This window comes from Strix uralensis, chromosome Z (assembly GCF_047716275.1).
Source record: "Strix uralensis isolate ZFMK-TIS-50842 chromosome Z, bStrUra1, whole genome shotgun sequence".
Classification (NCBI taxonomy): domain Eukaryota; kingdom Metazoa; phylum Chordata; class Aves; order Strigiformes; family Strigidae; genus Strix; species Strix uralensis.
This window is the reverse complement of record NC_134012.1, coordinates 56,324,041-56,468,219: the sequence shown is the minus strand read 5'-3', so window position 1 is coordinate 56,468,219 and position 144,179 is coordinate 56,324,041. Positions and strand designations below refer to the sequence as shown.

At 40.9% G+C, this 144,179-nt stretch overlaps 3 protein-coding genes and 1 long non-coding RNA gene across 6 annotated transcripts; all 4 read right to left on the bottom strand.

Moving 5' to 3' along the window:
- Positions 1-24,021: 24,021 nt before the first annotated feature.
- On the bottom strand, positions 24,022-31,448 carry LOC141937789 (uncharacterized). The gene is made up of 3 exons (XR_012627065.1): positions 30,840-31,448; positions 27,554-27,594; positions 24,022-24,201 (listed from the first exon to the last, which is right to left on the bottom strand). It is a non-coding gene; the product is annotated as an uncharacterized LOC141937789 (long non-coding RNA).
- Positions 31,449-41,749: 10,301 nt separating this feature from the next.
- TRIM36 (tripartite motif containing 36) lies at positions 41,750-73,367 on the bottom strand. Of its 3 annotated transcripts, none has more exons than XM_074855954.1 (10): positions 73,305-73,367; positions 64,155-64,389; positions 56,172-56,515; positions 52,884-53,030; positions 51,731-51,826; positions 50,526-50,779; positions 49,755-49,879; positions 48,906-49,199; positions 48,305-48,602; positions 41,750-46,812 (listed from the first exon to the last, which is right to left on the bottom strand). In XM_074855954.1, the coding sequence occupies exons 1-10, from the start codon at positions 73,365-73,367 to the stop codon at positions 46,458-46,460; spliced, it is 2,211 nt and encodes a 736-aa protein (XP_074712055.1). In that variant the 3' UTR covers positions 41,750-46,457. The 3 variants fall into 3 exon arrangements, with proteins under 3 accessions (XP_074712055.1, XP_074712056.1, XP_074712057.1); XM_074855955.1 differs by lacking the exon at positions 73,305-73,367 and adding an exon at positions 65,435-65,596; XM_074855956.1 differs by lacking the exon at positions 48,906-49,199.
- A 15,536-nt stretch (positions 73,368-88,903) lies between these two features.
- Positions 88,904-125,469, bottom strand: PGGT1B (protein geranylgeranyltransferase type I subunit beta). Its single transcript, XM_074855715.1, is given in 10 exon segments — positions 88,904-89,477; positions 89,480-89,611; positions 93,178-93,286; positions 93,569-93,753; positions 95,327-95,372; positions 100,128-100,260; positions 103,187-103,338; positions 111,191-111,258; positions 119,490-119,608; positions 125,145-125,469. Coding segments are annotated over 10 exon segments (1,116 nt in total). The 5' UTR covers positions 125,270-125,469; the 3' UTR covers positions 88,904-89,430.
- Positions 125,470-125,520: 51 nt separating this feature from the next.
- CCDC112 (coiled-coil domain containing 112) lies at positions 125,521-135,390 on the bottom strand. The gene is made up of 10 exons (XM_074855714.1): positions 135,299-135,390; positions 134,450-134,565; positions 132,576-132,697; positions 130,745-130,834; positions 129,401-129,476; positions 128,417-128,804; positions 127,275-127,679; positions 126,512-126,607; positions 125,778-125,896; positions 125,521-125,694 (listed from the first exon to the last, which is right to left on the bottom strand). The coding sequence occupies exons 1-10, from the start codon at positions 135,347-135,349 to the stop codon at positions 125,664-125,666; spliced, it is 1,494 nt and encodes a 497-aa protein (XP_074711815.1). The 5' UTR covers positions 135,350-135,390; the 3' UTR covers positions 125,521-125,663.
- Between the last annotated feature and the right edge of the window lie 8,789 nt (positions 135,391-144,179).

Below are 144,179 nucleotides of genomic sequence, written 5' to 3'. Positions count from 1 at the left end.
TCCTAAACTTTCTTTTTCCCATTTATTATGTTACTGTCACGATCTCTTGTCCTCTATTATCTGCATCTACCTAATTGTTTCTGAACACAGAGTCACAATAACATTGCAGCTTGCTTTCTGCAGTGTAAAGCCGTATCTAAGCAGTGTCAATACAGACATACTAAGGATAGTGTTGCATTAGCAAATTCAAGTGTTGTCAGTGATACTGAACTTAGTATGAGCTACCTGCCTAACTGTCTGCATAAGAAACTAGGTAAGGCGTTTGATCTGCTTCAAGCTCTATGAACTCATATGCTGCAAGTATCCAAACTAGCTGAAAACTGGCTGGGCTGTGGCCATCAGTCTACTTGGTTTTTTATGCTGTTGAATTCTGAGGGTGGTTTTACTTTTGGGAGGTCTGATAGCAGGTTTTAGTGGCAGACATTTGCAAGAGAACTTTGTTTAGTGATTTTCAGTAATAGACTGAGGCTACAGAAATGTAGCTTTCTTTTTATCTTAAAAGTCAGTATCTTCTTTTCAGTTTGTCATCCTTCTGGTTGTAAAAGCAGTACTTTACATTCTCGTTTGGTTTAATGAGCTCTTCTTTCTTTCTTCCTTTTAAGGAATGGTTGCACCATTAGAATTCACATCAGCCTGTAGAGTACCAGTGTTACAGCTAGCAACAGACAACTTGCTTGATGCATTTCAGTTATTGATTATGTGTCTATTGTATCAGTTGCTTGTCCTAGCTAAGTATTACCAACACCTAAAGTTTGCTTAGTGGGTTTTTGTTTTCTGAAAACAAAGGTTTCTCTTCAATTTAGGAGTGATGCTGTTTTATTTTGCATCAAGTACTCACCTTGGGCTTTGCAAACTTTGTTTTATGATGTTTGACATAATGTTTGTGAAGCTTTTTGTGGCTGGTGAAGCCCTTATCCCTTCTGCACACATACTGTCCTTTTTCTGCTTTTCATTAGTTCTGCATATCTCACTATTTTTTGTAATGTTCAAATAAGCTTCAATATTCAAATTTTATCTTAATTTGTAAACTATGACAAGTTTGTTCAGATTCCATTTTGTAAAGGGTAATAGCCTGCCATTTATAATTAAGAACCTAAAGAAACATGGCTTGTTTAACACGATATTACTTTTGAATAAGCTAGTTTGTGCTTGTTGGACTGGAAGAAAAATTCTAGAATTTCAAAAGAAAAAGAAAAATTCTAGACTTCTAGCATCTTCAGGTCAGCTACAACACACCCAGATTTCGGCAACCTTTACCATTGGCTTTGATTCTTTTGTTTTCCATTTTCATCCAGACTCATTATAATTTTGGAGTTTTCTTATTTCCTACTGTGATCTGAAGACAACCCAGTTGTCAACACAACTCTCTTTATGTCAGTTGGCTTGGGTAGAGAGCTGGTATGGTGATACAGTTATTGTTTTGTTCTCAGGTTTTGTTTGTTTTGTAATGTGTTTAGTTTCCAGTTTTACATACCTCAGATAGTAAATCATTTCTGACAACATTTCTGTATCTGCGCCTAAAGAGAAAGAGCCAAGACCGTGTAATATTCAGACCTCCTCTTCTACACATACTGTTCTCTGTCATCAAACACTTCTGGAAAGCAGCATTCCCTAGATCTGTACATATAATCATAGTGTCCTGTTGGGAAACCACTTATCATAGCAGTGGCAGGCACAGTACTACTGAACTGCATGGGGTGGTAAAAAGAAATCACATTGTGGTCTACGGAAGACAAAAAACTTTAAGAAGGCAGATACTACACTGGGCATGGTCACAAGTTTGCACAGGGCTTAGAATATCCATCTTTGTCATTATTTATATAATTAAGCAATAACCAAAGTGTAAAAAATGTGACTCTATGGAAGAAAAAGGAAAATAAAACAACAAAATGGGGATGCTGAAGCAAATCTTTCTGGTTCTATACCTCTTCATTAAATCATAAGCTCATTTGACTAATGCTTAGAACAAGATGGGGGAACACAAGAGGAAAAGCTATGAGAAATCTTCTTATTGTCAGTGTTATAATAGCTGACATTAAACTCCTGAAAGAGCAGGAAGCTTAATCTAACTAAGATACAGTAGGTAATAGGCAGTAATGTGTCACTTCTCGTGCAGTTCTTTTCTCTTTTATCCAGTGGTATGACATGCATTTGAATATTAGGTCAAAGTACCCAAAAAATTATTTTTTACAATTATTTTTCAGCTTCAATAGTAGTATTTCCTACTGTTTACAGATCTCTTCTGCAAAAGCAGTTTTTATCAACTATTGTTAGTTTCTTTTCAAAACACTGATTCTTCCCTGTCTCCAAAATAATTAAGATGTCCCACTCAAGTCCTCACTGATACCAAAAGGCAGCTATTGAGCACATGCCTATTGATAAGATATTTTTATCTGCTAATACTATAGTCAAAACATACCCTTTAGTATGAAATTTCTGCTTTCTTTGTGAGTACACTTCTCTGGTTTCTGATGAGCAGTCTGGGCTGCATCTTCTGCTCAGATGTTCTGAGCTGAAGAAGGTGCTTGCCCTTCTCGGTCAGTTGGAGTGTTTCTCACTTGTCCATATTTTGGTCACAAAGGCTATGGTCCAAAAAGCAAGAAGGGGAAGAGATTTGTATTAACAACAATGAACTCAAGGTTTGAAACATAATCAGCAGGCAAGTGGTGGGGAAATTCAGACTCTCAGTTCACTGTTCCACCCAAACCACCTATTGCCTAAAGAATTTCATAGCTCTTAAAGGGCGAGGGAAAAGGACAAAAGCTATCATGAAATGTGCTTTAAAACACCTACAACCAAGGACATCAGATACCATCAGAGGATCAGTGTACCCCATGTAGGCATATGCATGTGACAGAGATTTATATATTTATCATGAGTGCCCAGGCATTCCAGGGGATGATCAGCTCTTGTTTAGCAGCAGGGCTGAACACACTGGGGGAAAAAAAAAATCACACCATTCCTAAACAAGCATATCTACAATTAGACTGGGCATAAAGCACCTTAGAAAAGCCTGTTCCTGGTAATCTAACAACCCAATGACAAGACAATTACTAAAAAATTACAAATTACTTTGCTATTTTAACTGCTACTTAAAACACCAATGACAAGGTGTCATTTTAGACACCAATAATAATATTGAGCAGTTCTGGTGTACTGCACTATCAGACACTAGATCAGAGACAAATTGTCTGTCTTTTCCCCAGTTAGGAATCAAACCTCTGGGAAACCCGTGTGTTCTTCACTTAATTGAAGTCAAGTTAAATTGAGGACTTTCTGCCCCTTGCCAGGACCCAGTGATTTCTCACATTCACAATCCCAAACCTTTTCCATTATCTCAATGAGTGAGTTGTATTTTTAGTTAGATTAATCATTCCTCCGCCCACTTCAAGGACAGTTGCAAATGTGATTTCTCTTTAGTTGCATTTTAATTTAGAAAACCTAAATGGCTTCCAACCTATGTTTCAATATAAAGTTAAATAGATGTTTCTTGCTCTATTTCCTCAGGATGAGTCTCCTAAACTGTTAAAACAGCAGAGTGACATACACAAGTAAGAATAGTAATGTCCGTGTTGGTGACAACTTAATGAAACAAGCAGATTAGTCACTAGGGGAACACTAGGGGAAGTGTTGTATATTTAATTTATCTTGCGCATTTTTTTTTATTTGATGGTCTCTCCCTCCCTTTTTATTTCAATAACCTGGTTATAACAAAAATCAAAACTAAAGGATATTTTAGATTAGAAAGTAGAATTCTTTGAATCCAAAACTGCAAGCAACAGCTCAGTATTTGCATATAGTCATATGCCCAGAGAAGTCTGTAATTTAGCTTTATAGGACAGCCAGTTAGTCCCTCTCAATGTTTGTATTCAACTATTCTGGCAGGATGGGTCTAGAAAATCTAAGTAAATAAGGCACCAATGCAAGCTGCAGAAACACATAGACCTGATGCAGGCCTTCCACTGCACTAATCCCACCTTCCTTGGTAGGCACCTAGCCATAAAAATGATTTGGCTAGGTGTCTAATAAGTAGTAAGGTTGAAAAGATTATCCTGGGTTTGGCCTTCTTAGGGGTGCTTCCTCTTCACTCATCTCTTCTGTGCATGTGTGCATGCATGCATGTCCCTGCTAACTTCTGAGCTGAATGGCTGATTTAAGTCCAGTCTGTCCAAATATGTCTGACAAACATTCTTCTGGTGGCAGTGTTAGGCTGCACAACTCCCCTTTTGTACTGCTCCTTAACTGGACCAATAAAATTGCTTGTGTTGCTGTGCAGTCAGCTAGACCCTCTTGCTGGGATAGTTTAAATGTGTACTGATTCCTTGAGCGTGTTTACTGTCCCACGCTACCCTTGCTAGTAGCTGAACCAGAACAACTAGATGTGAATGAGTGGTGGGGAACTGTATAAAACAATGGATGGGAGCTGCTAATGCTGTTAATATCTGCAGTGTTAATGAAAGCAGGCACCTGAGTAGAAGATATAGACGCTATCAATGCTCTGAACAAAGGAAATGATTCAGGATGCTAACACTTCCCACTGGACATGAGAAAATTCACTTTGTTTCTCAGCATAGGTATTCAGAAGAGTTTTTAGCTATTCTGAGTTTCAGCACTCAAAGCCTTGTTAACTTGTTATGAGGTTCGTTCAGGTCCACTGTAACTCCATACACACTGGAGAACCTGAATGGCTGGGTAGGTGGGGTGGGAAGGAGTTTCTAGGTCTTCTGAATGATTCAAAAAAAAAATTTTTTTCTTTTTCACTTGCTGAGATGTCCTGCTGAAGTTCTGCTTAGAGAATCACCTGGAGAGCCAAATCCAGGTGAGATTCTCTGTTGTCACCTAAGACTGACAACGAAGAGGCAAAGACTGGGAATCAGAGTAGCCATCAGAGCTCCTACTTCCTTAACACATTCCTTGAAAACACTGAGGATTTCCATGCACTGGATGCTTCCCTCCCCTCAACAAACCGATCTCCTTCCTGGGACTTGCAGCCATTCTCAGACATGTAGGGAGAAAACTAGAAATAACCAACACTGGAGTTGAGTCCTGCATTAGCTGACCCCCACTCACACAGATAGCCTTGCTTAGTCCCCATGATGTTAGGGAGGCTTTTCTCCATGGCGGCTACCCAATTCTTTAGCAGCTAAAACACAGAGTGAATGTGCCTGGCCAAAACCTGGACACCCGAGTACATTTCATAGGCAAAATGGCTTTCTGGATTTCTTTTCCTTACAGATGCATTTGAGACAGGTTGAGAAAGACAGTTCAGAAACAAATGGGCAAAAGACGCTTGAACCTCTGCTAGTGCAAGAGCACTAAGCACACTTCTGAGTCAGGCTTTCAGCTGGCAGAATTTTGGAGGCACAGCTGGAGCTCTGGGTGTTTGATTTTTCCCATGTTCAAACAGACAGGACTGTGTGCACACTTGTAAACAAAAATGTAGAGACAGCCTAACTGAATTGCCAAACTTTCCTTCTATTAGGAGTAACCTGCAAGACTCTGGCTTTTGTATACTTGTTCCATCCAAAGAAAAAGAGATTCCCAAAGGACAAGGTCTCAGATCCTCAGACCATGCTGTTTATGGGGAGCCACCACGTAGCAAATGTCATCAAACAATCTTATTACAATGAAATTACAAAGAAACATTCCTACCAAAACTTAGGAAAGAAAAGCATGTTTACTGACGCAGCTAGAAAGGTCACACACAAAGAAATCTTTCTCCAAAGAGAAGTTTTTTGGGGAAGAAAAATAAGGCAGTGAGGCTGTCATTGCCACTGTAATTATGCAGCAATCAGGTTTGAGAGAGAAATTCAGGTCTACAGAAATCACACAGACAGCTGTTGGCTGAAATTTTCCAATTCAGCCGAAATTGCATTTAAAAGTTCCCTAACGATAAGGAGTACATTTGCAAATCAACATTGAGGTGATTAATAATATCCGTTATACTCTATATTTGCACAATTCTCCCATCTGATTTTTTTTTATTTTGTGAAGAAAAAATCTTACCAGAACATGCACCATATGAAATGAGTCGTCAGACTGCAGTATATAAATCACTCCAGAGTGCAAGAGACTTGGCACACACCTCTGCAGTTCAGCAAATGGTGGGCTACATGTATAACCACTGTTGCTGCTGAATGTGGTACCTAAGGAAAAAAAAATTAGGAACCTCTAGTTACCTGTGTGCTAGTGCTCAAGCTATCAGGCTATCTGACAGACACATTCATTTCCCTTTACAAAAGAAAGATATACAGTGTACAGGCACTGAATAAATTACTGCTTAGCAGCATAGCTGTATGCATAGTCCCATATGGTGGTAGACACTAGATAGTTTCCAATAGGTTACCCCACAGTGACAAACAGAAAAATCTGCTTTGTTTTTATCATTAAGTAAGGGTGATTCTGTATCACAGGGTTTGACAGGACATAAGTTCACACTCTGTTTATCCCAGTATAATTTGTAATGCTGACAGTAAGTTTGGACATGGGAACAGGAGTTAAGATTTTATTTTTCTCCTTTTAGTATGAGCCAGAAATATTTCCAGAGTCAAGAGAGATCTTGATTTCTGGTAAACTATTCAGCATGCCTCTAATTACATTCAGCTTTAGTATCAGCTCACAAAGGAACACTGCACTTTGATTTAGCAAAATGAATGCTGGTGGACGGCCAGAATTTGAATTTTGTAAAATATCATTAGTTATCCTCAGAAGTGCTGTCTCTGTGCTATTCTGAGGTCTGAATATTCAGATGAATTAGGAGATCTCAATTTGCTAAAAGACTATGCAGCTGGAGAGTGAGACTTGCTCATCATTGCCAAAAGACAGAGCAGTGCATGGCCTTTTACATAATAACATGAGATTTTAATGGGATACAGAGTTTAGTGATAAAGTTTTCTCAAATGGATGCTATCAGCTCAGCTTGTGACCACAGAGCAATTGATGGCAACTTCCAGATACCATCTAGGATGTCTTTTGTCTGTTGTCTTTAGCCTTATTGACCCTAAGTATTTTGATTGGAAGCAGTGATGTGCACACAACTGACTCACAACAGACTGTCTATGCATTTTGGTTTCTGTCTGTGGCATCCAGTCAGACTTTGACCTTGCTCAGAAGACAGACAATCGGAATTTTCCAGCACTTTCTGTGCACTAGCCCTGTACAAATGGAAAATTACAACTATAGCTAGGGAGATGAGTCAGCCAGTCTTCGTGACTCTCAAGTATTCCTGCAAGAGTCAGCCCCAAAGCAGATTGTAACAGGAGATGCAGATCATGAGGCTTTCCCAGAAGTCTGTGCATTTGTATCAGTGATACTAACAGGACAGGGCTGCCGGTGTCTGTAGGGTCAGGAGACAGACAGTCACTATAGAATATCCAGTACTTGCTATAGTTACTTACAGAGACTGGAAAAAATAGTTACTAAAGTGGATAGCTGAAAAGTTATGGGCAGATGCATCATGTTCTGTTTGTGGAATTTTTTTCCTCACAGGGAAATAGCAAGCCTAAGTGTGTGCCTAGCACGGTACTAACACAGGTGTCACGTCAGACCAAGAAGATCACCCAAGCTTGTGCAGTCATAAATCTCTGAGAGATAATCAGAAAGCCTGCCAATCCTGGAATCATGCAAACATTCAGCCAATTTACGAGAAAGGTCAAGGTCTCAGAGATCTGAAGTCACAGGCTAGGCTTCTCTTGAATCTGCCAAAAGCACACTTCCCCACCACTCAGCACCTGTGTGAGCAACACAAGTGTCACTTGTCTGTATCAGGGCAACTCAGCTGCAATTTCATTCTCAAAGGGAAAGAGTAATGAAGAAGATTTGTTTGAGCACACAGCTGCCCTGGCAGAATGTTATTTCAAATGCTACACTTTGACTAGCATTTATTGTTTGTTTTAAAATCTACATGCCATTATCTACAATGAGATGAGAAGAGACTTCAGGTCTGACCTCTATTCTTGACACAGAGACTATGGGATCCTGAGGAGCTTTGGCAAAGGCAAAGCAGACTGTAAAGTCTGGCCTGGCAGAACCAGTAGTGTCATGCCTTTTATATCACTCTTTCTTGGTTTACACAAAAGTCTCCTAAATCAGTCCTCAGCAGCTGCAATATGTGACTATGTTGCAAAGAATCCTGTTGAATACACAAAGTAAGCAGTCTTCTACATGAAACCTAATCACACTAGGTTCTTAACAAAGCAACATTTTATTCCAAGGGTATTCAGCACAATTATAACTATGCAAACAGTAACTTATACATCTCTATTCAGTCTCATCACTATTACTATAGTTTCAAATTATGTTCTAAAAATAGCCACAGAGTTGTCATTCATCAGTCACTATTTATGACATATGCAGATTTCTATTCTTTGCTACTTTTAAGACTCACTGTTTTTCATCTTTTCAGACTTTATTTCAACCATGAAGCTTGATTATAGTGATGTTCATTAAAATAAATGGTATTCACATATGCATTTATTCTACTGTTTTCTGTCATAAGTGTCTGGAACTGTGCCCAGACATTTCACCAATAATACCTAGTACACATTTCAAAAAAAGTTTGATTTGCCCTTTTTGCATTCAAGGCAAATAAAAGAGAGAAAACACACCCAAATCTGCTATTAACCATCATCCTGAAGTAGCTGCTTTACTTTCAAAATCATCTTTTCTATTTCTTAAAGTGTGTGTTCTCTCTCCTCTACACATACATTCTTTATTTCTTTCTTCTTCTGTATTAAACAACGTATGGACCTCACATATCAGTATGTAGACATCTAACCACATTTCCAGCTAGCAGATATTCAGCTTGTACCACACAGCAAGTAAGTTCTCAAAATACAGAACGAAAGATAAAATACGTGTGATTAGAAACCATTAACCAATAACCACAAACTCTTCTGGAATATTTCAAAACATTCCTAATGACCAAGTGACATGCGGACTGTAAATCATGTAAGTTCCCCATTTTTCTCCAAATGCCAGAACTTGCTGATTGTAGCAGGTCAGAATTACTCCTCCCAGTTTTACTTTCTTTAGAAAGGGAGACAAAACAATATATCCCTCTTCCCTGTACTGTGCACAGAGTTGGAATCAGGAAGGAAACTAGTTCAGTTTGCAGAATACTTTTTCTTGTGAATTTTAAGTTACATTTCCAACTTTAAACATACATATTGAGTCAGTTTTCTGCAATGCAAGTCTGACCTTTGGAATCAGTTCCCTTGTCCTGCCTTTATTATCTCACACTTGTTGCCTAGTAGGCTGCCCCATAGACAATAACCTAACAACACTGGCCCCGATTTCCCAAAGTTGTACAATAGGCAAGTTGCTTAAGTTATGTTTGGAAATCTGGTCAAAGGAATGTTGGATATTTTTTTTTGCATAGTGTTCTTTTAAAACTTCACTAGTAATAGGTGTGTTGACTGCTCAATTTTTATCCATTTTAATGAGTCACAAATGTGAAAACAAAACAAAACAGGAAGACTGACTTTGTTAAACCTTAAAGAAAGGCTATAATGTATGAGAAATGGTATTTGCTACAACCTTTGATACATCCTCATACTGAATAATTTTTGAATGCATGCATGAATCCAAAGTCAAATTGCTTCCTTTGTTTTTTGGGGTTTTTTTAAAATCTTTTATTGCTGCATCATCTTACATCAGCTGCAATGGATACACCTGCTTATTATTCTCCATAGCAATAAAAACAACTACAGTGAAAAATCAAAAAATACATATTTTCATTAAAAGCAAGTTCCTTGTATTTAAATCCCCTTGAACTGGGAGAAAAACAGATGCAGTTATCCAGCTACAAATCATTAACAGGGTATCCCTAGTACTCCTCACTGTGCATACCATAGTCTCCACACCACAGCTGTTCTTGAAATTTTACTGGCATAATTCATTTAATTAGGTGCTTTTTGTCTGCTGAACTATTCTGTTGACAACTATGCTATAGGCCCTGAGCCTTTTTAAAGAAATAGTTTATCTACAGGTAGTATAAAAAAAAAGTGCTGCTACCAGGGACTTAGACCAGACAAGATGGCCCTTGGGCTTGGAGCCAAATCAAGGCTGAAGAATGCCTCAGAATGCCACTGCTAAATGAAAGATTAATTAATTAATTAATTAATAACTGTTGTTAATAAGACTACCACTATCTTCAATTCACATTCCAGGTCACCAAGCAGTGTTCAAAAGTAGAGCTGCTTGTTATCACTCCCTGCTCATTACAGCATGGGCCATTGAAATAACCCTTACCATTGGCACTGAACAGCTCTTTGCAATCCCTATGGAAGTGACCCAGAACAACATGGACAGCCCTGAGAATGCTGGTGACATACAAGAATCACAAAAATTAAATGATTGTTTCTATAAACAGAAGTTCAAGGTGACTGAGAAAACACCGAGATCAGGAACTCCACAGTCGTAAGACCTAAAGTATTTATCTAGCTTACTTAGGGAGGACATTTGTCTGTAAAGAGAAGCACTGACCTAACCATCAGCCAAGACTATTACTTGGGACCTAGATAGCCCTAGAGGTTAATCACATCTAGAAAAACCCACAATAGCCCTTCTGAGTAAAAATTTGCATGTACAGGAATCTGTGAGTCCTGGTGAAGCAGTACGGCACCCTTCCACCCCACACAGAATCACAGAATCATCAAGGTTGGAAAAGACCTTGAAGATCATCTAGTCCAACCATTAACCTAACACTGACAGTTCCCAACTACACCATATCCCTCAGTGTTATGTTAACCTGACTCTTAAACACCCCAGGGATGGGGACTCCACCACCTCCCTGGGCAGCCCATTCCAATGCCTAACAACCCATTCCGTAAAGAAATACTTCCTAATACCCAGTCTAAACCTTCCCTGGCGCAGCTTGAGGCCATTCCCTCTTGTCCTATCACTTGTTACTTGGTAAAAGACGGTCATACCCAGCTCTCTGTAACCTCCTTTCAGGGAGTTGTAGAGAGCGATGAGGTCTCCCCTCAGCCTCCTCTTCTCCAAACTAAACAACCCCAGTTCCCTCAGCCGCTCCTCGTACGACCTGTGCTCCAGACCCTTCACCAGCTTCGTTGCCCTTCTCTGGACACGCTCGAGTAATTCAATGTCCTTATTGTAGTGAGGGGCCCAAAACTGAACACAGTCATCGAGGTGCGGCCTCACCAGTGCCAAGAACAGGGGTAAGATCCCTTCCCTGTCCCTGCTGGCCACGCTATTTCTGACATAAGCCAGGATACCACTGGTCTTCTTGGCCACCTGGGCACACTGCTGGCTCATGTTCAGCCGGCTGTCAATCAACACCCCCAGGTCCCTCTCTGACTGGCAGCTCTCCAGCCACTCCTCCCCAAGCCTGTAGCGCTGCTGGGGGTTGTTGTGGCCCAAGTGCAGCACCCGGCATTTGGCCTTATTCAAACTCCTACAGCTGGCCTCAGCGCATCGCTCCAGCCTGTCCAGGTCTCTCTGCAGAGCCTCCCTACCCTCGAGCAGATCAACACTCCCACCCAACTTGGTGTCATCTGCAAACTTACTGAGGGTGCACTCGATCCCCTCGTCTAGATCATCAATAAAGATGTTAAACAGGAGTGGCCCCAAAACTGAGCCCTGGGGGACACCACTCGTGACCGGCCACCAACCAGATTTAACTCCATTCACTACAACTCTCTGGGCCCGGCCATCCAGCCACTTTTTTATCCAGCAAAACGTGTGACCATCCAAGCCACGAGCAGCCAGTTTCACCAGGATAATGCTGTGGGAAATGGTGTCAAAGGCCTTACTAAAGTCAAGGTAGACAACATCCACAGCCTTTCCCTCATCCAATAAGCAGGTCGCCCTGTCGTAGAAGGAGATCAGATTTGTCAAGCAGGACCTGCCTTTCATAAACCCATGCTGACTGGGCCTGATCATCTGGTTGTCCCGCATGTGTTGTATGATAGTACTCAGGATGAGCTGCTCCATCAGCTTCCCGGGCACTGAAGTCAAGCTGACAGGCCTGTAATTTCCTGGATAACCCTTCTGACCCTTCTTATATATGGACGTCACATTGGCCAATTTCCAATCTGTTGGGACCTCCCCGGTCGGCCAGGACTGTTGGTAAATGATGGAAAGCGGCTTGGCGAGCACCCCAGCCAGCTCCTTCAGCACCCTCAGGTGTATCCCATCCGGTCCCATGGACTTGTGTATGTCTATGTGATGCAGTAGGTCACTGACTATCTCCTCCTGGGATGCTGGGGGGTCGTTCTCTCAGTCTCTGTCTTTTGGCTGAGGAGGCTGGATTCCCTCAGTACAACTACTCTTGTTATTAAAGACTGAGGCAAAGAAGGCATTAAGGACCTCAGCCTTTTCCTCATCACTCATTGCCATGTTTCCTCCCTCGTCTAGCAGGGGATGGAGGCTCTCCCTGGTCTTTCTTTTGCTGCTCACATACTTACAGAAACATTTCTTGTCCTTGATTACTGAAGCCAGATTAATTTCTAGCTGGGCTTTAGACCTCCTGATTTCCGCCCTGCATAGCCTCACAGCATCTTTGTAATCATTGTGAGTGGCACCTCATGTTTTCCTCTGGGTAGTATATTTGAAGTGTACTTGCCTCAGCTGAGCTATGCAGCAGGCCTTCTGCATAAAAGTGATGCTTGTATATCTGGTCAGTTCCCATTTCATTTGTTGTCAATCCAGGTTTTGCAAGCTGGACTGCTGTGCCTTCACTGTCTCTGTGGTACAAGTTGAACAGTATACTGATTATTCAAATGACAGTTTATTTTAATGCCAAAGCACTGCCATCCACATTGCTCAGTGGTATGCTGGTGAGAAACAGCCCTTTGGAACAAGACATCTGCCAGCAGGTGGAAAGCCTTTGGTTTACTCACAAGTGCCCGGCTATTATCCTGCCAAAAACCTGTACATTTCTAGCCCGGTCAATCAGCAGATGTCAATAAGCATATTATTCAGAATTGGTTAGTACTCAATTAATGCAGAAGGTAATAGCAGTCCTGACAAAATTAAACATCCATTTAAGAATTTCATATTCAAAATCTGTTCTCTTAAAAAAGGTACCATTAGCGTAGCAATAAAATGCAGCGGTTCCCTACCCACTACTCTGCTCAGCACTAATGAAGCTCCATCAAAGGCTCCCAGATGACCTGGCAGGACAGTATTGTCTGGGTAGTCACTGCAGCAGCCCGCTGACTGCAAAGCAACATGCACATAGAGTTAATAACCAGGAAAAAAACCACAGCCCATTCAGGAAACACTAAGGTGCCTCCTTTGTATTACACTCCTTCTCAGCAGTGCTTTGAAGAATGATTACTTAAGTATTGTAAAATGCTGTTCTATATGCAACCTACCTACCACCAGGAACACAGAAAAAGGAGAGGGATCAGGGAGATTATGTGGGAGAAACTGGAAACAGAGAAGGAAAATATCTTATTATTCTGAATTTCTGAGCAATTCTGTGAAGAGTTAGACACCGACTTCTCCTACACCACTGGGAACCACAGGTTATCATCACCCATATGCCTCCAGAAAGATAATTCTCTCTACAAACGTGACAGAATTTCATGTTTAGTGTACCACTTCAATGCCCTAACCATTTGACGGTCTGAGGCTTGCAGATTTCATAGTGCTTCCTCAATCGCCAGTGTGACTGCAAGACAGTCAGCATACTTCATTCTCCCTGCAGAACTTCCTTTACAGTGCAGGTATCTACTTTCTCTCTTTTCTTTTCTTTTCTTTTCTTTTCTTTTCTTTTCTTTTCTTTTCTTTTCTTTTCTTTTCTTTTCTTTTCTTTTCTTTTCTTTTCTTTTCTTTTCTTTTCTTTTCTTTTCTTTTCTTTTCTTTTCTTTTCTTTTCTTTTCTTTTCTTTTCTTTTCTTTTCTTTTTTCTTTCCTTTTCTTTTTTCTTTTCTTTTTTCTTTTCTTTTCTTTCCTTTTCCTTTTCTTTCTTGTCTTGAGAGGAAAGTTCTGCAAGTGAAAGACTTTGTTAACAACTCATTAACCAGCAAAATTACTCTCTCTGTTTTTGAAGCAGCTGACCCTGACTGTCCAGTGGCAATGGCTGAAGTAGCTGTCCCTCTCCACAGGAAAAGTGCTATAATTTTCTCCCTGTCCTCCCCTACCAGAGGTCTTGGGGAGCACGCTGCCCCAGCACACTTGTGCCCCTCAGTTTCCCCCATGCCGACAGCTTTCCACCGCTGCCCCCACCCAACGACACCAAACGCAGCCTGCAAGCCAAGACCACAAGCCCATTAAAAACCTTTACAATATGGCATTATACTTCCCTTGGCCCTGCTGGCCACCTCTGCCCCGACAAGGACCATGATGGCTGAGACACCCTGGATGGCTTTCCCAGGGTACAGAGAAAGACATCCACGTGTTTTTGATTCCTCCTCTGGGTTTTAAAAAAAGTATAGCTCAAATGTACTGGTACTTGAATTCATTCATATGACCTTGCTAACAAGAAGATAATTTATGAGGGCTTTTGATTTTGTTAGCTGAAAGCTAATGGCAGTGTCAGCTTATCTTTCCACCCAAATTCAATCTTCTAGGGAATCCTAAATGTGTGTGCCAAGCTGCCAAGGGTACAGATTTTCTCCAGAGGAACCTCTTCTCATTCTTATGTGGGCACCAAAGGGTGCACAGAACAGGAGAACAGCTGCAGGGCCAGGCAAGAGGCAGGTCCCATTCTCCCCAGGTCTTTCAGAAACAACTCAGAAAAAACAATGCCTGTTTTAATATTCATCTGTGCTCAGGGACACCCTGGTGAAAGTGTAATGTAACAGCAAAACATTGTACTACTGCAGCTTGTAGAGGTTCATATGTTAACTAGTAAGGCAAAGGAAGAAAATATTTGCAAAAATCCTCAGCTTGTTACTTCTGGTACTTCTGTCTAGTCAGATAACAATCAGATGTGGTGTGATAGAGCTCTTTGAGTACCAGTACACATCAATGGGTTTGCTTTTTAATCCTTTTACTTTGTGGCAATTGGCAGCACCTCTTACGCCCACAAGCCCACCGCTCCATCTCCTCCCCAGCGAGGGAAGCAGTCCACTGCAGATCACACCATGGCACCATGGGGCCCCTTGGGCACAGAGCTGCACTGCTGCAAGCTGTATGAGCCCTGCTCCAAGCCTGTCATTTCCCACCCTCGACTCCAGCAATTGATGGGGGCATCTGTGCTGCCCAAAGACTTTGGTGATAACAATCATACTGTCTCTGAACAAGGGCTCATGCTATCGCATCTCTTGAGCCAGCAGTTCTGCAGTCCTCTTCACTTTTTTTCTCAGAGTCTAAGTGATAAAAACAACTTCCTCAAGGTTACACAGACAGCTGGTGACAAGAGTCAGAGAAATAAATTAGGTTTCTGCAATTGCCGGCCCTGCTGCCTCCTGCCCTTCTTGCTGCTCTCCAGTTTTCTCTCGAATTTCAGTAAGTGTCCTCACAACGAACCTGCAGGTTTGTGACTACTGGAAAGGGCAAGCAAGAGCAAGCCAGAGATAAGCCAACACAAAACAGAGGAGTGTCTATAGCACGTCCCCTGCCCACCTATATAACCATGTTACCACAGCAGTGCAAATAATACAATGGCCTCAAGTTCTCCTGACCTGCAGAGTAGCTGTGAAAGTCTGGGGGGCAGGAGAGGGAAAGGCCAGAAAGTTCAGCTGATAGTGCAGCAGAGGCAAGTCTGCATGGGCTGCAAACATAGGCATCAGCAAGCATTGCCCTGATCACTTGCAAATCCTTCGTGACTCTTAGATCTCAAAGCATGAATGTGTTGAATGAATAAGAGCCCCATCTCCTTGTAAAGGATGGATAAAAGCAATCCCATCCACTTCTCAAAGCAATATGGAAATCGGCCTTTACCTAAATACAAAAGTTTTACCTCTGATTTAAGTTATAGTTCTACTCATAAACTCTTCATATATACACCATTACAATTAAAAAAAGATTAGACGTTTTCCCATTTAATCTTCTATACTTTATTTCGCAACATAAAGAAAATTTCAATAACTAATACATACCAGCCATTCTTACACCAGCTTGAAAATGTGCACACATTCAGACATACATCTGCTGTTAATACAATATTTGCATACACCCTGCTATGATAGTATCTTCCTAGATTCACATCTTCTCTTATTCCCCTATAGCTGTGCAGAGAAGACCCAAGTGATCTGTAAGCCAAATAAATGTGTTCCATTAGAAAGGCCACTAACACCCAGAGCATCACTTCCCAAAATGGTTTTGGTTTTGTCATTTTTTGTCTGACACCAAAATAGCACAATGGGATTACAGTTGAAATATGTTATATATAGCATATATATGCATCAGCATACTTGCTTTCTATCTATAATATATATACAGTATATATTCCTGTATTATATATACAATAGCTCAACAGTATTTTTTGTATGCTAGCTAGTTTTCATCCTAACACTAAGAAATGTGTACCACTTTGCCTATAATTTCAAAGGTAAGGGTCACGCCCTTGTCTCACTCTCACCTTTGGCAACTCAGCTCCAATTAGCTTACTAACACTAATAAGAGATTTTCAGCCAAGTGCAGCATGCTTCAGAAAACACCCTATGTACAATGGGCACTCTAATCAATTTCAATAATACAGGTTTAAAAGTCACTCCCTTCCAGGTGTGAATTTATCTTTTTAGTGGGGTTCCATTACAAACTTTGTCTTGGCCACTTCATAAACAATATAAATAAAACTAGACCGAATCTCACACGCTAAAAAGAATTTCTTAGGTCAATATCGTGCCTAAGAAATTTAGCACTTTTGTAATTTAGCATCTTTTCTACAGACGGTTATAATTATATATATAGAGATGGTTTATTACATATGAGAGTTTTATATTAAAAAAAATTAATAACAACTCATGTCTGGGTCTTTTATCTGTAAGAAATATATTCCTTGGTGTCTTGCATGTATGCCTGTATTTAGATTTGCTGTGTAATGAGGAATAAAATAGGTCTTTTTACTTCAGTTTATAGTTTGACTTTACTGTGGACTGCTTCATATTCAAAGGATTCTCCAATCATATACATTATGTGTCATATTACTGTTGTGATATATGATGTATCTTCAACCCAGCTGACACTAGGAATTGAACTGGCAACCTTTCTCATTTAAACAGTCCCTTCATGTGTCTGTACAGCTTGAACTAAGGAAACAACCTTGTCAACGGATAGACTCATATTCAAAATACATCATACACACTGTCCAATAAATTAGGTAAGTGGAATTTTAGGGAATCTAAACTAGTAAAAGTGTGTGTTATATCACTTTCAAATATGTTCACTCATTGCCATGCAACTACCAATACCAATGATAACAGATGAGAGACAATCAACTGCATCTTATGCAGTTTAGCCTCCAGTTCCTTCGAGCTCCTGTCAAACTGTCTTCCTTTCTGGTCCTCAAAAGAATCCTTCGGCAGTGTGGTAGGTCTTGAGGGGCAGCCAGAAAATGGTGAAATTCTTCTACAAATACTCAGTGATTCCTTGTTAATCAATATAATCAAATTCAGAAACAGTAATACATCTACAAATAGTGCTATTATCCAGACAGAAATGCACCCAAAGTGTGGGAGGCAGGAGCACAGGGATAGTGGAGATAGATGACATAACCCTTCACTAGCATGGTCTAATAAGGCATGAACACATTATGGCAGGTAGCTATACAACTAAATACTTAAGATGAGTTTGCCCAGCTACTAACTTGAAAAGCATGTTTTTGTAGTGAGACAGGGAAAGAATGGGGTCTTATGAATATCACTATCATCAAAATGTTCCTGGCAATATAGAAGCATAATGAAGGACAGCTGAAACTCAGGGAGCCTGGAACATCCCCTTTTGATCCAGAATAATAAAGGCTGAAAATGGGGATGAGAGACAAAAAATAAAAAGACACGTGAAATCCACTGCACTGAAGAACATCATACATCATAAAGCTTGCTGGAAGGTTAAAGGAATTTTCTGGTTGTGCAGTGCTACTGACAGTATCTGATTACAGGCAGCAAAATGAAAATCTCAGCGCTTGAGGCAATAGTTTAGTTCACTGCCATTATCCTTGCACCCCTTTCCCAGGGCTTTTTTTTTTTTTTGTCTTTACGCATCAACTGACAAATATAGCAGCCATTCTGCAGCTGAATATAGCCACACTCACCAGAATAACCCCATTTTCACAATCACTGTCCAACTCAGAAGATAAGGAGAACTTCCACTGCAGAATGACTGCTACTGGACCTCCAGCTTCAACTTTGTGCTTAATGAAAGTTTCATTAAACAGGTCTAAAAAAAGCCTTGATTTTATATCTCATGTGCTTACATTTCCAGTAGTACTCCCAGTCTGATTCTGACCGAAAGGGAAGTAAGTCACCTAATCAGCAACATCATTTTCTAAAACCTTTTCTAAGGTGTTTGCTACATGTTGCCTATAACTACCCATGCTTAATCCCAGTGTTTCAAACCACAGCTCAAATAGGCATGGCAACTTCCACCCCCAAGGCACAGCATGCATTTTCTTCCCGATTCTCTCCCTTGTCATTCCCTTACCTAGTTCACCACCTCGGGTGGTTTTACAAATGCTCTGTCGTTTCATCCTGTTAGGCAAGAAAGAAAAGTGCTAAAAAATGCCTTTTCATTGGCTAAACTCTTTAAGGGGTCAGAGTACCAGTTTGAATAAATAAATGGACTAAAGTGCCCTCTTGTGTTTCTCTACCTAAAGCTGAGAGGCTTAAGAAAATATTCTTAAGAATATTCCTATGTAGAATATTAATATAGAATATAGAATGTTAAGAAAGTATTCTTAAGAAAACATTTAATAGCATACCAGCTGTTAAAACATGAAAGAGCACAGAGACATTCAAAAAATGTTTTCAGGACCCAGGCTTCCATGCTATCACTACCACATTTCACAGTGCAAAAAATGTGCTAAAATATTTCTAGGCTTTTTTGATCATTTGTCCTGTATTGTACTGCCTCAGCACTGCTACATTTATGTCTAATTACAACATAAATCAAGAAAGTATCAGCAGAACAGAATTACAAAAATAAACACTTATAAAAAAACAGTCCAGAATGTGACATTTTTGCTTTGGTCCATTTCCTGAAGTAGTATCTTTGAAAATAGCAATAAATCAAGATTTCATGTAAAAAAAACAACTTTAAGAAACAGCAAATATTTAGTATTAAATTGGCATCCTTTTTTGTCAGATGAATGGGATAACTCATGTGAGAAGGGATAGTCCCTGTGAACCAAGACTGAGGGGTCAGGCCCTGAAATGCTTCTGTGGTTGCCTATGCTTTCACAGTAGCATATTGTAGCATGTTATATGCTAATGTTAATGGTTAGATCCTGCTTTAGGATCCCTTGTTTGGGGGAAACAATGTGAATGATAACAACAAATTTATTGTTTATTTATGAGGGAGGAAAATACTTTAAAAATAAATTTATTTTGGAAAAATCAGTCATAGTTTGCATGTTAACAGTTTGCAAAGTAACCACTCAAACCTTCATGTGCCTTTCACTAGGGATATTCCTGACACATCCAGCTTATCAAGAAGATAAAAATCAAAAGCTGTGTACAAAGCCCATGCAGTAAATTCAGATGACGGCAACAGGAACAGGCCCTCTCACAGCACCCGCCAACTTGGCTGGCAGAGGCATCAGGCAGTGCTCATCACCCAGGCTGTTCAGCTCGCAGCACAGCGTCCCCATTCAATTACTCCTGCTTTGCTCTGTCCCCACATTTTTGACAGGCAGCTCCCTGCAGATCTGTGTTTTAATATTTAACAGCTGAGCCAGAGAAGTTTTTCTGGGGAAAGAAATGGAGTTTTTAGTATCTGGGAAAATTTTGCCTGGAGCCAAATGAGACTTTCCCATTGAAGTGGTTGGCTTATTGTTGTGGAGATTTAAATGTTCATTTTCAGGTTGCAGTTCCGGTCTATTGAGACAGATGTAGCAATTGACACCTTTCACTACAATTGTTTCAGTTCTCTGGAGGGTCAGAAAGATTGCTTTCAGCTCCTGGTTTTTCTTTAGACTTCTATTTTCTTCACAGCTATAAAGGCTTATTCTTTGAAATGAAAGATAGAGTTCTATCCCAAGGGACCGATTTGATGCCCACCAAATTATGTTAAATGGGCCTCTAACCATAAATATGATTCTTGTCTACCTACTGCAAGCAATGCGATGGGGTGGGATGTTTTTGGATCTACCAAAATTCAGAGCTTGGTATGTGTTCAGAACTGGGCTATCTGTAGAGCATTGCTGGTTTATTTCCCACAGTTCTGGTATTGTTTACCACAGACGTGTTTCAGGCACAGCCTGAGGTAAACTCCTGGTTACCTGAGCTGCTCCCCACAGACACACAATGACTCAGGAGCTATTTGGCTTCTCCTGAAGTGGGGCAATTTGTTTGGCCATAGTACCTCTCACAGTAGTCTGACCTCTGCAGCAATCTACCTGGGTGGTTCTCAAAATCCACAGTCCCATCCCTTCCCTGCCTCTGCTATGATGGGGTGTTTTTTGAAAGCTCAGATTTTTACAGGCTGTTCTTTTTCTCTTTCCTCCTCAAATACCACATTTATAAGCCAAGTTCTGGCAAACTGATACATGTTTTCACAACCACCAGGTAGAAATTAGGAAACTTGAAGCGGGTTTAATCAGTTATTGTCTCACTGATTCCACCCTAGAGTCTCAGACATATGATCAAGCTGGCAAAACAGACGAAATGTGGACTGAGATAGCTCCCCAGACCAACAAAGTAGTCAGAGCTGAAAACTGATCTTGATGACAGAAATCCCCTTCTAAAAGATAGAGTCTGAATTAACAGATGCAGCTATTTGGGGTTTACTAATATTCAAAACTACAGCCATAGTTAATAGCAGGGAATGGCCTCCTCTGTTACTATACTGTTATTCTATTATTTTTCAGTTATTACTGTGTTATAGTCTTTTACATTTCGATGTCTTCTCTATTTTGTTTGTTAAATTTTGTCTTCATTTGTTTCAGCTGCTCATAAATTGTGCATGCCCCCTAGATAAAAAGCTATATGGAACTCCAGAAAGCATGAAAGAGCAATTCCCATCAGATAGCTGACTGGCATGACCTAATATCCTGCTTTCCTCACTCAAAATTAGAACTAAGATGTCATTTCTCTTTTCTTGCTATCTCACTGAAGACTCAACCAAAGCCTTCTGAGTTCAGCAGAGTTCTTTCCAGTCACTTGTTTTCTCTGGGCTGTCCATGAGGAACCTGACTGAGATACAGATGTAGATCACTGACTACTACAAGTTCTTTTAACAACTTTGGAGAAAGAAAACATGCTTCTGAACTAAGCATTGAACTGACTGGCCAGAAGACCAGAACTGTCAGCCATGACAAATTGGCAAGTGTATTTGCAAGGGAAGAGAGAGCAGAAGTCATGCGCAATGACTCTTTCAGGTGCAGAATGATAAATCTTTTGCATCTCTGGTGTCCTCTTCTCTCTATAAACACAGTCACTGAAGTGAGTAAGCAGATATTATAACTATTCACAAAAAATGCTCAGATACAAAATACGGTTTGAGTTGTAAAATTATCATAATGAAGTTGGGCACTCTCTTGAGTACAGTGAATGCAAACACATCTTGCAAGATTGAGTAGTAATAATACATATGATGATCCTACAAGTATATAATTTTATCTTCTTTATAGCGAACTATTAGCACATTTTATGATACTGTAATTATGCAGAATTTTCTAAATCTGCGTTTCTTTTTATTTAAAGAAATTACTAGACATCTTGCAGATCTACTCAATATAGGGAAGAAAATCAGACTATGATTTATTAAACAGATGGCTATCTGTTGTTTTGTTGCTGCAATATCAGATGACAGGAGGTAAAAATAAGTAAGGATTTAGAAATGCTGAACAGAGAGAGGGATAGTAGGTTGTTGGGGTTTTGTTCATAGAATACTATGGATGCAACACCAGCAGATACCTTACAGGCCCCTGATTTAGTTGGCTATTTCTATTTAGGTAAGTTTTCTAGTACATTTGCAGTCAACAAAACTTTTTAAGCATGTGCTTAATTCTCACTGCCTTAAAAACCATAGTGAATCTTTCTTTCACATCAGTATCTCTGTGGGAATCTCACCGGAATACAGCACTTTTCATGCCCTGGATAGACGTTGCAAGTTGCACTTTCAAAAGGATTATCCTTTCAACTGGCTGAATTTTGTGTATGTTTGTACTCCTCTGGCTGTGTCAAATACTGGCCATGTAGAGCTGACAGAATAGTTGACTGTGTTCACGTATCTTTGTTTTTATTCTACATTAAAGCAGTAGGCAAAGACAAAGTAGTGGTTAAAAAAAGGCCTTGGAGGTTTAGGGCATAAGAAAGGGTACATTATTTCCCTTTTGTCATGTTTGAATTTGAACATTGAATTACAGGGGCACTATGACAGATTAATGTAGTCAGCCATGTTATGAAACAGTAAGTGAAAAGTTTGCTGAAGTTAGAGAGAGGTCAAGAATTCTGTTTGTTCCCAAGAGATGACATGTCTGCTTTGATAAAAATTTTCCATTTGATGCTCAATATAGATACCACAGATAAGTGAATTTCAAGTGCTTGCCCTTCTTTGATTGGCATTCTCATAAGCAAAATTAAACTGGTGTTAATGACTGTAGACCCAGATAAGTTGATGGTGCTAAATAAATCCTTAGCAGCTGAGGATCTAGCATAGTGTATATCTTAGTATGAGCTCAGGCGATTCAGCCAAAAATCAGACCTGAGAAGACAAGTACTTCTGTAGTTAATGGTAGGTGCTTCCTGCTGTAGGTTTGGTTGGTTTGTAAGTGTATGGAAGCCAGAACAGCAGAAGCTACAAAATGACACTAAGCTGCTTCTGCTAGAAGCCCAGAAAATGGGGCCATTCTACATACATCCTGGAGAAAGACAACACTCAACTGACATAAGCCTCCCAAATTACTGAACATTTATCTTAGCCCTTGATAGGATTGCTCAAAGCATGTATTTTCTCATTTTGACTTTGATGCTTTCTCATTATTGTTATTTCGTTTAATAGATTATAAGAATACAGTTAGATTCAATATCACAGATAAGTACTTTTATATCATAAAAGTAAGCTAGAGACCAAGCTGCAAATTTCCTTTTGTTGGGCCATTGATCAGACTTGAAAACATTCTCATGGTACTTTCCTAACCCCACATATATTCACCATCCATTTTAATGTGAGAGCATCTAAACTCAGTTTAACCTAAATCACCAGAACAACCTACATGAGTAACTGCATCCACACTAGATGACAGAAGAATGTGGCAATTCCATGAAGAATAGTTTCTAAGGAAAACAAGCACATGTCTGTGCTGCAGACACAGTGGGAACTGCTGTAGTCCAAAAGGCTGCTCAGCTAGGGGTTCTCAGAGAAGGTATCTGTGACTTGCAAGCACAGCTGCCTGATCTGCTGCATGCCAAGGATCAGGCAGCTGCAAATAAAGGCCACCAAACTATGAACAATACCTGCAATCTCCTCAAAATCCTAAAGCACACAATGGCCAAGGCTGTGGAAGCAATACAGAGGACTGACATGTGTCCAAAAATGTGAAGCCCAAGAAAACCATTATACTTTTATCAACCAAACCTGTGATCTCAAGCAATTAAATTAAGTACATTTGACAAGACCTATTTTCTTTTAAGCCTTATTGACTGACATTAATTCTCCTTCAATCTTTTAATCATTCCATCTTTCGGCCACAAATCAATTCAAGATTGACCTAAAATTACTCAGGTCATTTCACTTACCTTTCTAAAATATGGTCGTGACTTTCATACTGTCCCTAGTCTCTTGGAACATATGCAGTTATAAATTTACAAGAAATTGTAGACACAGCCCAGAGATGTCTACTACAAACAAGCATTTTTCAGTCATCTTGGTACCCTTGTTGGAGTCAAAAAAATGGAAGAGGCTGGAGTAACTTCAACCTCAAACCTATGCATTTCCTTACCTGAGGGTGTTTGTCTGCTCCAGCTTGAGGGCTGCAGATGGTATCTCATTAATCCCTACTGCGCTCATAGCCTCTCTTGGCCATTCTCTTCTCAAAATCTTAATGCATATTAGGGTGCAGTCAGTCCTATGCTGAGAAATTTGCAATAGACACTTCTGCAAAATTCCTCAGGCTTGTCCCTTGTCCCTGTGAAGAAGACCCTGGATGTTGGTAAAGCAGCATGAGTCAATATATCCAGTGGTGAGAAGAGGATTTGTCCCTTAGGATGTGCTGCAGATTAGGGGGAATGCAAAACCATTGAGTAAAATAAGCATGCCCTCTCAAATATAATTTGTCCTGACTCTGGATTATACACTGCTTATGTATTTCTCTTCTGAACCAATACCTGAATCTTAACATTTTATAGCATTACCAGGCTCTTTGTTCTTGGATTAACCCCTCTCCATACATCTTCCTTCTGACTGAAGTAGTCCTAAATTTCTGACTTCTTGTGAGTTAATTTTCCTTTAAGCACCCTGGGTTTTATCTCCTCTTCATTCTGAACACCATCTCATTGCTTTCAAAAGATCTCTCTTCATTGTAAGTACCTCAGCCATCAAAACCCTTCTTTCTCCAGAGTTGCTGGTGATGATAATAATGCTACTACAAAAATCTAGTGTATCAGAAACGAGTTTTAGAGAGGGAAGAATAGACTGAAATAGTAATTAGTCTCTATAAAATAATTAGTACTTATAACAAAATACATGTCAGACTGGTAGAAGGCTTGAAGATCCCAATCATTAAATGAAAGTGACTGAAAGTAAGAGACATAGGTATCCTCAGATGAGCATAGCTTCTATGTTTCCTTACACAGTGATTCCTCTTGTAACAGACCTGTCTCTAACTTTCAGGACAATCCAGCAAACTGAGCATGTTACTGACATCTTCAGAGGGGGTTTTCACAAGTCAGACTCACTTTGTTATGTAACATGAAAGCAAAAATGCACAAAGTCATGTAGCATTTCCAGTGAAGATGTGCTAACAAATAAATGAATCCTGGCACCAAGGTCACAAGGCCCCAGCATAACATGGCCCACTGCACCCTGTAAGGCTAGAGGGAGAACAGTGAGGAGCATCTCAGCCACATTAGAGTCAGAGGTGAAGCTCTCTAATGAGGCCTGTAAGGTCCAGACTTCATGTTTATTTTGCCAGTATCTGGTAACTGCAAATAAAATGTATTTTTCATGGTGAATAACTGCTTACTGTCTGCTCAGGACTTTCTCCTCCATGCTCCAGTATTTTAGTCAGTGGCATCCATTACAGAAAACAGGTGGTTTAATAGGTTTATTGTTATTTAGTTATCAATCTCTACTTAAAGACTTGTACAATATTGGCTATTCAGCATTAAACAGCTATTTAAATATCATAACACAGTCAGCCTTTCAGACTGGGGAGGTACTCTCTTGAAGTGACCTGCACTGTGATTTTTAACTTCTTTTTAGTTTATCTACTAAGCCACTATGTCCTTCATCCAGGTTGGAGCTTCAAAAGGAAAAGCAGTAGAAGACAGTGGACAGGTGTGCAGCAGGACTGGTTACTGGAAGGGCACAGATTTTTTCCTGACTTGAACAAGATCTATTTTCACCTTCCATCCAGATATAAGAGTAATGCTAACAATACAGGGAGAGTTGAAATCTAAGACAGTACTGGTTCTGTCTACTTTGTTTCATGGTTGTGATCCTGGCTGTGATAGGCCTTCTCGTTCTTTTATTAATATTCATTCCTGTGTTTTCAATCAGCGAGGGAATGTATGGACTACCAGGAGAATGAATTTCACATACCCAGGCTGTGCCAGAAAGCAAGCTAAGGAGCAAAACTAGTGAAGTTGATCAGGTTGGGTATTCAGACACACACCTTTGTCTTGGGCAGCTGAATTGCAGCAAGATTATTTAAGGGAAATGACATTTGCTGATAATGAATTAGGAGAGTCCCTGAATTAGGAAATAGGAGACATCAGCACAGAATTCCACTTTAGGCAGAACCAGGAGTAAGAGCAGAACATCATTTTTTTTCTTACTTAAAAAGGAGTCCCACAGTATTGCCAAATCTAGGGGACAGCAGCATCTGAACTAAAGATCTGCCATGCAGTCATTAACAAAACAGGGCCACAGTCATTAACTAAACAGGGCCACATTCACTGCTGATCTAAGTGGACACAGATCTTTGTATCATCTCAGGAAATTACTTTGCATTTAGTCAGCAAAGTGAAGTGTTCTCCTCAGCATCATGAACAAATAGCTCACAAAAACATCATTTCCTCCAGCACCCTTTGTGTGTGTGTGTCAATCTTCAGAGAGTAAAACAGTTAAGAAATCAGGTAGCTTTTCTCAAATGGGGAAGGTGTCACAGCTCAGTGCACTGAAGGGCTCTGGCTCCTCTAATGGAAGTGTTGACACAAATCCTTTGGTACCACCCCTTGGCTAACCCCCTCTGGTTGGCAGGCCTAGCACTGGAGCAGGTAAGCCTTGAGCTTGCTGGGACTCATAGACTAGGTCAAGATCAACAGAGTGTACTCCCCACCCTCACTACAGTACTCTCCACTTCTGTGCAAGGATTTCCCCCACACTAGCAGTAAAAACACAGGTGATTTGGTGACTCCATCACCAGCTGAATTTGTGTTGGCCATTATGACTGCAGGTACTGAACTTTAGGCATATTCTGAACTTTGTAGAAAGCTTCGTACATCAGCCTTAAGTCTAAGGGATTCCTCAGTGTAGCTGCACAAAGACCCAAGTACACAGTGCCTTACACCATAAGATAGATACTAGCAAGAAGGAAGGGAGAATTTACATCACCTTCACTGCCTGGGGAAACCTACCAATGAATGATATCGCAGGACCCTCCAAGGTGGGAAAACTGAGGCACAAGCGTGAACATGAAAGTATGTAAAAAATTTCTGTCATTCCTCATGCAGAATGCATTAGTTAGGGCCAGTATGTCTAACACAGAAGCTTACATACTCATTATCCAAGTTAAATGTATAGCATGATGAGGAAGTACTTCAGCCTTCAAAGCAGTTTGTTACAAGAATGAAAAATCATTGCAGGACACTAAATACTTAAAAGGCATCTCAGCAAAGCAAGTGTCACCATCCCATGCATCTTGCTCTATCCAAAAAATATTCACCTTGCTAAAAAGGGCCCAACAGATACCATCAGCCAAGCATTAAGTGGGTGAGAAGCAACCCACTTCTGAGTACGAGTAGACAGGTGCTTGGTACACACAGGTCTTTGATCATGGGACTACAGTCAAGTATTTGTGTAGCCTGAAATACAGTCTCTTGTATTTGACCTATGCAAATACTCATTAAGAAACAGATTGGAAATGGTTGTGTATTTGTCCTTCAAAATACAATGTCTTCATTAAATATTCCTTTGTGGAAGCAGTACAACAGTGACTGAGTTTGTGACACTCCACTGAAATTCAAAACAAAGACCAAAGTGTCATGACACAAGAATTAAAAAAAATCCCAAACATAATCCATTTTTATTCCTCTTACCAGCCACCTTCACAGAGCAGTAACTGTGATAACATCAGGTCCTGAAACAGAGAAATAATATAATGTTTATAAAGTCTCTTTTGCTTGTCAGTCTGGAATTAGAGAGAATTTTCCAGTGTTAACTTAATGATAGCAAATAAGCCCAATTGTTAAAGGAAGCAATTTATAAACTAAAGACCATTATGAGAGTATCTTTATAAACATCCAGGAAGAAACAGATCTCACAGAATGCTTTTCTTAAGTGATACCCACTTGTTCTCACACAAAAGCATAACACCACATTAAACATCTGCATTTACATACAATCTCTGCAACTGTGTAAGCAAAGGTGGAACCTGGCAAATATTGTTGTTTCCTGCTGTTATCTGGTTGTAAGGACCCACTCATGATTCATGCATGTGGGAGCTTGGTTCTCAGAACTGTTCTGAAAAACAAACCCCACATTTCTATGCAGAGTCCCAGACTGAGATGTTACTGAAGTCTTCTGTTGTTTACACCTCCATCACATACACACACACTAGAAGAACCTTCCTCTCTGTAGACAGTCAAAAATCTTTGCTGTATGACACTGTACTACTGTAGCTGCCAGGTTCCCCAGAGCCCTCTTCCATGGCTGTCTCTCCCTTGTGCCCCAGACAGTGCTCCCAGACAGTGTGGCCTCTTGCAGCCACCTTTGGCCAGCCAGCACCCATGCAACCACCCTGCCACTGCTGCTCCCGGGAGCCGGCTGCTTCACATTACCCCAACGCGCATGGGCAGGCAGGACTCCTTGGGAAGGAGCCTGCAGGGGACTGTGTGCGCTCTTGACACCTCGTCAGGATTCTTTTAGTTATACTTCCCAATATAAAATACCTGCTCAGTCATCTGTGGAGGAAATCATCTGCTGCACCCTGATTCAGAGCAGGCATAGACCATAACAAAACTCTCCACTATTCGATATGTTAGCATCAGCAGATCAAAAGAGTAAGTAACACAGCGTTAAAAATCACTGCCAGAAGACACTTTTAAAACACCTATAGAAACAACTGGGAAGTAAAATCAATTCCCATTCTATTAAGGAAATACGCCACAAAAAAAAAGCACAAAGACGAGAAAAGCAGGTAAAACACATGAGGAAATAGTCAGCATGCTGGATCCCATGGAGATGTGAGCCATGAAAGACTCAGGGACACTGTAATACTTGAACTTGTCAAAAACTGTTCCTTCTTCTCCTGCAGACCTCTTCAAGCACACAGTTTATAAAACTGGGGATATCAAGTCCTAGATGTTGAGAGACTGGCTTGGTAATGTCAGATGAAATAACAGTCTTCTGGTCAGCTCCTTCAAAAACACTAGTTTCATAATTTCCATGTGTCTAACTAACTAGCAGGTTTCTGATCTGTCCATAGAGAAGCAGTTTCTAACTAATCAGGAAGTCATTAAGAGTGTGGGAAAAGAGACATCGGTAATTCAAACTCTATCCCACAGGCTTGCATGTATGAGACATGTGAAGTAGTTGTCTGCTCTCCCCAGCTCTGGATTCAGTTTTGGGGCTGTCTTTCCACAAAAATAGGAGCTGCTTGAGAGGCTCTAGAAACAGGGTGAGGGTGGGGGAAGCAATAAGCAAGCTAGGAAGCATAACTTCTGAAGACAGATCAAAGAAGTTGGAAGGGAGTTGTACTTAAAAAAGAAATGATAAAGGAGGACGGGGTGTGATAACGGTCAGGAAAATTCTGCATAGAAAAAGGGGTGATTTGTTCAAGTCCATCATATATAAAGCTTAATTGGGCAAGACATGCTGCTGCAGGAGAGGGAGACACTCTCAGGACTGTCTAGGGATTCTCTGGAAACTCCCATGCTGTGAAGGGTTAAGCACATGTTAGGTAACCCTTTGCCAGGACATAGTTATCAATGTTCCCATCTCACAGCATGGCTGGGACCCTTCTGGGTCAATTATTCTGATATTTGACTCTTCATTATGAAGGAATCATTAACTGAGCTGATCATGGAAAATTTATCTTCTGTGTTGCAAAAAAGAAAGTAAAAAATTAATTATATTCTTGCTGATATACTTGCTGGCTGGCAGCACCCTGCAGGTCTTCTTTCCAAACCTGAACAGTTGTATTGCTCGGTAGGGGATTCAAAGAGATTCAGATATCCAAGGAACAGCTTTAGGTGGCTATAGGCCCATCTAGACAACAAATTTCAAAATTGTGCTCTCAACTGAGGAGCCTGCAGTGCAAATGGGTGTTGTGTACCTTTTCCACCTATGTTTTCATTAGCAGTTTCAGAAATGGTAGTGTGGTCTTCTCCATGATTTTGGTTTTACAATTATTTATTGTCTCAGACACACAGTGACTTCAAATTGAGTGTTCAGTATTAGAACAAGCAGCATGTCCTTCTGGAAATGTAATGAACATATGCCAAGAAAGGCCTCCAGCTGAGACAACCACAGCACAGTCCCTGCTTGCTCAGCTAGAGGAAGGCTCTGCTTCATCTTACTGGGGTGGCTGCTGCCCACAGACCATATTGTTCCCTCTGCATTCAGCAATCACGGGACTGGGGGAGCAAAGCCAGTGCATAGGCATTGCGGAAATAGTTGGCACTGTGAACAGGATGCTGTCTCTGTACTACAAACAGGGGAGGGATGCAGAAGGGAAGGCAGTTGGTATCTGTTTAACTTTTCTCTTTTTTCACTTAGAAACAAAAAGGGATTTCAAAAGTATGCTCAGAACTCAGCACTCTTTCAGCAAGTGACAAGATCGTGTATCGTTTTTGGTTAGCTCATGTACTCACACAAGCAACCCCTGATCACCTGCTGATCCAGCAGATGAGAAAGCAGATCTATTGCACAGTGCAGCGCCCCATTTTGGTTGTGCCTGCGTATGGTGGCACAAAGCTTAGTGCTTTTGGAATTTTAAAGAGAGCTGAACTGTAGGCCTGAAGCATGCCTGGTAGATGCGTTAACCAAATTCAGGTAGAAATCTGTTTTGTTGTCAACAGGCCTGTTCTTCAGCACCGCCAAGTGAACACATATGCTTTTCCTCCATTATATGTGTCTTCACTGCAACCGCCTTATGTGTTTGTCTGCTGGGTAGCCTTTGAAATCTCTCCTAGTTAAATGAACTAGGGCACAGGAGCATTTTTAGCCCTGTAACTATGTACACCTAACGTGTATATCTGGCCTAATACCTAATGTATACCTAGTATATACATCCTGCAATTTCTTGCACTTTGAACCAGTTTTCTTAGTACCAGTGCAACAAAATCAGACAGGGTGCAGGATTTGTAATCCTGCATCTCTTACCACATCTAGATGTGTCCAGTTCTGCCACCAAAGTGGTTCACAGATTCACCTGTCACCTTTCTGCATGGGAGACGCAGGTAAGCAAAGATTCAGCAGCTCTTCTGCAATCCAGGGGTGCCTTTGCCTTTGTTGTCTTCTGCTCGTGCTGGGAACCTGCCCGCAAAGCCATTTCTGTTACTTCTCAGCGGTTGACGGGGCTGCAGCACTCCCAGGTCTTCCTGTGAAGCTGGGGACCTCCCCGGGGACCCGGCAAAGGCAACCAGTGAGCGCACAAGGGAGACTGCAATCCACTGCCTCTGTTACCGTTCAGTAGCCCTGTAGTTGCTCTTCAGGCACTGCCCCTGGGATGCCGCGGCTTTACTCCTGGGAGATGAAGGCACCTATTTAAACTCTGACAAAACAGCCTGTGAGACCCCGCTGGGTTCCCGCAACGAGACACGCCGGGCTGTTTTAGCAGCAGCCCAGCGCTGTCTCCGCGCCTGCAGCCCGGGAAGGCGGTCACTACCCCGTCCCTGGCCCCAGGCCGCGGCCGCCGCACCCCGCGGGAGCCGCCGCAGGGCGCCGCGCAAGGCCGCGCAGTTAGGCCGCGCAGTTAGGCCGCGCAGTTAGGCCGCGCAGCTGGGCCCCGCGGGGGTGCTGGACCCAGCGGCGGTGCTGGACCCAGCGGCGGGGAGCGGGCTGCCCCCTCCCGGCAGCGCCGCGGCAGAGCCCGCCGGGAGCCGGGCGGGAAGGTCGGTCGGGCTGATGCTGTTGAGAAAGCCAGGCGGAATAACGAGGGTGTGGGATTCTTTTTTTGTTGAGGTTTTTTTTTTTGGAGGTTTTTGTTTGTGGTTTGTTCTTTTTTTTTTCCCTAAGTGTCGATAGATAGGGCTGCCTCCCCTGGCTGCTAGACAGCAACTCCCGCTACGCTTACAAGTCTGCCGCTGGGCTTTGCTAGTCTTGTCTGGGTCCTGTGAATCACAGTTTGAAAAAGCTGGCTCTGGGTAAGGCAGGATTTTATCTTGGGTATTCCTCAGCAAAAGCCATTTTGGGCCCCATTTATACATGCTTTGTTCACATGACTCCTTTGAAAGTCATTGGGGAGGGTCACATTCCTAAAAGAACCTACCTATCTCAAATGGATGGCCAGACACACTGGTTAAAGCAAACATGCTCTGAAGCAACAGAGTTTTTAAATGATTGGCACTGTGGTGCTTGAGACTGTAATAAAACATATATGGTATTTGTTATTCAAATCTCAAGGGGAAAAGGAAGTTGTAGTCAGGATGTTGTGGCCGAACAGTTTTGTAATTCTCTTATGTAAATAAGAAATAAGATATATGTATATAGTTTCTATTGTTAAAATCAGTTGTTAGAAGGGAGCTAAAATGGCCCCCATCTTCAAGCCACTACAAAAACACTTGTGCTGAGTCATCCCCCCCTTCTGTGACGGAAACCTGAGACAAGCCAGCCGAAACCTGAGAAAAGCCCGCGAAAACCTGAGAAAAGCCCGGGAAAACTTGTTTACACCTTTGCAGACCCCTCAGGGTACGCCCATCATGAATATGGATGAAGCCTACACTATAAAGGGACTCGGTTCTGCCGGGTCAGGTGTGTGTCCTGGTAGAGCAGAGACTCCCGGCACACCCAGCGCTGTTTTGCTCACTCGCCGCTTGCTAATAAATTTATTATTGATCACTAAAAATTGAGAAGTGGTTATTTCCCACTAAATTACTTTTAATCTATAACAAGACCAGATACCCTTTCAAACAGACTATTCAGATATTGCTGGCCTGCAATCTCTAAGTATTTGTTTCTTTTTTTCCTAACTGACATTTAGAAATGCTTCACTTTTACAGTAGGTAATTTGTATTTGCTTGCATTGAAATATACCCTAACAGAACGCTTCCTCTACCACCATCACAAATTAATACATCTATACCTCTATCACCTGCAGCAATTCAGTAACTGACTTTGAACAGTGCAGTATATTGATTGTAGCTGCAGGCATCCCTACTTTCACCTTTTCCTTTTCTTAACCCAGCCCCCTTGCCCAGCATAGCACTCCAAATATCTATGCATGTTTCTTAGACTTTTACATGATCTAACAAGATTTTTCTTTATGGCATTATGGTTTGTAATCAGATCAAACAAAATGGAGACAAAATTAAACCTCAGTTGCTTCTCAGTATAAATCCACAGCCTTCTCCCGGTGTTAAGGAAATTAGACTTGTGATTCATGGTGTGTCATTTAGCATGCTGCTCACTTAGCGTAAGTAGCTAGATTTGTTGAAGCCTTAGGCCGCAAGCTGTAAACTTTCACCTGTACAGAACTTGTGCTTACTCAAGCAAAACAAGGCCTTCAGAAGGGATCCCTGTGTGGTCTCACCTAATCTTTCCCTAATAATTCATCCCAGGCATTTGCTTTGTAGACAGTCTGGGTGGGCACCCAGTATAATCCCCATTGCCCAGCATGTTTGATACAGCAGAGCTTTCTACTAGTGTTCAGACCAGTAATAAAAACCAAACTAGGTGAAGGGTTGAAACTTTTGTGTGCAACATGCAATGAGCAAGAACACTGCCAGTGGCCCAGAAAACAGGCTCTGGTGCTGTAGTTTACATGCTTTATGCTTTCAGTGGGTCTCCTGAAAGAGACTTCACTGCTTGCTTCTCTTAAAAATAGATAAATAGTAAGGCACTAATTTACAGCTTCTACCTATTGCTTTTCAGTATTTAATGAAAATATAACAGCTTTGAAGAAAAAGAGACTGAATGCTTTGCTTCACTAGAACTTCTGTTAAGAAGGGTTCACAAGATGTGTTGGGATTGCCAGCTGCATGGTTTAATGACAGCAACTTAATGAAACTAAGCCTATGATGTAATTATATTAATTGCCAGACCTGGAAGGCTGCAGATTGCACAGTGCCACAGAAACCTGGCTTTTAAGCTAAAGAAATACCTATTTCAAGCTGAATCTGTGTGTTTGTGGTGGTTTAGTCCCTGCTGGGGTCTGAGACCACGCGGCCGCTGCCCCTCCCCCACAAAGGGAGTGAAATACAAAGCCCCGGGGCTGAGATAAGGAAAGGTTTAATACAACAGAGCAACAGCAACACAGCAAACAACAACAATAACAATAACAGTGATAACAATGAACAGAGCAAAATATCTACCAATACAGCAGTGAGAACAGAGCAAATCGCCCAGTACACGTGTAACCGACTGTCCCGCTTCGGCGCCAGGATGTGAAGTCTGCAGGGTATCTGAATAACCCGGCTAGAGCTTCCCCCCCCACTGCTGGGGAAACTTAACCCTATCCTGGCTAAACCAGGACAGTGTTGTAAGTAGAAACAGAGATGATCATGCTCACTGCCCAAAGCCATGATCTAACAGGTTATAAAAGTCCAGCTACCTGACATCACAGTGTTTTTAAAAATGGTCATGCAATGAGAAGTAAAACATGCAGGTGAATGAGGAGAGAAACAGTAGAGATTTCTGCAACACAAAGGAATCTAAGACTATTTCTTTACAGGAACCTAGGGGTTTTTTTAATACGCTACAGATCATGGCTGTTGTTAAGTAAAGATCTTTGTCATTCCATGACATCCATGTGGGCAGACACTCACATCTCTCCAACAGAAAGCTAATTTAGAGTTGAAAGAAATGTTTTGTTCTTGGCTTCCTTTAGGCTCTGTTCTGGAATTTATGAAGTTACTGAAATGCTGCAGTGAGGTCTTGAAGCAATGCAAGCAAGATGGGTTTCAATTACCTTCTTGAAGCTGGTTTTGTTCCATTTGCTTGGCTTTGTCTTTGACAACCTTGTTGTATGGAAGATGTTTTGCAAAAGCAAATGATCAGTCAATGTCTTGTCAATAGAGTACACTTTCTAAAATACAGGAGAGCTGAGTTTTCCTGGAGTGGATTAGCTATGTTTCAAAATGAGAAAGATTACTTGATATTTTCTGATTGACACTCAACAGATATTTTCTCTCTCTTCTGTTGAATCCAGCAATAGGTTTTAGTAATTAAATGTGCAAAACTTAAAAGAATCTGAAGGTTGTTAACGTTAACTCTGTCAGATGATAACTACCCAAGGATCAAATTGGAGCTTGTTAACAAAGATGTAGAACAGGGTTTTCCCTCCTCTTCAAGAAATAGTTTGATAACTTGCAATATTGTGGTCATATCACTTTGATAAGCTGTTAAACAAAACAACCTAACATCAATTATCTGTTAAATATTTCTGCCACTATTTGTGTCAACATATACAATATTTTGCAAGCATTTAGACTAAACCTACTATAAGAAGGGGAAGGGCAGAGAGATATAAATGTTCTAGTCAGTAACTCAGTTATGGAAGAGAGAAGTAACAATTGGCAGGCTCTTGTATGGCATTGTAACACTTCCTAAATTTTCTGCAAAATTTATGATCATATCCTTTTTTCTTTCCAGTATCTTGACTCAAAGCTGCTTTCCTCTGATTTCTTATTTGCTTCAGCAAGCCTTGGAAGAAAGACCACTTCATAACTTCAACCAATTTGTGGCTGAATATGTTTTGGCTTATTCAGAGATGATATAAACAGGTGTGAATGAAACCTAAGTTTGCTTTGTAAACTGGATAAATCCAGACCATAAAAATAGCTATGCTGGGTTAAAGAACATGGTTAAAGTCCTGTCTACACTGAAAACGAGAAATAATTATGCCTGCATCAGACATCTAGTTTCTTAGTGATGTCTCAGTTCAGGAAGATGCAATCCATAAGATATTGTGGTCACTTCTTAGACTTTTGTATTTTTTTAATAAAATGTAATATCGTTTTGAAATTAGAAAAAGTTGCTGCTTTATTTTTTTTCTCAATAGAACTTGCTTTTTGTTTTGGTACCATCAGCAAATGATGGAACCACAGGGAAAAAAAAAGCTGTGTATCATTTTAAAAAGAAACAACTAAGTGTGAGAAATTCACATTTTGCTAAATCCACAACAGGAACACATGTCAACTAGTGACTAAGCAATCTTTTACATATCGATAAAGAACATTCTTCTTAAATCAGAGTTCACCCTAATGACAACTTAAGAGCTTCCAGCAGATTTCTCAACGATCTGTGTAGAAGTTGGCAAACCAAGCCTAAATTTCTCATTACAACACATTGCAAATGTAAGCAATATTGATCTCAACAATGAAACACAGTATTATCATCATCTGAGTCACATGGGGGAGATGCAAGCTTTTAACTTAATTTCCAACAAGTTGGTCTCTGCAGACCTACTTGTTGAAGTCTATTTCAACAGGCTGAGTATTGCTTAGCTAACAGCTGTGGAAAATGTGAATATGCTTTCTCTGGTCCTTTGCTTCTCAAAGCCTTTTCATTGTCACTCTCTAGCATTCATCTGCATTGTATGTGCCATATCAAAGGGAACAGCAGCCACTGGAGCAGTGGCTTCACCATGAGGTTTGCATTTCAAAGGAGAACCATTTCCCAGATTTACTTCAAAGCAGACAGCCCTCGTGTGCATTTCTTATATGTTCTGATGACAGTCCCATGCTACCAGCAACATTGGAAGACACATTAAAGCCTAGGCTGCTCTCATGTCAAAGAGCACTTCATGCAATCTTAAATCTTGTGCCTCTCCCTTGAGAAGTAAATGGGTATTTGTGAGACTGCAGACTGTATAAAGCAAAGCACACACTGACTATACATGAGCAGAATAAAGCAGGCTTGGTCTGTCTCCCAGCAAATACTGCCAATGGCTGCTGTGAAACCACATAGCCCATCTCTCCTAACTATTTAGTTTCTACTTATCAGAAAATATGCTTAGATTATACATTCTTAAAAATATTTCAACATTTCTTCCTTTCTGCCATGCTATGTGTTCCAGTCTCAGCAACATATACCATTGGCCTTATTGGGGTGAACCTGAAGGTAGAGGTCCTGTGAGGAAGGATCTCCTCAACCAAAGGTGACCAGGGGGTCAACTGAAGGGAGACACAATAGTGCTGTAGGAGCTTGAGCTGAGAGTTGGTGCTAATGCTGGTTGCTGTTGCCCCCTCTTTGAAAAAAAAAAATCGACATGGTTAATGGTTGGACCAGAATACACAAAGTCACAATTAAGAAATTAGTGTTTCTTAAACAACATGGACTACACTTTTAAAAATAGTAGTGATAGATCTTCTTAAAAGTTAAAAAAAAAAAATATCAAACTTATAAACTGGGTTTGTCAGGTTTTTTTAAACTGTTGTAAATAATAAAATACTAAAACAGACAGTATGTCACTACTGTAAACAAGTTAATATTAGTATTTTCTCCTTACCATACATAGTAACTTTACAAGTGATTATGTGGTCTCCCAGGGCATGCTCTTTGCACTGGCTTTCTAGAAAAACCCTTCTGCTTGCATTAACACTAGAAACCCAGCAACTTCCTAGATAGCAGAACATGAAGAGAAGGAAAAACTGAAAAGGGGGAAACACCAGAAAGTAAATGCAAGTGAAGCCTACTCACATGCTCGGGTCTGTTCACTCAGCTTCAAAACCAGCACCTGGGTCCCAACAAAAAATGATGGTAGGGCCCTGAGGAAAGGCCCCCCAAGCCCATACATCCTGTTGTACTGGCTGCTCTCATGGCAGGTTAAAAAAGGGGTGTTGGAACTTAAACTCATGTTTAAATACTCTTGAATGCATTTACAGTGCAAATCTGCATGCCTTACATTATTGCCTTTTGACTGCAGCAGTAATGCACTGGTCTGGGTGCTCTGACTACCAGGTGCTGGCTAGTGCATGGGGAACTGGATGGGGCTCAGAAACCAGCCTGCCTCTGTGGACCCTGACAAAACACAAACTGCATAAAGTTAAAAAAAAAAAGTGTGAATTAGCAAGTGAATTAAGATATTTAGGGAAGAAATAAGATTTGCAGAGAGAAATCTTACCAGAAATTCCTTTCCTCGCTTGAAATTTTTTTTTTCATAATTTTTTATGTCTGGAAGAAACAAAGTGCTCTGAAATAAAATAGTACAAACCTGGTACTATACATGATTTTTTTTTCTCCTAACAAGTCCCAGTCTTATCTTCTTTCTTATTTTTTTCTCTCAATAGTTCTCTAAAATGGACTCTATTGTCATTTAAAAAAGAATAAATAACATTTTGAGCTATATTTACTTTGTGTAAGAGCTTGCCTGTTCCCCTGTGAGGAGGTGAATTCACAAGTGCATAAAGCAAGCAGGGGGTGCCTGATACGCAGCATCTTCTAAATAAGGGAAAAAGTGACAAATTCAGCTGAAGTCTGGAATGACAGTGCAAAACCAGCTTCCTTTGCCAGTTAGCTTCCAGGTTGTCAGCAGAGACCCAGAGGCAGATGGTGTGGGGGTCCAGACCCTGTGTGGGCATCCTGTGGACAAGGCCACAGCTACAGAGTATTTTTGCCAGGGCTGAGGTGCAGGAATCGGGCTTGAAAGGTGCTGCCCAACAGCATTCCCAACTCGAGAGTCTTGTGTATGTCCCAAGGAACAGCAGAGAGGGAGGTGACAACTGCCTGTGGTGTCTCCCGGTTCATGGAGGAAAACTGAGGAACAATCATCCCATCAGCTCCAATGTCACACCTTCACATCTTCTTCTGGCTTAGCATTCACGTGCACAGGAGATGCACCACTAGCATTGCCCCAGGTCCTTCTGCCTCACAGTAAACAGTCTCTTCACCTCGTACACCCCCAGGTGCATAGGAAAGGACCATCCTCTGCATTGTCCTGGATGCAGTGAGCACACTTGGCCCAGCAATATGCAAAATCCTGAATAAGAAGGTCCTAAGAACTACTGTCAGTATTATTTGAATGAGTCTCAGTGTTTTCTGACCTTCCTAACTTCCTAACAACTTCATGGGTAGTCAAGTAACTTTCCAGAAAAGAGACATGTACATATACAGAAATAGAAATGCATATACCCACATGTCTATATGCACATGAATGAAATGGAAGTGCCACTTGTTTTCCATAGCCAAGTAGTTCAGATCCCTGCAATTCTCTTATGAAGTGACTTCTCAAGTGAATTGTTCATTTTTAATCTTCATTCATTGCTTAACTTGGTTTTGAAGGAACATTTATGACATTATTTCTTAAAGGAAATTTTTTCATTCCACTGGTTCAGTTATGGTGTTTCGTGGCATGCTATATAACTATGACACCTCATTTAATATGCATCAATATAAATTCTACTCTTAAAAGTTATACTGCAGTTCTCTTTTTAAGAAAGGATGGATATATATCAGATAAGTTTTTTGTTGAAGATGAACTGACACAGAGACAAAATATAACCTTTTTACTTAAGCTCAGGCAGAAATAAAGTTGCTTGCACATTATACTATAGGAAGGAACAGGGAGGAACGCACTTAACTTACCCGTTTTAGCCCACCAGGTTGCAGTGGGTTACCAACCCTGCAAGCAGCCATTTCTTGACACCATGCCAAATTGTGCTGCAGGGTATACATGTTTAGAAACAGCAGTGGGAACCTTCTCTGCCTGCCTGACTCCCTGCACTGTTCAACCATCCATGCAGAATCGTCACTCACCTACCCCAAGGGAGAAAATAGTCATTTCTCCTCTCCTCTGAAACTGTTTTTTCTTTTTTTTTCCAAGGTGAAAGTTTTTTATCTACCTTGGGCACTTTCTCTCCATCTCCTTCTGATAGGTTTAAGGATAGCTCTGGGTTTTTTTCCTCCTTCCTACATCAGTTACAGTGCATGAAGGAGCAGAGAATGCTGCTGCTGTAGTTGTTCCCAGGTCTGAGAAAAGAGTAGGAAATCCAGTAACTGTACCAAAGCTGAGCTGCTATGGGTGTGATGGAGCAAAAGAGAGGCAGAATTTAATAAACAGGCAGGAAAAGATGAATTTTTGAGAAACACTTCTCTGTTACAAATGTCCTATGGGAGATAGGAGGCAGGAGGAATAAAAGGGTTAAGAACAAGGACTAAGCCTGTCAAACCAGGCAGGCTAGCTAAAACAAATGGATCCTTTCATGCTAAGTTGGATTTGCCCAGTGCAATGTTTACAGTTGGGCAATAAATACACGAAAAGCCTTATTATTTTGGCAAGGAGCTAGAAATATCCTTCAGGTCCATTCAAAGCCACTTCTTTCTAATTTGAGACTCCAGCGCAAACTGAAGTTCTCTCTCACACAGATGGACAGTTTGTTTTTCTGAACCTCAAAATAAGCTTTCAGAAAGCTGTTACTGAATAGGGGCTGAGCCAAAGACCATGCACCATCTCAGTCTTCCCCTGATAGCAAGCATCTCAGGAAGTGCCAGTCAGCTCTGCATTCATTTGCTGACCTGGTGATACAGAGAAATGATTACTTGTTTTGAGACTTATTTACTTATCGCAAACTGCTTAGCAACTTATTTACTCACTTATAGCAAGTTATAGTATTCCTTATAGTATTTTTGAATATTGCTAAGAATCCTGCTTGCCCAGACTGTTCTGTGGAATTTTACCAAGGACTACTGTGTCCATCAAAACAAAGCAGTTTACTGTGAAAATCTACCAAGAACTGCAGTGTTCAACAAAATGTTATGTTTTTGTCCTTGAGGAACAGGTGTGCTCTAACTAGTTGGGCCTCGGTAATGAGTAAAGATAGCCATATACTGATTGTAGAAGCTTCATTGATTCCCTTAAATGAGATAGGATGAGTAAACTAACATTTTTGTTGTTCAAGAAATTGGCCAAGAGAATCTGCACATGCTCCGGGGAAAAAACAAGGTGAGAAAGACTACGAGCCTTCCTCCCAAAGACCCCCAAAGGCGACCACCAGGAGGCAATGCGAGGTGCAAAGAGAACATAAACTGCTGACACCAGCCTTTCAAACTAACCCAGCCTTACTCATGCATATGTATGTGTTTGTGTTATGTAATCCTATGAATATGTATATCCACACTCTATCAGTTTTTGGTAAAATGTGTGGTGGGTGTGCAAGCTTTGTGGAGAAATCCCCTTGCAACCTGGCCAGAGTAAACATACCTGCTTTATAACTCTATTTCGAGTTGTAGAGTCTTTTTCCGTGAATCACTGGTGCCAAGAATATTCTTCATCCCAAGCCCTTTTCAAGTGCTTCCTCAGCCACCCTTCTGTCTCTATATTGTCGGTTTTACTCAGCTTCAAGCAATAAACAAACCTGTCATTTATACCTTCGAATGACATACTTGAGGATGGCAGTCAAATCAGAAAGTTGAGAAAATTCAGCAGAAAACTGCAGTTGGTTTCAATACTCCTGCTTTTCCTGAGCGTCAGCCCTTCTCTCCTGAAGTATACACAGGCATGTATTGACTGTGTGGCTGCTTTAACTGCACTCACACAGTTCACAGGACGTTCACTGTGAATACAGCCTCCAGCATTCCCACGTGTGCATACAGCAGGCCTGAAGGCAGCAACCACCAGAAACTGGAACTTAAAAACATCCCGAAAGCAGCAACATCGACAAATGACAAATGTAAACACTCAATTTTCAAAGAGATGCAGATTTAAGCAGTGGCACCAGTTGTCAGAATTGCAGAGCAAAGCAGGTCCATCTAACCTAACTTAGGTATCTTGGCTGGGCTGCTCAGGTTGGAGAACTAAGCATCAGCTGCTTGCTTCATTAAGGAATGCGTAGGTTCCCTTGAAAATGCCCAAGAGCCAAGTTCCTTTTGGACACACATCTTCCGCCCCTGCCTGGAGAAGGAGCCTTAGGCAGCCAAGTTCCTAACATCAGCATTTTAAATAAAAGCCTGACACGGCAGTTAGTCCAAACTAGGCTCTTCAGTCCTCCTAAAATTAGAGGTACTGGCATACGGGCAGACTCAAGAACCAAAAGCAATGCTGTCTTCCCACAAGTCACCGTTGTCATCTATTGTAAGAAATATTATTTCAACCTGGGTAGTTCAGAGCTGGGATGTAATAATGTGAACAACCAAGGTCCTGTATTTTCAGCTTTTATTAAAAAAAAAAAAAGACATTACATTTACATTTCAGCATATTTTTAAACAAGGTCTTTTTGTTAAAGCTTTAGATACCTAAAAAGTGTCTACATGATTCACACCTGCATGGGGCTTTGCAAATCACACAGTAGTCACCAAACAGCTATATTGCACAAAGATCCACACGATACCACACCATTCCTAACTTAGTCTACATTGTAAAGTGCTGTTTTGTAGGAAGAAACTTGTTCTGGAAAATAGGCAAGTGGAAAAATAGGCAAGTGGAAAAATGGATAGGCAAGTACTGCTGAACTGCATTTCTGAAAGGTGACACTTCCATTGTAGTAGAAAAAATCTGACAGTGTGTTGTCAGTGCCTCTGACAGTGTGGTTTTTTATTTAATAAGCTGGAGTAAGCACCATAGAGTACTGTAATGAATGCATCCGAAGTATTCAAGTAACACCAAAAGCCCCATCGATTTTTAAACTCAGAATGAGATAAATACAGACATATCAAATGGCAGATAAATGTTTACAGTAGCATTAGTCTCTGTCCAGTGGAATAAGTAATTGCATAGCAGATCACATCTTGAATGTAAGATAAAGCTATAGAAGAAAAAACCCCTAAATTTCTAATATCTTCTATGTTCTCAAACCAATAAAATTTAATCTTTCTTTTTTTTTTTTTAAATAAAGGAGTCTGACGGACTGTCTTCACATCTAAGATAGAGTGTTCAGTTTATGAGTATTTCCATAAAATAATGAAGGGCCAAAGCCTAGTGATATTGGTCCAGATGGTTATAAAAAATCCAAATGTGGAACTGTGGAGTGCTAACCATGACATAAAACCTCTAATTTATACCAGTTTCTGAAACAGAGGAATCAAAAATGGTATGTTTGTCTGTGGAAGATTTGGTCTGGGAACAACAAACCAGGAGGTTCAACCCTATAATCTACAGCTTTATGCCGATACTAGATTTGATAGATGAACACACAAACAGTGATTATACAACGGGAGAAGTCACAGCTACTGAAGAAAGAATCCCATCTCCTGGGTCTATTTGACTACTGGGCTCACACACACCCAAGAACATGAGTCATATACTCAACAGAGTGTACTAACATGTAAAAGTTTTCAGTGTTTGACTAGCTAATCATGGTTCATTAAATGACTGAGGGAAAAAAAAGCGGAAGGAACAATAAATTTTAACAGCAGAAAAGAGATTTGCTACACTACAACTTAAGTTGCTCCAAGATCTGGAAAAGCAATCAAACAAAAAAATTGTATGTGTGTTATCTGTGAAGCTACTCAGGAACATTCAAGACTAGAAGTGACTGAAGAGCTGCAGAAAGCCTGCAGGACTAAGTGACTAGGTAAACGAACAGATGAAACAACATTAATAAATGCAAAATAGCACACAAGGTGGGGAAACCCTGTATGTGCACAGCTTGTTTACAACTATCAGGATCGTGTGGAAAACACTGTAGAAGAAACTTTGTAAATGTCAACTTAATATTTGGTATCAACCAAAAAGGCAAATATAGTTCAGACTATGGAAAGAAGGAAAACCCAGAATTTTGTCATTCTTCACAGCAACAGTGTCTGTACGGAGGGCTCCTTCAGTCAGCCTCAGAAGCAGAGAAGAGAAAGAGTGGCAGCAGGATGCTCACCAGTACAGAATGGCTTCCATCCAGCAGAAGGAAACATGAAGGGGAGGGCATAATGGGGAAAAAAAGGTTATGATAACCATCTGTTACAAAAACAAATGACCTAAAGGATAACTAGCAAGGGACAATTTGCCACTTCTCCTGCAGGATAAAGTTCCAAAAGATACCCACTGCTTCACAGCTGCTGCCTGGGACATCAAAGTGTTTCTCACACAAGCACACAATGAAGCTGTGGAATGTACTTCCACAGAGCCTTACTAAGGCAGAAACATTTGCAGGTGAGACCTGGAAAAGAAGTTGCCCTTGCTGGGCCTTTCTAGCCCCAAAAGGGCTGTCATGCTCACCTTGGCACAAATGACATTTCTGCCAATTTCTTCTGACAGTGGCCACTGGACAGAGGCTTAGGAGAGAGGACACTGGGAGGGATGGACTCCAGGTCAGATCAGTACAACAGTTCACACAGCAAAGCACACAAAGGTTTTGCATTATGACCTACATTCATGTAAATGTATTGTGATTTTCAGGTCCCATTTCATAGCTCTACAGCTGTATACATGTACTTAGTAAGCATACTTCACACACATTCATCAAGATGCAACACTATCCCCAAATTAGAAAGCATATCCCCAAATGAGAAAGCACCAAGTACATATTAGAAACATCCTTCACTTTAGATCCTTATTTTTCGACAACACAAGTTAACAGTGCAAGTACCACATGTTTTTTTTACATAGATTTCTATAAACAGATGCAGTCCACCTCCGTGCCCAGCAAGATCATGCAATCGATCCTCCTGGAAGATATGTTGAAACATATGGAAGGCAGGGAGGTGATTAGAGACAGCCAACATGGGTTCACCACGGGCAAATCATGCCTGACTCATCTAGTGGCCTTCTGTGATGGAGTGACTGCATCAGTGGACAAGGGAAGAGCTACAGATGTCATATACCTGGACTTCTGTAAGGCCTTTGATACGATCCCCAACAACATTCTTACCTCTAAATCTGACATATGGGTTTGATGGATGTTCAGTGGTTAAGGAATTAGCTGGATGATCACATCTAAAGAGTTATAGTCAATAGCTCAACATCTAAGTGGAAACCAGTAATGAGTGATGTCCCTCAAGGGTCTGTATTGGCACCAATATTATTTAATACCTTCATTAACGACATAGACAATGTGTTCGCTCAGCAAGTCTGCAGATGACACCAAGCTGAGCAGTTCATTCACTTGAGGGACAGGATGCCATCCAGAGGGACCTTGACAGGCTTGAGTGGGCCCATGTGAACCTCATAGGGTTCACTAAGGCCAAGTGCAAGGTCCTGCACCTCTGTCCAGGCAATCCCCAGTACCAATACAGACTGGAGGATGGAGAGCAGCCCTGCAGAGAAGGACCTGGGGATCCTGGTTCATGAAGAGTTGGAGATGAACCAGCAATGTGCCCTTGCAGCCCAGAAAGCCAACCATATCCTGGGCTGCTGGGTGGACAGCAGGGCAAGGGAGATGGTTCTTCAACGCTGCTCTCCCAAGACCCCACCTGGAGTACTGAATCCAGCTCTGGGTCCCCCAGCACAGAGTGGGTCCAGAGGAGGGTCACAAAAATTATCAGAGTGCTGGGACATGTCTCCTGTGAAGAAAGGCTAAAAGAGTTGCAGCTGCTCAGCCTGGAGAAGAGAAGGCCCTGGGGAGACTTCATTGGAGCCTTTCAGTATATAAAGAGAGTTTAAAAGAAAGATGGAGAGAGACTTTTCACTAAGGCCTGTAGAGACAGAACAAGGAGCAATGGTTTTAAACTGAAAGATATAAGGAAGAAATTTCTAACTGCGAGAGTGGTGAGACCCTGGAACAGGTTGCCCAGAGAAGCTGTGGATGTCACATCCATGGAAGTCTTCAAGATCAGGCTGGATGAAGCTTTGAGAACCAGGTCTAGTGAAAGATGTTCCTGCCCGTGGCAGGGGCACTGGACTAGATGATCTTTAAAGGTTTTTTCCAACCCAAACCATTCTGTGGTTCTATGATTTTATGAAAATCACTGTATGTGATACAGTTTTTAACATGAGAGGTTCAGAAATTTGAGGGGACACATCCTTTAAGGCAGAAATTGGGTCTCAAAACTTAATCAGTGCATTTTTAACGTTCTTACTAAAAAAAACAAGCTGCTACTAGATCAAAAAATTAACTCAAAGAAACGAGTATTAAAAGAAATACCTGATTTTTTTTTTTAAGTTCCCATATTATTACTCATTTGCTTTTGCCTACATACCAGGTACCATTACTCACACATGCAAACACTTCTGATTTTGGACTCTAAAGTCTGATGTATAAGGTAGAATTGCACTTTATATAATTTATATAGCCTATAGTGAAAGCCTGGAAGAGTAAAGAAACTTACCATTATGCCACCAACTATGACACCGGGTATCAGAATTAGAGTTTTAGCTTACAGTCACATTAAAGGTATATGACATGCAATCAGATTCTAGTTTACCCTCCTCTTTCCAAATACAACCTAAGCATTCAGCTGCAGTTCTGAATTCTCCCTGCTTTATACTGTATTTTTGCAAATGTTATTTCATGCTGAAAGGCCCAACCCCTGATGCTCAGGGGTTAATTGGAAAGCATTTGACCCCTCAGAGGCATTCAGGCAGATTTCTTAAATGGAGAATGACAATCACATGCTGTCAGTTTTGACTTCATTAAATACAAAACTGACTATGTAAGGATTTAAGTTACATAAAAGGCAGATTTCTACCCCTGAAGAACAATTTTGGTTGCTAGACAAACTTCTTCCCTGCTTCCCCCTGGGAAGAAAGTCTGTGGAGAACAGCTTTGCACAGATCACAAGAAAGACAGGAGAGTTCCTGGAAGAATATTTCCTACTGGTACAGGAAGTGTCTGCACCGTTTGTTAAAAAAAACATGGCCTAGAGGCTTGTGAGCAACACACAGGTAGAAAGTAATTAACCAGGACTGAAAACTAAGGCAGAATTCTTCTGCTCTCATCTTCCATCTCAGAACAGCAATGGGAAGAGATTACTGCACTAGATGTCACTGTGGTACTCCCCGTACTTTGCTGTGACAGCTTCCTCAAGATGAACTGCTGCACCACCCATTAAGGCAAATGCTGGGTACATTATGCCAGAGCAGTCCACCTCGCACTCATAAAGGCATTTCATACGGCCTGCATCATAAAACCCCACCTTGCCTTTGTCACAATCGAGGCAGATGCCTAAGCATGATGGCAGGGGAAGGATTCTGCTCGCTGGATCCTTAGGGGCAGCAGCTGTCATGGGGATAAAGAACTTCTTCATGCCTAAAGTGACCAGTGTGAAAGGCTGAGATGAGTCAAAGAAGGCATCTTCACTCCCACTGTCATGACCACTGTCTTGCTCGTATCTAGAACAGAAAAACAGCCATTTGCTTTTGTCAAATTCTGAAGTGGGATTGGTGATATGAACTGGAGAAAACATTTTTGTAAGACAGGCAACATGACACGATCACCCGCAAAACCTTGTGGGGTAAAAATATACCTAAGCCAGGAGGGAAGATGCATTTAGTACGTGGAGAACGCCCACCTGGGCCACTTCAAACAATAACAGCTAAACACTAATGAGGATGAGACCACAGAAGGCTCTACTAAGGGAGCAGATGTATCTAAATGTACTCATGCTAGGCTATCATTAATAAACCTACAGGTATAGTAAATTAGTTAACTTGAGAAGTCATTTAATAAATATGACTAATCACTAGAGACAAAATATGTTTAATTTTATTTACATAACGTTAAATGAACCAGTAAATACATTTAAGATTACTGTTGTCCTATGAGTTTTCCATGCCACTGTTGTATTACACTGTCTTTAAAATTCACAACACAAAAAGTAGTGGTTTAGTTTTTGTTTATTTTTTTAAAAAGTGCTCTGCCTGCAGGCTTCCCTGAAACCTTGTTTCCCAGCTGGTTACAGGGGAAAGTTTGTAGCCTGATTTGTTCAGTCTACATGCTTTTCCCCTACTTCTGTCCCCGGATGAAGACAGAAAGAAGCACATATTCTGTGCAGACAATCCCTAGCTAGGTTTGCGGTTTTGGGGTGTTTGGGGGGAGGTTGGATGTGTGTCAGCTAAAGTTTTCCAGATATTTGTGTGGATAAGGAAATCAGGATCTAATTTCTCACTTTGCAAAAAGGGTCCATGTGACTTTAAGCAGCTCAAGACATTGGCATTTTCACACTTTCAGGATGTTATACAGGAGGAAGCCACTACATTTGTTAGATTCCTGAAAAAGTTAAGTCCCCAGAAGAGAGCCTCCCAGCCTGCAGTTCCTAGACACATCCAGGCCTACTACAACTGTAACTGAGAGCTGGAAATCTTTTGCTGGTTTGTCCACTGTACTTTGACATGTGCTCAGTAGCACTCCAGTACTGTATGCAAGGGTATAGCCTGGGATAAACCAGTGACTTGGAATCCACCGTGACGCAAGCTACAGCAAAGATACACACATACGCACAGTGAACATTGTACCTCTGAATGGCTGCCAAACCTAGTATGCTAAGGGAATTAAGGCAGACTCTTCCTATTGACAACTAAACACTGCTTCAATCTTGCAACTGATGCTTTTATTTTACCTTCTTGCTTTAACCGACTTATTTTGACATTTAGAGGAACCTGCTTTCTTTCCCAAAAAGAAAGAAAATAGGACTCTGGATAATTAGAATATCTTTCTACTAACACCAGGGGATGAACAGGACAACCTTCCTTCACCATATCCTTCAAGCCACTTTCTACTGGTTAGGTTCACCGTGTGTACTGAGACCAGACTTGCTCTTAATTTATTTTTTAAAAAGCCATCTCCTTGTATAAAACATGCATAAAGCAAGAGTCTGCAATTTACCTTGGGCTGGTCACATCATGGGTATTATGGAACAATTTCTGTATCTTGTTGCTAGAAACAACTCCCACTTTCACCAGGTATGAATAGGCTTCCACGTGAAAAGCCCAGAAGTGCTTCCCTTTGGCAATCCCAGTGTCACCAATGATGTAATCCAGGGTTGTGTAGCATCCAACCTGCATGCGCTCAGATCCCAGCAGTAGAGGAAATCCAGCCCTACTTTCCACAGAGGTTCTTCTTGGGTTCAGCAGGAGATGTTCACTGTTGTACCCACATTTGTCATCAAAAAGAAAACTGAAAACTGAAAAACAGTATCCCAAAATATTTCCTCTTAGTTAAGTATTTGGCCTTCTGTGCTTATAAACTACATTTTAAGTCACACCAGCATTAGAATTTCTCACTTTTAAAGGCTACCAGGAACGTCATGCAAGCTAACACAGTCTCAGTATGTTACCTACGTAACCTGTTTGTTAACAGTGCTTCTAAACATTTATGCAACCAGTAACAGTATAGTAGAAGTCTGGGAGCTACTGGAAACCACCTACAGCTCTTATCACTGACAGACATAGATTTGGCACCTTGTAGACATAAGAAAACCCAGTACCTGGAGCTGGAGGTGTATGCAAAATAACTTCCCGGCTCCAAGGGCTACAGATGGACCCTTTATATCCTCGAACTCTAAAGGCATAGCTGCTGTCATCATCAAGATCAGATATTACTTTGCTCTTGCTGCAAACTTTGATCTCTTGCCACGTTGCACTCTCCTCTTCTCTATTAAGCTTATGATATTCAAGAACATAGATATCAGCTGAGTCTGTCTTCCCAGGGTGTTCCCAACTGATCAGAGCTTTGTTGTACATTCTGCTCTGCTCCTCATTGATTTCTGGTATTTCTAGACCTGGAATGCCAGAGATTCAGGAGAAAAAACCCCTCAAATTTAGATACACGTTGTTTTAGAATTAACCATACAAGCCCTTTGTTGAGTGGCTATATCACTGTGTGTTTGGGGGGGAAATCTGACTCACTCAGTTAAAGAGTGCAGATGAGGATGTTTCTGTTCATGCACTTAAATTTAAGTCCCTTACTTTCTGTTTTTAGTTAGAAAGTTGTAGTTTTTGTTTTTGATGGCAGCTGAAAAAACATTTAAAAACTTATTCTTTTCTGTTGTGCAACAAAAAGCTTCTGGAAAGACGGGGTATTACTTAACTACAATATTTTGGAAGCCAGTGTATACTGGTACTGAATGCAATGGCATCTTAGCTTCTTTAGGAAAGCTGAAGCTAGCGTTGCTGCTAGGTAATTAATGCCTTGTGGGTCACAGAGACAGAAGGGACAATACAATGCAAGTCACAAGACTGAGTTCAGCAACTGCAGCCCTGAATAAGTTTTGCCTCTTTCCACAGAAGTCCTCAAAGCCGTAACTCAAGAAAGACCTGATGCTCTCGCAATTTACCATTGGAATGGAAGGACAAGTCACCAAGGATCTCTTCTTGCTTGGCTATGTCCACCACAAAGTCTTCAAAAGTAGTTTCAGCTGCTGGCCTGAAGCTCTTCAGGGATTCAGTAGCTTTTTGGATTCTGAAAGCAGAGTAGCAGAGGGACAGCAGAATAAAGCAAAGAAAATTCACACGTGTATATTTCTTAAAGTAAAAATGCTACTTTTTGCTTTAAAAAAAATTCTTTTCTCATGTATTTACTGATGGCTCCCAGAAATTTCTGTCCCTCTAGACAGAACTCAAATGCAAAATTTAAAGGCCTTTTGTACATCAGTGCAAAGATAACAAACAGGTAATGGTTCATTTGGCAGAGCATTTTAACAATTTGGGGCCTTATGTTCAAAGAACAAAATAGGTGTGAAGGGCTAATGGAGAACAACTATTAAGATCAAAGAGTTTAAAGCCAGAAGAGACCTGTTAGATTAACTTGCAAATACCCGATACAATCTCTGAGCAAAGGAATGTTTCAGTGAGCTGAACAGCTACCCTTCCACTGCAGTCCTACTGAACAAGGCTAGGCATTGTCACAGGACAGAACCCTTCCTGTATGCTGTTTCTTAACGCACACTGTAACATAGTAATTTCAACTGAGCAGTACCAGGACCATCCTAAGCCTCTACAATACAAGGTACTGCATTCAGTACTTTGCTAGCAGGTGTGAAAAGAGTATGACTGAGCAGACATCCTCGAACAGTACCTGCACCTCAAACAGAAGATAATTAAGATACCTCACATGAAGTTGTTTTGCTGTTTGAACAAAACAAGAAGGATCAGTTTCTTTAAGCACTTCTTGAGCATATCCTACAAGGCCATTATTTTCCAGGAGCCCTTGATATTCTTCTGCTTGCATTTGCAATTTTTCCAGCCTTAAATTCTTAGAATTTTCAATTGCCCTAAGAGCTGCAGATTTCTTCTCTTCCAGGACATGAGATAATTTCCCAAAACTCTGAGATGCTTCTTCTTTAGCTCTTTCACTGTTGCACTAGGAGGGAACAAAAGACATTTTAGACAGATTCCACAGCACTGTGGCTGCATACAGAAACATACTTAAGGTTGTTCAAGATATCATAGCGAACTAGTCATCTGTTTGACAGAGAAGATTAGTGAGCTTTGTTATGCTCTTCAGCACTGAAAATGCAATCAGCACTGCACTCAAGCTAGTAAGCATTTACTGTCTTAACACAGAGAATGAAGAGCAGTAAAGTATTCCTCTGATTATGTCTTGAGTTATGCAGGGCATTTGTCTTAACAGCTCACAGAAAAGCACTGTAAAAGCAGGTCCGTCTCTGAAGTCTTCATTCCCAAGAGCTAGGTGTTCTTCCATCTTCCCCAATCACCCTGAACTGGGGGTCCAGCCCAGTTTCTCACACACACCCTCAGACCTGTAGTGCCACTTTGACTAGTGCCCTGGATAAAAGGAACTACAAAGCACGGAGGCAATCTGTATCAAGATATAGGCAGGACCAGGAGCTCCTACAACTTCTGCCATCACGTTTTTCAGCTTGTATGTGAACTCACAGCTCTGACTCTTCTGCAGGGAGATTTTGCCCTTAATTCTGACTTTACTGCAACATCCTCGAGGTCAACAGACAGTGTGAATTGTGCAGCACCATTAATACACAGCAGCTGTAAGCATAACACACCTCTCTTTGGTTATTGGTATCAAATTATTGGTATCAAATAAGCTTTATTTCAATTAAATTTACAGCAGCATCCAAAACTTAACTTCTCTCTGTATGTTGCCCAAATTTCCCACACTGTCAGGATTAGGTCTTACCGTGTGCGAGTCAGGACTAATACAAACTGTTCAAAAATTGTTTTACTGGTTAACTGAAAAAACCCAAAGGATTTAAAACACTTCACTGAAAACAGTTCGAGTCCCTGCTGTGTCCCTGCAAGGGCCATCTCCAGACAATCTGCAAGCCACTCTTACCTCTGTTTCTTTCAGCAACAGATCCAGCTGGGTGATGTGAGCCTTCACCTGGTTCTCCTTACTGATGAGGTACTCGATATCTTTTGAAAGCTTCTCCTATTAAAATAAAACGGCAAGCTGGCAAAATAAGGGTATCCCACTCAAACTGACAACCAGTGCAGGCAGGACATCCAGCTAGCGCTCAGTCTATATAGCTACAAGGACAACAGCCTGTTATGAGCAGCACCCCTGCAGAGAATCACTCGGTGACCTGCGATGACTGCACAGAGACATCAGGCCACTGCTGTGAGCAGGACTCTATGGACAAGAGGTAACAGCCTCAGCTGGCTCATTCTTCCCCAGCCACAGGAGTCACCCTCTCTTTGGCTAGGAACATGAGGCTCCAGGACATTACTAAAACTTACAGAAAAGTCTTGTTAGTTATTAACTCATTTGTAGTAAGATTTGCTAGAAAAATGAGTGGTTCAAAGAATGAACTTATGAGTGTCTCTGCACTTCCTTAGTTGCAAGAGTTAACAGCTCTACAGGAAAAGCCTTGCAAGCAGGTGAGAATGGCAAAGAGCACAAGGCAGTCGGGTCTGGTCTTTTTTTTCCTTTTTTTTTTTTACCCTGTGAGCAAGTGAGATGATAGGAAAGGAGGAAGAGGAGGTAGCAGCAATCATTCTATAGTAACAAAGCAATGTTTGCAAGTCTTCCCTGTTGTACTGGGTTTAGGGAATCAACAGTTATGCAATTTCAGAAACATACAAGGTCCCAAGAGATACTTCAGACACAAATTTTTCAGGAGTGCTTCTAAAGTATCAGCTAACCCAAGCCACAAGGACACTTATCTTAAAAAACCTAGATTGTAAAGTATTAACTGTTTAAACCTTCTGTATTGGTCAGTACTGCTGTACAGTTGGCTAAAATAAGGTGGAAACACTTTTAAGGGGTTATGTTTCAAGCCTTGTAGAAAATATAGTTTAGTTTCTCAGGCATACACTATGTCACACTAATATATACATTAACAGATGTTGCACAACAGCATGCCTCATGACTACTTCAGTGTCCTCTAAACACACGTCCTGGCTTACTGCCAGATGGAATTTGCCCTTACCACAAGCTCAGTACTCTTCCCCTTCTTAAGGTCAGGTCCAACAATATTTACTTTTACCTTAAGGGTTTTGTAGGCAGTGCTCATGGTTGTTACTCTATGATTTGCATGACATCCACCCAGTTTACAAAGATGACAAACAGGCCTTCTGCAAATTTCACAGTACATGTTTACCCTCTCCATTTCATGTTCTGGACACATCAAAATCTGAAAAAAAAAAAAAAAAAAAGAGCAGAGAGAATGCATGTGTACTTCCAAAAACTGAGATGCTCAACAAACCATCAAAACACTCAATCATCCCACAGCAGTATTTGATTTCATCAGTGGATTTTTTAATATTCAGTTTATCTTCCACCTTTTATATTTGTCCATGCCAGTGAAAGTCAGCAGATGAACACATACAGTTTCACGAGATTTACAGTGTGTAAACCTGTAGCAATGTCTGTGTACACACCACATAGCCTCCAGACTGCAAATCAACTGTGTTGCTAATCCCTTAAATTGTTTGCATGCCTCAAGATCCCTACACTCCTGTTCAGAGCTGTAAATGCAATATATAATACACCCACTCCGTCACATTTAACTGTTTCTACGCTAGCACCTCTTGAAACAGCTATGAACTGTTTCTTAAAGCAAGAATTGACATAATACTGTAATGATTTAAGTTTAAGCTAGACTCTGATCAGCCACATAGCCACTGCTCTTGGAGCAACAAATGAAATACAGCCACCCCCACCAGTCACAGTCATTTGATAGACAAAAGGCTCCAGTGTTTCAATTTTTCTGACTCCAATTACAAGCTGTTCATGCTGAGCACTAATTCCAGTATCAGCTTAAACAGCATAGCAAAAAGTCTGGTGGTCTCTAAAAATCATCTTTCAAAAACTGAACTTGTTTGAACTACTCAGAGGGAAAAAAAGTGCTGCTGAACTCCAAGCTCAAGCAACAGATAAAACCATCTAAAAAGGGAAGTGTGGTTTTAAAAAAAAAAAAATTCTTTGTCTCATTCCAGAGCACTGAAAGACAACATTTGGGTCCATCTACTCCACGTTACCAAAGAAGAGCTCTTGAGAAAGCTTTTCAGTTTTATGTCAAGGAGAAGAAAAAGACAGCAGTGCCAACACTTAAGCTTTCAAAGTATCATCTTTTAACACACACACAAAAAAAAGACAAAAAAAAATTGTAAGTAGTATAAATATGGACGCAATAAGCTAAAATTGCAGATTATTTCGGAAACCAACTCTCAAGCCCTAGATGTTATCTTAAGGCTATGATGAAAAGCCCAGCGACACCAGTCTCTGTAGTCTCCCTAGTCCCTTGGTACATAAGACTGCAATAAGAATATGCAATAACGTATCCCGCTGTCATTGGCTGCTGGATTTAAAAAAAAATAAAAGGACACTTTCATAAAAACCAGCTGTGCAGGCAGACACCTCCGAAAACTGCAGTCATGCTGTTAGCCTGTGGAAGTAATTTTTCCACAGCAGTGCATAATCACACCTCACAGAAACCACGTATTTTTATTCATGTTCTCCAAAAAGTAAGAATTACAGCCTGCAAGCTAGAGTCAGAAGAGGTCAGCAGACTACCTTGTCTAGTTCTCTCAAAATTCAAGAACAACCAGCCTAATATGTGCTTCTCCCATCCCCACCACACATGTTACAAAGTGTTCTCCAGCCTCCTTGTAAAGTATGACTGAGAACATGGTTTAGGAGACCAGAAAATACTCCATGCATTCAGTTCAGGTCTTAACAATGCAGTGCAATGAAAAACACACTTTTCTTTATATTAAACAGTCCTGAAAAAAGTCTCTATAGGGGCACAGTAAAGATCAGTTTACTGTTGTTGGGTAGTTTTTCTACAAAGTAGATGTATCTACAGTTGATGTAACTATACTAGGTTTTTCTCTTTTTTCTTCATTTTTTAAAATAGCACATCTGTCTTCACATATAATTTTAAAGAGCTAAATCACACACACACTTGATACATCAAGGTCAGGATGATCTAAACCACTTCTCTCCCTTTTGCTCTGCTTCAACAGAATTCAACTACTGACTTTAAACCCAGATTCAAGCTGCATGTAGTATAACAACATATGGTACCTTTACGAGTACAGAAGGATCACAAAATGCCTTTGGTATTTTTAAGTAGCAACATTGCAGCAGTGAGGGTTTAGATACCATAGAAGCTAAGTTTTTAAGAATTTGTACAGCGTTTTAGATCAAAAGCTGGAAGACAGCATGCCAACTTTTACCTCACTCATTTATCCAGTAAAGGGACCTTTCACAAAGATAGCTGTGTGCTAGCTAAAGCGCATCAAGCACATGCTTGTTCTTAACTGGAATGAATGTGTTAGACTCAGGAAAAACGTCACTAAGTGCGCTTCTGGATGTTCACTATCTACCAGCTGGCTAGTTCTGAGGCTCAAATTTTCCCAGCCTCAGAAAGAAAGTACACCACCAGTCAAGCTTCTTACATATTGCACATGAATCAAACCTACTTAATTTAACCAAAATTAATCAGGACTCCTCAAACATCAGCATTTCCAGGATCTGTAGGACCTCCAGCAAGGTCACCAGCCACAGGCACACAGAAAGCGCTGTGACATTAAGACCTACTGTGGTCCCTTGTTAGTGAGATGGCAGCAGTGACAATTCTTCCTGTTATGTAACATAAATTCAATAAGGCACTGCCATGCTCTGCACCATACTTAGCAGAAGAAACAAAGGTAACAGCACTTTGCAATCACACTGTTTTGTCTGAATGCAGCAGCAGTGTGTAAAGTAGAGAACTTGCCATTACATTTTTCTCTTCTGCTATAGCTAAAAAAATAGCAGGGTGTAATAACAACAGGGACCTGAACTCCACCTTTTGCTATGGCTAGATGCAAGGAAGGAGGAGAGAAAGAAGATGCTTTGTGATGGATCAAGTTCAGGCACAAAACATCCAAAGGGAATCTGCCTTAAGGTAGGGGGAGGGGGGTGGGGGGCCAGGGAGGGGGGCCAGTTGTGTTAGGTTTACTGCACACAGGCATCCTCCTTAAACGGATTTTTAGAGACAAGCTCTACCAAGAGAAAAGAAAAAAAAGAACCAAATCACAAATAACACAATCCATTCCCCAAAGTAAGATATCCTTATTTTTAGGGTTCCCTTCAAATGTGTTCTCAATGTCCTCTTCAGCAACAACCACTTCAGCATCAACAAGAACAAAAGCTTATGGTTCACTCAATAATTAACAGAATAGTCAATAAAGCAACAATGGTCCTAAAAAGCAACTACCATTGCACATATGTCTGAAGCTCTATGTGAATGCTGCAACCCAAATTCTGTGAGATACAGTATATTTACCTTGGGTCTGAAGTTGGTGGTTGGTCCTACATATTCATGCTGGGCTTTTGCAGTTCCCCAAGGATGGTGTATTTTGAAACATTCGTTGCAATAGCTTGCACTGCAGTCCATGCAGCTCTTTGTGGATTCTTGAGGTGGAGGTTTGCAGAAATCGCACATAATTGCAATGGCTGCCCTGGCTGCCTGTCTGTATCTTTCCACAATGGTTTCCAAAGTAAAGTTGCGAAATAAGCCATTGATACCACGTTCTCCAAGATCAATATCCCGCTGGCAACCCGGACAAGGAAATAGACTCGATCTAGGAGTCAGTGAATTGCGTTTTCTGCCTGTGTAGACACCAAATCCTGATTTAGGAGAAGCATAAACAGAAGAGGTTTAGATTTTAAAGGGAGAAGCACAGGAATTTATGAACCAATTCCAAGCTATTGTAGCACATCATCCAAACCAGTACAATACCAATTCATATGCAGTCTGCCAAGCCAAAGAGAATACATTTGCCATGACAAGGTAGTGTACCATCTGAGTCCAGGGGACTTACAAACTAACTCTAAAACTTAATACTATGTTAAGGTGAATTTAGCTGTTCCAATCCTATCTTTTTCAACTAGTTTTGGGTGCACTCAAGCTGCAGTCTTTGGAAGCACTAAACACAAAACCTTTCGGAAACCAGCTGGTTTTAGGTTAACTGGCTGCCTACATAGAGAGCAACAGCTTTGTAACATACTGAAGTGAAAGATGCTTATTCCAAGAGTAAGACTAGTTATTCCCAGACAAATACACCCAACTTCAAGCTCCCTGAAGTTTGCTTTGGCTGAGTCAAACTTATCTGGTTCATCCCAAAAGGCATCATAATAAAATAGAGGAAAACAAGACGACTAGATATTACCAGTATGAAATCTCAGCCAAGCCATTTAGTCAAAATATGCTGACTTGAACTTTGCTGAATGGCCTTGATAAAGGAGGGCTGCTAACTAAGCCTATACACTAAAGGGGATGCTGACACAGTTATGTCTAAGAGATTCCTCTGCCCTGAACTGGGGAATCACAGATCTGCAAGGTTACACAGGGTATGTCTATCTCTTTTCATTTCAAAAGGAGATAGCAGAGATGCTGCAATCCTACCAAACAGCTATGCACAAATTTCCCCTCCTCTCCAAAATAAAGTGATCAAAGGCTCGAGTAAAGCCCCAAGCCTAAGGAGCCCTTGGAGCCTGTTCAAGGGGGTGGCTCACACTGACCCAAAAGCTATTTACAGCGTAACATTCTTGAGGCTATCAAACAGGGCGTGCATCCCCGTGTCTCACTCATGAACCCACAGGGCACAAATATCAAGAGTCCTTTATTTATTTCTGAAGCAGGCTAAGCCAGTGTTTAGGCTTAACATGTAACCTCTCAGCTTCCCCTTACAAAGAAACAAAAAAACATTCCCTGTAGCTGAGGCATGGTTTTAAGATCCTTTTGAAAGGACTGCATGTTGGTATAACTAACAAATTTGTAAATGGAGGTATGGCTTAAAGCTGAATTCTCAAGTGTTGAAATTGGTTCTTCTTCAGAAATGGAATTTTATTCTCATCTGTATTTAGTCAGTATCTTCCCATCAGAAATGTTGATGGTCCATTTCTTTCTGAAGTGTCCTTTGATAGTATCCAAGAGATACTTGCCTTGTGCCACTCTCCCGTGGCTGCTTCACCCAACAATCCAAAATCTCCCTTCCTATCATGCCCTTTCCAGTCACTTTTAAAAAACCACAAACCTACACTCCCATAAGGAACTAGTGCCTTTAAACATGTTTGAAATGTGCCCCATGGTGCATGACCATCAGCTAAGAAGCCACAACCAGAGCATGAATAAGTGTGTACAAGCTGGCAGTCTCAAACTCAGCCAGTCTCATGCCTTTCTGGAGGTTCTGAGCTGAACAACTGGACTGCATTTACAGAACAGTATGTGCAACACAAGGCACCCGTATACAACTCTCTGGCTAAGGGAAGCAGAGATTTTGTTTTAGTACTTACTTGAAACGAATTAATTACCCAAACTGCACATCCTGCAGTACCTGTAACTTGGTGTACACAGCAGCACACACATGCAATGCACAGCAATAGCAGTGAAACGCAAACTGTATTTCCAATGTATGCTCCAAGCTAACACTGCACACAGGAACACAGAGAGATTTTCTACACAGACTTCTACAATGGCCTGGACAAAAAGATAATTTTGCATGCAGTGCCATGCAGTCAACATCTACAGAAAGGAATCTGGAGTACTTACATTTGCCAAAACTAAAAAATTAATGATACAGTGCCATATGTACAGGGATGGCCTACAAGCAGTATACTATAGCAGAGAGCAAGCAATGACAAAGCAAGATAACAAGAAAAAAAACCACAGTGCAGTGGTCAAGTTTAAAAATACAATCTGAAATTCGTATCCAGTAGCATGCTTTTAAAGTCTGGCCCAAGCGGCTCAAATGTAGAAGGGGTGTTTGTTTAACTCAAAGGTGAGTTTGGCTGCATCCCAATGGAGGCCTTTCATTCTGCCCATGGTGGACTGAAACGAGACCATCATCACGAGCCATGCTCTGCGAAGACTGGTGACACTCTGCTTACTGAAAGCAATCCAGTACCAAGGAAGTTGTGTACACCTTCAGATGTCTCATCCCTTCTCACTAACAGCACTCTAAGAGCCTAGGGTTTAATCCCTGGAAGTTTATTTGATAAGCTTCTTGGTGTGCTCTGCCACTTCAGTACTTAGAAGTATGGAAACATTCTCTTTATGCCTAGTGAGTTTTAAAATATTAACATGCAGTAAGAATTAATCTACTTTCTGTTTACAGGATTTCTACATTCCTATTTTAAAAAGAAAGCACTGATGAAGTGATAAATTTCTTCAATCACTACCTTTCTTATCTGCCTTGTGTCCAGTTTGCTAAAACTGAATTCTGCTTATACACACACAAAAAATCCACAAAAAATACAAGGAGTCAAAAACATGGATTTTGTAGTCATATAAGATGTGCATCTCAGAGAAACTTAGATCCTCCCCATACTGTCTTTTACACTTTGCCAATCCAGTTTACAACAAACAAGCATGTAGTTTTTGAAACTTTAGGAATCATCACAAGAAGTTTTCCACTGTGTTTTTTAAACAGACTGCTCCACTTGCAATGAATAGCTCAATCAGTAACTAAAATTTAGCACAACATATGCTCATGCTCAGACTCCAAACTCACAAATATACAGATTGCAAAGACTCAAGACAAAGAGCAATCTTAAGCATGTCTTTTAAAGACATTTAAATGTCCTCTTGCCAAGGAGAGGTACCAACACTTAAACTGCTGAAAAGCTCAACCTGCAGCTGATGGTTTGCAAAGGGATAAGACATCTTAAAGATAAAATTGTGTTTTCCAAGTACACAGTATCACCAGAATTCTGTGATTATGGAAGACATGGAAGTTAAATGTGTGAGAGTTTAAAAAAAATAAAGATTTTAAAAGTCAACTGGATTCTCATACAGGTTTTTTAAAAAATATGAATGTATATTGCCACCCCCCCGAACTCAGTTAACACTTGTGGATGGATTTTTAGGCAAAAAGAAAAGAAAAAAAAAAAAAGAGAGAAGTCGGTAGCTGCAAAATGTCATTTTCAGTTACTTTAATCTTCCCCAAATCAAGGGTGCTTTCTGCAAAAAGTGCAGATAAGGACTGCTTTCCAAGAGCTCTGATGGTTTTACAATTTAGATTTACAAATCTAAGTCACTTGTCTCCCTCGTCTGAGTGGGACGTGACATGGTGTCCTACAGTATCTTTGTTTTATGACACTTTCAGTCTTCAACTGAGGCAATTTAAACTTCCCCTTCCGATTAGCTGCTCTGTCCTCCACTGAGTGTAAAATTCAGATTTATGTTTAGCTCAGATAATGTCTTTCTTGAAGAACACAGTATTTCTATGGATTGCTCATGTGCCTGGCAATATCATGGCAACATGGAGTTTTGGGGGTTTTTTTCTGTTTTTGACAGAGCATCACACCAAAAAAAGAAATATTTATGTTAACAAGCCCACAAAGTGGCTGAACTGCTCAGACTGGCTCAGTTTTGGAAATCAGATGTGCTTAAAGAGACACTGGCTATCCTTCGACCTGACTGTGTCACCAAGCACATCAAACATTACAAGTGTATCAATTTAAAATATTTCATTTTCCTAACATACTTATGTGCTGTGCTAAATTGCCAGATCTAGAACTACCTACGCAGATTAACATGGTGTAAATTTCAATCTGCTTCTTTATCAAATTAAGTGGGCTCAGATACAGTTAAGAACTGGTATTACTTTCCATTTAGAAGCGATGGGCAACCATGACCTCTCAGTGTTACAAAGATCAACTAAACAATTACATTTTACTACCAGTAAGACCCTGGTTTTACTGAAACTTGAACATATAAGCTCTTGAAAATTAAAAAGCATGGGATGGGGGGGTGACTGTTGGGATTATGTTTTAAAGGGAGAGAGAACGTGCATTTTTGCACACATCAGTGTATGTTCAGTCATGCATACACACAAGAAAAAATATATAATCCAACCCTTAACTGAATTCCAGTCCAGTTGACCTTTAAGTCAGTGCTAAACAGAATGAAAAGCTTTCCTTATAGAAGTCCTTTGCTGTACCTTTGCTCACTGCAAAAGTAATTTTGTGGACTTGACCACTGACAAAAAGCTATATTCTAACCAACAATATTTAACTTGAGATCTAAATGCTAGACTATCTCTAGCCAATACACAAGAAGTGAAGCATTTCTACCTCTCCACCCAAAAGACCTCCTCTGTGAGGCTGCGAACAATGAACAGAAAGCTGTTTAGAAACAAAAAAATTAGATATACCATTGGTTTACAATGGTTCAAATGAAAACCATCAACTATCTTCTCTCCTGTGCTTGTTAAAATACTGCAGGGCTGAAAGGCAAGAATGTTTAATTTCCTAGCACATGAAACAACTGTAGTATTTAAGAACAGAAAAAGGGAGAAAGAAGAGATGAGGGGAGCGCAGGGAGAGATACTCCATTCAGTTTCTGCATCATCCATCAGTGCTGCACAAGTGTCAACATAACCACATTATGTGCTTTACTCTAATTACACCAACATTGTAATTACACTTAACGTTACAGAAAATGGATTAGCAATAAGAGATATCCTTTATTTTCATTTTATATGCAACATATTTTTTAAATCAAAGATTATTTTATACACAACATAAAAGTGGGGTTTTTTTAAACCAACACATTAGATTTTAAGAAGCACATGCACACCATTTCAACTGAAAAATAAAGAGTTCTGCCAGTTCCAGCCTTTTTACATTAAGATAAATTGTATTTGTAAATGCAAGTTGTGTGTCTACAACAAATACAAAGTGTGAACCAGTTCCTTCTGGCATCTCAAGAATTTAAATGCCAAAATCATTTTAAATAGATGACACTCCTCATGCAGATAGCAGGGATTCCTTAAGTGAAAAAAAAGAAAAATAAAAAGCCTACAGCAGGAAGAAGGTGTCGTATACATTTGCAAATATAACAATAATGACTTGACAGTGACATGCCCTGCATAAGCCTACCAGAAATTCTACCACTTTTTGTTACACATGTGAAGTCCCACTTCGGATGTTTTCTCATGTTTTCTCTCTTACAGAGCTGTTTTATTAAAAATTCCCCTAATGATCACAAAACGAATTAAGCAAGGCAATACACGGTATGGGTACTTGAGATGCAAGGGGAGAATTGTACAAATGTAAGTTGTAAGCTGGTTGAACATTACTGGCATCAAACATCTGAAAGCAAATTTCACACCTCACACAGCAATGGAACTATAATGCTTCTAACATTAGAAGCAAAGACAGTATAACCCAAATGTCCGAATGTATTCTCTAAAGCTCCCATTTCCATATGCTTTTCATTTTGCAAATTTAAACTGTCTGAGATGGTAATTTGCCTGTGATGTGCATCTGCCCAATGCTCTTTGTCGGAAGGTGGAGGAAGCCCATTATTTCCAAGTCTCAACCCTCTCCTGCTACTCATCAAACAGGTATGCAGTCTTTAGAAGAGCATTCATCTCCTTCTACTAGCAGGTCAGATGAAAAGATAACACACATAACTTCCCATCAGTTTGCTGGGATGGTGGCAGACTACTGCGGATTTAAAGATTACAACCTCTGCAACAACTTTTGTGCATATATATCTCGGGGTGAGGGGTAGCAGGGGGGGAGAGGGCAGGAGTACCAAGAACAGGTCTTTCTTGTCCTGTCGTTAAGGGGCATAATGAAGCAGTAATGCTAAACCTTGCAAGGAAAGCAGCCGACAACTATGGCAGCACTGCGAAATGAGCACTGCAAGTCTAATAGTAATTAAATGTCAGGTTCCCAAGGGAGCTTTGCCACCTCCAAGCACAGGGTGGACTGTGCCACTGCAGCACACGTGGGCCATGCCATGCTAGATCGCTGTTTCTACTGCCCAACAGAGAGCAAGCTGGAGGGTAGTTTTTGATGGGAGATAAGGGATTACCTCCTCCCTTACGCCACTGAAGGCAGCGTGGGGGTGCTGCTTCCCACGCACAGCCTGATACGTCCATACTTTGCAAGCCACAGTTTTTACAGGGAGCTCAGGTCACCCATGGTGCGTCCACCATTCCACAGGCACCCAACCTGGTGCTCTGATGTCCACCCTGTAAAACATGATGCGGACAACTGCAGCAGAAACCAGGGACCACATTGGTCCATACATAAAATGCCATGCCAGAACATTATGTTTACTGAAGAAAAAAGGGAATAGGCTTGGATTTGGGAGAAGGCAGTCACCAGTGGGCTCTCCTCATCCAAACAATGTGACACTGCAGTTAGAGAGGGCTTAGAAAGAGGCTGAAGTGTATGTAGAGCTAAACAGTGACTGCAGGGCTGTGCACCCCATGTCCAGAAAACAGGACTGTAATGAGGATAACTAGTCATTTGGTCTGGGGATTCCCTCAAATCATACAAGCCTCAACCAGCCACTACAACAAATACAGCATTCGCTTATCAAACTGATTTGAAACAGTACTAACAACTCAGACGTTGTTTAAAAGCAGCAGGTGAAATAAAACATCTGAACTTTGAAAACTGGGGAGGATAAACATTAGTAACATATGAAATGCAACATACAGCTTTAGGGTTTGTCTTGTGGGTGACTCTTCCAGGGCACCACGGAGTGTGGTTTTTTAAAGTGGATAATTATGTCAGAAGGAAGCCTAAAAGCCAAGATGAGGTTTCTTTCAAGCAATACAGCATGCACAAAGTACTTTCGGTGCATCTGTGTAAAAGCGGATGAACTCATCTATGAATTACACAGACAGCTGTAAGAATCTTTCTAGGGTGGTATCACAAAGAGCATGCGGAATCCTACAGCTAAGTGCTCCTTAAAGCTTCGAGCAAATCGCACTGAAAGAGGCTGTTAGTGCAGTCTTACAGTCACCTGTCCTCCAATTCTGCAACCGTGCAATGATCATCATCTATGGAAAATGATTTATTGTAAGCACAGTGAAACGGGTAGGACAAAACTACTATTTGCAAAGCCTGCAGAGGCTCAGAAGGAAGTCAGAACTACTGAATTAGGCTGGCCGAAACCTGAGAGAACCGCCTCAACAGTACTACTGATGGGTAATGAAATTGCTGAAATCTACAGCTTGACACTACTGAACATGATGCTACTGCATCTCAATGTAACTGAAATGGTTACAAAGATTTACAGGGTGCCACAAAGACAAATCTATTATATATGAAATAAAGTGCATTGTCCTTAAAATATTCCCATTGTTCCTGCCACAGAATAAACAAGACTTGCGCTATCCCTAAGTCATCTCTTTAACCATGTCAGGAGTACTGGGCAGACATTCCACCAATGCAGACACCATTCAGCTCAAGCCAGTCTAATACATAAAATTAGGAAAACGTGCAAAATTCTGATACATACCTGATCTACTAACCCTGTCAATTCTGTCCATGCTAGAAGAAGAGATTTTAATTCGAGGGCTACTCTGATTAGAAGATTCAGAGCCTCCATCAGCAAAACAGTCTTCAAATGCAAAGAGTATTTCTTTCACACATTTGTGACAGACATTGTGCTGGCAAGGAAGGATCAGTGGATGGGTAAATAATTCCTTGCATGCTGGGCAGATGAGCTCTCTTTCGATACCCTTAATGGTAACCTTCATGACAAAAAGAGGGAGAAACAAGTGTAAGTGCAGAAAACCAGCAAGACTTATGGCACAGCTGCATGCCTGTATATCACCAAAACCCAGCTCTCTAGAATAATCGTTGCACACAGTTTTAGCTGGTTTGGAGCACTCCTCTGGTTAACACTGCAAACAAATCTTAATTAATATTTATGAAAGCACTCACAATGTTCATTTCAACCAAAGCGAACACTGCCACTAGGCAAACTCAGTTCACCTTTAGGTCGTGTCTGCATTGCAGGGGAGGAAAGGACAGGAGGGGAATAGTCTTAATTCCCCTCAGCCAACCATACTTCTTAACAATAGTAATCCATACGTTTAACTCGGCTTGCCCGCTCGCTTTGCGGGGGGGGGGCGGGGGAAGAAAAAAGAAACAAAGTGTCGGACTGGTTAAACAACAGGCTTTCCTGCCATGTAATTCACATTTAAGGACTGAAACGGCCTTGACTTCATTAGGCTAATAGTTCGAGTCATGAACATTATTTATTTATTTATTTCCCGCACAAAGAGCAGCCCGTGGATCAATGCAGCTCCTCAGTCATTCAGTGACCCCGCAGCCATCTGGCACCGCGCTCCGAGGCGGCAGGATCCGCCGGAGAGCGAACGCCGAGCCCGGCCCCAGCGCAGCACCAAGTGGCGGGCGCAGACCGCGGCTGCCCAGCGCCCGCTCGTCCCTCCGGCACCGCCGCCGTCCTGCCCGCCGCCAAATCGGACCGATTTCATTTACGTGCCGCCGGGAGCGTTTCCCCCGCGCGCACCGAGCCCCCTCTGAAGGTCCCCGTACGAGCCCTGCCCGCCGCCCCAGCACCGCGGGGCTGCTGCCGGTGCCACTCCCGGCCGGGCAGGGGCGAGGCTGCCGCCGTACACCGGGGGGACGGACGGACGGACGGACGGGGGATGGACACCCCCTCGCCCACCGCGTCCCCCCCCCGCAGCACAAGGTGCAACACTGGAGGGGACCACAAACCCCGACCCAGCGGCCGCGTGCCGCGGCCCGGCCCGCCCCACCCGCGCTCACCGGGCTCTCCAGCCGATCGCCCTCCATCCCCGCGCCTCCTCCACCCGCCGGCTCCGCGGCAGCCGCTGCCAGCCCGGCGGGGCGCCGTCAGGCCGGGCGGGAGGCGGCCCGCCGAGGGGCGGGGAGCTGGAGGCAGGGGATGCGCCCTCCGCCGGGCGGGGCCCACGGCGGCGCCCAGCGCACAATGGCGAGCGGGCACGGCAGCGGGCACCTGCGGCTCGGCGCGGCGCAAGGGCGGCCACGCCCGCACCGGCAGCGGGGCCACCAGGGGGCGCCAGGGGGCGGCGCCGCACCGGGCAGGGTCCGCCGGAGCCGTCCAGCCCCGCCCCCGGGGCCGCCCCCAACCGCCCGGCCGCGCCTCGGCGGTCCCGAGGGGAAGTGGGCTTGGCTTCTCCTTTTTTTAATTGTCGCCAAGCGGCACTGGAAATGTCGCCCATCCCAGCGGCGGGCAGTATTTAGTACTTTCCCACTCAAAACCCTGCCGCTGATGACCTCCCGTGCTAACAGATGCTACACAGCAGTGTCTCTGCCCCCGGGGAGAATAACATCACGGTACGCTGGGCACAGGAAAGAGACCTGGACCGGGGCATCTTACGGGTGTAGTAGGCGCGCACCAGGCGGCCCTCGTGTCAGCTAGGACGAAAAAGAGGTGGGGAAGTGGTTATGTTCGCCTGCACCTCCTACCCTCCCCTTACAGCACGTTTCCATTGGAAAAGGTGGAGCAAATACCCTTTTCACCACCAGCCAGCACAAACAAAACTACTAAATCTCCAGCTTCTTCAGGTTTTGGCAAGGGTGCAGATGCAACCATTGCAGACGCAGTGCATGGAGGCCAAGCATTAGGCTAAGGGAGAAAAACCACTAGTTAGGAAACTCAGAGTGAAAGCATACAGTGTCCTTCCATTACACAACAGAAGGAGGTTTAGTTAATTAAAACAGATGGAGTCTGGACTACGTGACTGATGAAATGCTGTCAGTTTGACAAACCCTAAATTTGACCTACTTGCCTATTTAAAAGACTAACATCAGGACAAGAAGTTCATTTTTCCCCTCAGAATTACTCTTCATATGAGTCAATAAAACAAACATGCTTGAAATGTCTTACTTGGGTTTTGGTCAGTATTTACACCTGGGCTTCAGTGGTCTGGACATGAAATCTGAATGGAAAATTACACTCAGAAATCATGAAGACAGAGGTAATGTTTTTGCATGTCCAGTAATACAAAGAAGAACTTTCTAGAGAACACATGTAAAGATGTTATTTCACATTAACTCTAGAAACCACCCTCATAAAAATACACAGTACTGTGTTTGAAATTATTCCAATAATGCCAGTAATGCACAGTATGTGCATTCAAACTGAAACATGTCACTAAACTGAGCAGGAAGGGAGAACAGGTTGATAGGGACATGAGTTGTCAGCCTTCCAACTATGTTTTGCGTAATGATTTGCAAGCATCTGAATAACTGTATTAGCTCTTAACCACCCCTACTATCCCTAAATTTTCTGATGTTACAGGCAGACTTTAGAATATGTAGCTCTTAATATGCCCTTGCCTACATTAGCACACTGCTCATCACTGACACTGGATGTGCTTCATTTGGGACCAAATAAACTATCAGTCACAGACCAGAACAAAGCCCCTTAGGCTCTGCTGCCGCCTTCGAAACAGTATGAAGAAATTTTGTCTTTGGTGGCACAGCAAGGCAAACTGTTGTTCACTTCATGCCTGAGGTGTAGGTGCCAGCAGAGGTGGGTGTTGCTAGCGTGGACAGACCTAGACCATTTTCCTTCTGTCCTCCCATAGCCCATAGATGGACCACAGTGCCACAGTTACTGCCAGGACTTGTGAGTGACTCTTTGTTGAATCCCTTAATAGATCATTAAGGTATTAGCTTGTTTGTGTGCCTGTTCGCTCTGGCTTCAGGGTACTTCAGAGCAGGATTTTAATTACCCCCCTTCTCCTCCACTACATTAAGATGATACATGAATGAAAAGGTCCTCAAAGGCTTCCAAAGGGCAAAAGTGCCCCTTCTGCACTCACACCTTTTTACTAGCTTTTTGATCCTGCCCCAGCCTAGGACTACTGCATTTGTAGTGCCAAAATTCGCCTTAGCTCTAATGTACTGGGAGTAAAAAACAACAGTTAGGAATCACTGGTACATTAAAAAGGTAAGAGGGGCAAACCACTGTCAGAAGAGACTCCTGTCATTAGCCTCTGCAGAAGAGATTAGTAAAACCAGTGTGGCCACAGAAGTCAAACCTACCCTTCTGCTTTGTTTCCAGCCACACGCATGTGCTGATTGGACAGCTGTTCTGCTAATGAGGGACTCCTTTTACATGAAATAATACCTGGGAAGTGTCAAGATAGTTCAATACACCCTTCATAATTTGCTCCTGCCCCCTCAGCAGGCAGGATCTGACCAGACATTGCTGGCACGCCTTGCATTCCCAAGACAGCACAAGACAGAAACTGGAGTGGGTGGGGGTTGTCATCCTATTTTCCCTTCTACCTCAGGTTAAATGCGCTTGTTAATTTAATCACTGGTACGCAGCAGTCTCCCAAGCACTCATTTGCATTAACTATCAGTGCAATTCAAAGAAGGACGTGGCACTGGTTTTCAACAAGCCATAAAACTCCTACACTTTTTATATAGTGCGGTTGGGGTTCTACTGCATGAAGTAACACAGCCCTGTGCCAAAGCGCTCGGGAGGTTCTGGCAACACTTCCCCTGCCTTCAGTAGTCAGGTCCTCAGACCAAAGCTTTCCAAAACATTATTTTTCATGGTGCTCTTGCAACCACGGCTCAAGCCTGAGCCAGTTTCCCACTGGTCTACATTCTTCTAACTGAACTGTGGCTACCTGCCTTGCACAAGGCTTGCATCAGGGCAGAGGCAATGCATCCACAGTGGAGATAGGCAGGATGAAGACTGAGATTTGTTCCTTAGATAATGGAACATGGAGGCCAAGCTACCAAGGAGACACTTTTCTCCCTGTGGAGAGGAAATGTTTTCTGCCAGGATGGATCCAGTGGGGTTTTAGCCCAGATCCTGCTCTGTGTAAATTGCCAGTGGTGCGATTTGCTTCTCTACTTAGCCCTGAAAAGTGAAATCTTTGAAGGTGACTGTTTTCCCAGGATTTTCTCAGTCATGCAGGCTGAAAGATATATCGTTTGTTCAGCAATAAGGCAGGAATTTATGCTGTCTGAGAGAAGTTTGCCTGTTTTGACTCGGGAATACAGGCTCATCTTTGTCTTTTTGATGGTTACCCTTCAGCTGTGTCACCTTGAAAAGCCACCAAGGGGCTATAGACCTTGGGTGTTTCAAAATTAGAATAACAATGATCTGAGGACCTCTTGTCATAAAACAAAAATATCAATCCCTAATACTATGATTCTTGTTGTTTATGTTCTCTGCAGAGATGTGCTACAAGCCTATAACCCTCAAGCTTGGATGGTTTCCTAACATCCCATAACCTGAACAGCTGGACCAGACAAGTTTGGAAGGTCACGTGAGCCACTGCTGTGCACAAAGCACTGAGCCAATAAAGACTCTGCTCATTGAACTGCCAGAATATTGGGATTGCAATCAGTTTTGTGTAAGGTTTGTAGCTAGCACATCTCAAGGTGTGCTACGTTGGATCAGTAACTTTTTTACTTACTACCACTTGTACAGGACACTTCACATCCAGGACACCTGGAAAGCAGCAGTTGCAAGGCATCCAGAGGGCAGCTAGAGACAACAGTCTACACAGAGGATTCTGCTGTTTCCCTCCACGCATTGTAATCACTTGCCAAGCAAATGAAAGAATTATAATGAAAAAGCTTCCCAAAAATACATGACATTCAAATCAAAATACCCTCCAGCTCTGAAACAGGAATCATACCTGTAAGCAAATTATTACAGTTTAGCAGAAGGGAAATGTAATGGTTATTTTTAAAAGGATTTAGAATATGGGAGATTTACATTTCAAAAAGACATAAATTTACAGGAAGTCCAGCCACAGAGTCAGTTTCTGACACCATAAAGATACGGCACAAAAAATATGAACTATACACATGTAGCACATAGGGAATTGCTATTCTGTCCTGCTGCCTTCTCTTCTTCACTTTGGATTGTAGCTACCCCTGTCACTGGGGGCAAGGCTGGTAGCTCACCCTTGCCATGTCACATCCCGTGCTCTTGTAGGCACTTCAGAGAACCCACTGCTGGAGCCATGAGGACACGTCTAAACTGTGGAGACACACCTTTGTCACACAGGTTGACTAACCCAGCTAACTCAGATTAGAAACTGTCAAGACAGGCAAATTGGACTCTGACTCTTAGCTGCTAGACTCAGGCTCCGCTGCAGTATCTAACTTAAGCTGTTACCTGAAATTGAACTCCAAGATATCTTTACATGCTCTTTTAACCCAAGTCACATTTTTATGCAAATACCTCTCACAATATAGACATAATCTGGCACACTTCTGGATACTCTGTAAATGGAAGAAAATTGCTGTTAAAGTAAAGGACTACTCTCCCCATAGGAACCCAACCCCCAAACAAGCACTTTCCTACACATAAGTAAGAAATATGCAAAGCCCTATCTTCTGAAAGATGAGGAGCAAATCTCCAGTTCAGCTAAGTCGGGCAGCCCAAGAGCAACCCATCAGCCCCCACAGTCACTAGTAAACTTTGCTGTATTTCCTCTCTCCAGTTCCTTATGTGATTCGGTTTTTGTACTCCTGTGTAGCTCTACCCCTTACTCACACCTGGAGAAAAGCTGAAATGCTGCCATGAGAAAATTGTACATCAGTCACTATATGAAACCAGACAGAAGGGAGGCACGGAAATCAGTGTCACCTGCAGCGTCCAGGTGGAGAGCATGCAGAATTTGAAATGCTCTTAAAATTATTTATATGATTTTCTCATGTTTATACCATAGTGGTTTTAGGGCTTGTTTTTAGTAGTATCTATTTCTCTAAATGCTTTTTCTGGAGAAATGTTTTTAAAGCTCTTCCTTATGAATCACAAACTGTCAGTTTCTGCAAACTATGCAGAGGGTAGGAATAGATGGTAAAACAAAACAAACAAGTGAGGGGAAAAACAGACAGGGCTAGGAGTTTGATTAAAAAGTGGAGCATGCCAAGATCCTTATTTCAATGAAATCAATAGTGAGTGCACAAGGGCAGTGTCAGTGTTGCCATCGTCTCTCTGAAATTCACAGCAGTTTATATCGGTTTGTTGATTTTATTCCACTTACAGGAAAATGCCCAAAAATGGTTCTACAAAATGGGTGGGAAGTGTTAGTATCAGTTATCCCATCAGGCAGAAATATTTCTTTACAGCATCTAAGAATTCTTTGAAGTTAATACTTAGGAGCAGCAGATACGTTCCAATGAAGAAAACACATCTATGCAAGTAAAACAATTTTGAATAGAGTGAGGGAGAATAACTGTAGGGGTGTTCATGTGTTTGACTACTGCAAAAGGAAACTTAACAGACAGCAGAGAGAGGAAAAAAAGAAGCCTGAAACCATTTCTGGAATATTTTGTCTCTCTCAGACAGTTGAGGGTCTGTCCTTGCTGTGATTTGAACTGAGATTTCAGAGTTCTGAAAGAAGGCCACACAATCTCCTTCTGCTTCAGTGTCTCTGCTACAGAATGTAGTTAATTGTTAATCTGTCTCACAGGGGTATTTTGGAGTGCTCAGATGCTGCTGTGACGTTTGTGACAGGTGCCTTGGAGGCCCAGAATATCTCACACAGTACTGCAGTGAGCCTAAACAGATGTTGTGGATATATGGATTACACAAGAACTGTCTTATTGGGGCTAAAAGTGTTACATGCATCTTTCTGTTCCAGATACAACGAGCAAGTTGTGTGTGTGTGAAACAGAGTCACGGGAATAATTAGTACAGATCATTAAGAGAGATAACAGGTTTTTGAAGTGACATTTCCCCAGGGAAAAGCAATATATAATGATTTGCCCTGTTTGAGAGGCCTGACAGAGGCTGCAAAGCTAAGTGTAAAAACAGCATGAGTGCCAAAAGAGGTCACGTGCCCAGGGTCCATAAGCTGATGTATCATACCTGTTGGGACCCTACGCAGCGAGAGGTGAGTGTGCAAGTGTAAAGTATTGTTATTATGTCCTATTTCTCTAATAGTTCTTTGTTCAGTGAAAGCCTGATGCAGTTAACTCAGAGAACGTTAATGCTCTCAGGCTTTGTTGCAAAAGCTTTACTTATGTGAAAGAACAGGAAAGGGAAAACTGGAGTGCTGGGACCTCTAAGCAGTCATACCCTGCCCCTAAGCACATACAATTTACCATGCAGAAGAGTCCTTTTGCTGGCATGATGTACGTCACTTGAGAAAGCAGCTTAATTATCCCGGCAGAATACCTCCAAGCTGCTGGATAACATCAATAAATTACAAAGGGGCTGTAATCTTAAACCCTGGTACGGAGGTAAAGAAATGCAAAAGGAAAACATGGAGAGCCAGAGATCTGAGACCTGGCCCTTGGAGAGCCTCAAGCAGTGACTCCCACTATGGAAAGTCTGTGAAGGTCACACAAGTGCTACAGCTCCTCTTTTCTTCAGGAACATCAAGGATGGGACTTGGCAATGTGATGCTCTATGTATAAACAACAGCTCTGTTTATAATAAACATGCATATTTCATACTACTGTGCTAACTCGACTGTCTGCGGAACCATATGTTCTTGCAGAGGGCATCAGATTCAAGCTACCATCACAGACTGTTTAACTGTGAGGGAAGGGGCAGACGTAGCACCCCCTTACAGGCAAATCACAGGCAAAAGGAGTTTCTTGCCTGAAACCCTTTATGGTTTTGTGTATTGAATAAAATGGACAGGAATAAGACTTGGCCATCTGAATTTTCCTTTGGAGCCCCAGGCATGGTTACCCCTGGGCAAGGAGAAGAAGAAAATCACCCAGAAAACTTCTCTCTCACTCACTCTAAAGGTTCATCCACAACTTTTAGAAGAGGGAGTGAGTGAGAGGCAGGGGGACGAAGGGTGAGCACAAAAAATGGGGTGTGAAGGCAGTCTCTGGAGATGAGCTGGAAGGTCTTCAAGATGCGTTTGGGGCAGACAATCTTTCCAATAACACCATTGTTCACCACACTTATTTTTAAGTTCAAAAATACCGTGACTACTTCCTTCTTTTTTTTTTTTTTTTTTTTTTTTAAACCCAGAATCTTTGGGGGAAAGGCAGAAGTGTTCCCCATTTTTGATGTTACCAGCAGCTCACAAATAAAATAAGTTGGATTTCCCCCTCCTTCCTCTACAAAACTCGTGCTAGTTTCCCTCAAAATATTTACGCTCTGAATCATTTCTTGGGGGCAACACTTTTCACTCCAGCATTACCCACAGCCCATCCAGCTATGGGTAACAGAAAAAGCCCCCAGTAACAGGCTGGCATGGGCGCAGCCCGCGTTAGCGCACCACATCCACTGATTAGCAGAAGGACAAACTGTGACACGCACAGCACAAGGCTGCAAAAATGCCAGATGCCTAACTGTGCCGGCCTGAGCGCCGCTTCGCCTTTTTATTTCTTAACCTTTTTCCGACAGCCTCGGAAGCGTGCGGTGTTAGGCGAGCCTCCAAAGTACATCAGCTCTAAAGACGAGTCAAGTTCCCCCCCGCCACCCCCAATCAACCAACCAACCAAAAACATTAAGGTGGGAACAGACTCTCCCCTCCGGGCGCATCCCTCGCGGCCCGCCGCTCCCGGCGCTGCCGCCTCCCCGGAGCCGCGCGGGTGTCCCGGGGATGCTGACCGCGGCCCCACGGGCACGCCGCTGCCGGGGACCCCCGCCGGCAGTCCCGCTGTCCCCGCACGGGCGGGTTCACGGCCGCGCCGCCCCTACCTTTTCCCGCTTCAGTAGGTCCAAGATGTAGCCGAAGCGGCTGCCGTCCGCGGCCACCGCCATGGCCCCACGCTCCACGCGGGGCAGCCGTGCCACGGGCGGGACCGCCCCGCCGCTTCCTCCGCCCTGCGCCGTGCAGCCCCGGCCTGCCCCGGTGCTCTGCGCTGGGGACCCGCCGTGGTGCGAGAGGTACTCTCCTCGCCTCCGTTCCCCGCCCCGTGGAGGATGCTCACGGGACCGAGGACGCCCGTGAAAACCTCTCAGCCAGCAGCAGCACGGGCAGACTGTCAGGGCACGTCGAGGTGTCCAGAAACACCGTCTCTACGGCCGCAAAAGCTGTGGTCAAGCTGGCAAGATTGTACCTACTCGTGGTTCAGCCAAACCCGAGCGTTACTGTATAAATCACTCTCGTCCTCTGCTGAGCCCATGGCCTGGGGCTGATGCTGCAGCCAGGTCTGCCCAGGGCAGCACCCAAGGTGGGCATGCCTCTTTTCAAAGAGACTTCAAAGCACAGCTTGAAGTGAGATGCACGCTGAGGTACGGCATAATGCGTGTGTCCCCAGGCTCTATCTGGTTTTCTTAAATTCCAAGCTTTTGTTCAGATGAAAAATTGTGTCTAAACACATCTGCAGTGAAGAGCTCATACTAATGTAATGTACATAATTGCATGTATGATGTCTGGTGTGTTTGCACTTGGCTGGTGGTACATCTATGGGGCAACTCAAACTGGAAGAAAACTTACTGTCATCTATTTTTCTGCATCCCAGGACTGATGCTGCCACTCAGGATGGATACAACATGATTGATCTTACCCCTGTACTCGGCACTGGTGAGGCCACACCTCGATGACTGTGTTCAGTATTGGGCCCCTCACTACAAAAAGGACATTGAATTACTCGAGTGTGTCCAGAGAAGGGCAACGAAGCTGGTGAAGGGTCTGGAGCACAGGTTGTACGAGGAGCGGCTGAGGGAACTGGGGTTGTTTAGTCTGGAGAAGAGGAGGCTGAGGGGAGACCTCATCACCCTCTACAACTACCTGAAAGGAGGTTGCAGAGAGCTGGGGATGAGTCTCTTTAACCAAGTAATAAGTGATAGGACAAGAGGTAATGGCCTCAAGTTGTGCCCGGGAAGGTTTAGACTGGATATTAGGAAGCATTTCTTTCCAGAACTGGTTGTTAGGTGTTGGAATGGGCTGCCCAGGGCAGTGGTGGAGTCCCCATCCCTGGAGGTGTTTAAGAGTAGGGTCGACATAGCGCTGAGGGATATGGTGTAGTTGGGAACTGTCAGTGTTAGGTTAATGGTTGGACTAGGTGATCTTCAAGGTCCTTTCCAACCTAGATGATTCTGTGATTCTGTATACAACTGTGGCAAAAAAACCCATCCCAGCAATTGAAGTACCCTGCACTTCTTGAGGAAGACAACCCTCACGGCCTGCTGAAATGTTCACACCAGACAAGAGGGCCAGCTACCAGGAGAGGCACTGTGAAACTCCACCAGGACACAGTGGGCAAGGGGGCCCCATGGGATGACTGGGGAATGATGTTTGAGAGGTTGCAGACATTGCACCCCTGCTCCATGCCTGCCTCCACACCACTGCAATAGCTTGCTTCTGGTGGAGGTACCACAGGTCACTTCAGCCAGCAGCTGGCTCATTTCTTTCTCCTCTGCTGCTCTCTCACCAGCTCTCTCCCAAACTGAGAGGTGGAAGGGGACAAGCCACCCTTACATTGTAGCTATCAGGTAGCCCATGGAGCATATCACCCCTGTGTGGTGAAAACATACCAAAAGGTGTTTTATAACAGTATAATGTATCCTTTTGGAGGCTGTATTTCCTAAGTGTACTGATACGGTAGTAATGTTATCCCAGATTCTCTCTACAGGGTACTCACTGAAACAATATACTCTTTCTTTCTCAGAAAACAGGACTCATGAATAGCTACCAGACTTTTCTGTTACTAGATACTGTACAATTATATATATCAGATGACTCATTAATCAAATAGCTTGTTATTGGGGTATAGACAGGCTTTCAGCATTCCACATATTGCTTTTGTGCAAACAGCCCAGGAACAACGATGGGCATCGGCGCAGGGGGCAGTCAGCTGTTACCACTCATGCAGCTGAGAGGTCCTCGATACATAATTAAGTCAATGTGAGATATTTTACTTCTCTGATCTAATTCCAGCTCACCAAATGGCACTCACATAGGAAATTTTCTCTGCTGTAATTTCTTTGGATCAGTGTTGAGCACTGCGAGAAAGCAGGGCTGGCCAAGGCTGGGACGAGGGATTTCCTGAAGGAGTGACTCACTTTTCCCAAGCTGCTCAAGTCTGGTAGTCATCTGCAGGACACCATGCTGGTGGTGTTCTCAGCAACCGTGGCTCTTCTGTATCAGGGAAGGTTGTACCACGATATCGGGGTGAATCTCCAAATGATAACCTGCACCAAGCAGCAAACATACCTTTGACCTTACTACTCAGTAATGACAGGCTGTGAGAAAAGCCAAGGAATTTACAACCCTTTCTGCGCAGTGCAAGAAAACAACATGCAGCGGTTTACTCCACTGGAACCCTGGAGCTGGAGGCATGTCTGCACCTGAATGCCTTTGCAGCTTTGCTATGTTCATGTTAAATGACCCCAAACAACCATCGCCCAAAGCCTGTGAGACAAGGGTCTCCACAGGTACATGCACCATGTGCCTGCTCTGAATCAATGCTTTTGTCTTGCATTTTTGGCCATGAATCACACCAGTATTTTGAACAATGTGCACTGAATTTCTAGCTTCTGTCTCATGACTTTTTTGCTGCACCAGTGTGATTAGGTTTTTTTTGTTTGTTTTTTGTTTTGTTGTTGTTGTTTGTTTTTGTTTGTTTGTTTTGGTGTTGTTTGGGTTTTGTTTGTTTGTTTGTTTTTCTTTCTTTCTGCTATATGCTGTTGGTTAATGCCAGCCTGGACTGAAATTCAAGTACTTGGGACAGAAAAGATGAGTCCTGGTTTCCTTCCCTTCACCTTCTCAGGTCCTGCTTCCATAAATTGATCAACACCCCAGTCACATGCTGCCCTCCATATCAGGGGAGTGCTGTGGTTCTCATTAGAGTGCTCCACAAATGTAAAGAGATGTGAATGTAGCTCAAGTCATGAAGTTAGTCAGGGCAAGAAGGATACAGGAGGAGACGGAAGAAGCTGATGGTTCTTTCATGCTCTTTTCTTGGAATGGTTTTGTTTCAGCGCTATCTCTGTTAGCACTCCAGGTTCAGGCGGCTGCCAGTGAGAGGCAAGCAGGTGGGTGCCACAAACCACTTTTGCATTGATTTCACCGCTTCGGCAATGGCACCCTCCCAAGCAGCTCTTGCTGGGATGATCCTGGCCCCTGTATGACAGCGCTCTCTGCCAGCAGCCGTGCAGGAGAGTGTACTTCTGCAGAGTCCTGCAAGCCCAGGCAGAGCCTTGTGGATGGTTCGGTATCATTAACACAAGCTGTCTCCATAGATCGAGACTAGCAAGTAATTTGGGACTATTCTCTGCAGCAGATATCAATTCCTGTAGCCATTTTGAGGGTTCTCATTTACCTCTCCTCAGATGAAAGACAGTTTGTGCTGGCCTTTGTCTTGCAGGCTGACAGGGGAATGTACACTTGGAAGGCTGGAGACAGATGGAGAAGCTTCATGTTGCAGCTGGTGGCCCAGGGACTTTCACCCCTCTTGGTAACCGGTTGCTGTGTTTTACACAACCTTTACTGAGGTAGGCTGTATGTCAGAAATAGCTGGGAGCTCCTCACCAGTTCCACATAAACTTCCACATAGATATGCAATTGCTTTTCACACTTTTGCTCCTTTTATTTCATCTGTCAGGTTGGTTCCTTTCTGTGGAACCAGGATATCTGAAAATTAACTCAAACCTTCAGTTGTCATGAAATTATCAATCTCAGAGCATGTCATATTATCTTAAAATGAATCAGTAGAAGGTTTTTATTTGCTTTCTATCACTTAAACTTGTAGCAGGTCTCCAAAAATGCAAGGATCCTGGGCCAGATTATCAACTAATGCAAATTAATTTATATCATTTTATACCAGCAGAAAAACTGACCCTGTATTGCAATGCTGAAATGTCACGCAACACAGGGATCTGTCTTGGCACATTGGTATAGAAATTAAAATATAAAGGAAATTTGTGTTTCCTGAACTGTGAATTATGTTGATTCTCTCAGGACAGCAGTGACAGCTCTGGATTTTCTGGTTGATCTTCTCCGTCTTAGTTTCTACTTCTGAACTAAATCTGAGCAGCAAAGCCTGATCAGATGCTCTTCTCTTTCCACTCCCCTAGGATGATGAGGTATTTTCCCATCTCCATTTTACAGGAATCCACTCAAGCACACACCCTAGCGTCCTGAGGGGGGTCTTCTCCCACTGTGCACCTGTATATCACGCTTGAACTTGTTGGCCACCATTACTGGAGGAAATCTACTTAAAGAGTGTTGGAAACCAGCTGCAGGCGGCGATATGGGAAGGGCTAACACAAATAATTCAGTACAGAGGAGAGAAGGAGTGCTTCCATTTTATAGTATGCGTGGGGAAAATGGATCTGTGTTAGATATACTTCCATCTCAGAGGACTCTGATGTCACTGACAATTGCAATGCCAGAGCAATGGAGATGCAAGAAAGAAGATGTTAAAGGTGGTGGAAAACTGTCAGTAGTCAGTATGAACTACTTCAGTGTTAAATTGTACATTTGAACAAACATTTGAAATAATGAAAAAACCCACCACTTAAATGCGTATCCAAGTGTGCATGCCTCTGGTAAGGATTGTGACCTGCTTTTATTCTCTTAACAGTGTTCAGAGGCCTGCATCCAGCTTGAGCAATACTAAAGAGAATTCATGTAAATAGTTTATGAATTTTATATAAACTGCTTCCTTCCACAGGGAGTGATGTAGATGGGAACTGTCATGAGCAGAAAAAAAATTGCCATGAAAGAGATGAGACCTTCTGATGACTGGAAAGGTTTTACAAACAGGACAAATAAGATCAAACCGTATTTCAAAGCTCACATGCAGACTTAAACCTCTCCCTGCAATAAATCCCATCCCTTCTAGTTCTTCTAGGCATCACAGGGTTGGTTTGTTGTTTTTTTTTTTTTTCTTCCCATTCCCACCTGTGCTCTTCTGGGGAAGAAAAAGGAGCAAACTATCTGGAGTCTCTTGGTGAGTGGTCAGGGAACCGTCTGCTTCTGTGTCTCTTCTACATTCAGCTGAGGTCCCACTAAGACCACCTCAAGCAGGAGAAACTCCTGAACCTTCTCCCTAACAACTGCATTAATAAATCCCACTTGGGATTTAGATTTAGCCTGTGATGCCCTGGGATCCCCAGATCTCTCTCTGCGATGCAGCTACCAATTCACATCTTCACTTTCTGTGGGAGAATTTGATTTTTGGGTCCTCTATGTCTGTAGCCTTCCTGGTGATCAAATTTTTACTTACTGTCACCACATACTGGAAGAGGGTTTTATTTATTTTTATATACTTTGTTCTAATAGATATTGGCAAAACCAAAAAGGTCACTAAACCTGTAACACTAAATATGGAAAACAAACAGCAACAATCAAAATGAGATATTGAAGCAGTTCTGCTGCTGCTCTGTGGCTAAGTCAACATCATCCATTGCTAATGGCCAGAAGAAAAGAGTCTCACCCTTAGCCTGTACCTCTCATTTCCCTCACTTCTGGCTGTAGGTCCTCTGGCAAAGGCAAATGTAATAAAATAAAAAGGCAGATTTCAAATTCACAATATTTTGGAGCCAGACTTTTTGTTCTACTGTGCTCAGACCTTTTTGACACCAGAGATGTCTACCTCTAGCTTTTTGTCTTGGTCCATTTAAAGACCTCTGTCCAAATACCATAAACATGTTCATTCACTATTTGTGATGCACAAACACACAAAATAAAGTACAGAGTGAAAACTGCATCTGTACTATATGAAAAATTATCTTTATGTATGATTTCCTCCTAGCCTGTCCCATGTGACACTAGCACAATATCACATGCCCCTGGGAACAAGCTCATTTAAGAAATATGGGTTAAATATGTAGACTACTATTAATATTTGATGTATTGAGTATGTTATTAGATATTTATAAGGAATCAGCTGAAGTACATAATGATGCATACCATGAATATATAATGTAATTGCCATTTTTTGCTACAACTACAGTTAATCAAGTTTGATAATACAAAGAGAATTTTGGGTATCTAGAATTTCAATAAATATTAATTGAGCAAAACACAACAGGCTAGAGTCTATTAATTTATTGATTCTATTCATTTACTTAAAAGAATGTGTCTGATGAAGAAATCAGAGACATGCAAATCAGGGAAAGATAAGGAAAAGATGAGCGCTGCTGAGATCTGCATGCAACTGTGGCAATGCATGCTTTAGTGATTCTGTGTGTTTTGAAGAAGGGGAAGTCTGTAACAGCAAAGGCTCTGAAGAAGGCAGCATAGACATGAAAGCTTTTCAGACTCAGCTGGCCTTCAGAGAGTACTGCGTCCATCTACAAAGCTTGTCCAGTTTATGCCTTCAAGGTTTAAAGGCGTCAGCTGGGCTCCTGCACTTTTCTTTCAGTTTAACTACACCAGGATTAGGTTTGAGTTAACTTTCCTTTTTCAGAATGCCATGTCCTGTGTTCCTTCAATTAAATACTTTCCCTGCGTTTACCAGTGGGTTAATACAGTCTTTAATCCCCACTGAAAGTGGATTAAGCTCCCTGTGGATTGAATTTGCACAGAGCGAGGGCAGTGCAGACCCCATTCTGCTCTGTGAGAGCCGGCCAAGTGTTCACCCTCCTGGGATCACACTGCACCAGGGTGAACCTGCCCCATCACTGGTCTGTCCTCTGGACATCTGAGGCTCTCCAGACCCTTAACACCAATAACCTGCTTTTAACACCAGATTCCAGCTGGGATCAGCACTTAGGCAGATGTTGCGCTGCTGGAGTACCTGCCCACAGTGCTGCAGCACAGCTGGAGCACTGTTGTGGCCAACCTGGGCAGGCAGCATGGCGCCAACGGAACAGAGGTTTCTGCATCTCTTTTTCCCTCTGTAGGCTGGCAAAGGTGCTGGTGTTCCCTCAAAGAACTACTGGCTTAAACAAAGTCAACTTATGAATATAAAAGGATGTGCAGCACAGAGCAAAAGGCCAAAAATGTCACTTAGGGGAGCTTATCTGAAGCTACAACAAAGCAAATTGTTCCCTGTAGTCTTCACAAAATGCTGAGGGTGAAGCACAGTGACACTCCTGCTCCCTGGTCGCACTGTGTGTAGCATGGAGACAACCTGGGGCAGCAATTTGTCCTGCATGTGAGATGGATGCCAAGGCTGGCCAGTACTGTTTGGGGCCAAAACTCCCAAACCATGGTTCTGGCTGCTTCCCCATGTGTGTTGAGCACCACAAGGTGCAGAGCCAGCTGCAGGGTGTAGCGTAAGAGAGCCACAGCCCCAAGTACTTGGCTGTTGCTCTAGAAGATGTTCCTGTCCCATACATGCTGCAGTGCAGAGTGAACTAGTACAAACCTTGCTGTGTGAACTTGGTCGCTTTTATCACGAGTGATATGCAAAACAGTCCCTGATGCTGGGAGTCCGGGCCCTGCCATGGGCAGACAAGCACTTATGTGCTGTTCTGGAGTTTCTAGAAAAGGAAATCTTCCTGGTTTTCCATGCAAGTTTCTTTTCGTTCCTTTGACTTCTACAGGCCTCTCAACAACTTCAGCAGTTCACCTCGGCATACTTAAAAAGGCCTCCCTGATGCAGCAGCCTGAGTGGAAGAGAGTTCCCTCTGATTCAGCTGTAACGCACTCACTTCACAGAGGCATGCTCACTTTGCCCTTCTGTGAAGGAAAGTCAAATGCATGTTGGTCTGCCAAGAGTGGCTCCTCCCAGCATCCTCCCCAAATAACTTGCCAGACAAGGATTTCAAACTGGTTAAAGACAAAACAAACCCTTCTCCTAATAGCTAGGAATACTGCATTATTTATCACCTTTTTACTGTTTTCATGTAGAGCTGGGGTGGGTGAAGTAAACTATGTTGGCAAAATGACATTTTAGCCTGGTTTGATTTTATTTATTTGTTTTACTGTTGGTTTAAAGCAATCAAAAATCATCTGTTCTTGACTGACATCAGTAAATGAGCAGAAGTGTGTAGGCTAGAGCTGTCTCAGCCTGCAAGACACAGCACCTCTGAAGTGTCTGAATCTTCCTTTGCCAGTGTTTGCAGTGTACAGACATTCACTAGGATAACTGACATCAGAGAGCTTATTTTTGAAAGACAAAAATAATTCCTTTACATTCCTGTTCACTCCAAATCTGGCTAGCATCAAAAAGCATCAAAAGACTCAGCTTGCTCTGATGACAAGAGTTGTCTGTGGGTAGCTGGAGTAGGCTGGGCAGCCAGCAAGGGGATGGGAGTGTTGTCCCTCAGACAGGGTTTGTTACCTGGTGTGCAAAAGCCAATCTCACACACATAACTGAAATGTCAGTTTATTGTGTATTTGGTTAACGAGGGGTGCTAGGTAGTAATTCCACAAAGCTAGCACACCACACAAAAGAACTTCAAAGTATTTATACACTCCAAACTACATGATTACATATTTACTGATTATTGGTTAGTCACTTATCACTTCTATCCCTTATTGGTTAGTAACATGCCCACTTCAATTTAAAGTTACAGTGGGTTTTCAATTTTCTGCACAAGCTCAAAGAGGGAGGGTCTTTATTCAGGCAGGGGTCTTCGAAGCAGTGGGTGTGATTTTTACTATTATAATGAGGATAGTCCTTCCAAATGACATTCTAATCTCTAATTAAACTGATACAGGTTAAACAATTTTAATGAGCGTCCATGTTCCAGGATGTTTCTCTTCTTCAAGGATGGTAGCTCCTGATTAGAAGTTTATTACTAATTACAGTTGACAGTTTTGAAGAACAGACCAACCTAGCTGATGTGTCCAATCTGTCCTTGTATTTGATGAGAAACATCATATACAATGGACATATGGACAATAATACATACTATGTGTCCTTGGGTGCAATGAGAAACATTTGTGAGGCCTACAATGTGTGATGAGAAACAGTTGTGTGGCCTACGGGAGAGGGATCCAGTCCAGACTGGCTATCAGATCAACAGCTGCTGCAGACTTTAATTTCCTTTTATAGAAGGGACATCATGGGAACTGTTGCTCTTCATAGCCTGTGGAGTCTTTGGCTTAAAAAACTGCCCTCCCTGGGAACCAGACGCTACATAACATCTCAAATGCTGGTCTGTGTGTTTGCTCAGGTTTCCGCTGCAGTCAAAAGCAGCATGCTTGTCTTTGCTTTGTGCAGAGACACATGCAGCCTTCCTGTTCTGCGGCTCATGGACCATAGCTTGGAGTCACAGGAGGTGAGAAAGCTTGCAGCAGTCCAGAGGGGTTACAGGTGGGTGGTAAGGGAGATGCAGAGTTAGGGCCACCCAGGAGCAGGAGGAGAAATGTGCTACCCACTGTTATGCATTTGTTATGCTCTGGTGTCTGCTCAGGTCCTGCGCTGAGGGGCCATGGAGCAGAGGAGCACGCCGGCAGCTGTTACAGGGCTGGGGAACCACTTCCCACGGATAGCTGCAGTTCACAACTCGTCCTCAGAGCTGGGAACACCCCTCAGCAGGGAGGGGTGTGCACCTCAGGTAGAGAGGGGAACACGTGCCTCTGCTGTTCCCTTGTATCTACGTTCAGTAAAAACTAGACTAACCCTGGGGTGGCAGACAGGAAGGGGACAAGGCTTGGCATATAGTCACGGAAGTTCATGTTGTTAATGTGCTTTACACCTTTTCTTTAGATACCCACCATCAGAGTCCTCACTTTTACTGGCAGCTCCTCATTCTGCAGAAGGAAATTGCTTGAGGCTGGAGTTTATCTACACTGAAAACAAATGTCAAGGCATAGAGCCACCAGAAACGTTTGCATAGGAAGCTATCAATAGCAACTGGGAAGGCAGAGGCACATGTTATCATCACTCTGCAGGACACACTCTCTCTGGCCTTATACAGGGAGTTATATATAGAGCTGTATACAAAAACATAGAAGAGCCCTGTGGCTGTGTTGGAAACCCTTAACCAGACACATCTCTAGCAGAATCCTGTCCTTGGCCCCACCAGAGAGCTGTGTATTTCAGAGGTTATTTCAGAAGGATGCTAGGCATCCAGCACCACCAGAGGACAGCTGATCTGTGAAGTATGAGTGTACAGACCAGAGTGCAAATATGCCCAATCCGTCTAAGATTTCTGATTTCCTCTAAAGTATCTCTGTGCTATTTATAGAAACATCCCTCCCATTCCCATCTATGTACCTTGCAGATCAGCACTACATTAAACAGTCCCGCCATCAAAACTCTCCTTAATTGAGGAATTTACAGGCTGAAGGGGGTGGGAATTAAAAAAATTACAATGTTAAAGTAGAACTGGTAAAAAAATAGTCCAGGAGGGTCCTTAAGAACTTAGAGAGTTCATCAAACTGCTCCAAGGCAGGATCAGCTGTCCCTGAGTCATTCCCAGCAGTTGTTGGTCTAACCTGCTGTGAAAGAATACCCCTGGTGAAAACTGCCTGGGCAGTAGGTTTACACAGATGCCTTTCTGGCACGATTCTCCTCCACAATGAGTCTGAAGTTAAAGACGACTGTAATGGTATAATAAGCAGTATGAAGGTTGGGTCCAAGATAAAAATGTAATTGTGTAAAGTGAGCCTATTTTAGTAAGGCATGGCCATAATTTAAAGAAGGTTGCTAAATGAAGACTCCTGGATAGTATAACAGCAAATAAATACAGCTCTGTGCTTAGTGAAACCTTTAAATTATCCAAATGCAGCATGCAATTTCAACAGCAGTCCTGCTGATTTAGCTTTCTAGGCAGCATAAGCACCACTCCTTTCCCAGAAGCTTTCAGGACAAACAACAGAAAGCTGTGCCTTGACTTTTCATGTGAAATTGTCCTTTTGCAGATTTCCCATAGAAGGATAAGGTGGGACCCTCTCTTCCAGGATAAGACAGAGCCTCTGTCCTGTGTGCTGGAGTAAAGGGGACACAGGGAGAGATCTGGATGGAAACCCAGGGATGGGTCCTGCAAAATAGCTTCATGAAGGCCTTCGCGCTCTCTCAGACTGTGAGCACGCAAGGTGGTTGATTTAACTGCTGCACAAGGTAGCTCCAGGTCCTTGTACCAGAGCCTGTTTATCATCACTGTTACACGTTAACATGGAAGTCACCTCCACACACATGCATGACTAAAACTGTCAAAGCCACAGGCTTCCACATGCATATCTCCCTGCTTTCATTTGTGAGTTTAACATAAACAACCTAATCTGGTAAGTTGAAAGCTCTTTCCTTACCACAAACTTTTCCCCTCCCATGCACATTTTGAAATTCTCGAAGTGAGAAGTTGCAGACTGTTCTCAGACAGATTTTCTCCTCCTTGATGAACTTCCCCTTTTTATTGAGAGGCAGGACTGTTTCCTTCCTTGGGATCCTGCTTGTTCTCCAGTGATGACGGAGAACAGTGGACACAACTGCATTGTGCAAAAGTGTAAATCTATGACACACTGTAACCACTCAGTGGAGTAATTTAATAATCATTTACTATAAAGATGACTTTCTTCTCTTTCACCCAGTGCTCGTCTAAAGTGAGGAAAACTTAAGTGGTCTCTACTTGCAATAGCAAAACAAAGTTTTTCAGAACAATCACAGTGTGTAAAGCCGACCTAAACAGACCAATGTTCTCATTCAACTGATGAGTTATGGAGATGTTTCACATTTTAGTTGCAGCAATAGGATCTGCTTACGTCTCCTTCTCACATTCCAACAACACACCTTCTACATCCACAGGGGCACCAATAGCAGGGTTCTTCCTGCAAGGAGACAGGCTGTCCAAAGAGGCTCTGACTTTGGAAAGCAGGTGTTCCTTCCCCTCTACACAATGTAACCTCAAGCTGAATAGCTGAGTATCTGCTATAAAGGTGAAATGTATTTCTCTGGCAACACTATTGTTTCTACAGGGTATTTGATTTTTGATACTGGCTTCTGTGGAGAATGGCGTATTTGATGTAGCTTCTTCAGCTCCTCTCAGGTTGTCTTTTACTTTGTTACAGGGCATTAGAGCATGGAGAAGGTAGATTTAGTATGTGCTTTAACACATTCAACGTATTTCAGATATTTCTCCAATGCCCAAACTACTTGTTAGATTGTTTCACAAGTGCTGATTGTTCCATTTAGAAAAAAACTTCTCAACATGAAAAGTTCATAAATATGAACATATTTAGCAAGTCTCCCAAAATGGTGTTACTGTATCTGCCAGCAGCTATGTACAAATCGAGTTGCTGTGAAGGCCCTAATAATGTTTAAAACCTCAGTCCTCAGACCCTATTGAAAGGATACATTTAACTTCCTTTATCCAACAAGCCAGTTCAAAGCTGTTTTTCTGGAAGAGGAGGTAGAACCACAGTTTGTGAGCCTTTGTAAGACAGGGGCACCCAGCCAGGCATATATTTGTCCGATCAAGCCAACATCAGCAAGCTGTGAGTGCTGCTGGGGATTACACAAGGCATCAATTTTATAAATAGATTCTTGACAAACAGGAAGAATTAGGGAGCGGGTCTGTTGTATGACACCATTGCTGGAACATCAAAAGCTTATGGCAGTGTAGGCATTCTGCATAGGGCAAGCCCAATAGCCAAGATGTTTTACATCCTCAAGCACATGGTACAGCCATTTAATTTATTAATTTCTTATTTAGGTTCAGCCTCAGCAATGTAAATCTGTGGTTAACACAAAATTATTACAGGTGGATCGTAATCACATAGTTTGCTTTTGCTAGCTCCATTAAGCTTCACATCTAAGTTTTAGCGGCATTTGGACATCTTCATTTGAAAAGAGGTTTTAGCTTATGGACTCCTTCTTACCTGTGAAATTGTTGTCCATCAATTTATCATTTAACATTTTTCTAGCCAGAAGACATGATAACCACTAAAATGGGAAAGGCAATGTAATCTAGCATTAACTACACAGTCAGAATCAAAGTGTCTGCTACATAGGAACATTCACCATTTGTTTGCCTGACATCAGTTGGGACATTAAGAATGGCAAATCATGCATGCAGAGTTGGTTATTAGCACAGATTTTTGTCAACTCAAAAAAGATTAAAGATTTCAAACCAATTAAAGTAATTAGATTCTCAGTGTGGGCACACACATTTTGCTGGCTTCAGAACAGGGGTTAGTGGGAAACAAATATGCCTCCTGCGACCTTTAGAAAAGGATAACTGCTGTCAACATTCAGCCTGAAAAAATGCTGTTATTTAGCTGGAGGGAAAAAAAAGGTCGTAGAATAACTGGGGTCCAAGGAGATGTGAAATGTAAAATCTATGTAAATAACCCAAGATAGCTTACAGATACAGAAAACAAAGCAAGAAATATTAACTGATATTCAAAGCAGAACACTGTTGAATTAGTTGCCATGAAAAATTAACTCATTATTGACAGAACATGATTTTTCACTGTTGTCCCCTTACTTCTGTTTCTCTACCCTTATGTCCCTCACAGATGGGAACCTGGTCACAGATAGGCAGACTCAGGAACCATAGTTTCAGATTTGACAAATACAGATTTGCCCCATGATAATCAAAGCCAAGTAAGAAAGTATTATTTGGCCTGTTTCCCAGCAGAGACTCAGAGCACCTTATTCAGCTCTTCTGAAATTCAAAGCTACTTCCTCTAACAGGGGATGTACTAAATGCTGAAAAACACACAGTTCTTCAGCAAGGCAAAGGCATGGGTAGGGATGGGTAACTACAATTACATCTCATCTTCGTTGTAACTTCACCATGTCCCAAAAACCCAGCCCACTTCACCATGGGTCAACTTGTGGCCACCATCTGATGTCACGGACAAACAAATACCATGCTATTTTGAATGACTTTTACCTCAAGGTGGTTTTGTTTGGTTGGTTTTTGGTGGATTCTCAGCTAGGTAGATCCCCATGACCTGAGAGTCTTCTATTCAGGGAAGCTACCTCGGCCTTTGCTGACCAACATCCCATTAGGCCTCTCCAGGAAAATGGACTTACACAGGAACTGCTGTAGTGCACCCCCAGCATGGTATATCCTCTAAGTATCTCTACTATTTCTTTTTATTTGCAGCTGAATTTCAGGCTATCTCAGGATGTGGCAAATAAAACCGATTCCCAAGCTCTATCTTCCTCTCTTCACTCTCTCATGTTGCTTGAGTCAGTACCTCCTTCTCGCTCTTGCTCCTAATCTATGCATTCACCCTTGACAGCTCAAATCCTTTCCATCATTTTGGTTCCACTCTTACTCCACATTCTGCCTTCCCTATTCTTCTCGTGTCTCCACCCTCTATTTCTCCCAGTTTTAATATTCTCTTGCTCTGCACCAGTCCTACTCAAGCACCTAATTTCTCCTTCCTAATAGTAGCACTACAGTCCTCTTGCTTCCACCACTCCAGACTTCTTACGGTTCTTCCAGCTATGTAGTCTCGCCTCCTAAAGGAGTCTACTGCAACATGCCTAGATCACATGTCTTACTTCCAAGTCCTGCCCTATGCTCCTTCTCTGCTTTTCCAAGCAGACCACCACCACTGGTGATGTTCCTAATGCTGCCTTACTAGAAATCTGCTTATAGAAATAAAACCACTTTCTTTAAGTAGGAAGGCTGCTACCGGTTTGGATACCAGGACTGTTCTGGTAGCCTGAAGATGCCCCTTGGATCTCTCTGACATCTGTGATACAGGTACAACTAACTACTCTACCCTTTTCACTTGCACTGCATTGCAAAATCAGAATGATGGTTATTCCCAAAGCTCTTTTTGCTGACTGAAAGTGTCTATATGCTGTGTCTTTGGGCTCAGCAATGGCAAACGGTGCACTTAATCTGGTTTGAGAGGTCTTCAGTTATCTGTGTTTGGAAGTCCCTTAGAAAAAAAGAATGTGCCTTAATGACTGGCAAGTAGAAAGACATCCTGGTGTCTACTGTATGCCTGAAATGCACAAACTGACTTGCCACAAATGCAACAGCTGCAAAGTTATTTGCTTTGATTCTGAGCTGCATTTCAAGCATATGAAGTACGGCACCACTACTAAATAAGCTGAGAATGTTCATCATCTCTCTAACAGTAAACCACTGCCACTTACTTTAAAGCTCAATGTTTCATTCTTTACACAGAATGGGTAAGAAACTTAGAATTATTTCACAGTAAAAAGGAAGTATGTATAAAAAAATAAGCAGAATGCAGTTGTCAATTTTAATGTATTACAAAGGCTTGACTTCAGAAACAGGTTCTAATGCTGTTCTTGCATGCAGCTCTCTTCCAAAAGACTCTGTTGAATATCCCTTGACATATATCACATATGCCACACTCTCATCAAAATACATCAACATGCCATACTCTCATCAAATTTCACATGAAGAGAATATTTCAGATGAAAACGCTTTGTCCGGCTAATGATCAACTGCATCTGTGTAGAAACTACTCAGAAGAATTATAAAATCCATTTAGTAAGGCCACACAACTTTGAAAGTCCGGTATATTGAATAAAATAATTTTATTTGTACTTACTTGTTTTTTTTTTTTTTTAACAAAGTTTATGGAATCTGAAAGTAGACAATAAAAGGTAACTTTTAACTGAGACTTAACATGGGAGATTCTCTACCCAAAAATATGTCAAACATTAAGAACATAAAGAACTCCAAGGTTCTGTGCTATACTGTATGATATGTAAACAGATTTTGAAAATACTTGCCTATTATATATGTTGACACAGTATGCACAAATAAAAAAAAAGTTTAAATGCCTCAAGGGATTCCTTAGAAGTAAAGCCATTTGAAGAGCCATTTACAGTCTGCGGTGACAAACTTCTATATAATCAAAATACTTCTTTTTATCACAATGCAGAATAACCTGCTGAAGGCAACTCCCTATCGAAGTGATGCCAGCAACACAGATCTGATTGTATGACCCAGCACTTAAAAGAGCACATTGGTTATACATGGCTTTTAACCTTGGGCTACAATTATGCTACCAGAACTAAATTCAAGTTTAAATCAGTCATGTAGAGAGGTGTGTGTCATCTGAACACTGTTTAGAGTCCTTGTTCTCCAGATCTGATGAAGGTGGTGAAGGCGCTCTGAGGTTCTTGTGCTTACATTCAGGGCAGGATGAACTTTGCAAATACCAGATTCTCCAATTAATGACAAACCACAGATCCCAAAGTAGGCGTGTAAAGCATCTCAAAGAAGAACAGAAAAAGAAAATTATGTCAGGCTGTAACAGCCAAGTGTTCCTGTATTCCAACACCCCTGAATAATTACAGCCAAGGAAAACAAATAAACAGGTGCTACATTTTAAACTTGAGTTTTGACAGAAGAAATCAATTTCTGCCCAAAGCTGAACTGATAGTCTGCAATCTCTGAAATGAGAGACTAGTTTTGTTTTATAACAATTGTTGCCCACTACTTTATTTCTTCTGAGTGCTCAGGCCAAATAGCAAAAGATTTTGAGCATCTGGAAATAATTTCTGTCCACAAAGCCAATTTTTTTCCCAAACATGGAAGAATTTTTTGGCTGATTATTTGATTAACAGCTGGCTACTGAAACACCAAATTAGTCCCAATAGCTGCCAAACAGCAAGGTTTAGAAGTATGAAAGAAGTACTTTTCCTAGCTTTCCCTCTTCCTGAGAGAATACCCTAAGGATAGGAAATTCATGAGGTGGCTTCATCAGCCGTAGCAGATGACTGCCACCAAAAAGAGATGCTCTTACTCCCCTGTCCCACACTGTTCCTGCTGCCTACCCTATACCAGCACTACAGCGTGTTGAACACCCCCCATGACCTAAAGCAATTGAAAAAACTTGGAAGAAAATTAACCCAAGCAGCAGCAAATGGTCAGTTTTCTGACATTTTAGTGAATTAAACGGCTTTACAGAAGCTTTTGATATACACCAAAGCTAGTGCAAAAAGGAGAAAGGATGTGCTGTACTTGGGGAAGCTGGGAGGAAGAGAAGTGAATCTGTCTCCTCTGGGCAGCAAGCCATTAGATTAGATTATCTGCCCATGAAATCACAGGCTAAAGATGGGAAGATGATGTGAATTTAATGTGCCCCTCACAAATTCTTAACACTTAGTAATCTTTTGGAGGTGTCAGTAAATTCGTATCTGACTAAAGTTATATCACAAGAAGGCATCTGGAGAGAGAGACTCTGAAAGAAGGCTTTTGCTTATCAGTATTAACATGCAGACAAACACATGATACAGCCCCTACTGACCTTGCAGAGAGTATGGCAGGCAAGGAGACCTCAACTTCAGGAAATACAGTATATTAACCCCTGTGCACAGCTGCATTTATATGCACTAAAAACCATATACAAAGCTAATTAACTGTATAAGACTATTTGCTGGGTTTAGCCACAAAGTTCAACAGTTGTGCAAATCCATGCTGACTTAATACTCAAGTTAGTTCTAGCCAAAACACATACATGCAGCCTGTTGTACTCCTCTGTTTCAAGCTATGAAATACACCAAGTTTTCAAGGTCAAAAAAACATAGGTCCAAACATTTTGTTTCATAAGTAACTCACAAACACAGAATGCAGCATGCAACCTCGCAACTGCTAGGCTGTTGTCTTAAAAACATAACAAAATAAGGTGTATTTATACTTCTACAAGAGCTAATCTCACTTCAGTGTTTTACACGTAGTAATCATGCACACTTATTTTCATCCTCTCATGGTTTTATGTCAAATCTTTTGATCTTTCTCTTGCATAGTCTGTAATTCACATGTGCTTCTAATTCTTTTATACTGCATGTCATTTGAAGGTAACAAGTGAGATGCATTAGAGTTGCAGCATGACCTCCTGGAGCATGCAGCAGTACATCCAGCAATTTAAAGTTTATTTAAATCTAGTCAAGACTCATGCACAAGTCTGGAAAAAACCCAAATGGCTTAGGTATGTGTTCTAGCAAAATGTTGTGGATTAACCCTGGTAGGCAGCTAAGCCCTGCACAGTTGCTCACTCACTTCCCCTCCTCCACCCCCAGTGGGAGAAGAGGAAAGAAGAGTAAAAGTGAGAAAACTTGTAGGTCAAGATAATGACAGTTTATAGGAAAAGCAAAAGCCACAGGTGCAAGCACAACAAAATAAGGAAAGTGTTCACCACGTCCCATTGGCAGGCAGGTGTTAGCCACTTCCCAGAAAGCAGGGCTCCATCATGCTTAATGGTTAGATGGGAAGACAACTAGCATTTAAGAGCCTTTTGACTTTTTAGATTCATTTTCAAAGGCAAGAAAGTTCACTGCTCAGTAAGCACAGTGGTTCAGAAAAAGTGTTAAATAATGCTACTGGCCTTCAGAACCAACAATGTATTGTTAGCCTGTTAGTAAGGTGTGAAATCTTTCTTGTGGTGACATACAGCGATCAAAAGACAGTTTGCCTTTCAGGTAGTAGACTGAGCTTGTAGGAAGCTCAGCTGTGTATGTGTGACAATGAAATCTCAGTTCCACAGAAACAACCTTTGCAATGCTGCACTTATACTCATTCTTCACATTAGAACTGCATTAATTTTTTACACTGTCCTTCAAAACATGAACACAGACTTATGTCACCATCTGCCCAAGGAAAGAATGCTGCAATAAGCCCACCTATTACAACAAAACAAGAGAGACTGCAAAAGCTTGCTTTATAGGAAACAGCAGCTTTCAGGCTGGAACACTACACAAATCAAAAGGAAAACAGCTTTATTATTAGTCTTGACTTTTTCAAATCTTATCTCATACAATCACAGCTATGCTAAAAGACAGGTTAAGGAACTTTGCACGACTGGGGTTTTAAACAGATTTTTTAAATTGCTAGCTCACTAAGTAAATGGTTCATCAAGGTCAACAGAAATATTTCCTCCAAGTGATACTGACTGATCTATATAATGCAGAGTAAATACAGCTAAGTCCTCAGGAATCCTATGCTGGTTTTCAGGGGAGTGGGGGGAGCACATCTATCACAAGCACTGTGTTTTCAGTGTGGGTCCACCTTGAAAAATTCTCCACTGTTGCTCCAATGAAATGATGAAAGGATGAAATATCAGGGCACAGATTCTGAACAGACTCATCCTTTATTATGACTGAATTTTTTGCTTATTTGGTCAGTTTACAGACTGTTTATTGTCCCTGTACAAAATGCCACTGGGCAACACTACTGGTACGTGGTTTGTCTTCAGAAGTTTGCAATACCTTCACTTAATTCTAGCATCTTTTCAAATTTTTTAAATTAAAAAGATTTTAGCATCTTTTCAAGTTTTTCACAGTTCAAATTATCCACTTCTAAAAGGATAATAATTAACTCTCAGAAATACTATGTATAATTGCTATGTGTAACTACAATCTGTAAATCATAGTAACTACATAAATTTTGGCTGTTTTTACATACATCAGTGACTTCTGAATAAGCTGAAAGGATTCCTTTATTAAGGAAACAAATGCGTTGAAATATTCTACTCAGCTGATTTACAAAGATACCCACTGCACAATATTCCCTTTAACTAGAATAGTTCAACACATATGTAAAGGCTTGTCCAGGTCTAAATAGACAGTGATACTCTTTTAGCAATAGTCTAAACAAGAAGGAAAAACTGTATCTCCCTCTTTCCACTTAAGTAATGAAAGTCATTATATTTTAAGGAAGGGTTTTTTGCATTTTTTGAGGGACATTGAGGAGAAAACTCCCTTTACACCTCTCACATGTCTGACTGCTGGAATGTACTTCTACCTTAGAACACACTCATGATTTTGAAAGGTAAATTTACCTGGATGGCTATCTGGCCACTTGGCAAATCCACCAACAAGGCGATCTTGAGTTGACAGGATGTAATTTCGGTTTTTCTCAAAATTTGTATATTGAAATATGTTCAAGAGCTGAAAAGAAATTAGACCATTACAGTAATACACAAAATCTTAGTGTGTTTTTAGTACTAAAATATAGTGCCTATTTATGAGCTAAGCAGTGATAGCAAAGATAATACTAATCTGATAAACCTCCATATCCTGCATTTTTGCAAGATGAAAGACCTTTACAGTGATCTGTGCATATGTATGCATTTGTGCAAAATATATAACTCTTTCAAGCAAATAAAAGATATGATCCTTAAAGAAAACGAAACAAGTCAATAACTATCTTGTAGCTGTTCTGTACACTACCTTCAATGTTGCTCCCACCCAAAAGGAATAGCAAGTGTCTACAGGTTTGTTGGGTCGTCCATGGTAGCCATTCTGTTGTCTCATTATACACCACCTTCTTATTCTGTTCAGTTCTTTTTCTGAAAAAACTTCCTCCAGTTTACCCATCAAACACAGTGATGCAATACCACAAAATGTAGAGCCACCTGTGAGAAAAGAGTTGTTTTTGCAATGTTTTGATACTCGGGTTTTTCACTGAATCCTGTATGACCTCAGTCAGAACTTTAACTAGGGTAGGAACAATTAAATCAATGGATTTTTAAAATTATAAAAATGTCAATTTTAAGTCTAAAGTTCAGCATGTATGTCAAAAGGGGAAAAAAACCCCTCAACCCAACTCTTGCACAAAGAAATCTGAATTTATACTCTTGAAGCTGGATTGCCTCTCAATTCTACACAATTTACATTACACAGCAGTCCAGAAATGAGTAAATTGTAATGCAGCAGAAAACACTTCTTCATATGTAACTTAAAGAAAGCTACTGGGATGCCAGCAATCAGACTGAAGCAGAGATGATAAAGGCAGTCTCAGGCACAATCGCCCTCAGAGGATGTAAACAGAAAGAAGTGTCTGATGAGCAGAAAGCCAAAAAAATTAAGAGGAAAAAAAAAGGTATGGTTAACACTATGAAAAGACTGCTGGACTCTCATGGTTGTAATAAACACAAACTATGCTTCTAAGGAATTTTTTGTCGTCAAGGAAACTCCACAGTAAAATTTGGAATTAGAAAAGAAACTCATGTTCTTTATCTGTGTATCATGGCCATCCCTTTTTAAAGGCCATCAAAACTCATTCTGAGTCTATTACCCAATATGATAAAATTACAACCTGGGAAAGACCACAAGCAAGCTGCTGATACAAGACTTGGGGCCCAAGTCCCAAGTTCCTTACACTATCCTGGTGATAAAAGACCCCAGGAACTCTAAGATTATTTTCATTCTGATGCTGAAATGCAGCAGGAGAAGGATGCTGAAGCAATGCTATCTGTCATCACTAGCATTTTACAGTAACTTAACTGATTTTTTAAATACACAGGGGTGTAGTTTAGATTTTCAACTTTATCCATCCTGCAGGAAGAAAACAGGTGGAATTCTATCAAAGCTCAATACTAAGGATAAAGCTAGCAAACATCTGATAGATTTAGTATCAGTCACATGTAAGTCAATAGTTTCTCTGTCACAAGCAGACCACTACTTCATGGCATAGAAACATTTGCTTAAAACTATCAGTCTCTTGGGAATTCCTATCTTCACAACTACCAACTGTTTACAAAAATTAACTGCTACTTCAAGATATGAGTCCCCAGTGGATGCTGTGCTCTATCAGAGGAAATGTTTCTAGCTTTTATTAATAGCTGCTGAAATTGGAGATTATAAGGTGCATTGCACAAAGTCTCCTGCAGATAAATCCACAGAGTAGCAATGGTACATGTGGAAAAATTTTGCTCTGTTAGCAAGAAATGAGAACTACAGCCAACACCTTTCAACAAAACATTCATGAGGTAAGATTAATGGAGTTGATATATTAAGAGCCCATCTAGTCTATTATTAAGCTGGAACTAAGGGAAAAAGATGATATTCTGAGGCATATTTTGGATTTGCTCCTCCTCATCACACTTCCTTTAAAATCAGAAAAGGCGGCATGACATACCCTGCAACTCTTACAGCATTTTCAATCTGTGTCTTAAAAATAGATGTAGAACATTTTAACATTCTTACCATGAGATTCCAGTCCAGCTCCCTGTGCCAGGCCGTTATCGTAAGACTGAAGGAAAAAACCCCACAGTTACTTTAGAACCACATCACTTTTGCAGACATTGCAATTTCTCAGTTTACTAGCAAAATTATCATCAGACCATAACTACCATTTAACCTGATTAAATTCTGAACCTATGCCTCAAAAAGATCTTGGCACAAAACACTTAACAAATCAGCCTTGTTTCAATGCAAGCAGCTTTTATGACTTCATCATGGAGTTCCTTTTAGTTGTTACATATGTTAGAAGTCTGAAAAAAAGGTAAATTTGTCTTTGCCAAACAGGGAAAGCACATGGTGCAGATAATCATTAAAGAAAAAAAACCCCACATTTTTTTTGTCTTTATAAAAAGAGAAAATGGATTGTAATTCCCAACAAAATTAAATGGGTAAATTAAATCTGTCTCTAACCCAACAGATGGTTAACATACAAAAGGCAAAATGCAAGGTACTATTGTGTGTACAATACTCAAGTACAAGAAGTGCTTTAGTAAGGAGCAAGAACATCAAGCTTGACAATGGGGTAGGGAGGGGAAGAAGAAACTAGAGCAACAACATAATAAAGCATACTATTGGACTAAACCTACCCTATAAAATATTACTGTTAAAAATACCTTAACAATGTTGAAAAAACACTTTGTTAAGTGAAAGAAAAAGGAGAAACTTGAGTCTGATGAACAAAGCACCAAGAATATTATAGTACAGCTCTGTTAAGAGCAATCTAGAAGCAGATGATACTGTATATGTAGGAATAACAATCTTTATTCCCTAAAAATTCATTAAATCATATTGCATGATAAGAAATAAGAGATCACAGTAAGTTGTTAATAAAATGGAAAATGCTTATTTTACAAGAGTTCATAGAATAGTCAATAAATTATCACTGGACAAGTAAAGTACCAAACTGTTTAGTAGGAACAAAAGTGAAGTTTAACTTTTGAAGTTAACACAGGTCCTACATCTTCTATATTAACTGCTCAATCAACATTTGGTTCAGTATCTACTCAGAAAGAAAGCAGTTTTAACTTCCCACCCACCCTCTCTGTCCCAGTGCTGACTATGAATTTCTCATGTTTTCTCCAGGGGCTAGAAGACACAGGACACCTTGACAGACCACTAATGACTCCCATAGTCCTAACCAAAGAATGGCTACAAGAGCTAGAATGGCTTCAGGAATGACCTAAGCATTATTTTGTAAATGTTTCTAAAGCTGACATTGAGAAGAAAAAAAGGAAACAGAAGCAGACACAGAAGCTACATTAAAACTATATTCCTCAGTTTTTGAGTTGTTGCTGCAAGGTGAAACAACTAATAAGACTAACATGAGACTAGTAAGGCTAACATCTAATACATACACTTCAATTTTAAGTAATTCCTATGAACATCTGAATGTTAAAACACATAGTGTAAACTCTTCACGCTTCCTTTTAAGAACGCAATGCAAATGTGCTACCACACTCCACAGACCCATTAACTGGTAAGCAAAGGCAAGCTGATCAGCAAAGCTATGCTGACAAAGCTAATTCACTCTACAAACTGTAATTGTAAGAGGAGGTGGTTTGCTTTATGTATGACAAAGTAATTAGCTCTGGAGAAAAGCTGTTCAGTGTGCATCCCAGACAGTGTACTATGTTGGGCTGTACAATTAGCTTGAAATTTTAATAGACAATAGGTGACCTTTGGCTGACTGGTGCCTATTTATTTACACACAGCAGCTGCTCTTTGGGAACTTGCATGCATTAAAGAACTAGGGAAATATTTTTGTTTCTTTGTCCTTTTCAAAAAAGACCCAGGAAATTATATGCAAAAGAGGCTCTAGGTTACTGCAACATGAAAGCTGCATAATTAAATACCATCCCCAGGAAATGTGTAAATCCAGTTGGGTACAATCTTTGCTTCATGGTCTCAAAGTTTCACAACCAGCTTAATTATATCAACAGACTCATACCTACATTTCAAGAGGACTCTACTATATTAGAAGAAGCAGATGCTGTACTTAAAGCTTCTTGCAATATCTCTACTTAAAAAACACATTTGTGGCAAACCAAGCAATGTTGCAAAAAGCAGTATTTTAGAGTCTGTGGAAGTCGTTCAAAATTTCAGCACCCTAGTGTCTGTTGTTTTTCAATTAGTGATATATCTGACTTTTGAATGTGAAAGCCAAAAAACAACGTATGCTGGTAAAAATCGTGTGATTGGAATCTGGCTATTTTACTGATGGTAAAATTGATCCACAATTACTTTTGTGATCAGTATTGCACAAACACTTTTTAGTCAAGCGATAACAAGAGGGCTATCCATTCTGTATGAAGATTCAATTAGTTTTAAGTTACTTTTCTGAATAAAGCACCACCATTATTTCATGTTCCAATCTTCTGCTGTTCCTCACATGACCCCTCCCTCTTTCAGTTGTACTGAATTATATCTGTCACAATTCTTATACTGCATCACTAGAGAATAAATTCCAAAGAATAAGCTAAAAAATCCAGAAGATACAAAGATTACTGTGCTTAACCAGTCATTTTACTCTCCATCCAGATTAGTTGCACTTCACACACATGTATGCCAATTTGAACTGAAAAGTTTAACTATCCCTTGATTCATCTACGTGCAAATGATGACATATGACAGTAAAACAAAACCACACATTTCTGTCACAGAAGTTTACTACTAAGCAATGCAATCTCTTTTGTTTTATAATTAATGGAAATACTAGAATGAGGTAACATTGTAGCAAAAAAGGAATAAGCATTTGTAAGAAAGTCTATAGCATTATTCACTGTACAGTTAGTTACTGTAGTTATAGTGTCAATAGTTATGGTGTCAATTTTCCCAACAGGAACATAACAATTGGAATTTGCAGGTACAAGGATTAATACTAAGGCTCTAGAAGCGAGCTCCAAATTTGGTTCAAGATCACTGTAGACAGTAAATCTCCAGTGCCATTTCAAAGCTCCGAACTTTCAAAAAATCTCCATTTGCCTGTGCTACCAATGGCCTCTATGACGTTCTAGTTCTAGTCTTAGAAAGAAGTAATTGCTCCCTGATCACTTAATCTTTTCAGTGCTACTTATTGCTTTATATACTTCTGTCACACTCCACTTAATCATTTCATTCCCAGAATGGAGAGTCCTAGTATATTAAATGCTCCTTTTGCACAAGCTGGTTTGTATCTCTGACAACTCAGCTTAACTTCCTTTGTACCCCTCCTAGTTCCACTACATCCTTTTGGACCAAAACTGCACTCAGGTGTACAAAATGCCAACTAACAGTTGATACGATGTGTAGAACAACACAGTGAGGATTTTGCTCTTTGGCTTTGTTCTCTGTTCTTTCTTACTACTTGATTTTCCTGTTGTATCTCTCTAAGCCATCTGACTAAAGGCTCACCTCAGTAAACACCAACGTCCAGGATCAGAGGGGGAAGAACCCTCCTGACCTAAGCAGTGAAAAGGGAGCACCCTGACTCAGCTGCTCGCTCAGATTGTGAAAGAAGAATGGATAAATCATAGTCCCTGGAGGAAACCCACCAAGAGGATTCATCAGGGATATTCTCACCCTGCAAACCCATGCTAACTAAAGTGGGCTGCTAACTACTAGGATACAGGGGCTCTTATGGGATGCAAGGGAGTAAAATTCTGGGTTTGTATAAAACTTGTTATGGGGTGTTTTCTGGGGAATGCAGGGGTGTGCACAATATATTATGGGATGGTTAGGGAAAGAACCAACAGTGAGAAACTGAAAGATCAAAGCAGAGTGGGGAGGAACAAGCAAGAGAGAACAAAGGGAAAAAGGAGATAAAAGGTGCTAGTAGAGTGTGAACAGACTGCTGGTCCATATACTTGTATGACCGAGCTCTGCCCTTGACCACCTTGGTCGGTCCAAGACTATGGCAGTGTGCCAGGAAGCATCTTGTGATGTACAGTAAGAAATGCTTATGCATTTAACTGCCTCCTTAAAAAATAAACAACAAAACCCCCACAATTTGGTCTGAAGCAGGAGATTAATTCTTCTTTAGACTTGTTTCTCACTTAAATTTTACAATCTCACTGCTGGCAGCAACTACTAAAGCATACTGGTTTACAACAGAAGTTGTATGTCACCATAAATTTGTCTCTTTTTTGTGGACCAGAAGAGTTTACTAGGTATGTTAAATCACATTCCGGCAACTATAGTTTTCAAGCTTACTCAGCTTCTTTGAAGAACATTTATTTTAATCTTGGAAAATGTAATTCACTTAAACTAATGAAACATCATGAAAAAACATGTATTTACTAATATTGTCCTTCATTCCAAATATCTAATAAATAAATAATGAAGTGCATGACTGCAAACACTTAAAGTTGAACTGATGTCAATAATTAGTTTTACCTTTGATTCTGTAAATCATTTAAAAAGCTCATTGAAATGTGATAATTTTGTTGATGCAGTGCTTTATTTATGCACTTTTTCTGAGTTACAGGAACATCAGGCCCTGGTTTTCAAAAACTTGCTTTCAATTTCAAATTTAGTTTTAAAGAAAAAAGATTGGATTTCATTTGTAGTGAACAAACACACCAAATAAAATTACCTTTCCAGTACACACATTACAGTGAAAATACAAATGCAAAAAAAATCAACATATTTTTTCACGTTCAACTCGCTAAAGTAGGAACCGAAAGAAATAAATTACCATAATATTTCAATTTGGACAGTGAGATTTTTAGTCATAGTTAAGAAATAAAGCTTTAAAATGTTGTAAGAATAACACTTTGTACATACTTACCATACTTCTTCTAATGTAGTCAATCACTTTTTTCATATCCATGCCTGACCAGTTATCAAGCATGTAGCAGATGCAGGAAGCACAGTACACAAACCTCATATCATTCTCACTTCCTTCCAGCACCGCACAGAAACTGAAAGAAATGTTTCTGTCATTATACACTGTATAGCCTGTTGTATCAGAAAATATGAAAAGCAGTTCAAGGAATTGCATAACTTTTCTTTCAAAAATTAGTTACTTCTATTTACAGTGTTCACATAAATATAACCCAAAGCTACGCTAGATTTTCTTTTTAGATGATATAGCCTAAGTAAGCTAAGCAAAATGAATAGAACTATCAACATTTAGGGGCTGGGCAACTTTACTTCCAGCAATGTAATGACACTGGTCTTTATTTATTCAAAGACGTTAATGCTTATGGTCTTTCACCTATCACAGTATATACTGATGTATGAGTTACCATTTTAACATTTACTGTGTTGGGCAGAATTCTTTGCTTTCCTAGAAATCTTAATAGTTCACAAGGTTTTCTTTCCTGACTGCAACTTCAGGACCAGATTCCCATGTATGTATAAATGTAATTGTTATTACTACCATTTCTAAGACAAATGGTGAAAATTACCTTCATTCCAGTTTTTGATTTCTTACAGCTACAGTCTTTTCAAACTCTATGAACATTTTAAAGTTCTTCTATCTGGGTTATCTAGGTACAATCCTGTGCTCTCTCAGAGACCCTTAAAATTAAGGTGGATGCTGTGATTTGGATGCTTGTACCAGAAACAGTGCGGCCAGCAGGACTATGGAAGTGATCATCCCCCTGTACTTGGCACTGCTGAGGTCGCATCTTGAATACTGTGTTCAGTTTTGGGCCCCTCACTGTAAGAAAGACATCAAGGTGCTGGAGTGTGTCCAAAGAGCAACGAAGCTGGTGAAAGGCCTAGAAGTGCACAAGTCTTGTGAGGAGCGGCTGAGGGAACTGGGGTTGTTTAGCCTGGAGCAAAGGAGGCTGATGGGAGACCTCATAGTCCTCTACAACTACCTGACAGGAGGTTGTAGGTGGGTGTCAGTCCCTTCTCCCAACTAACAAGTGATAGGACAAGAGGAAATGGCCTCAAGTTGCTCCAGGGGAGGTTTAGACTGGATATTAGGAAAAATTTCTTCAATGAAAGCGTTGTCAAGCACTGGAACAGGCTGCCCAGGAAAGTGGTTGAGTCACCATCCCTGAAGGTATTTAAAAGACATGTAGACGTGGTGCTTAGGGACGTGATTTAGTGGTGGACTTGGCAGTGTTAGGTTAACGATTGATTAGACTCAATGATCTTAAAGGTCCTTTCCAAAATAAATGATTCTTTGATAAACAGAAATAGGTAATAAATTTAATTCCTGTGACAATAAACAAACCTTTAACTGTTTGTTCTATGATTGCCGCATGACAAGCCTCCATTTTATTCAAAGAGCTAGTTAGTATATTTTGATGACTTAATCGTTTGCAAGAAGCCAGCACAATACAATATTTTGATGAGTCCTCCTGACAAATCTCTTCTAAAAAACAACAAAAACAAGGTACTTGTGTCTTTCAAGACAATCTTTTAAAGATGACTATCACCACTACAACACTCCCTCTTTGACCCTGCAATTCAAGTATGTACCCCATTATCTTCTTGCATAGAAAAGCCTCCAACATTTACTGGGAGATACTTTTTCCCTCCTAACCCCAATGGTGCCAGGCCCTGCTCTCTACAGCTCAGGCAGGGAGCAACTCCATTGCTCTCTGGATAAGACACAGGACATCCTGGGAAACCAGGACACTTCTTAACATGTGCCAGTACTGTGGTTTACAATCTTGCACCATCCTCAGGTGACAACTGCACTGTATGTTTTCCAGAGACTTCAAATCACACTCAGCTAAGGTAAAGTAGAAGTGAAAGTACACACATTTATTCACAATGTAAAAAGAATATAATTTTAAAAAAAATATTTTTTTTTTAGTTTTTGTTTCTTCACACCTGTCTTTTATTAACTAAGACTAGCATGCTTATGCTAGGGTCACAGCAGAAAAATGTCTCCCTCACTGAGCTCACTAGCTGTTTTCATCTGGACAAGACGTTAGCTCAAGTTCTGGCCTTCACACATCCTCCCTCTTTGGAGCAGTAAAACCTGTTTTCATAGCTATGAAAATGTCTGTCACACTAGAAATTGATTCCTGCCAAAGTAACAATTCTATGTCAGTGCAAAGCACTAGGGGCTAGCTGGCACTCTCCTGCATTTGACCAAAACAAAAGCTTTCTTAACTCTTAAAGGGTGACAGCAATTTCATGGTGAAGTGAAAGATAATTCCTTCAGGGACATTTCTATAATTCTGCATTTCTGAAATTACTCTTTCAAAAATGACATTTGGTAAAACTTAAACATAGACAGATCATGTACACTAGCAGAAGTTTTCATTAGCTACCAGCTTCAGTCTGCATTAAAAAAACCAAAAAACCCCACCAACAGAAGTAGATCAAGGGGTATATACCATCTATTAGAAAATGTATGCAAAAAGGACAGATCTCACAATGAAGTTTAGTAATATTATACTATTACAAGTAATATAGAGGCTAATTCATCCTCTATGTTGATGTCTCGAATTTCATAAAACTAAACAAAGCCCATCCTCCCACAAAGCAGAGCAAACATCATCATAGTAGTGTTCCAGGGTCCTGCAAAAAACAGAGAATGTAACACAGAAAACCATACTTATCTGAAGGACAGAACAGAAGAACTACTATCCTCAAAACATAAACGAATCCATTAGCTTTCCAGGAATAAGTACCTACAGTTGTAAGCAAATACCATCATTCTCTAATGTAAAAGCTAATCTATAGATAAAGTGCTGTTTGGTCCTGTAAACTGGCATGTGTTCTACGACTGATAATGATTACCCACCAAAGTATTTTCTAATAGAAAGAAAAGATTATATAGCTACTTTCATAAAACCCACGTTTCTTATGTTTCATTCCACGTCTGGGTTTTCTATTAAGCTTTCAGAGAGTTGTAGAATATAAAGTATCTTTTACCTTCCATCCTCCAGCTGGAGAGCTCTCAGTCCTGCCAGTACGGCATCTTTATTTACTCGACTTAAATCATCTCCAAGAATAACCAGACATGACAGACCTGTGTAAGTCATTGCTATGTGCCCACTATCATAGGGATGAGATATACCTGGACCCTAGAAAAACAGGGGACAAAATAAAAATACTGAAAAATTGTAAGACCTTATATTAGAGCCAAGCATTCATTTTTTTTAAAAAAATTAAGAGGTAAATAAAGTTTTTTTTCCCTTCACTCATTATCGTTAAATTGAGGGCATCCCAGTCAGATCTTCTAATGCAACTAAGCTGCTGCACAGCTCTTCTATCCTTGTAAACAGTTGGTCAGTAGAAAGTTTTGGAAAAAAGCTTCACCAAGAGTGGTATTTATGCAAGAGTTAAGCATAAAGATGGGATGTGCTCAAGTGTACCTAAGTTTATCCTGACACATCACTGGGCATTAGCTTTCTGGCAGCTGAGTAAGCACTGTTAAAACAGCTGGATGTCCCTTCAAAGATTTTACAATCTAATGATCTACAAGTAGAAGGCACTGTGAGGAATTATTAATCTGTCCATTGAAGTAATACCAAATTAGCCTCTCATCTACTTTCATCTCTATTCTAAAACAATAATCAGAGTTTAAACAATGTATTTACATAGCAGATAATGTCAACTGAAAAGCTAAAATGAAAGTTAAATGCTGACTAGTCACATGATACAAATCACAATAATGAGTGGGGGATTGATACAGCTGTGCCAGAATTATTATTTTTTCCTTCCAATATTTTATAGGCACATCCTGGACTGTACCACTTCATGAAATCAGAAACCACATGTAACAAAATGACTTTAGATACCTGGGATGGTTCAGTTTGGAGCAACTGGGAGACAACTATTTTAAACAGAATAAAAGCTATTTCAATACTGAGTTGTATAGACAAGCAAGTTTTTAAATCACATTTTACTAGTATTACTGCCTAGTCAGTGGCCATTTTTATTTTGCAATTCATCCTAAAAACACATGCAAAAGCAGTATAAAACAAAATTCAAGATTATGTTATGTGTAACTGGTATTTTTCAGGTAAGTCACGCTTATTTCCAAAGCCAAAAAGCTTTGCTTCTAATAAGAAACTGGAAGAAAAATACTTATTACCCACTAGACAGCAAGGGACTGTTCTTACACTAGGGAATCAAACACCATTGGGAAAGGGAGGCAGAAAACAAGGTGAAAGTGACTGCAGCAGCAGTGAAAAAGCTCTAGCTATACAAAGAGAAGGGGAACAAGGGAGTAAGCACTGAAAGCTGCACCTCCTCTCCCTCATTTCCATATCTGGACTCTGTTGAGAAGCAGACACAAATCACAACAACTTCCACTCCTGCCCCACAGCTGCCAGTACCCCACCACTGTCTTCTGCCCTGCACATCCCCCAGTCACACACACACAGTCACAGAGGTGGAGGTTGGCAGGGACCTCAGGAGGTCATCTGATCCAAACCCCTACAGCCAGTTGCCCAGGACCATGTCTAGACAGGTTTTGGGTATCTGCAAGGATGGACACTCCACAGCCTCTCTGGGCAATCCGTGTCAGTGCTCTGTCACCCTCACAGGGAAAAAGTGTTTCCTGATGTTCAGAGGGAACCTCCTGCATTCCAGTGTGTGCCCATTGCCTCTGGTCCTGTCACTGGGCACCACTGAAAAGAGCCTGGCTCTGCCCTCTTTGCACTGTCCCTTCAGGTGTTTATATACATTGATGAGATCTCCCTAAGCCTTCTCTCTCCACACCGAACATTCACAGCTCTCAGCCTTTCCTTGTAGGAGAGGTGCACCAGTCCCAGACTTCCCCATGGGGCACCCCACAGATGGAGGACAGCTGTGCCCTCAAACAGCTTAGAAAAAGCTACTGCAGACATGAAACGTGTTTTTTTAACTTGAGTGGATGACAGGCTCTAATCCCAGAAGGAACAACTTGGCCTATCATACCAATTTTAAGGATTTTAAATCTAATCTTCTTTTCAGAATATCTTCCCCTTAAAAGTTTTATTATAAGCAGCTTAACCCTTGTGATGCATCAACTTATTTCAAATGTAAAATTCTGCTCCAAAAATCCAGACATACAGGGTGACACAAATTCGCTTTGACACAGAGAAGTATTCAGTTTAATGTAATTGATTAATTTACTTTTAAGCAAAGCAAGTCTCTATTCTAAAAGGATTCTCAATGTCCCATCTCTGTACCTAAAGCTTCTCATGTATTTTGCCAAATGAAATACAAGACATTCACTAGTCAGTGAAAAATATCTGTAAAGGTTCTCTGATATTAGGACCAACTGCTTACAAAATGTCCCAGCAGTTCCCGTCAGCAACTACAAAGAAAACCAAGTTTCCAAACATCTATAGAATTGAAATTAAACTGGAATGAGAGGAACACTTAATTTCTTCCTACTTGAAATAACCTAGAGCAGGGAAGTGCAGAAGATGCCTCTGCTCATTTCACACAAATACACTAAAAATGCTGGAGCCTGAGAATCAACGTTAACTGTCCACCACTGCTGTTTACACATTGTTACAGGTAGTTCATCTTCAAATCAATATTGACATCAGGAACAAGTGAACAATAATAGATACCATGAAAGAGTTTGACTTTACATTTGAAAATATTCTTTCCAGAGGAAGACTACATTCACTAAGCAAGAAAGATTTACTCCAAGGATATTCAGACTTGCTTTTTAAAACCATATTTATGAAAATTCTACCCAAATGTTTTAACTACTACAAACATGCTTGGATAATCAGGACATCTTCTAAGGCATCTATAGTTCTCAAAAGTTCTCCTTCAAGTGACAATTTTTCATAGTGTCTATGTAAAGTCACTGAAAATTCCTGCTGCACAAGATGCTTTTTTCTTTTAAATTGTACTTTTCTAAACACATGCTAATTCCACATTGCCTGGAAAGCTCTGGCAGCCTACAAACGTGTTTAAATAACTGGGCCCTTATTTTTTAGTGAATCCTGTATTTTAGTATTTCTGTTACACTCTTACTAGCTGCAGCAAAAACAGACTGCAGGCAAAGTGTTATAAGCACACATACTGTATGAAATTAAATAATACAATCCCCCTCAAATTGTATCCATAACTACACTACCTGGACAAATTCTATCTGTACTTCCTTTTCTATGCAAACATTTCAACATGTAGTGGTAGCACACTGCTTTTCCAAATACAGGCTTTCAACAACACCAGAGCTGTATAAAATTTTGTGACTCTGGTAGTTTTAATAAAGAGCACAAACTATATTTGTATGATGCATATAAAGTAAACAATAGTGTCTGCTGTCTGCACATAGAATCAGGAAGTTCACAGCTAAATTAGTACTGCCATCTGCTCCTGTCCTTGAACATCAAACAAATATTAAGGTACAAGTAATGCAGAAAAGACTGTTAAGATACATAATTTCGGAACATCATTACGTGGGGAATCAGGGAGATAGTCTCAGCATTCAAGAACAGCTGCTCACAGGTCACAGGACTACCTTTACTACTAATAGTTTTATCACATTATTATCACGTGGCAATTAATTAAATCCTTTATATGATAAGTTGGTATGCTGCTAGGTATCTTGATATGTAATTACTAAAAAAGCCAGTGAAAGTGACAGAGGGTCCAACATACTGGTATGCACCCAGTATCTTGAGAACATTTGGTTTAGGGTCAAAAACTCCAACAAACATGGCCAATATTTCAATAAAATTAAATTAAACACAGAAGGATCAGAATCAAATATGAGATCATACAGTAATCACTATAAGGCATACTCACAGAGGCCAACATGATGTTTCATATGTGTAATTACTGTAGGATTTTGGAAGCTTTTGAAAGCCTAGCAGATCTCTGTTCACCACATGTAGTTTAAAAAACAAAACACGTAACAAAACAGATATGCTTGTTCACCAGAAGAATAGAAAAATAATATATTCTATACACTAATCATAATCATTGAAATTTTAAGTGTACTGGAATTTACTTTCTCTTCTAGGTTCCATGTAATGACTTCAAGCTCATTATGATACTGCTTACCGAATTTTATGTTGTACCTACACAGATCAATATATACTTCACACACTAATGCAATAAAACACCTGAGCCCAAGTAACAGGGTGTCTTTGAGGGGACAACAATCAGAATAATTGGACATTTCAGACAAAAGAAAAACCAACCCAAGAAAACAGTAATTTTTTGCATAAAATTGAGAATTCATAAAGTTTGTAGAAACTGGCCCTGTAACAATTTTATATCATGAAGTAGGACTGCAATGGCTTCTCCAAATGCAAAAGATTACAGCAAGTCTCAAAGGTTTCATGAGATAATTGCTAATAACTCTAAAATCTGCATGACTGGGAGGAAGTGTTGCTAGACTGCCTCTGATATGAAGGACAAAGTAATTCAGACATTGTGTAGAAATTTGTCCTAAATTTATCAAACACACCACAGTCAAGGCACCTAATCTTTAATTGGCTTCTTCAGGCTTGGTAAAAAGAAGTTCCTTTTTAAGTTCACACAGAAAACAGATTAAGTTGGATCTCAGTGACAGAGTAAAACAGTTCTGCTCTATGGGCGTTACCATCATGGTCTCCACAATCTGAGCCTTCCTTTAAAAAATTAACACTTAAAAATGCAAGATGAGGGGAAACTCTCAAACATTTGAATCTGATTCAGTGGCATGGTAATGTTCCCTACCACATTATCCAGAACAGCTATTTAAACATAACTCATGGTCACCAACAATTCCTGCTGACCACTGCAGAGAGGGCTAAGAAACTCTCCCTGCTGTAAAAGCATGGGCAAGATCTCTCCAACCACTAATAAAGAATGCTACTGAATACACTCCTATACAGGCAAAGTCCCACTTTCAAAAAACTTTCTTCTCACACCTGGCATCACTGTTACAAACATGGATTGTTTCAGCACTGAGAAAATACAATGTTGTTTACTGCAATCCTACATAAGAGTTCCAGGTATTGGCTTTCAGTCTAGCCCCTAAAAATTATTTGTAACACTTTAAAGAGATTGAAAAGACCTAGGCCCATTGAAACTCTGAGGAGACTGTTCACCCCTAAAATTAAAAAGCTAATTCAAACTCCAGTAACACCAAATCAGAGAGACTTCAGAACCTGGATCCATTTCAAAAAATAACTGTAATCTAATTTTAAATGATTCATGTTTAAATGCAGTGATAGAAGTGGCACTCCTAGCCTTCATTTACAATTAAGACTGTTAAGGCTGTGTCTGGTGTTGAAGTTGATACGATTTTGCTTCACTTTTGCTACAGTCCCAAAGAGCTGCAGACACTAAAACCAAACACTGAAAGGGTAACAGCTAAAAAAAAAAAAAAGACCAAACCAACCCCAAATTAAAACCAAATGAGCTATCCTAGTAACATTTAGCAAAGTTGGAAATTCTAACATATACCTTGCTTTTTTCCATTATTTTGAAGGGTCCCTAGTGACAGAAGGGATTTGACTACCTCCAGTATGGCACTTTCTCAGAGTTCAAGAATGAAATCACTACAGTGGCATGTAATAAATAGTAACTGTCAATGCAAATCCAAAATGCTTACAGGCTTTTTCAAAAATTATTTTTCGAGTCGTAGCTTTAATAGAATATTTTAAAATGATGAATAAAGAAAAATGGCAAGACCTTAAACATAATTCAGAGTCATTGCAGTGGATTTCCAAGTCTTCCTTTTTCTGAGGTATTTCAGAACATTTTAGGGCAACTGTGCAGAAAATACTTTAAACCTTTGTATGCCAATAAATCAAGCAGATCTGATCCCTCTAATGCAGATGCAATGAAAAAAGTATTGAAATGCTTGAATAAAAAGCACATCCATCTGCAAACAGTTTTCTAGAGATAATGACCTTCTAGCTAATTTCCTCAGGTTACATGATTCGACTCCTTTGTCCCTCCTGCAGGTTCATGTAGACATGTAAAAAACCCTCTTCACAATTATTTCTCCCTTGTTAGAAAGTGCATCCTCTGAATATTACTGCTACGAGTACTTGCCTGACTTGCTATGTGAAGAGGCATATGCAGTTATTAGTCTGATGTAGATTAACATTCCCACAAGCTATTCAGAAGCATAAAGTTATGCTGTTAAGAGTAAATAAAAATAAGGCCAAAACAGGCTGCTATACTACCTTCATATTCATTAGTTCAAGCAATTTTACACTCAACTACAGTCATTAGTGTATAAGATGCCCATCCTTCCTTTTCAATTTCAGATCCCAGAATTCATTCATTCATTTATATCTAAAATCTTTCTATCTGTCCACCACAAAAATCAAATACTTGGTGATAATTTAGTGCTTTTCTGGATTTTTCATCCACTCTTTAGTGAGATTTGACTTTTCACTCTCAAATGCAGGACAGAACTACTTCTTTGACCAGTCCTTCCTGCACACTGGCCTCTACTTCCCTCTTCCAACCATATCAGACCTTCTGCACCATCTCTGGCAGCCTCTGCACACCTCCTTTCTCTCTTGCATTAAGGACAGTTTCTTTTCATACACAGATTTAACTTCTGAACTTCAGTTCCGTGGGCTTCAAAGCATCCTCTCTTACAGTCATGACAAACTAGGATGAGCGAAGCCTTGCCTATGTTTGAGTGGATACCAGGTACAATCAAATTTCATCACAGGAAGAGGAATACTCTTGAAGAACAGCATGTACTGAACCACTTAATAAGGAGCTATTCTGCGCACCTCTACCAGGCAACAGTTCTTGAGTTAGAGAATTTTCCCTACTTCAGTAACAGATCAGAGAAGGAGGAGAGTACACTGAGATAAGTCACAATTTGTATGCCAATTTCTCCACAGCCCTGCAAGCTCAAGTGGTACCATTTTAATACATTTCTTATGCATGTTTCTTAAAAGCTCTGCAAACATTTCAGTGTATTAGCAGTGCAAAAATCACTGCCTTCCAGATTGTGCTGGGTTTGTGTGGCAGTGTTTTGGTAGCGGGGGAGGGGGCTACAGCAGTGGCCCCTGTGAGCTTCTCAAAAGCTCCCAGCTCCCCTAGCTCCAAGTTGGACCTGCCTCTGCAATAATGTATTTGAGAAGGAAAACCTGAGAGGGGGTTGGGGAGTCTTGTGAGGAGGGATTACAAGAAGGACACCTGTGTGAACACCGAGATCTCCCCTGTACCCCGTGGTGAGACAGCAGGGCTGCCCCCCTGTCACCCACGGAGGTCACCAGAGGAGCAGAGATTCACCTGCAGCCTGTGGAGGACCCCCAGGACTCTGTGGGAAAAAGAAGCCCCCACTGTTGTAGTTCAGTGCTGGGAGGACTGCAACATGTGGGGGTGACCCACACTGGAGCATCTCGAGAAGAATGTATCCCATGGGGAGGAGTCATGGTGGAGAAAGTTTGTGGAGTACTGTCTCCAGTGAGAGGCATGCCAGGTGGAGCAGGGGGAATAATACAGAGGAGTCCTTCCCCCACCCCAACCTTGCATGAAGATGTGGCAGGACTGACTACACCCCGCATCCCCTGCCCTGTGATGCTGAGCAGGAGGTAGAGATATCAGGAACAAAACTAAGCCTAGGAAGAAGGCAGGGGTGGGTAGAGGTGTTTTTTAAGATATGGTAACACTTCTCACTGTCCCATTCTGTCTGTTAAGTGTTGGGTTTGTTAGTGTTTGAATTAAAGTGATGTTCTTTTTTTTCTTCCCCTAATGAGCCTGTCTTTTGCCTGTGACCATAACAGGTGAGCAACCCCTCTCTGTCCTTATCTTCACTCCTGAGCCTTTTGATTCATTTTCTCCTTCCCAGCGCTGGAGGGGAAGGGGTGAGTGAATGGCTGCATGATGCTCAGTTGCTCTCTGGGCTCGAACCATGACACAGATATTTCATAAGTATGCAGTTAATATTATAAAAAAGATATAAGATCATTTATTGCCCAATTGAAAATATTTCACACACACACACTCTTAACTCACCTTGGAGGGATTGAAAGGCATCCCTAAATATGAAGACCCTCTGAATCCACAGCGATTCAAGTTTGATCCTGGAAAAGACAAAAAAAATAAACACTCAACTAACTTGCTTTGTTGAAACACTCGTCATAAACCATAATTCTCTAGTCAAGATCAAGACCTGTTAGTTCAAGATTATTCACAGTATTACTAGAGTTTGCATGTGTCTTTCAGTATGTTCCCAAACTCAATTTCTTATCACTCTGATTAATAACTAAATAAATAACAAAACAAAACCACAAGCAAACTTGATCCAGCTGCAATGATAAAGCAACAGATTTTTTTGATTTGGTGTAAATATAGTGTTCATATCAGCACAGAATTGTCTTCCATGCTCACTAAAAAAAAAAAAGAAAAAAAGAAAAAAAAAAGGATTGCTCGCCTGGAAAAGTGCCCAGAGTTAACAGATTTTTTCCTCTCTGGCTTCCTGCCTGGTAATACAGTCTGTTCCTAAGCAGAATTGTTTTAAGATACTTTGTAACATGTACAAGGACAAACAAAGTGTATGCAGTTTTAAGCTAGCACTGATCTAACTCAATACTGTCAGAGTAAAATAGTTAAAATGATGTGAAAGGCAAATTTTTAATTGAAGCCATTTCTCTCACCCAAAACACAGGTACCAGAATACTTCTGTTAGTGACTCAGTATAATTTGTTTTAAATGTGTCACAGTACCTGAGTATGCAGCATACAGAAGTGTGCACCACACAATATCTAGAAGTGAGTACAGGTTTCCAGGGCTCAAATTTGCTTCTGCACGGCAAAAACTCAACTACTTTACTCCTCAGCCTCTGAAAGTAAAAGCCTAATGAGTGTGGTAGTTCAACAGCACTCGGGTGTTCTTAAATTCTCTTCCCCTTTTTTTTCAGCTCTTCAGCCTTTCATCTAAAAATCCTCATGGAGATTAGGGAAAATTGCACCACACTTATCAAACAAGAATAGTTATAAAACTAGAAGTCCTAAAAAACATCACTATGCAATGTGGTCTACCCGTTCTGATGTCATTATCAGCATGTTAGTTTCTAATTTAAAATACACTCTGCATGTATGAAACATTTAAACTAGAAGCTTTTATTAGTCTAAGTACTTCAACATGGTTAAAAGTGTTCAAGTTTCTCTACCAGATAAGTCTTTGGTTCTAATATACATGGAGTGAACCACCTGCAATTCTCCCCTTCCTCCACCTTTCAATCAAAAGTACTTTTTAATGAATTTACAGGTGTAATGAAGGTCATTTCAGCCTGCACTAAAAACTGGTATACTATAGTCATACCCACAAAGAGAAAACAGAGGACTAACTGTATCTGTAGACAAAAAAATGTTTGACTGTTGTATTTTGTTATAAGCTAAATCTTCTCAGCAGAGAACATTTGCCTGTTAGCTCTGGAGTCAAAGACTTGCATTTCATGTTGCAACAGGTTCTGGAAAGCACAATAAATATTAATATTAAGGACTAATCTAAGGTCCTGAAGGACACTGCCCAAAGAGCATCACAATTTGAAAAATGATGCTGTTAATGAATTATCAAGAGGAAAACTAGAATTCCTACTTCTTAAATTTCCTAGGAGACATTGTGGAAAAATTACCATTCACTTGGCCCATTTTCACTAAAAATGAATCTGTGTCTTAAGTGCTTAAGTAAACTACAGAATTCACTTTGAAATGGCACTAATGTGGAAAACCTTTGTCCAGAAAACAGTTGTTAGCCTACTAGCACACTGGTGTTCTGGCCTGCTGCAAATAAAAAAGTGCTACAATTAGGACAGTTCTGCAGTCAGAACTCAGCTGCTAGTTGCTAGATGGAAGTATTCATCCCTAGAAATGGCAGTATGAAACCCAAGCACAGTGTGCACTTTGTGGGTCACTTTTGACTGGCTTCTGATTTGACAGCTACTATGAACGAGAGACATTAAAAATAAAGTACGTGAATGAAATCAGGATCTATTATTCCCTTCAGCGGTTCAATTTTCCTGTAATAGTTTAAAATTTTTGTTGTATTACTAAACTGGTACCAACTAAAAACCAGCATTGGTAATTTTAAAATGCTGGATTTTTAACTGTATTACTATCATTGATTAAAAATTTATTTAGACTCTTTATGCCAGTGCCTTCTGATCTCCCATCCTAGACTTTACACACTGGCTCCTAGAAGAAACAGAAGAACAGCATGGCTCTTCCATGCCCTTACTATCGCATAATCTTTAAAGGGGATTTTATCCCTTCCTCTAAACAAAAAAAAAATTTGTCATTAATACGCATCTTCCTAGACCTTCAGCATTACAAGTGAATTGCTAAATTTCTAGTTACAATTCTTGAATTAAAAAATAGAGTGCTGAGCTGATGAAGGAAGTGTTAAAACAGGAAGTGAAAACAGCTCATTTCTAACCAGATGACTGTGGCACATTGATGTCATGTCTCCAATTTTTCTTTAGCCTCCTGTGAACATACAAGTTCAAAACTAAATGGGAACCAAAGGGGAATTAGGGAAAACCCACTGTCTTTCAGTTTACGCACATCACATCACCTTCTCTGAGCTGGTTTCACTATTTTATTGGAAAGTACTTGTACTTCTTATCTTACCTACTAATTTAATAGCGATAATCAAACTATTGCCTACTGTCCTTAATCACAAACAGCCTGTCTGAATCAGAAATAGAACTGGAAATCAAACATACCTTAATTAAAAGGGTATGATCATAGTTTATGTCCCTTGTAAAAAACTGCTGGAGTGACTAGGTCAGCTCCAGCAGGGTCTGATCAAGCATCAAGTATAACTGCAGTTATGAAATGGTACCACCTAGTGTTCACTTTTAGAGTTAAGCATATTTAACCACTTTCTGAAAGAGCTTAAGACAGCAAAAAGTAATAAATGTTTCATCAATCGCTGTATGACTACTGAAGTTGAAAAAAACTTTTCACATTTGACAACAGAACTAAAGAAAACTGACCCTTTTCCCAAACCCAAAGACTCCACGCTTAGATCAAGAGCTGAGACTTTCCCATAAAGAACACCATGTTACTTATGTATGTGTAGGCCAGAAAGTCCTTAAGACTTGTAACAGAGCTTCAAGCCATGGCCACACACAGCTTATCCTGGGAGCTCTTTTGTTACAGGACATTTTTGTTATTTATTTTCTATGATTTTTCTTGCACGGGAAGATGGATAACTTTTACCACTATTTCTTCCCATTACAGTTACCTGTGCACTCCTCTGGTTCCAAGGCTTTTCTCATTTTGCTAAATACAGAAGCAGGCTTATATATATATCTCATTAAATTCTTAATATAAAAAAAAAATCACAGATTTAACACAAGCTGACACAGTCAGTGCATCGAGATAAAGGTAAGCATAAACAATTCTTACTGAACGAGGGCTAAAAACAATTATTCTTATAAATCAAAGCACTAGAATATGTCATAAAATGCAATTCTCTAAAATGGAAGTCCATTATACATCCAGCTAAATACTTCAAATGTGCCCATTAAAGAAAGTTATGTTGGAAGAAAATTTGTATTTCTGCTCCAGAAACTCATGATCAGAAAGCTCACATGTAACAATGATCTAAAAAACAGCCAACGACATTTTATCCATTTTTTCAGTACTCACAAGTAAAGAAAGAATCATTATTACAAATCTAAATTCAGACTTTGACAGAAGAAAGTTTTAGATCCTTGATGTAGTGTAATGGTTTTCAGCCTGCTATGCATAGGTCCTGGGGGTTCAGACCCACAAATGAAATATGCCTCAGCTCTCCTTTTGGTGCCATTTCTTAGTACAGCAAAGCTAGTGAAGCATCCAGCTGTCTAAAAGCACAACCTTCTTCCCTCTCCCTTACTGGCCTGGCACTAGCACTCCCAGCCAACACAGTTCACCAACACAACACAAAGCTAACCTTCTGTTAGATAAATAAATGCATGAATCTTCAACAAGCTAAACCAGCTCTCAAGCAGGGTCAAACAAGTGCCAGTGTTGCTAGGGGGGAGGATGGTGGATGAATACGGACAAGAAGTGTGTGCCTTCACTGTCTGTCTGTAATTAGATTACTTGAGTACAGAGCCCTGAATTCAATCTCTTTCAGAAGTGCTGAATTGATTTCAAAAGTGACCTGCAAGAATCTACTGGGATACAACTTTCTCACATTGCTACAAGTTGCACTTTAAAAGAGTTAAAACAAGTTTGAAATTCTGTCTAGGAGCTGATTTATGAGAGGCAAAAACAGTAAAGCTCCTACATGACAAGAATCTTAAGAACAAGCAGTTGAAACAGAGTCTTTTGTCAACTCTTGTCCAGTTTCACTAACAGTTTAAAAAGTATGTCCTAGCCTAAATATGTGTCATTTCTGATAAGGCTTGTAAAAAAGCACCACTCTCCTCAAAAGGAAAAAATTTTTCAAGATTTCAACTTCTTTCTAAAACCCAGTGAGATCTTTCTGCAGTGAACATAGAAACAAACCAAAAAACACATACTAGCCATGCACCTACATAGAGCATTTACTGAAGTGAAGGAAAAGTAACAATGGCCAAAATCTATGGAATATAAAGCCAAACTATTTTGCAAGAATTATAGAAGACAGGGGGCCTTTAAATAAGCAGAAGACTGCCATGAAACAAAGCATTCAGCTAAGGATGGTAGGTTTCTGTGTGAGGGTCAGCTCATGTGTGTGACATGCCATTCCCTCCTAATTAGAATTTGTATTGAGGCAGTTTCTAAAACACTAGATCTGAAATTATGGTACCTAAAGGACCTTATTAATTTGAATCACAGTTACAATAAACCCACAGAAGAATACAGTCTATCCTGACAGACCTTAATCTTTAGCTTCCTTTAGAGCATTTCAATTAGGCTCACAGAGTATATATTTGCTTTCTTACTTCACACTGATAAGCTCAAAATTTAAAAGGCTACAAACCTCTGAACTGAAGTTTTCATTAGCCATCAGACATATCACGTACCAGTAAATACAAACATGTTGCCTAAAATGATCACAGTATATTATGAGACTCTGCCTAAAAAGTATTCTAGAACACCAATTCTGAATTTTCTACCATGTTTTCTAAAGTCCCGCTGTGGTGGGTTGACCGTGAACAGCAGCGAAGCACCCACAAAGCCCTGTCCTGTGGGAGGGTGAGAAAGCAAGAGAGAAGGGGAGAAGACTCACAGATTGAGACAGAGAGAGTTTGATAGGTGAAGCAAGAGCTGCAGGAACAAGCAAAGCAAAGGAGGAATTCATTCACTGCTTTCCATCGGCCAGGCAAATGTTTAGCCACTTCGCAGAAACCAGGGACTCAGCACACCTAACCGTTACCCAGGAAGACAAACGCCACAACCACAAACATATCATGTCCTTTCTCCTCATTTCCCTGAACTTTTACTGATGAATATGATGTCAGATAGTATGGAGTGTCCCTTGGGTCAGTAGTCCTAGCTGTATCTGCTGTGGGAGAAGGGGCACTGAGGGGGAAAGAAAGAGACAGCCTTCATGCTGTGCAGGCATTGCTCAGCAACAGCTACAACACTGGTGTGTTACCAACCTCATTTTAGTCATAAACCCAAAACAGAGCAACATACAGGCTACTATGGAAAAAATTAATTCTCTCCCAGCCAGTACACCTACTGAAATAGTTATTGATAAAAATAAACAGATATTAAGTCTCCCATTCATCAGAAAAATGACTGTAAGGTAGCAGCAGGTAGTAAGGTAGTTCTCAAATTGATTTGAATTTGTCATCTTAAAAAAGTGCTTTAAATAAAAATCAACTGAAGTGCTATGGATATGGAAGCTTCAGAGGGACAAACATGAACAGCAGAGAAATTTATTTTTCTGGTAAGAATTACAGGACTTCTCTTTTTGCTCATTTTAGGAATTCCACCAGTAACAGTGTCAAAAACAAACCCCAAGATTCTGTAAAAATATATTCCAATTTAAAATTTAAGTTTTAAATAGGTTGTCAGTCCCACAGCCAAAATTAATGAAGACTTGTATCAAATACAGTTACTTAAGGCAAGATTCTTGAAATACATTATTCCAGAAACTACATCATAAAACTGTGTATAATTTAAATGTTTAAAAATCAATTTTCCACTGAGAGATTTATCAGCATGCATGTAACGAAAGCTGCAATAGAATGTTTCTTTAAAAGCAGAGTAAAGTTGGGGTTTTTTACCTGAAAGGATTCTGATGCACCAAGCTGGCAACTGTTCTCTAGCTAGAGGTGCACCAGCATTTTGAAAGAAAAAACTTCACTGCTGCAGCCTAGGAGAGCTTAGCTGCTTCCTCAAACAGCCCAAAAGAGGGAGTAAAAGCTCTACTGCTGGAAGGCTGCCAATTAACAAACGTTGCACACACCCAGGATTAAAAATAGAAAGTCAATACATTTTATTGAAAGTATGTATTACAAAAGGGTATACATTCCCTTCTGCATATTTAGTCATCCAATATCCAACTTGCTGCTGTTGGCATCACTTGTGTTTTGCATCATCTATTGTCTGTTAGATGAAGTAAAAATGGAATAAAATACTGAAGTTTTAGGGGTCACGTGACCAGATATAGCAGTGTTATTACCAAAAGCATAAGAACCTAACAACAGAGCTTTTAAGATGTGATACGAAAATACAGGATTGGAGGGAAGTTTGTTCTTCTGGTGAAAAGGAGATTTACTACTTAAAAGCAGAGAATACGCTGCCAAAGGTGCCCTATCCAAAACTACTCTCCCATAGTTTTATGATAGGGTGATAGCTAGAAAAACAAGGAGAACATCTCAGCTGTGCCCTGGCCTCCACATCTGCATGCTGAGATTTATACTGGCCTCCCTAGGAGGCTCTTGACAATGGGACTATTCCAAACATTGGCTAGGTAAAACCCCTGACGAGAAGTACTGCATACTATCAAAGACAAACGAAACCAAACCAAAAAAACCAATGACTATTCTAATCTCTCTTCTTGCAAACTTTACTGTTCTTTCAGAACACAATCCTGAAGACTGGGATAAAGATCAGAAAGTGAGGAACTCCTAGAAACAAAGCATGTACACCCTGGAAAATTTTTTTAATGCTAAGAGACAGGAACCTTTTCATGATTAAAAACATTGTGGAAATAATTATGTGATCCAAACCCCTAATTTTCTATAATCAGTCCTGGAATACAACATAAGAGAAAACAAATCTATTAGAACTAATGCCTGGGGTGTATCTGATGGTTTGTTAGCCTCCAGAATAAAAATCAAACCACCAATCTTGACTTCTATATGCTTACTTCATAAAAATGCTTTTATTTTGTAAAACTGCTTTTAGGGAAAAGACCTAATTTACAGTATATAATTAGACTAAATATTATAAGGAAACACACCATTTTCTTTCTACAACCATCCAACATACAAAGTACATGTTTGTGATTTTACAGATGGGCACCTGGAATTACCTTTTCTCTAGAGATCAGCCTGAAGCTATCCTCACACCAGCACTTAACATGCCAGCACCTCCTATTATAAAGCAGCAGTGACTCGCCCACATCTCTCTCCCTTCCACCCTCTGTACTGCTATTGGTCATCCACCTGTGCTGCCACAGAAAAAATTGTCAATAACAACCAGCCCACAGAAACAGCACCTCTCTAACTTCTGTGAAGTCACCTGGAAAGGGGCACTTCCTGGGTGCGTCCTCTCCAGCTTGGATCTGCCACGCACCTTCCAATTTGAGGACAGCTTGGAGGCAGAAGCAGCATTACTCCTTCTAAAAACCTTACGCAAATTTAACCTTCACAGATCTAAGGAACAGATTTTTTCATTTTATAGCAGGAACCGTGTTTATCCTTTTTGCTTCTTAACCTTACACCATCCATTTCCCAAAAGCAGTTCCAAATAGCCACACCTGTGCTCAGAGCTCCTAGCATAGCTACAATTAGTGGAAGTCAATATAATCACTATTAGACTTGTAATACTTACATAACATACTCGTTTAGAACCAGGTGAAACACTCCTCTGAGATGCTCAAAGGTGCAACTTCATCATACAATTTTATACTGTCTTATCTTCAAATTAATTTCACAGCTTCACCTTGTATACATAAGAAAGCTAAACTTCTAGCTTTATTACTTTAGAGGGATCTATTTCTAGGATTTGCTCAACATCACTATCTGAAATTATCAGGACAGCACTTCAGGAAGGTCAACCTTGTATTTTATAAAAACCAAGAGCCATCCACTATTCCCCAGGTGAAAAGCAAGAGTAAAGATGTTAATATCAATAAAAAAAACTAAAAACTCACTCACTGTCTTCTGTGGGAAGGACCTGCAGGGAATAAATCCATTCTATTATATCATCTTTGTTCACCACATCTAAGGAATCCAACATATCCAGACCAGAGAGTGCGAAAAATGCAATTGTCAACCTAAAAGAAAAAGATAAGACTTACACTTCCCACCATAAATATCATGGGGAAATTAACAAACGGTTGCAAAAACAGAAATATCTATGAATTCTCAGCCTTTGACAGAGATACAACACATAGAGCCTAGCTCAGAAAGCATGAAATTTATCTACTGGACAAAATTATGTTCTTTGTACTATAAACATTTCTCTTGTCTCAACAAGGCTTTTCACATAAGCCACCCCTTCTTTTATATAGCAATGATATGCCAATTCAGACATTAACCTAAGGGCCTGCTTCCTGAAAAAAACACTACGAAGTAAACTAGGTTATTAACATATGGAGCACTAGTTGTGATAAACTCTTACATGAACAATCCCCTAAATATGCAGTAAGTGCAAGGTGGCCCTGAACTACAGTAAGCTGCCTCTCATTGCGTCCCAAACCCAATTTCAGATGCTTAGAAGTTAGGTGTCAAACAGCAAGGCTTCCTTTGTAATCAATGTATAAATAGGCACACAGGGTGAATTACCATCTAGAGGTACTTATTTCTTGTCCTCTGGTGTAAAGGTGCCTAGATGACTAACTTATTTAAACATCTGATATTAAGCATGTCAAATCCAAGCATCTAATACAGGAGCGGAGTAGCTAGCATTCTGAATGTCTTGCTTGCTCACAGCTCATTTCCTTCCATAAACATGTGCTACCATACCTGTTAACTAACATCGTCTTTGAGATTTTGTTTGTACCTCAAACCATCGCAGTCATCTAGCTTACAGCATGATCCCTGAAACAGTTGTATTACTTGCTCCGACGGAGCACCAAAACAACAGCACTGGCTTAGGAACTTGAGATAACTTGCTATGAGGGAAAACGTTCACGTAATTGTACCTTGGAAGTTCTGACTCAGATTAAAACTATCTGGATGTATATTTTGCCACCCACACTTGCATCTGCCAATCCTTCTTCTAGAAATTCTTGCTCTCCTTTCACTACATAAGACAACGGATTGTGAAACAGCTGCTACACAGGCAGAAACTACAGTTTAGCATGCTAAGGAAAACTGAAAGTTAATGCCAGCTTTCCTTAGGAGACTAAGTTATAATTTGCAATTACCTCACAAACTGGTAAGCCACCTTGGCCATCAATAGTAGGCACCTCTGAAGATGAGATGACAGATATGGACAGAAACCTCTACAGCCACATCATTTCTGTATGTGTTCTGCATCAGAACCACAAACAGTAAGATCAAAGAAAAAAAATGGTGATGTGAGTCAGCCCAAAACACACCTCCAAAGTTCTTCTTCTAATTAAAATACAGCAGCCAAATGACAATGCAGCATACGCTCATCTCAATACAATGGCACAACCTCAAAGGGTTGACCAGCCGCTACAGTCATCATGTGGCCATTCACAAGCAGAACTTAAGCCAACAACTTCTACTTCAAAACTGTTATCATCTAGGATTACATAGCACAAGGGGTGGCCACAATTCAGTAGAATAAAGGTGACTTGTTAAACTGAGGTTACTTGATTTTACACTATCTTTTACTTTAATTCTCAGCTTTTGCATTGCTTTTCATACCACTCTTACACACAAAATGTTTTAATCTATAATCTGCTTGGATACTGAACATTAACATTCCCTCTTCAAAAAAAAATCCCTCCCTGCAACTCTAAAGGACTTATAAAAGAAAAAAAAAAAAAAAGAAATCAAAATCAAACACGGAATAGCATACAGCTCCACTACTGCAAGTATTCATGGCAGAAAGAAAGTGTAAATTTACTCTGTAACCACTGGATTCTAAAATATGTCTCTGTATTATTACAAATAAAGTTTCTGAGTATAGAAAGCCAAAAAATGTATGTTGCACACAAAGGTATTTCTACACAGAACAAGAGTAACTCTTAAGTCATCTGATTACTAAAAAAATTGTCTTTCAAAGTGTAAAATTAACATTTCCAGGCTTATATCAACTTTTGCCATTGATCAAATCTGTGTAACCCAAAATCTGACTCTGTATAATAACCCACTATTTCAAGCAAAACCACTACTTTTATAAAAAAAGAATGAATTTACTGTTCAGCTACAGTAAATTATTTTTTTGAAACCTTTTGCCATTTTCACACATGCTGTTTGACAACCTTTTACTGAAACTACTTAAAAGACATTTTCACACTATGTTACCCAGCTAAGCTACTTCCAACCAGGCACAAACATGCCAACTTCAGCACTAGAAACTGCTGCAAACTAGGTCCAAAACCACAAGGCTGTACACACAAGACAGACAATAAATCTCATCTACACTTAAAAATACATGTATCAGAAAAATGAATGTAAAAAGTCCTTTTACATAGTTAGCTTTCATTTTACTTATTTAGAGTTGATTCTCCATGTTAATAGTACCAGAATGACTAAGGAACAGCCAATACAGTGTGTTGGAACTCACATATGGGCAAGAACATCTGGCACCACTGGACATAAACAGGTCCTGATACAGCTACTGAAATATGGCATCCTTACTCCATATGCTATCCTGCCTCACAAAAAATTAAGACACATAGTCCAAGACTAACAAATACAACTCTCTTAGTAGCACCTTACCATAAAGTGTAAAAACTTTATATATATTGATTTCCACAGAGGACAGTGCTTCGTAAGACAACCCCCAAGTTTGTCATGTGTAGTAACTTAGGAAGTCAACCATCAAAGCCTGACAGCTGAAATTTGTTAACTGACCCACTGAAAGCTTACAACAGGTATCATTCATCTTACAGTTCTGCTTCAAGACTGCTTGTAAAGACATTTCTGATGATAGATCCAGGGCTCTGCATCTTCAGGCATGGACAAAGACCACAGTTTCTCAACAGAATTCAGGAAGCATTTGAAGTGACTCATTTGAGAAACTGAGTAAGCATGCTACAACGTGCACCATGGAGTACCACAATCCAAAGGACTTCAGAGACTAGGAGGGTTTTCTTCTGCAAAACCTCACAACAGTGACGATCAGTATCCATAAAACACTATCAATCAGATTACTTAAATACTGTTGCTGACGCTACATGCAATAACTACAGACAAAAACAATCATGAAGGCTTTGAGCCAGTAAGTTGAGTAAAGCACGTGAAATCAAATTTCTTTATCATTGTACCTACTCCTTTATTGTTTGACAAACTACAGAAAAGACCAGCACTGCATGGAAGATTTCATCCTCTACCACCCTGCCTGGTGACAGCAAATGCAGTTGTTTCTGCTGCAGTGCAGTGAACCAAAATCCAAGTCACTGAAAAATTTTTTTGTTTTGTTACAAGTCTGTCTTTAATTTAGTTGAGCTTCCCATCTAATTCACTAAGGAATCACAAAAAAGCAGGGAACAAAGGAAGTAAGAATAAAAGGGTAACACCATTTCTTTCTGCAGCAGTACCAGCTCAGGAGGCTTGATGAACTCAGTGACCTTGAACTTGTAAAAAGAGGCAAACATAGTACCCTCAAGGTTAAACTGGGGATGACACACTTATGGTTCAATCTCCCACTTAGAATTTGTTAACACACGTGTGTCCATATCTGCAGAACACTAATCTAAAAACCAGTGTAAGAGAACTGAAAAACCTCTGGCTGAGTAAAAACTTCATGACTTCAAAAAATGCATGAATTTAGATGACCATGATTTTTATTCTAACTGAAGGCTTAGACTGTGCTCATTAGCCAGAAATTAAAGCATCCTGAAATAGTTTCAAATTAACAGTTCCAATTTTCAGATAACAGTATTTTTTCAGTGCTGCACAGCCATTATATACAATACACTGGGCTGTGGTTATTTAATGTATTGTGGCTACTATGACCACATGTTAAATCTAAGCTCAGACAGCTCATTAATCTCTCATGAGTTCTCAAAACAATTAGCACTATTCAGTAAAACTGGGGAAGACCCCATGTAAACTAAAGTCTCTGTTTCAGCTCAGGGGCAAACTCCAACAGCTTGGCAATGTAAATCACAGAACAGAAATGTCTAGGTTGTCAAGGATCTGGAGATCACTGGTCCCATTTTCTGCAGAACACAAGGCCTTAAATGAGACAACCCAGGACCCTGACAAGCCAAGTCTTCAAGGGAGACTCCACCACTTCGCTGGGCAACCTATTCACGGCTAACTGCTCTAACAGTGAAGGTCTTCCTACAACCAATTTTCCCTGAAGAAACTAATTCCCAGAGCCTCCTGCCCTGTCACCACGGTCCCTTGTGAAGGGTGCACCTCCATCTTTCTCTGTAACTAGTTTCTCAGTAATGCGAAACTGAACAGATCCTCCCTCCTCTAGGCTGAACAAACCCCATTTCTTTACACTTTATATGTCAGTGTGGCTAAGGTTAGCCCTTTGCGTTATGATTCTAGTACATCTGCATGTTATTGTAACTTTAATGCCTAGAGAGAGTTAAGAGTAGAGCACGCCTAGACTTTCTCTTGCTGTCATTTAAAATAACTGACAAAGCACACTGAAACATCAGCTAGTTCTTAATGAATTATTTACATCTCTGAACTCCAAGTTTCTAGCTTTTGAGTATAAAATTATGTGTTATTTCACACACAGTTCAGTGCTATCCATACTAGTCTCCTTGTGTGTTCTTGCCAAGTGTTTGTACTCTCAATTGAAATAATGCTTGATTTAGCAGGATGACTAGATCAAAGTCATCAAACATTCTTTATAGCATGACTTGCAAGAGATTACAAAGTGAAAAGCATCTAATGATTTAATTGGTTGAGTAAGATATCGAACTGTCTACATGTCTCTAAGTTTTTATCAAGCACAGCTTGATAATCAAGTTATTGATCCTCTTGTGTCTCAGATGTAACTACATTACATGAAGACTTTAAGAACCTGAAAGAAATGCATTCTGAAGACGTTACAGGGACAATGGTGCCTCTCATTCAAAGCGAGGAACACATTTCACTGGTGTCTTAACTCTTACAGCAGCTAATGAAGATTTAAATTATTTCTGTTACATAAACAAGAGTCTTCTGCATGCTGACTTCGAGTTACAAGGGGGTTAAGTCATTTATTTTAAAATCGGCTTCCATGGTGGATTAAAAGAGTGAAGCGCAGCACTAAAAATAGATTAAGGGGATCAACAATTCTTCACTCGTGGATATCGAGGAATTTAGGCGAGCACAGGCTAAACCCCTACCCCTACCCACTCATGGTTTTGGGGAGCCGTCTGCTGGCAGGCAGATTTAGAGGGAGCACTGTCTTCTCGGCCGCCGCGGCGCCCGGCCGTTCAGACGGCCGGCACGGTGCTGCACTCTGCAACCGCGGGAGGCCAGGCCGGGGGGGCAGCTCTCCAGGAGGGATTTCCCGTCAACGCTGCTGTCCGCCCGCCGGCGAGGGCAGAGCTGCCGCCTCCCCGAAACGAGCGGGGGGCACCGGGCGAAAGGCAACGGGGTCTGTCCCGCCTCCCCACCGCGCGGCGCGAGGGCGGCAGGGCCCGGCGGCCCCGAAGGCCGGCGCGGGGCCGACCCCGGGGCGGGCGGCCCGCCCGCAGCCGGAGGAGCCCAGCCCGCTACCTGCTGGTCTCCAGGGACGAGTAGCGCTCGGGCAGGACCTGGAGGCAGCGCTGAAAGAAGCGCACATGCCGCTCCCGCAGGAAGTCCAGCCGCTCCGCCTCCCCCGAACACGGCGCCACCGCCATTCTGCCACCGCCCGCGCCCGGCGCGCACCGATTGCGTCATGCGCGGCGCCCGTGCCGCCCACCCCGCGGCGACATCACATCCAGCGGGCTCCGCCCCGGCGGGAGCTGCCGTCTGGGTCCCGGCGCCGCCGCGGCCTCGCCCCGGGGGAGGGTCGATGGCCGCGCCTTGTGTCACGGCGGCCGGAGGCGGCCTGCAGGGAAAGGCGCTTTTAATGCAAACGGAAATACATGCCGTCACGCAAACCCTGCCAGTCTGACAGGTGACGTTTTAAGTCCGACACTCACAAAATACAAAGGTAATATACGTCATTGCGTCAAGCAGATTTTGTGGGCTGCTGGCCGCTTCACAGGCAATGAAGTCATCATCCTGCGACAGAGACAGGCAGGTGCTCATCTATAACCCTTGTCTCCAGGCTGGGATAGCTCTAAAAACAAGGCAGAAAAGCATGGAGAGCTCATACCTAACTGCATTTCTGTCATGCTACACGTCGATTGTTCTCGCCCTTACCTATGCGGAATACATAAAAGCGGTTCTGAAGCTGTTGGTGCAATCTCTTTCATGCGTTCCTCCCAGGCCTTCGTAGGTCTGTACAACCTGGTCTGGTCTCTAGTTACATGAATCTCGACCTAAGAATCAAACAAGCAAAAAAAAAAAAATCGGTCTTTTTTCACTGATCACAGAATGAGTTACATACACTCATTACATCTTCATGGTATGAATAGGTGCAGAGTAAACAACACACTGCTGACTAGCCAGAAAGACTTTTCCCTCCACACTATCACAGGAAATGGCTAAAACATGAAATCAGTAAGAGGGGCAACAACTGCTTGCTCTCACTAAATTTCAGTAATTTAAAAGGTTAAACTCTTAAGAACCAAGACCACGTTCCCAAAACTCTTTCAGATGCCAGTCTACTTATTTAACTAATAGTAGAAAACCATTTAAAAGTTAAAAACCATGACCCATACTGCTGCTCATTTGTATGAACTACAGGCTTTACCCAGAATAAATACCGCTGGGAGATAAATAAATTCCTACTTGATTTTCCACCCCCTCTTTTTTTTTAAAAAACCAACTATGCCTGCTGCATTTTTGTCTCCTGATAACAAGCATAACTTTTTTTTTCATTATCAACCATTTAGATAAGTAAAAATATTTGCTTTTTAGATCAATGAGGAAAAAGGTTATTTAAACAACCAAGCCACACACACTTCAGATTAAAACAAAAAAAGGTAAGTTACCTTCTCTCTTAACTTTGCCAGCATTTTTTCTTTTTCTCGTTTCTCTACTTCTTTAGCTTCTCTTTGTAGGATCCTTAGCTCCAGTTTATGTTGATCCTGCAACATATAATGAATGAAAAAGCAAACGTTTCTTTGGAAATGAAACAAATTTCATGAAAATACATATGCAGCCATTTCACAGGTTTCTTTTTTGTTGTTGTTTTGAAATAATTTGACACTAGGTAGCTACATGCTATAGCTTGTCCTGCACAAGCAAATTAGTTACAGCTTTTTTAAAAAAAAATGGATTGTAGTAGTTATAAAAATGAACTCTAGTGTGAACGGTGACAATAATATCAGTTCTCCAGTAATCAGATTTACATTGGGATCTCACTTGACCTTACAGCTACTGAAACCTGCAGGATATTCAGACATGTCTTTATTTTATATCTGCATACAACAATCAGCTCTTCTGATGTTTTCTATAGCACGGAAAACAACACAGCCCAAGCTGTTTTTCACAAACATTTTCACATTGGAGTAAATAAATCCACTTCTATATGTATAAAGAATAATCCTGTAGAACTTAGATACTGAGGAAAAGGAACATCTTTGTCTAAAATAAAGTTTCATACTGGTTCTGGTATGTAACAGATGCTGTTACAGTGAATCAAAAATAGATTTACATGAATGAAACTTGCATTTTAAGAAGTTTAACAGATTATATTGTAGGAGGAAGTAGGTGAATTTAAAACAACACGCATAAATAGAGACAATTACGCACACGCTCTTGAAACTTAGTAATTTCTTCTGCAGCAGTTCTCTTCCTTTCCTCCTTTTCATCTTCCTCTCTCCTCTCCTTTTCAAGCTTTTCAAGTTCTCCCTTTTCTTTCTTTTGCAAGGTATACCTTTCCAACAGTAACTTCATGTGGCGCTGGCGTTCTTTTTGTTGCTTTTTTTCCTTCTCTTCTAGTTTTAGTTGTGATCCTTGTTCCATTGCAAATACTGTTGCTTTCTGTTTCTTCCATGCTTCAATTGCTGCTTGTTGTCTTTTTCTTTCTTCTGCTTTTTGCTTCTGAGCTTCTTCATGCTGTAGCCATTCTTCCCTGAGCATTTTTTCTGACTTCTCTTTCTCCTTCAAGTTTCTTTCTTTTTCTTGCTGCTGCTTTTCTTTCCACTTCTTAACTGACTGCAAGAGAACAGCACAGGAAAAAAAATAAAAAGGTTTTTGTGAAAATTTTACACATTCCTGTTGATTCGGTTGGATGAAAACATATGCTCCAAGGATACACACTGCAGATAGGAATTAAAAGTCTAAGGGCAAAACTTAAGTTAAAGAAGCATTTATGTCTGCTTTCTCACATTTTTTTTTTTTCTATTTTATAGATCACACAGGCAGGTTTAATATGTGCCTGCTAAAATTATTTAAGTTATGGCATTCATATTAACTTTGTGTAGTTACGAATGTTGGTGTAATATCCTTTTTTAATGCAAACATATTTCAGGTCTTAATTTTTTTTCTTCAAATTAACAATTCCACTTATTTTATAATTCAGATTTTATGTCAGTGTATCTTGAAGGAATCATAATTCTCTATGTCAGTATGGCATAGGTATATTGCCTATATGGTGGGACAGATAGGATCACGTACTGCTCTGGGATTGGCATCTAAGTTGCTGGACCACTGCTATCAAAAGCATTTATGATACACTTTGGCAATACACAGCTCACTTCAGTGCGTTGTTAGGTCTACACTTATTGGTAATTCTTGAAGACAAAATATTTTTGGCAAGTTGAGGATGCTAAAGACTTCAGTTATATACCATGAACTATAACAGAAATCCACCTAGCACTACCACCAGAGAAGCAAATACAAAAATAAGTGCTTTTTCTTAAAGCTAAAAAGCCCTAGAGGGGTTATTTTACCTCTTTCTTTCTTTTGTGTAAGATTAGAAATTCTTGATACCATTTGTTATGCTGTTCAATATCTTCTTTTGTTCTTCCACAGAGATACTCAAGGGCTTCATCCATGTAGGACATCTTTCCTTTGTGTTTTGTCCATACTTTCAGAAAATTTTGATGATCATAATCATCCCAGCCTCCCTGCCACCCTCCTGTTTGCTGAAGAAATCTTTCAAACTCTAGTACTTCTTCAGTTAGATGACTTTCCAGTGTTTTATCAGCTGAGACCCTGGTTGATGGTAATTTCAACACTTTTTCTGTTGAGCTTCCTAATGCCCACAGTTCCGTTTTTCTCTCAAAGACACTGAGCTCATTAATGGTAGTTTTCTCCTCCTTCAAAAGCTGTTCGTATCTGAAAAGAGAACAAACACTGAAATGTAAGAAAAAAAAAAATCCAGTACTCATTGTTCATTCACTGAAAATGAATTTTGGAATTGTTCAATACCACACAAACGGTATTCTTCAAAGATTAAGAACTGAAATGGTAACACAGATGACAACAAGGTTGTGATGATCCCATAATAAAGCACTACATAATCAGAATTAAGTTACCCTTTTAGTGAAAGCACACATTTATGTCACTCAAGCAACTAACTCAATCCCCTCCTGACACCAGTGGAGAGAAAGGGAAAAACCCCCACCCACTTAAAAACCAAAACAACAGCAACAACAAAAACCCCACAATCTAATCTCTTCTGCAGGCTTTCTCTGAAAAGTCTTTTCACAGGAAAATTGTGACATTGGATCACTGCAATAACTATATGAGCAGCCTCTTTAAAAGGTTGTTTATTGAGATTCCGTCGTTGACAGCTTGAGTTTTGATTTACATACCACAGGAATCACTAGCAAAAGAGTAAATCAAAAGAATAGTTTAGTTGATTAATGCAAAGTTTTCATCGTGTCTTATGAAAGCACTTTTTCTTGTAGCTGAAGCATGTACAAACATACATTTGCCTCTGTTCCTCTTTAAAAGCATTGATTGCATTTTCAACTTCTTCCATCTTTTCCTTGAGCTTGTCAACAACTAAAAAGCAAAAGAAAAAAAGATCATATAACTTAAGAAGTCTACAGAATTTACCAGTAATTCAGCACTATCCAGAAATATAGGCACTTGCAAAGACTTCTGGGACACTTTTATTTCAGTCTACAAAAAAGCATGCATTTCCATCTCAAACAACCTTAAAAGACAGACTCTCTTTTATTCAAAAGCTGTGATTTCACAGTGATTTAGCTAACTGGATGCAAATCCCAGTATAAATGTTTATTTCCATTAAACAAGTCTAATTCTGAGTAACCTTCAACTGATTCACAGAATAAGACAGTCTTATCCTAAAGAGTTTCCACTTTTGTTTTTTATAACAAAGCAATTAGTGACTTAAGAAGCACAGTCAACTCTTGGGTCTATACCAGCTGTAGCAATCCTATTAACCTACAGGTCACTACTTTTACAAAGCTGAAAAAGAAACACTGAAGTAAGACTTTATCCTGTACTGTCAGCATGCTGCAGTCCTGATGTGGAGAAAGATGGTAAGACAGCTGTCTAGAGAAGATCTGTTTTGCAATGGTAGAAAAGTTTTAGAATCTGTTTTAAACTAGCACAACATCTCTGCGGACACATACTGAACACGTAGTTTGACCTGGCTTTAAAAAATAATAAACTGAATTGGTACAGTTACAGAATCTAAAACTCTTAGTTCAACTTTCATGCCTTGTTAGTTCTTGGTATCTCTGCTGACACCTTAAGAAGATAATGCATTTTTTATAAAATAGACACTGAATAAATGAAGTGAGATGCATTTTATCCAGCATCAGAAAGCTCTCAGCTAGTAGGAGGACTTCAACCTGAGCTCCACACAAGGTACCAGCGTATCACAGGAAAATGGTTCTTTCAGTGCCTATTTCCTAAAAGTTTCAAAACATCCAAACTGAACAAGTTGTTTCAGCATTTTCCACAGAATATTCCAACTTACACTTCAAGCCATGTGGACAGCTAGAAATGAACTTTATTTTGCATAAGGCAAAGAGTTACATAGAAGAAAATACCTGGCTTTCAACAGCCTGAAGAAACAAACCCACACCACTTCAAAGACAGAGCAAGTTTCTCTGTTTCCACATAAAACTGCAAGGTCTTTCACCATTTCTTACATTTCTGCATTCTTCCCTTCCCAGATTCCTGGAAAAGCAGACAGACTGGAGAAGGAGTATTGCAAGTCTGCAGGAGAACCATAAGCCCAGCTATGCAAGAAATGTGCGTAGAGGAAAATGTTCTTTAAATCTGTCTTCATGACTTACATTCTGGTGTAGGCTTCTCATCTTTCAAATGTTGCTCAAGTCTCTTCACATTATTTTGTATTTTTGATAGCTGCTGCAGAATTTTAGCTTCTGTTAAACAAAATAAGGTGCAGATAGTTCTAACAGTTTCTTTGTGCTTTAAATACAAGAACAAAAGCAATGAAGTGTCCAAAATAAACTGCAGATGTCATCTAAAGGAGGACACAAATTCTGTTTGATCATGAGAAACTGCAATAACACATTTTAACATGACTGTAACTGCATGTAGGTGACTGCATGGGCCACATATCTCTCCACATAGCATCAACAGATTTTAAAATTAGTAGCTCGTATTTCTAACGGGGTCAACAGGATAGTCGTATCTAGATTAATGCAGAGTTGTTTTGTTTTTTCTTTTTCCAAACCTTTTATCAGGTAACCAGACTTTGGATAATATTGCCTATACAGATGACACCTCCTCTAGAATTTTGAGGGAGACTGACCTAGGCCTCAAAACACTCAGCAATTAAAAGAAAACAAACTTGGAAAGCATATGTGAATGTACAACTACAACAAGATTTATTTATTTGCTATGTTAACTAAAGTAGAATGTTTTCATGTACACCAAGCATGCACTTATTTACTTTGTTACCACTTGGCTCCTCATGAGTCCATAAATACAATACTGATGAGGATGAAGTCCTGGATGCACCTTAGGTACTAAGGAGCTGTATCTTCTATCCTAAAAGGTTTGGTTTAAGGAAGGGATAACAGAGTCTAAGACCTAAATATAAAAACATGTAGCTAAGACACGACGCTACTAGTTCCTGCTGAGACCACATAAAGTGTAAAAGCACATAGATCATGCTGAAAGACCTGAACATAGTAAATGGGAATTCTGGGGGTTCTAGTGCACACCCTAAAAGATCATACTCTAACACTCCTTCACATCTCACATGTAGTGCTTTACACCTTTCATCTTTGTCCTCTTTATTATCTCACAGGGTATCTGAATTCATACTTCCATGCTCCCTTCTTACCACTGGAACATTTTTGGAACTTTTTACCTTAGTCATTCCTTGGAAATAGTTACTTTCTTAAGGACTGCAACATGTATTGGATACAATAAATTTCCTTAATTAAAAGATGCACATTAAAACACATACAAATTTGTAAGGCAAGTGTATGTTTAGTTGTCTCTGTGTCCTTTCCCTTCATTTTGTTTTGATCTTCTGTATCAGAAGGCATAATACAATTTATTTGATTACTTTTGAAAGAATCTAGGTATTGTGACCAGAGAGTCACCCTTTTTTTCCTGAAGTATTTAATTAGTCTGTAAGTAGAACAGATATTGTAGGACAGACTGTGTACTATCTCACAGCACTATGTAGACTCTGAATATTCATTACCCACAAATTTGAAAAATGCAAACACAGAACTGTTTAAAAGTGTATTTAAAGGCAGCAATCAGTAAGTGAAAACTTATGTTGTGGTAAGTATATATTTATTGTACCTTAGCTAGACTACATTAGATTTTGCAATACACACACAAAATTGATTCTGAGTTTCTGAAACAGTAACTTTCCACCAAGGTTGTTGTGGGTGGTATCTGTTACATTCAAGATTAAAAGAAAACAGTAACACAGAAGGCCCAAAATGTTCATGCTTCTGAATTTTGCAAATAAACTGTGGAAGTCTTCTTTATAAGCAGCACACATGGTGAAATACCACACTTCTATCAGCATCTACCTTCCACCTGAACTAATCTCTCTGTACTACTGATTATGAAACCATTTAAACAAACAACAGTTAAAAAAACCCAATCAAAAAACACAAATAAAATCCCACTTACTTTCAGTTTTCCTGCTGACAGTCATGCTACGTTCCAGTTCCTCTAGTATGTTGTATTCTACCCTGAAATTACTCTTCCTATTGTAAAGATGTCCATTTTTGACTTTTTCTACATTTGCAAGCCTGGAAAAAAAGGTTGCCACACCGAGTAAGACATGAATGCTTAGCAAAGCCAAGATTTTCCAAGGTTAGTATCCAGCTGAGGCTGTGTCAACAGGACCATCTTAGATTTTATAGAAATCCCTTGTTTGTTCCTACAGTTGTTTTCAAGCAAAATCTTTCTGCAGTTATAAGTTACACACAGAAGTAACCCAAGAACTTGAACAAGAGAAAGAAGTTAACAAGGAAATTACCTCACTGACAGGCAGTGGTTCACACACTGAAACGGCCTGAAATTTTATCTGTATGCTACCAGGGAGCCTTATGAGAATTTCATTGGAAAGTGCAGGGACAGAGACAGGCTGTATTAATGCAGTTGGACACACAGATGGAGCCACAGCACAGCCAAAACAAGTACATTCCCTCAACCTTAACACTAGTTATAGTACTACTACCAAATTCAAGTGCATTCGCATTCAAATAACTTAAGATATTAAAACTGCTACCTTACTTACCGACTATGCTTTATGTATAGTATGGAGAGCTATAGGTGATTTTGCTTTCTTACTAAGGTCAGAAGCTTTAGAGTACAACTCAGTGGAATGGGCTTTGCCTTACTACAACCAGGCAGTATACTAGGGTTTGACCTACACAACAGCACCTGCAAAAGGACTGCAGATACTGCACTCCTGAGCACACCTGTGAAGTTTGGTGCCACCACATTAGAGATCAGAACAGCAGGACACGGGTGGCACACAATAGAGAGACATCTGGTAGGATTCCCAATGTTAAGCAACACTGCTGACAGCCCACGAAACTCTCTCTCAGTAGCAGCTTGGTTCTTCAGCAGACTATTGCTGCTATATGGTTCAAATCCCTTTATGGCGCATTTTACGGTTCACAGTTCAAATGCTTTGCTGTGCGCTGGAATTCACAGAGCAAACCAAAGTACCAAATCTCCCCACACAGTACTCAAAGCCTTCAGAGCACAATGACTACAAAAGGACAATGTGCTGTAGTTAAATGCCATGCCTTTTTTGAAGCTGCTTGGGAACATCTACATTAACCAGCAGTCAATTTTTGAGCCATAACCTAGGATCCAGAATAACCAAGGAGGAGCTGATTCAGTCAGACAGCATGAAACACTGCTGTGAGACTTTAATGTCACTGTTCATTCAGGGCTCACAACTACAAACCTCTCCTTGAGCTGGGTGGCTGCGTCAGCTCTTTCTCATAAAGCTCACCCGCTCAAGAAGAAACCTCCCTGTTCTTTCAGCTGCCAGCTTAGTTGTTACAGCACTTACTCAAGACGTGGGGAAACAGATCTACACCACTTCTGTGCCTGAGCTGTCTTGAACCCCCACTTTCCAAAGCAGTGGCCTAGATATTCTAGATGAAGTGCTTTCAATCTTCTGAGGAAGCTATTGTAATGATGCTGCAATTCCCCTTTTTGTTGGTCTTAAGGGTTTTAGGTCCTTAAAGGTAGGCACACCTGAGCAGGAAAACAGAACTCAGTTATGCCACATGCACTTGCTTTTTTGCATATCCAGCGCAGCAATAGCTTACTAAAGAGGATGACTGATCAAAGTCCAAATGGTAATTAGAAGAGGGCATTTTGGAGCTATCCTGAACTACTGTAACAACCACAATAATCTCTCTGAGCCCTGAAAAGGAAATCTTAGCCTAAAGGTTTCATTGCCATAAATTCTTACCTTGAACCTTGAGTTATCTCCAGAACAGCATGAAAATATACTTACAATAAAGTGTTTAACTTACTGAGTTTTTAGCTTTTCTGCAGTTCTTACGAATTTGACTTTCTTAGCTTGTTCGGCTTTCACCTTCCAATTCTGAAATTGTCGACCAGCACCTGTAGTACTGGCACAGCTGTCCTTCTGTACACAACAAAATCAAATATTACTCAAAATAAGTATTTTTTAAATGTTCATTGGTTATTTTTAAGAAGACAACACCACAGTGCAGAGTAACAGCATTACTTCAGTTCTACACTGGCACAATTCAACTAAAGTCACACAGGTATAAAACTGGAGTGATGAGCGATGGCAAGCTGATGACTATGCAAAAATGCATTCTTCTGCAGAAAAATGGGAAGACTGCAGCATCAGCTTGCTTTAACAGAGGCTGCTCACCATACTCACTAAATCAAGGCAACTGCCTCGCCTCTCATGGTAGTCAGTCTCTGACAAGTCAGAGTAACTACCTACCCAACTATAAGCATTTAATTTACACTAGGCATGTTACTCCCATTTCATCCTGTTCAAGAAAAGCACTAGCTTAACTTCTGAAATCTGCTCAGTAACACTTGTAAATTGCTAACTCTTATTCATAGCAACCCTGAACACCGTTAACGTGACCACTGCTAAGAATGCAGATTGTGAAACTCATGTTCAGGTTATGAAGCAACCATTTTGAGGCCAGCCCAGCAAACCTGCACTCTTCCTACAGGTTTCCTTTTAACGTTTATCCCTTACACCTCGTATGAGGTTGGAACTCCTCAGCGGCCGCCTCCCCGCGGGCCCGTTGAAGAGGGCTCCCCCCGGCCGGCAGGCAAATCCGGCGGGCTGGGCGGTGGCCCCGCGGTGCGGCGAGGCGCGGCGAAGCCTTTACCTGTTGCTGCCCGGCTGCTGCCGCAGCCACGGCCATGGCCAGAGCCGCCATGTTGACGGCAGCCCCGGCTGCCGCCCCGCCCCGCCGGCGGCGCTGAGGGGCGGCCCGTGCCGCCCCGATTTAAGCGTCTCGAAAGGCTGGGATTTCGGCAGAAAGAAGGCGGGGTTTGCAGGTGGAGGGGTTTTCCCCGTGTTGTCGGAACCAAACGGTGCGTGTGTGAGACGTGCCGCCCTCTTGGAAGGGGAAGCAGTCACCCGAGTGCCTGCAGCCGCGAAAGCCCAGCACGCTGAGTGCTGAGCATCTGGAGAAGACAACTTCCTCGAAAGCCCCCAAACTATTTTCTGGTGCTGCTTGAGCCCCCTGAGCTGTCTTGAAGAGCTGGGGCTATAGGCTGGACATCACAAGCTGGTGTCCCACCAGAGTGGTGTGCTGATGACCTCGTGGACAGCGCTGGCCTGACCTGTGAGCTGTTTAGGATTTGTGTATATGGAGATCCATCAAATGTATGTCAGCAAGTGGCCCTCGCTGAGGGTAGCACTCTGTCCCGCTCTTCTCTCAGTGGCTGGTGGTAAATGAGAAGAGCCATGTATGGTTGTAATTTGACTGTGACTGATTAACTGTCTTGCATATATGATTTAAGACTTTTTTACCTTTCTCACCTCATGGAGTGTGCTTAATACTGCCTCCAGTTTAATTTATGTTGGAATTTAAGGTTTTGTAGTGATTGCTTCCTTCAGGAAGAGCAGAATACATCCTCATTATCCTGATAGAAAATAAAGAGATTGGCATTAATCAATATGTTTTTGGGACTCTCAAGATCTTGTTTTTCACTCACATAGACCAATCAAACTTTTATTGAGTTGCCAATTAACATTTCTGCAGAATAGAAATAATCTATTCGTACAGTGGCTTTGCTAGCTAAAGAGATTTTATGAACTGGTGTTTTCCCAGCTGCAGAACACAAAAGCGTTCACAGATGCTAACCAAATGGTCTAAGCTGAAGATATTTTATTGCCTAATTAATGTTTTGAAGAGCACTTTCCTGATATATTTTTCATCTTTATATTTTATGACTGCTTACATTTGATTTCTTTGTATTTGGTGAATAGGAATTAACAAGTGAAGGAGAACATTTCAAAACTGAAAATATCATCATAAATTAAGGAGGATTGTTCTCACAGGTTGCTACCTGAAATGGCTTGTAAAAGTACTCCTTCCACAGCAGTGTTTCAAAGTCATCTTTGTCTTGTCCTTCACTATAGGATGTAAGAGAAAGACCTGTGTCTTCTAAAACTTGTTTGTATTTGGTTTCCTTTGGTGACTGTCAGCCCTTCCAAGGTTTCTGTTACTAGGATCAGCAAACTGGTAAGTGGTCAGGGATTGCTCCACAGCAAGCACCTGTTTTCAGCAAGCATTTTAACAAGGTGGCTGCAGTCATAGTGTAATTCAGATACTGTGCAGTAGTTCACCAATTTCTGGATGGTCAATCTATATTATTGTTTGCCACACACTTTACTTGTGAATTACTCAGAAGCCTGAGGACTTTAAAAAGATGCCCTAGAAACCATGTGCAGAGACATTTCAGGTATTGGAGCAGAGCTAGACTTGGCTAGTTCTGTCTCTAAGCTCCAGGGAGATCAGGCATCAAGTTGGGATGCTGGTATGAAGATGAACCCTGGCTTTCAGCTGGGCCAGGACGTTACTTCATTCCCTCTATGGAGCAGGACTCATCTAAGCCAGGATATGCCTGTGGCGGGTTGATCACTCTCCCTCCTCAGCAGGACAGGGGGAGAAAATATGATGAAAAATGGGTTGAGACAAAGGCAGTTTAATGATAAAAACAAAGTCCACACTGGGAAGGAAAGGTAAGCAAAAAGATTTATTCTCTACTTGCCATCAGCAGGTTATATCCAGCCTGGGAAGTATGGCCCCAGTACATGTAGCAGTTGCTTCAGAAGACAAACATCTTAATGAATGTTGTCCCCCCACTTTCTCTGAGATTTTATTGTTGAGCATGACATCAAATGGTATGAAATCCCTTTGGTCAATTTGAGTGAGGTGTCCCAGCTGTGTCTCCTCCCAACTTCTTGCCCACCCCCAGCCAACTGGCCATTGCAGGAGGTGTTGGAGAGACAGCCCTGATGCTGTTCTAGCACTGAACAGCAGTAGCCCAAATGCTGGTGTGTTATCAACACTGTTCTAGCTACAAACACAAAGCACAGCTCTAGGTGGACTGCAGTGAGGAATGTTAACTCCATCCTAGCCAGACCAAATACAGTGCCACAACTCTTGGATGGCTGCTCTGTCCTTTATGTAAACAGGTAAGCTAGATCCGAAAGAAGCAAGCTAGATAATTACATCCTTTCCTCTCCCACACTCTTTTTCTCAGCTTAGTTTGGTGCTTGAAGTTATCAAATCCCTGACTCCTGTGTGTGTTTTGCTTCATAAAAGCTTTCAAGATTTTTACACAAAAATAAAGCATGGGAATACACCTAGAAAAAATAAAGCTGTTAAAATGTAAAGGAACTGGGTATACATAGAACAAAAAAGCCCAAATAACAAAAAAACCTAACCTCTTAATCTGGAAGATTCAATGCCAGCAATTGAAGAACTCATCACAGCCACTTGTATTTATGGAAGAGTCCTCATCTGTTACGGTATTGGTTCAGCAGTATCTCCCATTTTCATGAAATCCTTCAAGCCAAATCAAGAAAAAAACCTGCACAGTAGCATTGTATTCCCATCCATGATATCCTTGAGGAAACCACCTACCTTACCATGACGCATAAGCACCCACTCACTGGATGCAGATCCTCAGAATAAAGACTTTCCTAAGCAGATATTTATTTTCAGAGTGTTTTTTTTTTTTAATTGGTGCCTTATCTCTGTGTCCTCAACAAGAATACACTAGGGCATTTGTAAAGTATCAAGCAGAAAAGACAGCCAGTGTTAGAAAAGCAAACTGAAAGTAGTTTAAAAGAGAAAGAGTAAATTAATGATCAGAAGAAATCAAAGCCTTTAACCCTATGGGTGCAACTATCCACTTGTGAAGGCATTCTTAAAATTTCTAGTTATTCTAGACTGTAAAAGCACCCAGCTGCTGCTAACAGCATGGGCTTTCCTTGTATTTTTATTTCTGAAAACAATGTTTCCACTCTAGTCTCAAACTCACAGGTTAGAAATAAACCAACTCAGGTCATCAGCTAGAATATAAGAAAAAAAATGTAAGCAGGTGCAAAAAAAAAAAGCTATTACAGGTAAATGGATGATATGTGCTTATTCTGGGGAGCTGTAATAATCCACTCTGAGGGGAATAAGCAGAGTAGGGAGGGCACCTGATCGGTACACCAGCAGTAAGTGCAGTAGTGCAGATGCGAGCAGGGATAGATAATACTGCACTGTGAAGGCAGGCTGCTTTCATATCTTTAGTTTTTGTCCACCAGGTGTCATCTGAGAAGCACTTGATAGCTACTAAAGGCATAGCTGTTGTATTTTTTCTTTCTAGATACCAACAGAAATCTTTTACTGTCTATAGGTAACATAACCTGCATTCAGCCCTTTGGCTGTCTCTATACCTCTTTACAGGATGATCTGATCTGACCCCATACTGGCGCCATCAGCTTTGTTTCATTTGATGAGGACAGAGAGTGGTCATCACTTCTCCCTGTGACACCTGTCCTGGGGTGCTAGCAGATATGACAGCATACACACACAAAGGTTTGTTGCTCTGCAACCACAGCCCAGTGTCAGTGTCCCTCAGTACCTTCTCCTGCCAGTGCCTACCTTGCCTCAGATGCCAAGGAGCTCCAGACTAGACAGCAGCAGTATAGAAGATCCCTCTTCTGTTCCCCAGATGAGCGTGTATTCCATTTACCCTAACTCATTTTTGCATATAGCTGTGCTTTAGGTAGAAGGGACTTGGCATGGTGGCATGATGGCAAGGAATGGTAGCTTGTCTTTCATCTTTTGATCTATAGGTGATAGGAATAAAGAAGAGCTCTATTCATAATGTCCACAGGAATATCTGCTCATCTAAACTACCATTTCCTTTCCTTTCTGTAAAACACATCCTACATCTTTCAAGAAAATAAACTTTCATTTGAGCCCTGATTGAAGTCTAGATTTCACACTAAAAGTGAAATGGAAGACCAAAAGGGAAATGAAAAAACTTGAACAAATCCACATGACAAATCCAAGGGTCCCAAATGAAGGAGCACATCATTTTAGTGTTTTTCACTCTCTCCTGATTTATAACTGTGTAAATGACTACTGAATCTGATCTCTTAATAATTAATCGTATTCCTTCCTTTTTTCCTCCAATTCTTTCCTTCTTTTTTTCCATTCTCCAGAATTTCCTTGTGTATTTTCACATCTCCCAATCTTGGCTCCTCTGTAGTTCTCTCCTGGTTCATCAACCTTTCCTGTTACAAAAGGAAAAAGAAAATGTTTCCTGCAACTGTACTTGAAACAAAAAGAGATAGCAGGCATGCCAGTAAAACATAAACGTTTTCTAATGTGATACTTAAGCCTCAGATGTTTTCTTAAAATCATTCTAAATGCGATAAAGGTGATAGTCATAAGTTCAAGTCCCAGTCTTCCAAAATACCTTCCTTCTTAGATCTGGCAAGCAGAGGACAGAAATGTGCTCTGGCAAAATTACAGAAAGTTTTAGGCTTGGCCAGACTTCAACACAGCAAGAAGTTGGATGCTGTACCTGGTACACATTTGTATATTCAATCAACAACCTTAGCAGCTGCTTGTGCTTGAAACTGGCACACTGCATAGGTCACACTACTGACAGCATCAGTCATGATGGGGCTTCAAGACCTTACTCAGCAGCTGTCTCTGCCACTTCTTTTTCATTGTGAGTTTTTAATTTATCAGATCCTATGCTACTGTTCTGTAACTGGTTATTAATGCAATCAAGTGTGATGAACTTTCTTAAGGCCTTTCATTGGTCTTTTCTGTGGCTTCTGCAAAAAACTGGCTGCCTGCTTTGGGCTGTCAGGAGCTTTTCTTCCTCCTGTCACATAAAGGCCAAGAGTCTACTAACTCAAACCACTCTCAGCAGCACTCCAAAAACCTCAAATAAGTCAGAGGCAGATAAATGAGAATGCATTACCAATGTAATGAAGGTTCTCCAGGGAAGTGTGCCTCACAGAGAAGAGAGAGGTTCCTAGTTGCATGAGGAAAATGGCTGGCTGGCAAAGCTGACCTGTCCTAGGAGCAAGTGCAAGGATATTTGTGCATGAAAGCAAACCTGCCATTCACAAATAAAGAGAATCACTTGGTCTCTCACAACTATATGGGCTGGCATTGCTACAACTGGAAGTGTTTAAGAGTTTTGGCACTGATTTCATAATGGGCACATTCAAACTCTAAATTTTTATGATTACTTTTATTTTTCTTGGTTCTAGTCCCCACAACTTGCTATGGTAGCTATGAGAGTTAAGTGATTAAATCAGTAATCAGTATTAAATTTTTAATCATAATTAAAAAGCTACATTTTAGAATGTTGTACTTCTACATTTTTTAATTTATAGTTACTGTAAGTCTTATGCTTAAGCAGCTAACTGAGCATGTCTTGGGACTGTAACTGCACTATAAGTACAGCAACACACACATATAACAATCACAGTCACAATTTTTGCCTCCACTATTCTGGATATATGGCTAAAGGGTGTAAGACATGCTCACTTCCTAGTTAGCATGGAAGCTAGTCTTTGTAGTTTCAAAAGAGAAAACGTAAACAAAAAGTCCATTTACAGGGAAAAAAAAAAAAAAAAAAAAGTAATACTGTCCAAATTAGATTCAAGAATAAACTTGAAATGGTGACAAAAATTACTATTTTCATGGCCACCATAAAGCTACCTCAGTTTCACAGATTATTCCAGATTTCAGTAGCATGGAGTTAAACATTGTGGGTTTCAGAGATCTACTCTTGCAATGAAAACAAGCAGTTGGCTAGCAGGTTTTATTCACATTCACTGAGTATTCTTTGACCAACACCCATTTATCGAAGAGAAACACCTTTCAGACCATATTAAACATTGCCTGTAATTTCACACCTGGCCTCAGAACAGTTTACTGTAAAACATGACAGTATCCATGCAAGAATATACCTGTCTGTGCCAATATTAGGTCAAATAATTATTTGGGCAAAAGATGCAGTAAATTTTTGTGAGTGTAAGATAGGATCTTGCTACTACTTTAGAGGAAAGGATATGAAGACCCTCAACACATTGTCCTGTTCCCTTGATCTTCCATGGTATCTCATGTGGAGTATACTGTCTCAAAGTTGTGTGATGCTGAGATAAGTAGTTTCTGCCATGACCGAACATTTGCCCAGTGAGGTTAGCAGAAACATTGCTGTGTGAACAAGTTGACACAAACACCGTTTGTGTCTAACTTCATGCTTTTTGCTGAGGTTTTGGACAGGTTTTTCAGGCTTGTAACACTGCCTTCAGGTTTTAGGACTTCTTGTGGTCGGGTCTCAACCACAAATACTACAGAAGCAGCATTCACAAGCAGTGTGAAAGGAAATAGAGAGCTCAGGAGACTTTAAAGCCCTTTGTTTACACTATTGTCTTAGTTTTTAATTTCCCTGGGTTTTAAAACCAAAAAAGCCCCAGTGGAAAAACTTTAGAAACAGAAAGAGATGAGACAACAGGGCAAGGATAGATTGATTACCAGTTACATATGCAGGTACTGATCTGGTAGCCTGCATACCATTTCTACAAAACTGTGCCTGTATGGCCCTCCATGACACGTCTTGTGGTTCTCAGCATAGCTCCAGAAAGCTGAGGCTGTGATGGGAACCTGAAAAATACTCTGTGTAGATGATTTGCAGATGTGTTTGATGACACAGATTCCTTATATATTTGGTCAACAAGAAACATGAAGTGAAAAGGATGTTTTTTCTTGAACTGCTTGTACTGATCCTTGGAAGGATCAACATGGCCATTATTGATTCCTGTCTGCAGCAGATAGAAATTAGAAAAGGTTTGAAATGAGCCAAAAGTGAAAGTGAGTCTGAGTAGTGCTCTTCTGTTGGACATCTTCAATGTCAGGCAAGTGTTGAGCTAACAGGGGTTGAAAATGCTATAATCAGTAAGTATCCCAGGGTCAGACTGGGATCAGTAATTAGATTTTGTTCTTACATTTTTTATTCTTTACTATTTGGGTTTTTTGCTTTTCTTGGGTTATCAGATTTTTGTCCCTTTCAAAGCACAAAATGAAAGCATAGCACTTTTGATTAGTCCCTGTCCGTTGGCAGAACAGTGAAATCAAGCTGTTATTTACAGTGGAAATGAACAGGCTATCAAGATGTATGAAACACAGTCACTTGCAAGTAGGTGAAGAATACTTTTACATGCATAATGTGATATCAAATATGCAAGGCGCTGGAGAAGGCTGGAGTGGAGGCATGGTGATGCAGTGGGCCTGGAACGGTGACAGGGATTCAGAGGATATCACTCCTCCAGCATAGCCGCTTGGGGCACCTGAGGCAAGTTGCAACGGCACCGCCCATCCCTGCACTGGAACATGCATTCTGGCGTGTCGATAATGCTGCGGCATTGCTGCGAACCATAGTGTAGGAGGCCACATACCTGGAAACAGCTGATTTTGATGGGGATCTGGCTTGATGAGTTACCCTCATGGGGAGTATGAATTACCTACAGACCAGCAGCTGTGGTTCTCCTTTCCATCCTGTGCTCAGTCTCCTTTTGGGTGCAATCAATGTGATCTGTCTGACTGCCAGGTTATTTTTCGCATCACAATTGCTCCTATCATGTTTTCACTAAAACAGGTTCCTGCAAGCTTAAAAAGGGCAGGCACAGTGGTGTGTCCACAGCTGTGAAGTCAAAAGGAAATGTTGGGCCTTTCAAGTCTGGCTCTTAAGTGTTATGTCACAACTTAGTCTCAGAAATATCCAAATGAGAATTGACCATATGTATTTTAACCCTTTCATTTCATACAGCTTTTACATAACTTTGCTTTTATCAGATGAGATTTTACTTGGGTGGATGAAGCAGCGCCTGCTGACAGTGCCCTACCACTACTGCTGGACCACCTCCAGGAAATAGGAGCTGCTTGATGGCCATACTAAGCCTGTGCCTGTCTGCTGTGTTATGTCACATGCAGCATAAAAACCTAGTCCAAGTGCCAAATCCCATAACCAGGTACATACATAGATAACTTGACATGGTTGAGTAGGTCCTCCATAAAACAAATATTTGTGGGCTCAAATTCCAAAGTACTGAGGAATATGTTACACAATCCCCACCTCAGCACTGACTTCTAGCCTCAAGACACATTCTGTGGGAACGTGCTGATACATATACATGTTTTGGTTTTAAACACTCTTGAAAATAAGCTTAGCTATCATTCCTTATCTAACAGCTCTATCTTATCTCTCTTTATTATACAATATCAAGCTGCTTTCCTTATATTGCTATGTCTGGTGTGCCAGCAAGATTGAAATCCTCTCTATAAAGATGCCAAAGGAACAAGGGAAGAAAAAGAAAGTTAACTGCTTGGGTCACAATCAGCAATTAGAGGAAAGAACAGCGGCAAGGGAATCTACAGATGCTTGTGTAACCCAAGTGCAACTCCTGAGACTTAATGCACAAAGATTAATATTAATCCAAAACACAAACATCAAGTTCTTCCAAATTCTTTTTTATTCATAACACCAAAATTTTGAAGGTTTTAATCATAGTGTGCTTGTTAGCGAATCAGGCCATACTTCCCAATACGCACTTTTTCTGAGTTAACCTCCATCTGACCAAAAAGGCGTTGCATAAAAGACAGTGTTCTCAAGTAAATGTGATACAAAATTGTACGAAATGGCCAAACCCAGACCTATGTTGTAGCTACC

Coding starts and splice junctions, on each gene's coding strand:
- TRIM36 (XM_074855954.1), bottom strand. CDS start 73,367: ATGGCGGTGGCCGCGGACGGCAGCCGCTTCGGCTACATCTTGGACCTA. Junction 56,516..64,154: donor TGACAGGGTTAGTAGATCAG/GTATGTATCAGA, acceptor CTCCTAAATCAG/GATTTGGTGTCTACACAGGC. Junction 51,827..52,883: donor CTGCCTACAAAACCCTTAAG/GTAAAAGTAAAT, acceptor TTATTTTAATAG/GAGAAGCTTTCAAAAGATAT.
- CCDC112 (XM_074855714.1), bottom strand. CDS start 135,349: ATGGCGGCTCTGGCCATGGCCGTGGCTGCGGCAGCAGCCGGGCAGCAA. Junction 132,698..134,449: donor GCAGAAAAGCTAAAAACTCA/GTAAGTTAAACA, acceptor CTTTTTTTCCAG/GCTTGCAAATGTAGAAAAAG. Junction 130,835..132,575: donor TGTCAGCAGGAAAACTGAAA/GTAAGTGGGATT, acceptor TTTGTTTAACAG/AAGCTAAAATTCTGCAGCAG.